General features: G+C 33.4%; 12 protein-coding genes, 2 long non-coding RNA genes and 1 pseudogene across 20 annotated transcripts; 9 read left to right on the top strand and 6 right to left on the bottom strand.

Moving 5' to 3' along the window:
• The first annotated feature begins 1,942 nt into the window (after positions 1-1,942).
• Positions 1,943-26,822, top strand: LOC122607103 (annotated as a pseudogene).
• Positions 26,823-34,031: 7,209 nt separating this feature from the next.
• LOC122607889 (serine/threonine protein phosphatase 2A 55 kDa regulatory subunit B beta isoform-like) lies at positions 34,032-45,157 on the top strand. 3 transcript variants are annotated; one of them, XM_043780960.1, is made up of 14 exons: positions 34,034-34,247; positions 35,869-35,972; positions 36,112-36,210; positions 36,324-36,443; positions 37,913-38,119; positions 39,232-39,323; positions 40,103-40,221; positions 41,566-41,689; positions 42,164-42,287; positions 43,008-43,076; positions 43,169-43,260; positions 43,343-43,420; positions 43,903-43,970; positions 44,477-45,157. In XM_043780960.1, exons 1-14 carry the CDS (start codon positions 34,130-34,132, stop codon positions 44,611-44,613), a joined length of 1,551 nt encoding a protein of 516 aa, XP_043636895.1. In that variant the 5' UTR covers positions 34,034-34,129; the 3' UTR covers positions 44,614-45,157. The 3 variants fall into 3 exon arrangements, 2 of the variants coding, with proteins under 2 accessions (XP_043636895.1, XP_043636894.1); XM_043780959.1 differs by having other exon boundaries at positions 37,913-38,122; XR_006325121.1 differs by lacking the exon at positions 43,169-43,260 and having other exon boundaries at positions 34,032-34,247; positions 37,913-38,122; positions 43,261-43,420; positions 44,477-44,501.
• Positions 45,158-46,417: 1,260 nt separating this feature from the next.
• Positions 46,418-47,729, top strand: LOC122607849 (dof zinc finger protein DOF1.7-like). Its single transcript, XM_043780915.1, has one exon. The coding sequence runs from the start codon at positions 46,708-46,710 to the stop codon at positions 47,356-47,358; it is 651 nt and encodes a 216-aa protein (XP_043636850.1). The 5' UTR covers positions 46,418-46,707; the 3' UTR covers positions 47,359-47,729.
• Positions 47,730-48,135: 406 nt separating this feature from the next.
• LOC122608393 lies at positions 48,136-50,482 on the bottom strand. The gene is made up of 3 exons (XR_006325218.1): positions 50,459-50,482; positions 50,286-50,372; positions 48,136-48,148 (listed from the first exon to the last, which is right to left on the bottom strand). It is a non-coding gene; the product is annotated as an uncharacterized LOC122608393 (long non-coding RNA).
• Positions 50,483-54,734: 4,252 nt separating this feature from the next.
• LOC122607207 (RWD domain-containing protein 1) lies at positions 54,735-61,347 on the bottom strand. Of its 4 annotated transcripts, none has more exons than XM_043780134.1 (11): positions 61,225-61,347; positions 59,999-60,064; positions 59,823-59,890; positions 58,867-58,900; positions 58,703-58,772; positions 58,371-58,428; positions 57,040-57,168; positions 56,574-56,665; positions 55,848-55,920; positions 55,537-55,618; positions 54,735-54,976 (listed from the first exon to the last, which is right to left on the bottom strand). In XM_043780134.1, the coding sequence occupies exons 1-11, from the start codon at positions 61,229-61,231 to the stop codon at positions 54,900-54,902; spliced, it is 756 nt and encodes a 251-aa protein (XP_043636069.1). In that variant the 5' UTR covers positions 61,232-61,347; the 3' UTR covers positions 54,735-54,899. The 4 variants fall into 4 exon arrangements, with proteins under 4 accessions (XP_043636069.1, XP_043636071.1, XP_043636070.1 ...); XM_043780136.1 differs by having other exon boundaries at positions 55,537-55,615; positions 61,225-61,343; XM_043780135.1 differs by lacking the exon at positions 61,225-61,347 and having other exon boundaries at positions 59,999-60,071.
• Positions 56,770-57,043, bottom strand: LOC122607208. The gene is made up of 2 exons (XR_006325018.1): positions 56,965-57,043; positions 56,770-56,846 (listed from the first exon to the last, which is right to left on the bottom strand). It is a non-coding gene; the product is annotated as an uncharacterized LOC122607208 (long non-coding RNA).
• A 1,731-nt stretch (positions 61,348-63,078) lies between the features above and the next one.
• On the top strand, positions 63,079-68,166 carry LOC122608667 (uncharacterized protein At1g51745-like). Its single transcript, XM_043781759.1, has 3 exons — positions 63,079-63,384; positions 65,911-66,752; positions 66,867-68,166. The coding sequence occupies exons 1-3, from the start codon at positions 63,194-63,196 to the stop codon at positions 67,706-67,708; spliced, it is 1,875 nt and encodes a 624-aa protein (XP_043637694.1). The 5' UTR covers positions 63,079-63,193; the 3' UTR covers positions 67,709-68,166.
• A 2,644-nt stretch (positions 68,167-70,810) lies between these two features.
• On the bottom strand, positions 70,811-72,534 carry LOC122607102. The gene is made up of 3 exons (XM_043780020.1): positions 71,925-72,534; positions 71,658-71,780; positions 70,811-71,575 (listed from the first exon to the last, which is right to left on the bottom strand). The coding sequence occupies exons 1-3, from the start codon at positions 72,532-72,534 to the stop codon at positions 70,935-70,937; spliced, it is 1,374 nt and encodes a 457-aa protein (XP_043635955.1). The 3' UTR covers positions 70,811-70,934.
• A 798-nt stretch (positions 72,535-73,332) lies between these two features.
• LOC122607101 lies at positions 73,333-73,833 on the top strand. The gene has a single exon (XM_043780019.1). It carries the CDS (start codon positions 73,333-73,335, stop codon positions 73,831-73,833), a length of 501 nt encoding a protein of 166 aa, XP_043635954.1.
• A 7,334-nt stretch (positions 73,834-81,167) lies between these two features.
• On the top strand, positions 81,168-81,623 carry LOC122607099. The gene has a single exon (XM_043780018.1). It carries the CDS (start codon positions 81,168-81,170, stop codon positions 81,621-81,623), a length of 456 nt encoding a protein of 151 aa, XP_043635953.1.
• Positions 81,624-85,910: 4,287 nt separating this feature from the next.
• Positions 85,911-89,708, top strand: LOC122608330 (IAA-amino acid hydrolase ILR1-like 4). The gene is made up of 5 exons (XM_043781426.1): positions 85,911-86,339; positions 87,142-87,267; positions 88,130-88,444; positions 88,846-88,974; positions 89,095-89,708. The coding sequence occupies exons 1-5, from the start codon at positions 86,004-86,006 to the stop codon at positions 89,482-89,484; spliced, it is 1,296 nt and encodes a 431-aa protein (XP_043637361.1). The 5' UTR covers positions 85,911-86,003; the 3' UTR covers positions 89,485-89,708.
• A 1,487-nt stretch (positions 89,709-91,195) lies between these two features.
• On the bottom strand, positions 91,196-94,287 carry LOC122607647 (glycosyltransferase BC10-like). The gene is made up of 2 exons (XM_043780664.1): positions 93,581-94,287; positions 91,196-92,008 (listed from the first exon to the last, which is right to left on the bottom strand). Exons 1-2 carry the CDS (start codon positions 94,082-94,084, stop codon positions 91,370-91,372), a joined length of 1,143 nt encoding a protein of 380 aa, XP_043636599.1. The 5' UTR covers positions 94,085-94,287; the 3' UTR covers positions 91,196-91,369.
• Positions 94,288-107,374: 13,087 nt separating this feature from the next.
• LOC122607627 (uncharacterized RNA methyltransferase CT0009) lies at positions 107,375-113,624 on the top strand. 2 transcript variants are annotated; one of them, XM_043780643.1, is made up of 10 exons: positions 107,375-107,813; positions 109,083-109,325; positions 109,484-109,645; positions 109,803-109,912; positions 110,311-110,419; positions 111,288-111,443; positions 111,681-111,796; positions 111,888-112,054; positions 112,732-112,862; positions 113,192-113,624. In XM_043780643.1, exons 1-10 carry the CDS (start codon positions 107,412-107,414, stop codon positions 113,297-113,299), a joined length of 1,704 nt encoding a protein of 567 aa, XP_043636578.1. In that variant the 5' UTR covers positions 107,375-107,411; the 3' UTR covers positions 113,300-113,624. The 2 variants fall into 2 exon arrangements, with proteins under 2 accessions (XP_043636578.1, XP_043636579.1); XM_043780644.1 differs by having other exon boundaries at positions 107,729-107,813; positions 109,075-109,325.
• A 9,168-nt stretch (positions 113,625-122,792) lies between these two features.
• Positions 122,793-124,047, top strand: LOC122608683 (transcription factor bHLH87-like). The gene is made up of 2 exons (XM_043781774.1): positions 122,793-123,229; positions 123,422-124,047. Exons 1-2 carry the CDS (start codon positions 122,796-122,798, stop codon positions 123,996-123,998), a joined length of 1,011 nt encoding a protein of 336 aa, XP_043637709.1. The 5' UTR covers positions 122,793-122,795; the 3' UTR covers positions 123,999-124,047.
• A 6,085-nt stretch (positions 124,048-130,132) lies between these two features.
• Positions 130,133-134,915, bottom strand: LOC122607098 (probable LRR receptor-like serine/threonine-protein kinase At1g05700). The gene is made up of 13 exons (XM_043780017.1): positions 134,828-134,915; positions 134,207-134,744; positions 133,163-133,635; positions 132,574-132,712; positions 132,405-132,476; positions 132,223-132,294; positions 132,049-132,129; positions 131,812-131,975; positions 131,479-131,684; positions 131,285-131,411; positions 131,142-131,204; positions 130,851-131,040; positions 130,133-130,505 (listed from the first exon to the last, which is right to left on the bottom strand). Exons 1-13 carry the CDS (start codon positions 134,913-134,915, stop codon positions 130,133-130,135), a joined length of 2,586 nt encoding a protein of 861 aa, XP_043635952.1.
• Positions 134,916-144,179: the final 9,264 nt, after the last annotated feature.

Here is a 144,179-nt window from a genome sequence, read left to right as displayed (position 1 = left end):
AAAGGAAAGCAAAGCTAACTATCCCTAACACATCGCAACCATAGTAACCTCCGGGTACACATATGAAACAAAAGAGAATAAAAGTGTTCAAACGTTGCAAACAAAGGCACCAACAAAGTCGCGCAGGGCCGAAGCTTAATTAATACTAAAGATAAGTGGCAGCAAACACTCCTCTTTCGGAATCACCTTTGGGTTAATGGAAAGAATCTCGTCAGTAGTAAGCTTAGAGGTCGAAGCCAAGTGGTGATGTAGGGGAAGTCCACATCCTCCATCTTGGAGGCAGCAATATAGAGAGCCTCAAGAGCAATCGGGTCATATCCATCCAATGTAGTAAGATCAACCTTCAGAAGCTGGCGAGGAAGAATGTGAAAAGCCCTATGACCACCCACATTCATAGTATGAGATTGCACTACGGTGAGCTCCTGGCTAAATTCATCACTTTTCAAGAACTTAAATAACAAAGGCGAATTTTCCACAAGTAGCTTCCTTTCGGAAGCAGCCGTTGCAGCTTCTTTGGCACTTTTAGCTCTACTTTCTTGAAGCTTGGTTATCTTATGCTCTTGGTCCACAAGATCCGCAGCAAAACCCTCAGATTGTTATTTAGCTTCATCATACCTAGTCTTCCACAAATTGGACTTTTTCCAGCTGCTCCCGCAAATCCTTTGTCTCTTGATCCTTCAAATCAAGCTCCTTATGGAGAGCCTTAAGATCAGCACGTCGACGAGCATGATCTTCAGAACCTTCCAACAATTTCACTTTATCTTTCAACTTGGCATTCTGCCTCTTGAGCTTGTATCGCTTACGTGTCATATACCCTGACTATAAGATATCAAAAGTATAACAAGAAGTTAATAATAAGGGAGTATACATAACACGAACATGAATATATAATAACAAAAAAAAGGAGAAAGCAAAGGAAGAGAGCAATATACCAACGCGTTAAGGACATCAATCCCATCTCCATTAGCAAAATCTACAAAATCATCTTTGTGCATCTTCTCAGCCTTCTGCACTCGATGAGGCACCATGATGTTTCAGACATAGTCAATGCGTTCTTCACTGTCCTTAAGGGTACTTATGTGTAACCTTAGCGAACGGAGGAATAAATGTACCCTCGAAAACATCTAAAGGAGGACCCTCATCTCCCTTTTCTTTCCTATCCTCCACCCTTGCTTCCGTACTTAACTCTTTCAAAGCTTTACGCCCTTTACCCCTACCAGGCCCGCTTAAGGCAAGCAATGGCTTACCAACATCTACAAGTATAATGTCGCGTTTAAGTGGATTATACTTAATTAGGAGCAGTAGAGCTAGTACCCTCATCATGGATTGATGGAACATGTGAGCCAGTGGGAGCATCACGAGCAAGTTTCCTTTTCTTCTTTGGGGTGACCACCGTACCAAAAGGAACATAAGTGTCAACACCTAAAGCAGGAAGAGAGACTGCAACTTCATTATCGGAAGGTGAATCCGAACCGGCCTCCACAAAATCACCTCCCTCAGGTGCAATAGCTATCTCGTCGGTAAACTCCTCTAAGAGAACCCTTCTTATGACCATCTTTGAGATATCCTCTAAGTAATATAAATGTGTGCAAGTAATTAGAACAAAAATAATATAGAATAATGAAAACAACAATAAAATGAATAAAGATCCAATGAAAAGTAATCCTGAGCCATACCCCGCCCTCCAACGGCTATCTTGGGAACAGCAGGATGATGGGACCATAGCTTGGATAAGCAGGTGAGATAAAGGATAGGCTCCAGAAGTACACGGTAGCACAATGGATGCACAGTCATCTTGACAACTAAAGACATGTCAAACCCGCTAGCTGGAAGCTCAAAAGACATATTTCCTTTGGACTTTTTTCGTAAGGTCCGAGCGTAAGGATAATTAGAAGATATCACGGACTATTCAACATAAAAGAACCGAGACTTCCAACTTTTAATGGAAGTCGGCACCCCGGTTACACACTCACCCACCTCATCTTCAAGACGCTTCTCAAAAGTGTACCAACTCCCAGCTTTAGCTAATGTTACCATAGGGATTCACTTGAGAAACGTGAACTTGGAAATGGTTAAGGACACTGCAATAAAAATCGGTGAAAGGAAGCCGCATGTTACCCTTATCGAAAGAAACACAATAAAGAGTAACCTTTCCTTTGGGAGCCCTAGTAGCTATATGGTATGGCTTCGGGAGCATGTATCCTAACCCGGGTGGAAACCTATGTGTCGATAAAAAGGACCCTAACTCATCAAGGCTTAAGCTACATGTTTGCCTTTTCAAGTCATTTTTTTCCATAAAGATAAGGTGAAATGGTGAGACAAACCTGAGAAAAAGTATTATGAATCGGCGACTTATGCTACAAAATCGGTAATGTAGGCTCCGGATCCGGCGACCGAGAATCGAGGAACCAAAGGAGGCTCCGGATCTAGCAGTGTATGTTCCGGATTAGATATTAGCAGTGTATGTTCTGGCGGTATATGCTCCGAAACTCAAAGAAGATCCCGGCTCTGACCGGATTAGACAGTGTACGCTCCGGAAACACAATGAAATCTATGGACTAAGTGGCTTATGCTTCGGAAACCTAATAGAGGCTCTGGATCCGGGAATCAAAAGGGGGCACTGAAAACCGGAGCTAAGAGGAAACCAAGAGGACGCTCCGGTGGTGTATGCTCCGGAAACCAAGAAGAGGCACCGGACCAACGGTGTAGGCTCCAAAAATAAATATATAAAATAAAATAAAAAGAAAGAAGAAAAGCTTCGGATCGACGACACAAAGCTCTGGATCGGAAGCAAGGACTACGGATGCCCCGACCGAGATATAGGCTACGGATGGAGCGTGCAAACCTGTGCTAACCTCCGTTTTATTAACCGTGGGAAACAAAAGGTTTTGAGAGAGAATTATGTGTGTGTGTGTATATATATATATAAGAGAGAAAAGTGGGAAGGGAAAGACAAATGAGAGCTTCCCTCCTATATATATATATAACACAATATATATATATATATAAGAAGGTAAACTAGAGTCTCCCTTCGATGGGATGTTTCACAAATCAAGAAGCATACTTGTCAAGGAATCCAGATTGAAAGACGATGCTTTTCAAAATAATAATAATAATAATAATAATAATAATAATAATTAATTATTAAAAATTTTAATTATGTAATTAAACCTGTCAAGACATCATTTTTAAATCAAATGTCTGTCAATGATTAAACACCCAAACCACGCCAAACCCGGCTAAAATAGGGCTAGACCACGACCATGAAAGTGGTTTATCCATAATGACTGCCTGGTTTAATGACAACCTTGACTTTAAAATTCTTTGGCTATTTAGACATAATCTAAGAGTCTATTTTATTAGACCCATGAAATTAGATAATGGATTGGTGACATCTAACATATTAATATTTAGCCTGTCGTTAGGCTTATTTAAATAACAAACAAGATTAAGAAAACTAACCTTATAGTAGAACTTAAGAAGTATGAATAATAACCAGGAACTTGAATACTCAAAAGCTCACGTACTTCAAACTTTTTGTTATTTTATTCAATATTTTATTACAAAGTACAAGGAAATTTTGGTACGTACAAGAACTAGTAAAAGAAAGCTTGATTTTGCTCTGGCCATTGCATGGCTTTTATGGTGCAAAAGAGATGATCTTGAAACTTGAATTGTGTCTTGGAAATTTGAGATCAACATGCATACTCCATCGGGCTCCATACGTGTCTTTCAAGTTGAATTTTTAGTTTAATTAGAATCTTATGATTTTTTGCCATATGATGACTATTGATGGAGGTAGGACCCCTTTTAACAATTGCTTTTGTCTTGTATTATTGTGAACTTTATCTCTAGTCTGATGTTGTCGGAGATTCTTGCTTATCCGTAAGACGTTTGATTAATGTTTCTTCCATTTCATCAAAAATGTCTTCCAAAGGTATTTCTTCGGATTGTGGTTGAGATTCTCCAGCTAGATAATTGTCTTAAGAATTCATGGAAGTGTTTGATTTGTTCCACTTGCTATTTTGGAGGATATCCTTTCTCATTTTCTTGAATGTAGGCTTTTATAATATCCTGTTTGGAGACCACATTCTGTCCTTATCTTCTTAGTTTTTCTTCAATTTGTTGAAGAAGGCCTAGATTCTCCTGGTTGTTGAGATATTCCTTTTGCTCTTTATATGATTCAAGAGCTTTCTTGAGTTTGTCCAATGTATCTTGGGATTGTATTAATCCCGTAGTATGATCTTTTTCTATCATTTTTCTCCAGAATTTTGTCAAGAATACCCTTTGTATACGAGGGGCATTACCTTCAGGATAATTAACTTCTGGCATCCATTTCCAAATCCATGGGATTGAGAATTCGGTAAAGAAATGTAACGAGGGTATGACCTCTTTAGAACCATTATTCTTGATGATTGCATCTTTTATTTTTGGGCTAATATTGACCCATTCGATATAAAGACTTTTATATGGATCCGGTAGAATTTGGATGGATGGTCCATGTGTTTTCCACCAAATAATAAACCAATTTGGAATTTTGCGGTTATAAACCTTTTCACAAATTTTAAAGAACCAAATATGTTTCCTTTGAGGATTTTCATATAAAAAAGCTTTATGAAAGCTATCTATATAATCCCAATAATTATATTTTACCAAAATGTGTGATTCTGCATAAGTAAATTCTTTTTCTCTTAGGGTACTAAGTCCCCATTCATCGGGTAAAATTATATGTTTTATTATTGCTTTGCTAAAATTAAAAAATTTTGAGTTTGAATTTGCGTAAAAATGTTGAAATTCACATGTACCTATAGCATTTAAAAGGGCTTCATAGTATGACCTTGGTTTGTATGATGTGGTTGCATATGATGCAGTGTCTAAATACCTTGTCATAATACTCCAGAGATCATTACCGGTTTCATAATACTTTAAAACATCTTCATGTTCTAAGGTGAATATGACCTCCTTGTAAGGAATTCGAACATATTAAGCAGCATCATCTGATTCTTCTTCTGTTGTTCCCTTGAGATATGAAGGGCTTTTTCTTTTTCTCTTCATAGAAGACTGATGGGTGGAGCAAGAGGTCAAATTACTATAGAAAGAAGAGTTGTAAACTATAGGACTTCTTTTTCTAGTAGTAAGATTTAGGGTTTTTTCGTTCCTTCTCTTCGATAAGAATATCGATTTGAAATGATAAAAATTCCTCTTTATTCTCTTGTGTTCAGCGAAAGAACTGCCTAAGCATAATTTTTCGGATCCAAACTTCTTTGTTCGTTCTAAGTCTTCGTCTTGCATAGAAGAACGCAACTGTTGCAAAACGGCTAAAAAGGGGACATCAGCTTTCTCTGTATGTGGATTTTGGAGTCGCACTGATCGACAGGAAGAGCTCAAATTAGTAGACGGAAAAGAATTACTTTGAAACATCATCAAATACGGCTACTGAAACTGAGTCTGATTCCACTTCTTTCTGGCACCTTTAGCAAGTAATTCATCTATCTATTTTACTCTCTCAGTTGGTTAGCTAGTGTCATTGTCCTTCTGCTTAGGTAATTAGTTACTGCCCGCATAATCATTGATTATTTACTTCTCCATAATATATTATCCCCTTTCTTATTTTTTTAGGAATTCTATAAATTCCTCTCTGAATTCTCCATACATATCTTCTTTTAGAGATGATGATGATGAGGAGGAGGAAGCGAGATTTGCAGCTATTAGATGTTTCCTTCCTTGTGTAACTAGGGGCCTTTTCCCATCTCTGGGTTGGCTACCTCTACCCCTACCTGGGTAGTTTCCTATTTCTCTCGAATGTGGGATCATTTGGACATTTTCTGTAAAAACTCACGAGTTAGATAATCAAGGAGACTATTATCCTCCCCTCTCTTATATAGTATCTCAAAATCAAAAGGAGCTAAGTGGGCTTGCCATCTGGCAAACATTTGTTTTGACACATCATGCTTAAAATATTTATTAACCATGAACTTAGCAGCTTCACAATCCGTTTTAATAATAAAATGTTGATTGTATAAATCTTCTTGAAATTTTAAAACACACTTGATAAACTGCGAGAATTTCATTAGCAACAGTTGCATAATTTTTTTGTGCATTGTTCCATTTTCCCGAATGGAACCTAATCAAATATTCTTGTTTATTTTCATCAATTTGTTTTAAAATTCCTCCGTATCCTATATCAGAGGCATTTGTTTCTATAATCTTTTTCCAATTAGTATTTGCCAATGTTAAACAAGGGATGTTTTTGACTCTTTGTTTAATTTTCCAGACTGTTTCAGTATGCTCATCAGTCCAAGTAGATGGAACTTTCTTTAATATATCATATAAGATAGCAGTATCTTGAGAAAGATTTTTATAAAATGGAGAAATATAATTTAAGCTTCCCAAGAATCTTTGTAATTGAGTTTTTATCTAAGATTTTATCCGGAAATTTTGTAGAAAATTCTATACTCCTATTAATATGTATTATTTTTCCCTTTTCAATATTATGACCAAGGAATCTAACATTTGTTTGGAAAAGCATCATTTTTTATTTAGAAATCACTAGACCATTATTAATTATAATTTTTCCCTTTTCAATATCTTTAGAAAATACTAAGATATCATCAGTATAGACTATAATAAAATCACTATAAGGATTAAAAATGTCATTTATAATTTTTTTGAAATTCCGACGGGACATTTTTAAGCCCAAATGGCATGACATTCCATTCATATTGTTCAAAAGGGACATTAAAAGCAGTTTTATAAGTATCATTATCACTAAATTGGATTTGTCAATATCCTGACTTTAAGTCAAACTTCGAGAATATAAGTCTTTCATGTAACCTATCTAATAAATCTTTCTTATTAGGGATTGGATATCTAATCTATTTTAAAATTTTATTTAAAGACTTATAATTTATAACAAGACGAGGGACGCCTCTTTCTTGTTCTGCATGTTTATTAACATAAAAAGCAGTACATGACCATTGTGATTTAGAAGGTTTTAATAACTTCTTTTGTAAAAGGTTGTCAATTTCCTTTTTACATAATTCAAGATATTGAGGGTTCATTTGACAAGGTCTAGCTTTGGTAGGTATTTTACTTTCATGAAATCCATCTTCATACGGCAGATTTACAATATGCTTTTTTCTATTCCAAAATGCATTTGGATGATCATCACAAATTTTTAGAGAAAATTGATTGGTTAGTAATTCTATTTTTTCTTTTAATTTGGGATTTTCTAATTTTCCTTCAATAGTGTTAATATTAATTTCTTTTTTAAGAAAGTTAACTTGCTTATTTTTTGCTATTAGCAAATCTTTTACTTCTGAGAGTGCTCTTGTAAAAGGTTAAGTAATATATTCAAGAGTTATTGCTTTATTTTTAAAAGTTTCCGTTATTCGATTTTCATTAACTCTTTGTATTGGGAATATTTTCTCAAGAAAAGGAGTACCTAAAATCATTTGATTTTTCATATTTTTGATGAGTATGAAATTAGTTGATATGCAAACATTATATTTGCATATTTTAACATTTTGTAATTTACATTTAATATTCATTTTTTCACCCCTTGCTGTGCTTAATGAATATATAGTTTTTTGAAAATGTTTAGTAGGAATTAATCATTCTTGTAGATAATTTATATCTGCTCCACTATCAACTAAAGCTATAAATTTTTTTCTATAATGATTATCAATTAATAGATTGATCTTAACAAACCATTTTCTTGAGATCACCGTTTCTAGTGTAGATAGAAAATCATCTTCTCTATTTGGAATAATTTGTATATTTTCTTCTACTGTTGAAAATTTTCCTTTTGTCTCTAAAATAGTAATTCTATTATCTAATTTATTATTGTTCTTTTTGAGGTTATTAATTTCATTTTTTAAATTATTTATCTCATGTATTAAGTCTTCCATGGAGACATTAGTAGACAAATTGTCTTTTTGTTTTTGTCTAAGTATTTTGTATACGTCAGACATTGTATAAGGTTCTGAATCATTTGACGATCCTTCACCATCCTTAGATAAATGACTAATAATTTTTGATCTTACCTCTTCATCTTGGACCATTTTTAGTACATCTGAAGTTTCACTATTTAAAACATTAATTTTTGAATCTTCAAATTGAGTTTGTATTTCATAAATATCATATTTTTCGTCTTTATTTTGAAAGCAATTATTATTACAAGAATTTTTCTCTTCTTCAGATATAAAATTTTCTTCTTTTATACAATTTATTTCTTCTTCTGAATGTATATTTTCAGATTCATTTTCAGTTTCTGAATCTGATGAGTTTGATAAGATTCTCATTAAACCTTCTTTTAAACCTTCATCTATATTGAGATTATTAATCTTTTTCTTTACTCTGTATTTATTTGCATAATGGCCTATTTTGCCACATCTATAACATGTTTTTTGGCTTATTATTATAATCTTTTTGTTTTTTATTCTTTCTTTCTTCTGTCTTTTCTCACCTCTTTATTTTGGAGGGTTTTTTATAATTTCTTTTTCGTTTATAATTTTTGTTTTGTGGACCATATTTTTCTTTTGTTGTATTTTTACATTCCTTACCAAATTGGTCACAAAAACTTCCCATTTGTTTTCTTTCTAAAAAGCTATATCTTTTTATTTGTTGATTTAATTTTATTTCATTGCACAATGCTAATCCTTCTTGGACGCATGTGCCAATTAATTTTCCATATGTATACTTATCATAATTTATTGTTGTCTCTATTCCCCTAAGAGTTCTTCTAACTCTTTCAGCAAATAAATTAGGGAGACTGTCTATAAATTTAGACTTCCAACGAAACGTATTAGAATCTGGTAATTCCATTACCCTACTTAAAAATGTATCTTTATATACCATCTACATGAGATTAAAGTTGGGCATTTTAAGCTATTTAACAAAATTCTAATATTTTCAGAATTATCTGACCATCTACCTGTAAAGTGTTCTATAATATTAACTACTAGTGAGTAGACTGCATTCATTTTTGTTGTACCATTTTCTTCTTTGACTGTATTCGGTATTTGAGTATGATCTGCGGTGGTAAGGTAATTATCCCACCATCCTTTTACTTGACCTGTAAAACTTGCAACTATCATACTTGCTACTGTCCTATCATTATTTTCATTACTATTACAAATTGTACAATAAATCATCATTCTATGTATTATATTATAAATTTGTCTTTCGATATAACCATCAATATTCCATTCGTAAATAATTTTACCGTTGTAACTATTATTTACAATATATTCTTGTTCTTCATGCAGGACGTCTTGTGGGGTAGGCCTTGGATAATAAAATAATCTTTGAGAAGGTTTACTTATTGGAAAATCGTTCTAATTTATTAATCTCATTGTTAAATTCGTCTTCCGATATATCATCATCCTTGTCTATTACATTAATATTAAAACTTTTAAATTTTTCGGCTAATAGTTTTTCTAAGTCATTTGTTGTAGATTTTATTATTGATTTCTGAAGGTGGCTGAATACTGGTTGTAGCTTCATTTATTACTATATCATTTTTGTATTTTATATTTTTAAAAAAATCTTCAACTCTTTTTTGTATTGAACCTATTTGTTCTCCTAAGACCACTAAATATAAATTAGTGAAATTATTTTGTAGTAATAAATTATTTACGTGTTCTATTGTGACACCTAGTGTATTATTTTCAAATAACTTTTTATATGCAGCGAAATTTAAATTAACATTTTCCTTTTCAATTTGGAATGGACTTTGAGGAGGATATATTGTTTTTATCATTTGTCCATTATTAAGTTTATAATCTCTTTCGATGGTACAAATAAAATTTATTATATATTTATCAACAAACCATGGTACAAAATATATTATTTTGTTTATTTTTATTAAATATTTATAAAATTATTCTTCAAATATTTATCTTTCTTTTTTTGAGAAATTCTTAAAAAGTCATTCTTTAAATGGTTTTCATTTATCTTGATTAAATTCATCAACTATCAATCTAAATTTTGTTCTAAATCCATTAAATATTAAAATCCATTTCCGAGACAGTGGGATCCTAATAATAATAATAATAATAATAATGATAATAATAATAATAATAATAATAATAATAATAACATGAAATTTTTTTTAATTAAATATATAAACAAATGTTTATTTGGAACACTTTGGAAGGAGCCCTTGTTTTTTGGTTAGGGGAAGGGTCAAGTATAATAAACACTCCAGATCGGTGTCCAGGCCCCAATGTAAATTCAAGCCAAGAGAAGGATCGTACTGAAACACGCTCGAGAAAAAATATATTGCTTAGTGCCCCTTTTTCTTTATTTTTAACTTAGCGTTTTAAGTATTACAATGCCAAGCTAGGGTGCTTGATAGTGCACCATCCTAGTTAGCAATATGGCTTGATCAAAACAATATAAAGCAACGTAGCTCCCGAATAGAAATGATTACATATAAAGCAGCGTAGCTCCCGAATAGAAATAATCACATGATCCGGACCAAGCTCCGGATTCAACATAATAGAACGAATAGAATGTCATTTGAATAACATGTGGCCGACCAGGACAAGATGACGTAATGCTAAGCCAATCATCGTTGAGGAAGGTACGCTCCCAACGGGCTCCAAACCGTTCTAAAACGTCATAGGAGATAAGTACTCATAGGAGACAAGTACTCAGATCTTGTCTCCTCGGCCTCTATAACTACTCCTCTCAATCATTCATTGGAGGATCATGTTTTCACACACTTACACACTTCGCTCTGATTATTTTAGTGGCGTAGAGTAACATCCTTCACCATTAAGAAACCACCAGTAGACATAGTCAACCTTCTTCTGACCCCTCCTTTAGCAAGTTCAACCTCCTAGTAATTAGACGACGAAATACGTTTAAACATTGCATGATTTATGAGGAATTTGACTTTTGTTGACCCGTTAGTTTTGTGTACATTTGATTGATGAGGATCGTTTACTCTATATATGATCGAGTTTGGCTATGATTTAATTGTGTTTAAGGTGAATATGCATTTATATATATATATATATACATATATATATAATGATCGTTTTTAGTCAAGTTGTGTTTGCATGAATTCAAGATGTTTTATGAGATCGAATGGTCGTTAATGTAATGGTCGATTGCTAACTGGTGGTGTAACTAGATTGATTAAGTAAATGAACTATCCATCGGTCAACCCATGCCCAAACCCATACCCAAGACCCAACCTCATCCTCTTGCATTCAATCTCCTCCCACCCACCAAATTCCTTTCACTATCTCTTTTCTCTCTCTCACTTATTGCAAGAACTCTTGCACATATCTCTCTCTCTCTCTAAATTTAATACACAAAATTAGATGTTTCTAGCAAGATTTGGTTAGGGGTTTTCATCTTTGTCATCATAATAACAATATATCAAAATTTGGGGTTTCATAGTGCAAGGATTCATTCAAAAACGGGTCAAATCCTGAATTTAGCTTTTGTGGAAGATTTTTGTAAGGTATATCCATCTCAAATTCATCATTTAAGATTTATAAACTTGTTTCTAAGCTTAACCTCTCAAACTCTTGGTAAAAATCGGATTCAAAGTGTAATTAGGTCAAGATTAGGGTTCTTGGATGTGTGAAATGGGTCATGAACGATTTTAGACAAGAAATGATGTTATGAATCGAATTTATATAGTGGGTTATGTTTGTTTATGTTCAATTTCGTCTATTCAAGCTTGAAAATGAGTTTTGGGTCAATTTTAGTGTCAAAACCTGTTTTGAGCAAGAACATGCCCAGGTGTGCCACATTGAGTATGCATGTGCCACAGTTTTTGTGTAAATTCCGAACAAGGTCAAATATGTGCCACATAATTGACAAAACTCCGAAATAGCTAAATATGTGCCACATGCAGTAATGCATGTGCCACAGTCTTTGTGTAAAGTCTCAACAGAGTCAAATATGCGCCACATGCATGTATGCATGTGCCACATATTTGCCCAAAAATCTGAAAAAGCCAAATATGTGCCACATGCATTTCCTGCGTGCCACATATTTGCTAATTATGTATATTTTGTGTTCTAAAGTGTCCCATCCTTAGTTGCTTAACCCAAACTCATTCTTATATCTTAATGATCCTTAACAAGGCACGTGTAACACTTTGATTTTTCTCCGTCAAGATTTAGTGCCAAACCTCAACTCGTGTTTACCCAAAACATTTATATCTTTAACCAAATGTTCTAAATCCATCTTATAAACCATTCTTGGGGTTGTGGCATAGTGTATGATATAATGTGACGATAAGATGTTGATGTAATAGGTTTGTGATCGTTGTGCTCCCCGCTCACCCACTTAAGCTCATTCTAACAACTTCTAAAGCTAAGGTGAGTTCGTAGCCCCTTTTCTTTATATGATTTTGGGGTGGAAAGTGTACAATGTGTTTACTCGTTTTGTTGATCATTATGTGTTCGTTTAATTGTGAATCAAGGTTGCATGAATGATTGGCTATTTTATCAAGGTTATGTGTTTGTTTGTTTTGTGAATTGAGGTTGTATGAATGTTTGGCTAGTTATCAAGGTTATGTGTTTGTTTGCTTTGTGAATCAAGGTCGTATGATTGTTTGGCTAGTTTATCAAGGTTATGTGCTCGTTTGGATTGTGAATCAAGGTTGTGTGATTGTATATGTTCATATCAAGGTTATGAGGTTCATTAACTGATCCAATCAAGGTTTCAAGGCTTGGTGATCGTTTAACGATCCCAATTATGACATCATTTAATGACCCAATCAAGGTTTCAAGGTTTTATGATCATTTAATGATCTAACTATGTTTGTATCAAGGTTAAACGGTCATTATCCCGACACTTGGTTCTTATAGTCAAAACCTACGAACTCACCAACTTTATGTTGACGTATTTTAGTACACTTTTCAGGTAATCAAGTGAATCAAAGACGTGATGGATGATTGCATTGCATGTGATAGGATTGAGCTTGGACTTTTATGGATCCGTGATTCATTGCACCCGTTCATGGGTTATGCCTAGGATCGTTAGCCATTATTGAACTATCTTTTGTAAACTATTGATGGTGTTGTGCTCCACGTGCATTATTTGATCCAAAACTTGTAATCGTATTTGAATTATGTATGGATTGCTCAAATCCTTGAATGCATTTAGTCGTCTCTACTTAATTCCCATGTCGTACTGAGCTTTTCTATTAATGCCCCATGTTTCCGCCTAGTTGGGGTGTTACAATTTACAAGTGGGTATGTGCATAATTATAAGAGTTACTAATTGATGATCCATGTAAGTGCGATTTAATGAGAAGTTTTGAAATTCCATTAGTCTTACTATTGGGGATGATGCGGAAGTTGAAAGATTGGAATGTGAAAAAGACTAAATAATTCACGATTGCTATGTTTAATTTCATCTGCATTATGTATATATAATTGTGTGTGTATCTGTTTATAGATACATTTGTGAAGTACTTTGGAAAGTATGGAGAGATAACCGATTCGGTTTTAATGAAAGATCGGACAACTAGAGCAAGGGGTTTTGGGTTTATAGCATATGTAGATCCTTGATCCTTCTGTTGTTTGATACTCCTATTTTTGAAAAACATGTTATCAATTGCTAACAGGTTAGTTTATTTTGCATTGTTTGTATTTATTAAGAACTTTTATTTTCTTTATAAATATAATGTTACTATTTTGTATTGTGTTATTTTGATTAGTAAGCAAGATCATAAGATGGTAAATGTTGTAAATATAAATATGGATGTTTTGGTTTTATGGAGTGGTCGCATTAGGCTTTTAAGGTTTTGCCAAAGAGCCAATGGTTGGTAATGCACCCTTGGCCCTTAGGCTTTAAGGGTTTTGGGCATGTGATTTGGCTTTTAAATTATGCTATTTTTTGCAATGATTGGAATTTTGTGTAGTGTGATCTATATGTTTACATTTGTTAGCATCTGTAGAGTAGCTGTCTTTTATACATTATTTACCTTTTGGTGTCGACGCTTGTAAGGAGTTAAAAGAGGTGCATCTTTCTACCATTAGGAGACTATTCTTCTAAACATAACCCAACAGAATTATGGGATTTTCAATAGACCCCTGTTATTAGTAGTAGTTAATGACTCGATCTAGCAAGTACACGGGTTAATTTTTATTTTTGTTGCAGACTTTATTGTCAAGTTTCGTAATTGAGTATCTCGATATATGTATCATGTATGGATAAATATGTCTATCGGTGGTTTTGTTATTCTAAAGGATTATGAATGAATATTTTGACAAATTGAAATTAAGAGGACTATCCCTAAAGGCTCTGGTGAATAGAAAGATTTTAAAACTAAAAAGATAATTGTTGGTGGTATCCGAATTATAGTTAACGAAGGTGAGCACATAACTTTTTTTAATAACTAAATTTTTTTATTTGTATTTCGATTTATAATGATAATTGCTTTACTAATTCGTCGTTGATTATAACATGATCCAATCGCTGCTGAGTTTCTTATGTATTGTGTTCAAATAAGTTCGAAGTATTCTTCTTGAAGTTTTGAAAGATAGTTGGATATCCTTTATTGCAATAAGCCCTTTAGTAATTAACATGATTAATGGATAGAAGACACTACATAGTTTTAGCAGAGTGAGTTGTGATCATGGTCACCCTGGAATTTCCTTCAATTGTAGCTCTATTCGATTGGTGGAGATTGTATGATCACTATGTGCCTTTGTATCTTTGTTCGTTCTCATAGTCAAATCTTATTGCAGGATAGGCCTATGAAGGTCAATGGCGTGATTCAATCTATAGTTCGGTCACCAAATGGGTCATTTAAAAGTGTTTGAATCAGGCCGAGATAGACCAGTAAGCATCAATTCTTTCATTTTGTAATAAAAATGTGTAGTAATCTAATGCTTAAGTATTGATTGCAAAAACAATATTATTATTTATTACAGTGATGATCTGAAGTTTTGAATATAAAAATATCTAGGTGACGTTTGACCCATTCAACCTATCTAACAGTTGTCATATTTGACATCTTCCCTGTTTAGCCTAATCTATTTGAAGTATAGCACAACCCAGATTGTCCAATTCATAAGGAAATGGGTCAATATGCCACCTCTCATTTAAGCATTCTCTACGTTGTTGAAGTTATGCTTTGACTAATGTTTCTTTTCTTTAATTTACAGTCATTTCACTATTGCAAGTATATATGGGATGAAAAGCAATTGTGTCTGGGAACACAAGAGTAAAAAGGACGACGTGATGCATGGATGTGGGCATAATGCTCGTACGCTTCTTGGTGCTGCTACTTAATGAAAAGACAACGTTATATGGGATGAAAAGCAATTGTGTCTGGGAACACAAGAGTAAATAGGACGACGTGATGCATGGATGTGGGCATAATGCTCGTACGCTTCTTGGTGCTGCTAAGCTACTTAATGAAAAGACAACGTTAAGCCCGTTAAGGTATGTTACTATATGGTTATCAATTTAGTTTTAGGTGGGATGTTTGAATGGGCATTTTTCCCAATATGTGACAAAAACCTGTATTTTGGGTATTGAGGTCATCTAGACTAATGTTTGGCTTTATAATGATGGAGTTTAAACCTTTTGAGGCTTATGATAGTGATTTATGTTTAACAGAAAATCCATTACTAAATTATCTATTAAAAGTGATGTGTTTGATCTTAAATATTGAAGTTTCTCTTTACACATGCTTACACTTGATCTTTCTTTTTTAAAGTGTTTAAGTGACACTCCTAAGGAAATTATTTGTAGAAAAGAGAAAAGATCTATTACCAACTTTTCAAAAAGTTACTTTTATACTTTTGGCAACTTAACATTCCTTCATCGTTTCAAACTCAATGGACTTGGTTAAAAAAAAGTTCTTTATACCTTTTAATTTTATTAGACATAGCACGGAGCTTTAAAGTTTAGTGGACGAAATGCAAAACGGGTGACTTGGTTAAAACCCGGGTTAGGATTAAAACAATTGACATTTGGCGTAAATCTATTTGGGTCGACCCGAAAGACTTTCTCTCGGTCAGGATTTTATGTATGTAACAAAGTCTTTTAATTTCTTTCTTGCAAGTAATATTTGTGTCAGCGTCTTACATATGCCATGCATAAATGGATATACATGAAAATAACAAAAAATGACATGTATAAACATAATGCTTCGATTTGGCCAAAATAGTTGGTTTGATACCCCAAATCATAAATCAAAGTGCATGCATCAGTATGTTATTTTTTAAAACCAGCTATACTAATGATCGAAGGGAGACTGACAAAAAAGGAAATGGATACATTTAATGTGTATAGATATCTCATATAGTTTTTTTTTTAGCTAATTTGCTATTGATTTGACCATGATCTAAACAGGGGCTTCTGATATGAGGAGGAGAGAACTGTTGTGTTGGAACGTTTGGCAAACATAGACACTATTGCACTGGACAAGGTATTGAAACACACGATAACTTCTACCGTCACATCTTTGATACCGGTTTTTGTTAAAAAATGATATACTTTCTGGGTTGTTTATTGTATTCTATGCTTAAAACCAAACTTGAGATGATTAATTCTGTATCAGAAACAATGGCTTTTGCCTTTACCAACAGTTGACCGCCCATTCACTTCCCTAATAATTATTCGGCCTTCTCTCGATATTTAACTTAATCATTCATTATTATTACAATTAACAACTTGGTATATTGTAATACATATATTGTGTTAATTTGCTTAACATATCATACGACTATTATCAACCAGTAATTAAAGTGTCTGAACTAGTGAAGACTGCTATATATTGATTAAGTGATTAGGGCTCATTGGTTTACACTTCTGACTCTCCATACATTAAATGTTTTTACTGGCATTTATACTATTAGTAGGGTTACCGGATAGTGCGATGCACGACGTTGTGCCAGCACGTTTTGTTCTTTCAAATTGTATACAAGGTAAACATGGAAGCATGATGGATGTTAAATTAGGATCGGAAACACAAAGATATGCCGTTGTATTGATTAAATAAAGCATATATCTAATGGAAGGATGTATGATTGATTTAGATGATCGTGAGAGTTCACTAACAATGTTCAATAAAACAAGTTAGCAGAATAAATTACATATATTGTATCAATAACCATCTATGAATCAATGAGTTTTTAAGGTTAACAATGCCATTTTGCATATGGATGTAGGGTTAAATATATACGACATTCTATATGGTGGTTATGAATACAGTCATTGAAATTATGTTTGTGGAGTGTTATAAACAAGTATTATCTTCAATGATATATATAATTCATGAAGCTGTTGGACTCCTATATTGATATTCTTTGGTAATTGATAGGCCGGTGTTACAAAACATACATCTATATCTACCAAGTTCGATGGTTGGTTTGGTATTATGTCGGTCGAAAAAAAGCAAAGGAAAGGTAGGAAAGAACCTAGAAACGTCACAAGCAGTTAAAGAATGGAAGACTATCTATTGGGCTACCCGATGGAAGTGTTTCCTGGAGCTATTATTTATATACTATATTATAAAGCAGATTCTCCTTACCTAACATTTTAAGTTTCAATATTTACTTTCCCAAAATGCTCCTTTCATCAATTCTATATTACCAAACACTCTTTCCTACTCCTCAAATCTCAACCAATAATCTTTTTTCTCTCCCCTCCAAAAATCATTTATTCCTCCAATTCATTCAAAATCTTTTATCTCACAAACCGTACATCAATAATTTATAAAAATTATATGGGTGTTTTTAAAATTTCATGCTTTTACATTAGATATGTCATTCGATATACTTTCGACGAATTTTTAAATCCGATGGCAGAATTCGTACGGTTAAGGCATTTGGCTATCACCCTTTATGACCTATCACCCCACCATCTCACCGCCGCAACGCGCGGGTACTTACTCTTGTTTAGTATAAACATCATCCAATTGATAATTGGGATGTATATCAATTCCTGAGTAAACATGTATGATGATAGGCAGGTGTTACAAAACATACATCATCCAATTGTTTTATTTAGTATAAACTCTCCAAAATTTTATATCATGAAATTGATTTATAATTCTATTGTATAATTTGATGTTTGAGTTTACAAATGTCATACTTCATTTTGAATGGCAAAGACAGTAATTATCGTAATATTATATTTATTTTTTACTTACCATTTTAAAGGCCCAATTGTTACTTTTGAGTTCGGCCTTTTTTTTTTTCTTTCTCTCGAAGATAACACTTGATTTATATATGTCTGCATGCATGTACTATATCTCTATATGTATAATTTATTACATGTCTATAAGGAAAAACTCGCTATTTTAGGGACCACTAAAAACACTTCTTAATAACTATTTTTTATCATCTTTGACCACCACCACCATCATCTCCGACTACCACCATGATCGTCCGGTGACGACGACCACCGCCACCACAACTTACACATACAAGTTACAACTAACACGTGTAAGTTACATGTCCATAATGATGTTTAATTTAAGGGATTCCTAATCTAACTCACCCCTATATATATATATATGCATGTATGATGGATGTATTATATATATGTCTATACTATACGAGTCTTTATACTCGTACGATGTATGGTAGCTATATAGATTGTATAATAAAAAAGTGTTGAGTCAAGGATTCGTTGAGAGACTCAACGAGTCACTTCACCAGCGAGCTCTCAGTGACCTATATTATCTTCGAGTTAAAGGATAAGTTCAATGACTCATCGTCATATTTTGTAAGTCAAATATGGGCGGGAAAATGAAGATAAGGAGGATGGTCCCAAAGACACGTGGTGCAAGATCAAGATGAAGCCATGTGACCTTGTACCAGTCTAGTACCAAGGAGTTTTCTCTTTCATGCCGATTTGGGAAACAAACAAGATGAAGAAAGAAGAACTATGCAGATCTGAGCCATCCTCCAATAGATGGTTCACAACCTCCATGTGTCAACATCTATTGGGTTGCCATGTGATTCTCAACTCTGCCTATATAAAGAATCACTTAACCTTGCCTCCGTCCTATTGGTCTTTGCATCTTGCATACTTAGAGTTTTCTTTGTATTTCATTGTTAAGTTTTTGGTGTGTCGAAAATTTTAATAATCTTTTCTTTTCTTCTTTGTTCTTATTGTAAAACCAACCGACCATGTATTCACTGTTTAGTTTATAATACATATAACTAAACTTTCTTTCTTTCTTTCTTGTTCTTGTTTTAAGTAGTTTATATTAGTTGTTAAATTACAATAATCTTGCAAATGTTGGGACTTTCAAAAAGTTTGAATATGTGTGATACATGATTCGTGAGAATAAAATAAATTATGGTTAAAGTAACCGATGATAGAGGATAAGTTATAATAAACATGTAGTGATAAATATAATATATGTTCGCTTAAAGTTTTGGATTTACATTAATTTTTTACAATCACCCCAAAATCGGAACTTGTAAGCATATTGAATAACGGCAAAAAACCTTGTAATTTCATATCGTAAACTCAAATTTTTAAAGTTTTCATGTTAATAATTTATTATAAGTAATAAGAGTTTAAGAATTAAGAAAGAAAATTAAAGAGACAATTTTATTAATGAAAATCGATCAATCAAATAAGGTTCTAATGTGTTTTGTATTTATAACTCTAGACTTAAAATTTAATTTTAAATCTAATAAAGAAATTGAATTTATATACAATTATAAAAACTAATTTAGTAAAATAAATTAATTAAAAAGAATCTCAAGAATATCATAGTCTATTGGTAGAAGTTTATGAGTGAAAGGTTTAGAATGCAAAGTGTTATGATCAATTAATCACCTATGTAATAATAAGTTGAACATGAAGATAAAAGTCAAATAGAAAAGTCAATCTTTTATAATTTCTCTTTGAGTGGAGAATAAAAAAGTAAAAACGACCAGTGAAACAAAAAGTCTAACAACGTAGTAGATTTTTAATCATTTAGCGGGATATATATAGCAAGGTCCGAGGACACGTTGTCATCGCCGAAAGATTTTCCTTAGCTTTGGCGTTTTGTCTTGTAATGGATGAGCGGCTACATACAAGATTGTTGTCATATTGTTTTAGTCTTTTTAATTGTCTTATATTACTGTCTTACTTTGGTCTTTTGCCTAAAGTGATTCTAATTTATGAAAACAGTGTATATATTTGGTCTTGGACTCTTGGTTAATTAATTAGTTAGTTTGTCAACTAGAGTATATTTCTACTTGGTTGCTACATGAGGCCTATCTAGTTAATTAGTTTTGTTACTCATTATTTCATTGTATTCATATACTTGGATATATATGCACATCTTTATTATTATTCTTCTACTCAGTCGAACTTATAGTATTTGTTTTTACTTCTTATAAAATCTGAGTTAAAAATAGTGTTTTCATTGTTATCACCTATGATACAAAAATATTGTTTATTGAGGGAAGCATAATCCTTTCAGTTTCATTCCTTGATGGAATGGAATTAAAAAACAAAATTGACGGTTTTAGTTGGAATCTCATTTTGTGTTAATTGAATCAGTTATTCCATTCCAAGAGGCTGCGAACCAAACATATTAGTATTTTTAGTTGCGCGTTGCGTGCATTCCAGGATACAGGGATATCAATCTATAGACAATAATATCGATATTAACTAGGTCCGTTTGTTTTTTCTTAACCATTAAGTGATGTGTGGATTAAGTGGCTGAATAAAGCAGTACAAAATGTTGTTTGTAGACTTTAGAGAGCGAGATGGAAATAAATGAAGAATCCACCACCCTTTGAGTCTTCATGTAATCCCGAACTGAAGAAGCCATCTCGCATTTTGTGAAGGTGTGAACCGAAGAATCTTGCTAGGTTTGCTATGTTTGTCATGTTTCTTTGCTATCATGTGTATCATGTTTCCTTATCACATGAATCGAAAGGCTTGAGTTTATCTAAACCTGGATTGTGGCTTCTTACATGTTCCATTTGTTTGATAGTGTGTTGTTTTGTTACTCATTTACATGCTCATATGTTTGATTGTGTGTTTTGCTTTGTTGCTAATTACATGCTCATATGTTTGATTGTGCGTTGTTTTGTTGCTCATTTACATGCTCATGTGTTTGATAGTGTGTTGCTTTGTTGCTCATTTACATTCTCATATGTTTGATAGTGTTTTGTCTCATACTATTTTGAATGTGTTTCATCACTTACTACTTTACAAACATATCACTAATTTGTCTCAGTTTTGCAATTTCTTTTCTAAGAATCAAACTATTCCAACAAAAATTCCTAACTTTTCAAAAATCAAGCATATAGCTAGCTGAAGTATATCAACACCAAGTTATCAACTAAGACAAGGATATTGATATCAACGAAGACAATGATATATATATCTAGACACCTATATATATATATATATGTAGATGAATATTGCCAAACACTCAAAACACTTAACAATATGCCATTATATTGATATCTACTCAGAATTTTCTAAACACTCAAGAACACTAATTTTCCCTCCAAAAGGTTACCCTAGAGTCAACGTTTTTCCCAAACTCACCAAATCGATCAAACTTCTCAATATTGAAGTGCCAAATTTTGAGTTAATGAGAATCCGAATCAATCCAAAGCAAATTTATCACAAGTTAAGCAAGCTGAATGATTTTTTCAGCAAATTGACATTTGCTTGGGTAAACCCGTTACTTGTTTTAGGTTACAAAAAACCATTGGTTCTTGAAAATATTCCTGTTCTAGCATCGGTAGACCAGGCATCCATTGCTCATGAGAAATTCATTAAAGCATGGGATTCACTTCATGCAGAAAAAACCATGAAGAAAGTGAACATGGTTCCAAATGCATTGGCCAAAGTTTATTTCCATGAGATGGTTTTCTCGGGGCTATGTGTTCTTCTTAGAACAATAGCTATTGTTTCTAGCCCGTTGATACTCTACGCCTTTGTTCAATACAGCAGCCAGGATATAAAAGAATTACATCATGGACTTGTAATAGTTGGATACTTGATTTTAGTCAAGGTAACCGAATCAATTTCTCACCGGCAATTTTTCTTCAATGCAAGAAGAACTGGTATGAGAATGAGATCTGCTTTAATGATGGCAATATATGAGAAGCAACTTAAGCTTTCGAGTCATGGAAGAACAAGGCATTCAACTGGGGAAGTTATGAATTACATAGCGGTTGATGCATACAGAATGGGTGAATTTCCTACGTGGTTTCATACGTTTTGGTCTTACCTACTTCAGCTATTTTTATCGATTGGTGTCTTATTCTTCATAGTAGGAGTAAGTATTTTCCCTGGTTTAGTCCCTCTCCTCGTATGCGGGCTTCTAAATTTTCCATTCGCAAAATCTATTCAAAAGTGTCAGACGGAGTTCATGGTTGCTCAAGACAAGAGATTGAGATCCACCTCTGAGATCCTAAACAATATGAAGGTTATCAAGTTACAATCTTGGGAAGATAGTTTCAAGAACTTAATCAAATCGTCAAGAGAAATAGAACTACATTGGCTGCGTAAAGCTCAGTTTCATAAGGTGTATGGAATGATGTTATATTGGCTGTCACCGACACTTGTTTCTTCGTTAATCCTATTTGGATGCGTGCTGTTTGGTGGCCCTTTAGATGCTGCCACTATCTTTACCATTTTAGCAACGTTACGTGCTATCTCTGAACCTATAAAGTATTTGCCTGATGCATTTTCTACATTGATTCAGGCCAAAGTATCCTTTGACCGGATCAATTCTTACTTGGATGACGATGAACTTAACGTTAACAGGATGGAAATAGACCAAGAAATTGACAAATCACATTTCTGTATCAGAGTTCAGGATGGAAATTTTGCTTGGGATCCAGAATCCCCCACAACAACGCTAAGAAATATAAACGTTGACGTAAAATGTGGGCAGAAAGTTGCAGTTTGTGGTTCAGTTGGTGCTGGAAAATCATCTATGCTTTATGCTATACTTGGAGAGATAGCCAAAACTTCAGGAACAGTGAGTTCATAAATTGCATGCTTCATATTGTATCTTATAGTAATGACATCTCCCTATCTCCCTATACTACCAAAGGAGGAAACCCCATGACATAAGAAAAGCTTATGTACGTGTCAGCCAAGAGTAGGCTAGCCAACAATGTTTATTTATGTCATGCTGATTTTTTTATCCACTGACCAATTTTTATTTTTATTTTTTGCTGTTTTAGTAATATTTATGTGTGTTTATATATATATGATATGTGTTAAAAAAAAAAGCACCAAAAGTGAAAAATATAAAACCCACCGAAAACTTGAAATTTTCGACAAAGTACAGTGGTTGTTAGCCGAAATTTAAAGAACGTATATATCCGGTTATTGTATCTTATAGTAATGACATTTAAGTTTATATATAAATTTGATCAATTCATATTCTTGCTTTCAGGTGGATGTTTATGGATCAATTGCTTATGTTAGCCAAACATCTTGGATCCAAAGTGGAACAATTCGAGATAACATATTATTTGGGAAGCAAATGGACACAACAAAATATGAAAAGGCCATAAAGGCTTGTGCTTTGGATAAGGACATAGAAGCTTTTAAACATGGAGATCTAACAGAGATAGGACAAAGAGGAGTCAACATGAGTGGGGGACAGAAGCAGCGAATTCAACTCGCTCGAGCAGTCTATAATGACGCCGATATATATCTTCTTGATGACCCTTTCAGTGCAGTAGATGCACATACCGCATCAAGTCTCTTTAATGTGAGATTTCAACTTCTTGAAATGGCATTTACTTGTGATCAGATTGACCTATTTTATTTTCATTATTGTTGGAAACTAAATGTCACATCTGCTGCTGCTGCTGCTCCAGGATTGTGTTATGACTTGTCTGGAGGAAAAAACAGTCATTCTTGCCACTCATCAAGTGGAGTTCCTTTCGTCCATCGACAATATACTGGTAATAATAACGATTATACGTTATGAATATTCTTAAACAGATTAATGTTGTACGTGGCTATTTAATCAGTTTATAGATCAGTTGTATTTTTTATTCTCCTCTTAAAAGGTTATGAAAGATGGCCATGTTACGCAATCAGGAACATATGAGGATCTTTTGATGGTAGGAACAGTGTTTGAAAAGCTTGTGATGGCTCATAATGATGCCATTACAAAATTTGATCCTTCAACAGAAGAAATTATAAGAGAAGATTGTAGAGTAGAAAATATCCATCAATGCATAAAAAACACAAATAAATGCTACACCACAGAACAGGGTGAAGAAAAGATATCAACAGAGAACTTGGCAGGATCAATACAGTTGACTGAAGGAGAAGAAACGGAGACTGGGGATGTTGGATGGAATGCATTCTTAGATTACATCATCGTCGCAGAAGGATCATGGTACCTCTCTTTGTGTGTACTAATGTTTATCTGTTTTGCGGCACTTCAGGCAGCAGCCGGTTTTTGGCTAGCAATTGGTATTCAAATACGTGAACTCTCGCCCATTATGTTGATTGTTGTGTACACTTTGATTTCAAGTACAAGCATCTTCTTTGTTTTCCTGAGATCATTGTCTTCCACTCTTTTGGGATTAAAAGCTTCCAATTCGTTCTTCCAAAAATTTACGGATGCAATATTCAGTGCTCCCATGCTCTTCTTTGACTCAACTCCAGTTGGAAGAATTCTGACTAGGGTAAGAGTTCGGTGGTTTGGATTCAGAAAAAACAAATAATGGTGTCGAAACTAAAAAATGTGTGCTAACCTACTGTTTCCTGCAGGCCTCATCTGATGTGAGTGTAATTGACTTTGACGTACCATTCTCGTTTTCATGTGTTGTTGCTGGTATTGAAATACTGATCATGATTGGCATTATGGCCTCGGTGACCTGGCAAATTCTTATTGTAGCCCTCTTAGCTACCGTAGCTACAACGTTTGTTCAGGTGAATCCCTATAGTGAATTTTGAAAAGTTTGATATTTTTGATATACTGAATCAATGAATCAACAAGAGCATTGCAAATTAAGTAAAACTAATTTAACTTAATCCTTATTAGCCTCCCAAAGATACATACAAGGTGGAAGCCTGAAAATTTCTGTAAGGCCCCTTTGCCGGCATAACATCTTTTTCAACTTCAGGCATATTATCAGCCAACTGCAAGGGAACTAATGAGAATAAATGGAACCACAAAAGCACCAGTGATGAACTACGCATCTGAAACGTCACTTGGAGTGGCAACAATACGAGCATTTAAGATGCAAGATATGTTCTTCACAAAATTTCTCAAGCTAGTGGATACAGATGCAAGTACATTTTTTTTCTCAAATGCAACCTTGGAATGGTTGATATTGAGAACGGAAGCTTTTTCAAATGTGACCTTGTTCACGGCTGCTATTTTCCTGGTTTTTATACCAAATGATATTGCGTCTCCAGGTATGTGCAATTACAACTCCATCCATGGTTCACCGTGCACTATAAGTTACACATTCTGGGAATACATATATTAATTCAATCAATTTGGTCTCCGTATATATAGGTTTGGTTGGCCTTGCACTTTCATATGCACTAGCGCTATCAAGTACCCAAATATTCATCACTAGATCGTATTGTAGCTTGGCCAATTCCATCGTTTCAGTAGAAAGAATTAAACAATTCATTCACATTCCACAAGAACCACCTGCGATGGTAGAGAATAATAGACCGCCACCATTCTGGCCTTCCAAGGGAAGGATAGAGGTCAAGGATCTAAAGGTAAAAGCATATCATTTATCAGGTCTTCTAATTAAATTGACTATATATATCATGGGACCAATGCTTTTGAAGCTGAAAAAGTTAATAAAGAGCTTATGTAAGGAATGTTGATGGGATTGTGGATGTATGCAGTTGAGATATCGTCCAAATGCACCACTAGTTCTTAAGGGAATCACTTGTGCATTCGAAGAAGGGACTAGAGTAGGGATTGTTGGAAGGACAGGAAGTGGGAAGACAACAATGATAACATCGTTGTTTCGTTTGGTAGAACCTGATAGTGGAAGAATTCTTATAGATGGACTAGACATTTGCTCAATAGGGATTAAAGATCTTAGAGTGAAACTAAGTGTCATCCCCCAAGAACCAACCTTATTTAGGGGCAGCATTCGAACAAACTTAGACCCTCTTGGACTATATTCTGATGACGACATATGGAAGGTAACAGAACCATCTATACAATCCATACGCTTATTATGTAAATACGTTTGTAACTCTAATTGATTTGCAGGCTTTAGAAAAGTGTCAACTTAAACGTGCCATCAAAAGTCTTCCAAATTTGTTGGATTCATCAGGTTAGTACTTCATAGGAAAATCGTGCCAAAATCTAATACAAGATATTTGACTGTAACCATCTTTACCCACGTGCCAGTGAGTAATGAAGGAGAAAACTGGAGTGCTGGACAAAGACAGTTATTCTGCCTAGGAAGAGTATTACTCAGGAGAAACAAAATCTTAATACTCGATGAAGCCACTGCATCCATCGATTCAGCCACAGACACCATTCTACAAAGAATCATAAGGGAAGAGTTCTCAAGTTGCACAGTCATAACTGTAGCTCACAGAGTTCCAACTGTTATAGATAGCGACAAGGTCATGGTTCTTTCTTTTGGTACGTAAGCCCTCGCTCCCAACATTGGTCGTAATTAACATTTTCCTACATGTTAAGTTGAACAAAATATCAAATGATTAAATGGTTTCTGCTAAGAAACTCACCTAATAATTATACAGGGAAAATGGTGGAGTATGATGAGCCTTCAAAGTTAATGGAGACAGATTCCTTATTTTCCAAGCTTGTAGCTGAATATTGGTCTAGTTGCCGGAAAAGGTCTACTGTTCAGGAATTCAATGAATTACAGTTATAAACACCATCCATATTTTCAAATACAATAACTTTATCTCTACAAACATATATAGAGATGTATATGAGTGTAAAAAGTATTTCAATTTTCAATAGTAGAAGGGGAAGGGTCAAATGGATCTAAGAGGACTCCCATTATGGAGCCAGTGGTGTGGACTTAAGCTTTTCAGGGGCCTTAAGCGAGATTAATTTTGGGAGCCTAATTGATTAAGATACAAATTAAAGTAAATATAGGAACTAAAAAAAAAATAGTTTATCTTATATAGTAGGCTCCTATGTGAAAAAGAACGCAAAGAAGTAAAATTTTATTGCACCATCTTTATGAGAAAGTCTTTCGTATAATCAAAGATTTATCACTAACTCATTGTTGGAAATCTTTTCTGAGAGAGAAAATTAATGGTCACACTTTTTTAATTTCTTAATAGTTAGTTTTTTTTTCCTTTTTTCCTTGAAGGTTGTAACTTCATTTGTGTGATGTCTTTTTTTTTAAGCTCAATCATTAGACCATGATGTTTATTTGCCTATTTGTTTTATTGGGCATTTTTGTTACCCTTGTATAGTAATAACATCTAACATAAAAGTTCAAAGTATAAAACATTAAGCCCAAAATATAAAAATTAAAGCCTTTGTATTTTGGGGGCCTTAGGCCCATGCCTAACCTCCTAGTATTGTAAAGTCGGCACTTTATGAAGCATACCAATTGCTCATCCACACGCGTCACTTATGTGGAACTATCTGCACCTTCTGGTCCCTTTTTGTCACTTTTTTACTTCGTTTGGTTAGCCGACGAGCCAAAGATGAGGTGTGCATAGGTCCACTTAATTTCTTAACCACAAGCGCTTTTTTTTATCTGATAAAAGGTAGTATGGTGATAGAAAAAGGTAAAGCAATGAGGAAGCAAACTATTGTTGATAGTATTGTGTCAATTGAAAATCAGTTTTAAAAGGGATAAGATGGAGCTGATGCGATAAAACTGACAGAGCACTCATGTATGTACCATTAAGAGCATTCTAGACCACACAGTTAGAGTTACTCATCGTCCTGTATTCAACAAATATTTTTATCTTTTAACACCTTACAACTCCTCTCACATCCCGTCACATACGTTCCATCTTGAAACACTTCCCCCATCATCCACATGTACAAACCATTGGATAACAATCCGTCATTCACATAACTAATTATAACATACCACCCCGTCACTTTATGGTAATTAATAAATTGGGTTAAGTACTTTTTTCATCTCTGTGGTTTTTCGATTTTGCAATTTTCATCTTAGTCGTTAACTTTTGGTTAAAATCATCCCTGTGGTTTGCATTTCGTCCCACGTGAGGGGCATTTTTGTCTTTTCACCCATCTTCATGGTTTGTCCCTATGGTTAAGTGCAAAATTCGTTCTTATGGTTTGTCGTTTTTGCATTTTTTATCCTTGTATTTAACAAACCTCCAAACAAGAATTTAATCAAAAATCAAAACAATCAAAAAATCAAAAATTACTTATATATACCTACATACGAGGATCTAGTTTAATACCGGCCGGTACGACAAATTTAATTTCTTTTATTTTTTTATAAAAATGTTATTAAATTTACTGCAATTTAACAAAATAGACAAAATATAGTTACTATTCACTCAAAAATAATACCAAATAGGTACTTTATAACAAAATATAAGTTTTAAAGTTCACAAATTACAAAAAAAAATAACATTAAAGTATTATAAAAATAATTATGAAAAAAATTCAAAAAATAAAAATTAGAATACCAGAAATACCAGAACCGTAATACCGGAAATAGCTGTATCGAAGTACCCTCTGATACTGGTATTACGGATAATATTACCGATAATTAAAATATTGTATGTACGTGTTTGCATTTGAAGGTGATTGGTGAAATCCTCAAATGTAGGTATATATAGGTTTTAGTTTTGTTTGGATTAGATTGTTACCAGATATTTTTGTTTGTTTTGATTTGTTTTAAAAGTTCTCCTGGATTTGTTAACGGCGAGGATGAAAATGCAAAAACGACAAACCACATGGACAATTTTTGTATTTTAGTCTATAAAAAGACGAAAATTCCCCTCACATGACTTGCATGTGAGGCAGGTAACGGCAAAGTGATAATGGCACGGATGAAATGCAAACCACATGGATGATTTTAGCTAAAAGTTAACGGTGAAAATAAAAACTGCAAAATCGAAAAACCATATGAACGAAAAAGGTACTTAACCCTAATAAATTATATCTATATATTAATACAAACAGAAGGATGAACAGTAGCTTTGATGAATAGTGAAACATGCTGGCAGGTAGCTGTGCAGCTGCCTGCTTAATTTTTTTTAAAGTAGCTTTGATGAATAGTGAAACAGGCTGGCAGGGAGCTGCGCAGCTGCCTGCTAGCCTGCTTATTTTTTTTAACACGTGTCAAGCATTTTTGTGGGTTTATCATATTGTTTTTATTTAATGTTTTTTTAAAGATTTCGTCTATCTCTGTTTTTGATCTGTTATCCATATTTTTTATAATTTTTTTTGTCTCACCCGGTATTACCTTTTGGATTTTACCACGTCGCAACCCTTTTTGGTTTTTCTTCCGCAGCTGCCTGTCAGTCTGTTTTTTTTTACTAAATAAAACATGTGTGTCTAATATGCTAATTTTTAAGCGGGTTTATTATATTTATTTATGTTTGATATAACAAGCATGGACATATTTATATTCTTTTTTATGTTTGATATAACAAACATAGACATATATTTATATGTATATATTTTTTATGTTTTTGGTTCTTTGTGAACACCATTATGTACCACTTAATTTGTTTCAATCACACTCTTCTTCTTAGTGGTTTTAACTAATATGTTGAAAACTTATATTCAATTATTTTTTTATCGTACTTTTCTCCTTTGTGGTTTTAACTAATATATTGACAACTTACATTCAAATTTTTTACTTTCATTTTTTATTTTGGTTTATTGCACATATAAATTTAATGTATTTGTTACTATAAACTTTTAGAAACGTTTATGGTATTGACTTTAGACAAAATGTATTTCATATGTCAAAGCATTTACTAACATATATAACGACACATTATCTTTAACCACAATAATTGATACCATGTAATGCATAGAAGTAACTTAAAGTGCGTTTGCTCATATATATATATAGGGTAACATTCCAGTGAGAACATTCTTAAAATAAGAACGGTGAGAACACTTAAAAAACATCATTTTGATGCATTAAAAGTCCATAAAACTAACATATTGTTTAACTAATTATCATTATTTAAATGTATAACAACACATTGGCCTGTCAAAATCAAGAAAATCATGTTTTTTGTTTTGTGCATCCATCTTGGATGCATATTCTTCAAAATAATGCATCCACCAAAAAACGTGATTTTTTTGATTTTGACGGATCAATGTGTTGTTAAACACTTAAATAATGATAATTAGTTAAGCACTATGTTAGTTTTATGGACTTTTAATGCATCAAAATGTAGTTTTTAAGTGTTCTCATTTTAATTCCATTCTCATTTGAAAGCCACCCTATATATATATATACTAGATTTAGATCCCGCATAAAACGCGGGCCTTTTGATATAAACTTTTGTGTTTATTTTCGATTAGGTGATAGAAATGACACTCGTAAATTTATAAATTATATCTGGAGAACAATGGTTGATATGCTTTAACGGAATTTTCACAATTGGTTAACCTTATAGTGACTGTTGTTTTTATATGTGTTGTTATACTTCAAGTTATCTTCCTTTATTTTTGACAATAATGATATAAATAAAATATTTATTTTTTGCATACGAATGATAATGATAATGTTGTATTCTCTACTTGGTGCATTGCACACTTGAAAGTTATATACAGTAATAAACAAGGGACAACAGCAGACTTGCGTAGTTATTATAATTTGTCTTCTATTTTGTAATTTTTCGTTTTATGCATAGATGAAAGAATGCGAAACAATATATATAATGAAAAATAAGATCATTATCCGTTGCTGGCAAAGATATTCTTACATCATATTTCATAGATGTAAGATTTCAATATTTATTATCTGGATAGCAATAATGAATAATGCCCAAAACTTCATATTACAACTTGTTTGTGTGAAAAAGATTAGCTTTCACAAATGTCCCGACTTTACAAGCAATATCCGACGACAAGGATCCATTTGACACCAAGGAATCAATCACAAATTGTGACCAATATCTGACACCACAGGTTCCAATCAAATCTCAATTTTTCTCATACGAAGAATTAACCGGCATCACTAATGATATTGAAATCCAACCCAGAAGCCAGGTCAAAGGGCTTCTGTCTGACCCACTATGTAGCTCGAATAAGGTATACCTTTCAATCATCATTTCCTTGAAGCCTTTAAAATCATCACTCGTTAGGGTTTTAAAAGGTAAACATTGCCAACATTTGTTGTTGTATGCATGCTTAACCAAGAAACCACATGCCAGCTATCATTTATACCCAAAAAAGTCACATTTTTTAAGAAATTTGATAGAATTTAAATAACACAAAAGTTCTACAAAAATGGAGGTTTGTCACATGATTTATACCAATAAGCCTGTGCAGAAATCTTAAGATCCATGTGTAGCAAGATCCTGCAATGGCAACCCCATTAACGTCATAGTCGCACCAAACTTTGGCCATGTTTTCTCCTGGCGAAATCTAATCAACAAAAATTAAGAGCAAAAATGGTGATCCATTTCGACCAAATACATATCTTCAGACATACGTCATATCACCTTCAAAGATGTAATTAAAATTTTGAACGATTGATTACAAATAACTATTACAAATAACTAAAAAACAAATTTTAATAATAAATATCAGAAAAAACATACATGACTAACAAAAAATATAGTATTTTTCAAGAAATCCATATTTTTCAGATTAACGACTTGTGATGAGTTATGGTGAGATCTCACCAAAAATATATATAAAATCGGGGTGTCTAACCTTCAAGGGATGGAAATGTCTAACCTTCAAGGGAAGGAGATGCCTAGCCTTCAAGGGAAGGAAATGTCTAACCTTCAAGGGAAGGAGATGTCTAACCTTCAAGGGAAGGAGATGCCTAACCTTAAGGGAGGAGTTATCTAACCTTCAAGGTAAGGAAATGTCTAACCTTCAAGGGAAGGAGATGCCTAGCCTTCAAGGGAAGGAAATGCCTAACCCTAAAGGGAAGGAGGTGTCTAACCTTCAAGGGAAGGAAATGTCTAACCTTCAAGGGAAGGAGATGCCTAACCTTCAAGGGAAGGAGTTGTCTAACCTTCAAGGGAAGGAAATGTCTAACCTTCAAGAGAGAGTGGTTATTGAGGCTTAGAGAGAGAGGGGAGAGGCTAGTAAAAGAAAGAGAGAAGGGAGGACCTTCACAAGTGGCCCGGCGTCTAAATTAAGCAAATATGAGAGAGGGAGAGTCAAGAGAGAGAGGGACTAATCCTAAGGAAAGGAAGGAGTCTAGATCTAGTCTAAATTAATTAATATATATACATTTATATTAAAAGGTCGGCGCAAAGGAAGGAAAGGATGGGGGCCCAGCCGAGTTTTCAAGGAAAGAGGATCCACCCTCGGCGAGGCTTAAGAAAGAGTCTAACCTTTCATACCTCTCATATTTATATTTATACACACATAAATATAAATATCTACTCTAATAAATAAAGGTAGGGTCTTCGAGTTCAATATCTCGACGTATACTCCAGAACCTTCCATATCTCGTACTGGGCCAGAGCCCATTTCTGACAGGCCCAAGTTAAGATGTGACCTAATTGTCAGTCTATAAATACTCCTTATCATTGGCCGTCACACCATTCATAGACATTCATTCACAATCAATTCATTATTTATCACACACTTTATATAATATTCTCTGCAACAGCAGAAGAATATACAGAAGCAATAATACATAGATTCATCATCAATCAATCATTACATATTACTAATATCCTCCATAGATCGATACATCTCTATGGGAAAATCATCATGCACCTTAGATTCGTCAAGAATTTATTAGGTTTGCACTATTTCGTAGGAGATCTTGATGATTTTCTTGGTTAAACCTACTTTGTGATTGAGCTTAACAATCCATGCTCAAACAACTTGAGATCTAAAAAAGTAAACTATGTATACATAAATAAATAAAAGATGATTTAAAAATCCTAATCAAATCTTTATTTTGAAACCCTAATATATAAATCATAAATCATAAAAGAAAAACTTACCAATGATGAATCGATGTTGATGATGAATCAATAACAAATCTAAAACGGATGATGACGATGAACCTGAAATTTTTTTGCTAATGTAAAGAGAGAGATGTTGATGATGAATCTAAGAAGTTGTATCTGATTATGTATCAAAATATAAAGCATACCTTGATTAAACATATAACAAGATGGAGATTAATTCGTGATATTTAATCTCATGGAACATCAAATTTGAAGATTTGATTTTTGAATAAAGAGAGAGATATGGAAAATGAGATCTGATTTTTTTCTTTTGAATATAGATATGATGGATCAGATTTTTGAATATAGATAAGGCTTCTGGCTTCCCAAAGAAGCTTTATCTCCACACACTTAAACACCATAAAATACCTACAAATTTCATCACCCATGACATCAGAAAACCAACGTGGCATATCTAAAAACTCGACAACAAAGCAATTCTTAGGTCACAATGTTTCTTCCTTTAGTAGTAAAGGGAGATATATATATATATTTAAAACAAGGGGATAGCAAGTATGCTGCTAGAAGTACCATACTTACATGATTTTGTGAGGGAGATGATTTTGTATTTACACATATAATTTTCAGGGAAGGAAAGATTGTGAGCGGAAATAAAGGAGAATATATACTTTTAGCATTATATTTGTTTTTTCCATAAACAAACCTATTAATGACTTAATGTTTTTTAATTAAACTTTTGGAAATTTGACTTAGTTACCCTAGAATAATAACCGCGGGGCCTAATTTTACTAGTTTGTATTATTGAGTGAGAGAGAGAGAGAGAGAGACTGAGAGAGAGGAAACAAACTTTTGGTGAACCGTTTGGTCACATTTCGTTTTTCCGATTTCCCCCAAAAATTTCTAGAGAGAGAAAGAGTTTGCGAGGAATTTTTTTAGAGAGAGAAAATGTGTTTGTGATTTCCAGAGGGAGAAATTATATTATAACTATAATTATAATTATATAATTGATGAATCTGAGATTTTGGAGATTTGAGACTGATTGATGGAAATTAGAGTGTGAGATTGATTTGATTTGAGTGAGTGATTTAATAATTGAAAAGCGATGAACGGTGGAGATGCGGCGGCGGCAACAGCTGCTCCGGACGGTCCACCGTCTCCGCTTGACTGGAAGTTCTCTCAGGTTTTCGGTGAACGCACCGCCGGTGAAGAAGTTCAGGAAGGTACAATATAATCTAATATATGTATGTATAGTCTGTATTTGGATCAATACTCCGACCGAATTGTATTGAATGAAATATGTATATGAAATATAGTTATTGAATTATTAGAGATTTTAAGAAATGATTGGTTAGGTTTTAGTAGATTTTGGAAAGGAGTGGGAATGATAAAGTTACATCTTTAATATTGATGTTAAATCTAATCTGGAGTAAGTATCGAAAAGCGTGTTATGTTTACTTTTTGATCTCATTTGCATGGTGCCAGTGCAATGTGGCGGGAAGGTATTAGTTTAGGGGAGTCTCTGGTGGTCTATGGCAGTCGTTTACTCGTTTACGTTTCTGTGAGGCTCTGGTTGTCTTGTTGGTGTAAGAAAGGCGGAGGGTGTTGGATCTATTTGATCTAATAGTGGGGGAGATGTTAAATGCTTTATGTAATACAAATAGTATAGATATGTATGTATGCTTTTAGGTGTTGTGGATGTTTGTGCTTGTGAATAAGACACCATAGGTTTATTTAGTTGAGGAGGTATAATCACGTGTATATAGTTCTTGTTTTCATAGCAAAAGTATAGTCAAAGGTGGATACTTTTATGCAACTACATACTTGGAGCATTCTTTATCTTTCAGAATTGCAAGGTCCCACATATAACGGTGATTTGTTATTGTTGCTGCTTCATTTTGTTTCTTAATAATTTAATATGAACCTAGAGTTAGTGCTTGCTATAATGTCTTTGGATTCAAGTTGCAAGTGAGATTATCTTCACTTGGGCTTACTTGGAATGCTATATAGCCTTCTAAGCTATTAATCATTAAAGCTTATTTGGCATCTGTTAAAATACGAGAAATTGACTGGTAGACATTTTATTTCATCTTAATCACTTCTGGACTTCTTTTTAGTTTCAGGAATATCCCCTTAGGTGGTACTTCTGTTAAAAGGCAGGCTATAAATGAAAATTTGATTTGATTTTGGTCACAACTTTCATCACTAAGGTTGCTTTGGTAACTATAGGATCCAGAACTTAATTTTACTGTATGTGGCCTTTCAAAAATTAATAATAATAAAAATTCTATTGCATGTGAAATTAAAGAGTATTGGCACAAAGTTATTGATTTTGTCAAATTTATATTTCATCAGCAGTGTCTTGAGTTCTACTCACTGTTCACTGTTCCCTGATCATGACTTTATAAATGATTAAATTCCAAGATTTGCAATCATCTGGTTGGTATTGTATTTCTTTGTTTCTATTATGCAATTACCTAGTCTGATAGTCTCTACTTTTATAAAGGTCTCTGAGATCAATCTGTTTGCTATTGTTAATTATTAACTGAAACATTTTAAGGCGTTGCCTTTCTTATCTATATTCTCCCACTCCCCACTGTTTGTATCTCACCAGAATTATGTTGCAGGTCTTTGCAATATTGATCATAGTATTATTTTCATTTAAAAGGTTATATAAGAAGCTTTTGAGTGCACTTGTTGGGTCTTGGATTGTTGCAGCTTTCGTATGCACTTGTTTGTGTATCTGATAAAGTAGATTTTTTGGATAAAGCTTAATCATATGGTTTTATTCTACTTGTTTTTCATTATGTCATAGTTCAGTGATGAATAAGTGATTTTATGCAGTTGATATCATTTCGGCTATTGAATTTGATAAAAGTGGTGACCATCTTGCCACCGGTGATCGGGGTGGCAGGGTAGTATTATTTGAGAGGACTGATAAGAAAGAGGTCAGTTATCTCATATTAAATATTTCTCATGTTCTATTGAGATAAGGATTTTTTTGCATGTTCTACATTTTTTGTTGTTTCTACTGTCTTAACTCTTAACTCTCTTTTTGCTCACAATTTTCAATGCTTGGTTGTGTAGCAAGGTGGAAATAGAAGGGATTTAGAGAAGATTGATTACTCGATTAGTAGGCATCCGGAGTTCCGCTACAAAACTGAGTTCCAGAGCCATGAACCCGAGGTTTCCTGTCTTGTTTTTTTTAGCTGTTTCCCTCCTGAGCAGTTTTTCGCTAAGGCCTCTATGATCATCTATGGACTATGGTTTACTTATTAGTGTCCATCTTCTGCTTTTAGTTTGATTATTTAAAGAGTTTGGAGATCGAGGAGAAAATAAACAAAATTAGATGGTGCCAGACAGCTAATGGAGCCCTCTTTCTTCTGTCTACCAATGATAAAACCATTAAATACTGGAAGGTAATTATCATTTTACTTGCATTTGTTCTTGTGATATGCTCGCTTATATATCTGATATTCAACTTGTACGGTGACCCATCTGTTTTTTGCTCGATAAACTTATACGCCTCTATAATAATGTTGTTTGATAGCCTATTATGCTTAAAAAGTATAACTTTTGTCTTATTGGTTTTACAAATCTTTTCAGAGCCTATTTTTTGTTTTCAATATGTCCTCTCATTTGATAGTGTAAAGGTAAGGGCATCATTTTAGGCGTCCATTGAAGGAAAGATTTGCAGATTTGAAATTTATAGATGCACTTAACAACTTAACATGGTAAAATGAAATATGACATCATGACTATATAGGCACTATAGGCATAGCTATATATATTGTAGATGTAAGTAAAAGCACACTGGCTGGTTTTTGCTAATTACTGTGCATTTGGATGGAGTTCTCCTTTATCGTCAGTTTTAACTAGACTGATAATTTCAGAGGATCTAATATCTGGTGGTAGTGAATCTTTTTAATACTAGTACTGGCACAGTAGCATTAGCACGGTACCCACGCAATGCGGCGGTGTTCGTAGCGGCGACGGTGTGGTGGTGGGGGACGACTGTTGATGGTAGAGGCGGCTTCGAGTGGTGTAGATAATTGATGTAAAAGTAATTGATGTAAAGGGTTAATGGAGATATTTTAAAAGATAAAGGACTGCTAGTGTAATATAATTATTAAGGGTATTTTAGACATTTTCCCTCATGTAGCTTTCAACATGGGGGCCTATTCTTTTTATAAGATAGTATAGAAGTATAGATAAGATAGAAATGTGTGTTTACCTTAACTAGTAGTAGAATATTAGCTTTTTACATCTTTTTAATTTTGATTAGAAATGTGTGCTTTTATAGTGTTGTGCAACTCCACCTAACTGCACCTTTGCTGTTTTAAATGTAATAGTTATGTAGAGATTTCAACAAATTAATAGTGTGGGTAGGATGAAAGACAGTAGAAGAGTCTATTGGTGTGTATCATGTATTTGCTTTTGAATTATAATGTCAACGTGTCCCGAAATAACCAACTTATAAGTTTTTTTGTTTATTCTGAAGAAGGTCTTGATTAGAGTTTACCGTATCCTTTTGTCACTTGCAGAAGATTATGAGATGGTTTTCTTAGCAGTGACTTGCATTCTTGACTGTTAGTTGTTTGCTTTGTTTAAGGTGTGTAAACAATTTTTTGTTAATATACTCATTACATTAGATATTTAAAGTCAGCATTTAGTCGAAACAACTGTAATTCTCAGCTAGCACGTTAAAATAAAAAACTGTTAGTATTGACGTTGGGCTGATATGGTCCAGCTTTGCATTATTTTATTTTTTATTTTTTTTGCATTAGTATTAACTTTCAGGCAAGTCATGTTATATGTTGACCTGTGAAATGTCTTGTTATGGGGTACATCTTGTTGAAGTTTTAAAACTTACCTTCAACTTGCGCAGGTCCAAGAGAAGAAGATCAAGAAAATTGCTGAGATGAGCATGGAGCCTTCTAAAGCAACCGGAAATGGCAATGTTGCTAGGTCAAACATTACTTCCACCCCTAAGCCTCATCTTGCAAATGGCGGTTTCACTGAAAAATCTTACGCTGGTCTAAGCAATGACTTTTTATTTCCTCCAGGGGGCATCCCATCACTTCAATTACCTGTGGTAGTTGTACCTATACCTGATATGTTTATCCATCTTGTGTTTGCTTGTGGAAGTTGTGTTGCCCAATACCTCTCTTGTCTTCCATTTTAACATATGATCTTGATAATGCGTAAACAGTTGCCCCCAGCGCATAGCCTAGTTGGTTCCATAAATTGGGGTGTTTGGAAAATATCCTATTTCCCATCTGGAGTCTAGGGGAACCTAACTTTTTAGAAAATCCTTTGGTGAAGGTGGATCAGTTGGTTGGGACACCATCTGAGTGGGTCGCTAGGTGAGCATGATTTATCTTCCACGTGATGGGCCTGGGGAGGTATACTATAGGCCAGTTGGGGTTGTTGAAATTTAAATTTTGGGATGATAAATAGTTAGTGAATGTGGACTAGATAGCACAATATACAAAACTGCTACAGTGCTACTTGTAGAAAAGTCTGTCTAGTAAATTTTGTAAGTTGTAACGTCTACCCATTTATTTACAATTGATTGGGGTTATTCTTTATGTAGAGCCAGTCAAATGGGTTTTACAAAAGGCTTTAACTAGAAATGCGTCAAGTGTACCTAGTTTTTTTTAACGGGTTGAAATTCATCCAGAGTATATTGAAATGCGGTTCAGTAATCATTTAGAATTACACAGAGACATATCTTTATGTATCACAAATTTGAAAAGTATAATCCATACTAAAAAGGTATTGGCTCTTTGGTTCTATTACCCAACTTTTCCAAAGCGTTCATCTTGCTGCCCTACTGTCTAGTCTCACTCATGGTCATCTGGGCATGAGGATGGTTCCTGATGAACATGCAGTAAAACAGTATTTATATGTTTAGGTCACCAAAGCAAAGGTGTTGTCCCGCTTAAAAAGTTTCATTATTAATGTATTTAGCTATCTTTGAGCGTGATATTGTATGCATGTGCTTAGGACTGCTTATATGCAGATCAAAACAACAATTTTCTTCGATTATTCACTTTCAAATTTCTTTGCTGGTACAAGCTAAATTGTTGAAACTAACATTTGCAGAGCTGCTTTCATATTTGCTACCTCTCTCCATAACATTATTTTTACCTCCTTAAATGCTTTGTTTATACACTAGTGTAACGCCCAAGGGTATATTTGTAGGTAACTAGCAATGAGACCAACCTTTTAGCAAGATGTAGAAGAGTGTATGCTCATGCACATGACTATCACATCAATTCAATCTCGAATAACAGGTTTGGGATTTAATTTTTTAAAAGTGTTTAGCTTTCATTTCACTTGAGTAAGCATGTTCACTCTACAATGCTTGTCTTGTTGTGCTACTTACCATGAAGAATGTTATTCTGCATATCCTTGATTAACGAGCCCTTTTAATATGTAACAAAAGCTTTTATGTTTTAGTTACATAAGTTGGCCTAGAAATCAGACCATTCTGCTCATGGGTAAAAATAGATTAGATAAACATCTTGGGTGTAGTTAGGGAATGGGTTCGGAAGCTTTTACCAGATTACCCTTGTTAGGCTGCAGATTACTTCTATACTTGGAAAACTTTTTGTTTGTATACTATTAGTAGAATTACTTGCCTTTTTATACCCACACTTCTAATTTACGGTTCTGTGTCTGTGCTGAGTTGGTATGTGTATGTTTAATTGTTACAGTGGTTAGAATTTCCTTGTCTATGGTTGATTGCTTGAACTAGTAAATGGTTTGGATATTGGGAAAAATGTGCTTTCTAACTTCTGGTATTTTGGTTAAATGCCAAGTGTGAACTGTCACTATATGTTAGTAACTTGTAAGGAAATCAACTTTGGTTTAGCGGCTTAATCTTATGGTGCTTTACAAAATCTGCTTCATAGTTACATACTTCATATTCCCTGGCTCTATTTAATTTTTGCTAATATATGTTGGATGCGATATCATTTGTGTTAAGGAGTGATCCATTTGGTTATGATCTTTTGTATGAATTAGTTTTCTTAAACTTCTTCTGATCATCCCCTCCCCTTATTTACATAAGTGATGGTGAAACATTCATCTCTGCTGATGATCTTCGGATAAACCTTTGGAATTTGGAAATTAGTAACCAGAGTTTCAACATTGTGGATGTCAAGCCTACAAACATGGAAGACCTCACCGGTACGGTATTTTTAGTAATGATCAAGCGTATAAATCAGTTTCATATGTGCACTATGTATACCAGCATTGCGTATTCATTATGGTTAATTGTTTGCTGATCTGCTAACTTTTGTTTTAGATCTATACATCAATATCATAAACAATTTGAATATTTTTATAGTTTATATGTGACGTATATGCAAGATGCAATTAGGGAATATGTTATGAACTGGAATGCCATGCTGTCTTGTGAATCGTCTGAAACTATACTAGAATTTACATATATGACCAATGCTGTAAAACTCAGCCTACTCAGTCGAGACTCAGCGATTACCTGTTACTAGGTTAGTGGCCGAGTCGAGTTGACCCTACCTGGCCTCAAAAACTGCTGTGATTCAAAACTCAGATTACTCGGCTAAATGCTCTGTCTCAGTTTGAAGTTTTTCACAATTGTGTTAATGTTTCTAATTATATTTCTAGGGTCCTATAAACATTTATGCATATGTTTAAACTTTGAAATATATGATTCTATGGTCATGTGAACATAATATAAATATAATTTCAAAATTTATGTATATAATTTCCAACATTGAGTTTTCCCTGAGTATTCAATGTCTATAAGTCGATTACTCACTACAAGGTACCCGAACACTACGGTAGCGCTTATTGAGTTTGTCAACTTTGCATTTGAAATTAGAGTTCATTCATGCCTTATTCTTGAAGGTTACTCTTTCTTTGGGGTGTTCTATCTCTCTCTGTACTTATAAACGGGTCAATTTGGGTGGTTTTATCACTTTATCTCATAACATATTGGTAAAGGATCTAACTAAGAAGCAAACTAGTACCAAGGGCATAACGCAGTAGTTATTGAGGTGACCCCACCAACTAAAAGGTGTGGGTTCAAGTCTCATTTAGGAAATGTGTGGTAATATTGTTTGGATGCTTGTGTTTCTGACATATAGGAACTGTTTTGAAGGATTAAACAGTCTGAAAGTTATCTTAAGTACATTAATTATGTATTTATTACCACAAAGAAGTGTAAATAAGTCTGTTGTTTGACCAACCTGACCTATTTGACTATAATAAGTTATTACGCTTTTTTACCCATTGTGTAACCGCCTGACCTACCGAATTTGCCACCTCCGGTTTTCACTTACCGATGTATTGTCTCTGTTTTTGTTAATATATTGCTTCACAACACTCCATTTGGAGAGACTGGGTGTTCATAATACTCTCCCCTTACATTGTTCCCTTTCTTACAACCAGTCGAGCTTATTATGTGGCACTTTTTTATGTTGATTATTTGGTCACTTGTTTGATGATATAAAACATTGGGGGCCTTGACGATAACTCCACTATGTGCAGAGGTCATTACATCAGCTGAGTTTCATCCTACCCATTGTCATACACTAGCATATAGTAGTTCGAAAGGATCTATTCGTCTTATTGACTTGCGTCAGTCTGCCCTCTGTGACAAGCATTCAAAATTGTAAGTATTCTGGGGCATTTTGTGCCCTCTAACTTTAATTCTACTTTTTTGTTTCTTCTGTTTTGTGCTACTGTGCGCATTTCCTAAACTTGCAAGCTGTTAGTTAGCAAGTTTGAGCCTCCTTATCTAAATTTGTCCATCGCCCAATCGTCTAAAACTTGGCTGAACGACGTCCAGTGTCAAATGGGCTGACGACGTCCAGTGGTTCGAATGTTTCAGAAAATGTTCTTAAAAGGTTGATACTTTCTAGAAATAATGAGAAAGTTATATTATGGCTTCAATAATGTTGTTTTAATAGTGTATCTTATACTTGGTACTATTGGTAGGCATCAAAAATTGGATTAAAAAGTGTTGACAGTTCGGATTCATTTAGAGAACAGTTTTTTAGGTTCTTTTATTCTGTTTTTATTCATTCATTCTGGCATTTGTAACCGCTTTCAGAAGCTGAGGAAGCAATAACATATTCTGGTATAGGTTTGAAGAAAAGGAAGCACCTGGTTCAAGATCATTTTTCACCGAGATAATAGCATCAGTTTCAGATATTAAGTTCGGAAAAGATGGAAGATACTTACTTAGCCGTGATTATATGACCCTTAAGGTTTGTTATTCATTCTTCTCTATTATCTACTTTCACATGGGTTTTCTTTACAGAAAGACGTTACTAGCATTGGAGATATATGTTTTCTTATCTTTTAATTTCCTAATGTTAGCTCCTTTAGAAAAAAAAGAGATTATGTCAGCAACAGCTTGTCATGCACATTTTACATATCTCTGTGTCTTTAAATTTAACGTATTAACTAAGTTACAAAATACTTATTTTAGCGTATGTTGTACATAGCTGGTGCATTTTTTTGTTGGCACATGCTTCAATAGCTGAATACATTCCTTGTTTAAGTAGAATTGTTTAATGGGACAATGTTCTATATTGTTAGATGCAACAATTTGCTGTTTTACCTAAGCCACTAAGTACTTCGTGATTATTTTTGGTATTTTTGTATTTATTTGTTTCTTTCATTTTTATCTTAGAGACTAGATGCTTTGTGAATCGTTAATTTTCAAGTTGCATGTCTTTCAGTACATGAGAAAGTTGTGAAACGGTTCTGCAAAAATTTTGTCATAAAGAATTAGCAAAGGAAATATTCTATTTTGTTGTCACTATATAATAACACATAATAAGCATGTACATCTCAAGAAGTTGAATATCATATTTGCACCTGTTCGATACCGATTGTTGTGTTATTTCCTTGCTAGTTATGTATATGTCAAAAATTGTTACTATTGCTTTGAGTAGTTATTGTTTACTGAAATTCTCGTGCAGTTATGGGATATTAACATGGACTCGGGCCCAGTCTCCACATTTCAAGTCCATGAGTATTTAAGACCTAAGGTATACTTGTGTAACTTTTTGACTGAAGTTTTTGCCCATAAGCTTTCTTATAGGTTTGAGATTACTGATGATGCATATTTGAATATTTTCAGTTATGTGATTTATATGAAAATGATTCTATTTTTGATAAATTTGAGTGCTGTTTGAGTGGTGATCGTCAGCGTGTAGCAACTGGTTCTTACAGGTAGCATCTATTCCATATATCGGTTGCAGTTTTGGTTTCTTTGACCTCCCTTTCACTTGTCAAAATCAATATGATTTTCCAGCAATTTATTTCGTGTGTTTGGCTCTCACGTGGGAAGTACTGAAGCAACTACCCTGGAAGCTAGCAAAAACCCAATGAGGTATTTACCAATGTCTAAAATATATGCTAGATTAAGTATTAGGGAAAACTGGAAAAAAAGTTGAACAGTTCTATCCTTTTTTTTCAAAACAAATTTCAGTACCCTTGAATAGAGGTATGAGTGTCTACATCTCACATTCCCGATCCCTTGCCTGAATGGAATTGGGTATCCTTGTCGTTTTTGAAAATTTAGTATTTGTTAATTTTTAGAAAAACGCTGCTGTTTCGCAGTACAATATCTATGAGAACTTGTATGTGCAAAGAAAATGTCAGCTGTAATGACTACAATAATCGATTAATCGATAGAAGAGATTGTATTTATATGTAACACATGTATGACAGTGTTGAACATTTATTTTTTCCTAATTGTGATGTGTATACACCACACACACATACATATGTCTTTGAGATTATTGTTACCTTAATTATGAGTATGTTTAACAATTATGTGTTTAACAATAAACGATTTGATCACTTTCATAGAAGGCAAGTTCAGACCCCCTCAAGGCCTTCCAGATCCCTTAGCAGCATAACCCGTGCGGTTAGACGAGGTTAGTAGTTCTCTTTTATTTCCGGTCTAATCAAAGTTTGATTGTTATCCACATATCTAAAAGTTCCTAAAACAATGAACTAGAAGAATCCGGTCATTCCGTTGGAACAAAAATTGTACTGATTTTAATTTAGTAATTTTAATGTGTCAAAGTGGTATATTATTGGATGTTTGGATATGCATTTTGAAACTGATAATGAAACGTGTTACATGGGATTAAGTTTCGTGGGTAAATAAGTAATCTTAATAATTCTTGCATAATAATCAGTTTTGCCTGCCCAATTGAAATGTCATATGAGATTTGATCATCCAAGCTGATTTTAGAGTTCAAATCACTATTTCAAAACACTGAAACTATTATGTTAATACTTACTACTTCAACTCCTAATAATCTGCTAATCACAACACAAATTCAAACACCCCCTTCAACTTGTCATGGAATACAATTTTTGTTTTTTTTTTTTGCTAGCTGATTAATCTGAAAATTTTATATTAATCTCCCTACAGGAGGAGATACTTCCGGGGTTGATGCAAACGGAAATGCATTTGATTTCACAACAAAGTTGCTGCATCTAGCATGGCATCCTTCCGAAAGCTTAATTGCTTGTGCTGCAGCAAACAGCTTGTACATGTATTACGCGTGAAAATACTCTACGCTTGTTAACAAAGCTTTAGTGATATTCCAAGGCCTTTTATATCACTTCAAAGATCTCATCACAAAAGAAAAGGAGTTTTTTTCTGCCTATTTTTCTCCCCACCCTTGATTCGATTTATTAATTTTTTAAACCCTGGAGGACTTATTATAATTTTTGATCGGGTTGAAACTCGGAAAAGTTAACAGGGATCTTCAGAAACTCACTAATAGGATGGATAAATGGATGTCAGTTTTCTAGGTGTAGTTTTAGTAGGGAAGGAGCTCTGCTGCTAACTTTGCAGGCCATCAAGTTTGCATGTCTGATACCATTAAATTGTTTACCTTCAAAAATTTTTTTAGACCTATCTTTTTAATTTGCTTTTCTTTTGTTACTTATAGTTTCATCTATTATTTTGTAAAAGAACGATTCTTTAAGGACTTCAGATTTTTCAGTCGTTGCTCATAAGTTTGTTTAAAAAACCAAATTATTGGTGAAGTTTATGCAATTGTTGTATTAAATACGAGTATAATGTATTTGAACTTCAATTTTGGTAGCAAAGTTTGTAAAATTTATGATATGTTTTTATTTGCTTCATGAGTATGTAAGTTTGCATATCGATGATTGTTGTCTTTTTAATTAATTGTTATGTGATCTTTATAATACTAAAGTCTCTTTTCCGTAGCACTTTTAATAAATTTCTGATTCTATAATGATGTACTAGATGCATCCCAAGATACTTATGTCTACATATTTTGGCTATTGTCCCTATTTGTATTAATTTTGTGTTTTCCAAATATGTCCACAGTTCTAAATTTTCCAATGATATCTTTGAAAACATGAAATGAACATTTCCTTTGTTTCAATTTGCTTCATGTTGTGAGCCTTGTCGGTAAATGCTGATAATCGGTTGGTTATCCATATAACTTCTACGTTAGTAAAACTAACGGTGGAAGCAACCATACAATTTGTGATAGAAATAAGACGAGTTGTGATAGTACTATCATAATAGTGAAAAAAAATATATACTGTAGATATACATGTGCAAATCAAGAAATTGGCGGGGGCATTTGCCCGGGTTCTTAGGGTGGATAACGACACAACTACTCGTAAATCCACAAACATCATCAACAAAATTGGTGGGTCTCGTTCCACCCTTTTCGAGCAAGCTTCATTCATTTCACATTTTCACCCACTCCCACTACTTTATTTGGGTCCCATCTTTTGTTCAACGAAACAATGCTTTTGGCGATGTCACGGTTCTAGAAAATCTAATGTTTTCTTTCTTTCTTTCTATCCCATAATAAAATAGAATAAGATCGTTTCATATTTTACACTCTTTTTTTTTTTTCCGTAAACTCCACTAATCTATTCTTACAAAATTTAGAAAATGAGCCTCGAAACCATGTATTAAGTTAAATTCGGCATATCATATTTTCTTTCCAAACATAATACTCGTAGCATAGATGGAGCTCATATGTGGTTAGAGTGTACTCGACCCTTTTCAACCAACACATCTTCTTATATAAATTTTCATTTCAAATGTTAAATCAACTTGAGTGTTCATTCTAACTCTCTTCGTTAAACAACTGTTGTTTCTTAATAGCATATAGTTTCCCATTAATTCATTATTTGGAATGAAATTTATGTGACTAAGCTTACCATTCCCCAACAAATATTCCAACATAAAATTGAAAGAGACCATTACTTTATAGAGTCCTAATACTCATAGTGAATGGTGCTCGTCATTCTCACGCAGACTTTTCTCCATTCCATTTCATTCATCTTTCCATTCATATCTTTTCATACTTTCTAGCTAATCTCTCTAATGTAATTTCATCCTCAACAAATTAAAACACAACTCGATCCACATCTTTTACTACTTTTGCTAGAAAATCATGAAAGAAAATCTCATTTCTTTGTTTGAAATTCTTCATATTAGTTTTATTTGTTGATCATATTACTTTTTTTTTTTTTATATTTAAAACCCCTTTTCAAACAAGTATTTTTCTACTGTTTTTTGTTTATGAACAAATTTCATTACGTTGCTTGAACTCTTTGAAAATATTTTCATTGTTGATAATCTTATTATTAGGAACACGAAAAATGCAAGGTGACCATACATCATCAAAAATATTAATGAATATGAGCCCATCAAACTTTCAAGAGCAACAAGAAAATCTAAAATGTCCAAGATGTGAATCTATCAACACAAAGTTTTGTTACTACAACAACTACAATCTTTCACAACCACGGCACTTTTGTAAAAACTGTCGTCGGTATTGGACTAAAGGCGGTACTCTACGTAACATTCCCATAGGTGGAGGCACTCGCAAAAACAATAAACGTAGTTCATCAAACTACTCCAACAAAAGTAGTGTTTATTCTACTAATTCATCAAGTCCTGCGGTGGTGGAGCAGGCTCCACCGCACTCAGAGCAGAAAAATGAAGCTTCAAGTGGCATATATGGTTATGATAGTGATCAAATGGGAGGTGGTGGAAGTTTTAGTTCATTATTGGTGTCGACGACGACTCCTGGAGGTCAGTTTGCGAAGTTATTGATGGATGGATTGAGCCCGAATTTTGTCCATGGGTCTAATGATAATAGTTTGATACAAAATCCTAATAATGTGGGAGAATTTCAGAGTAATTTTATGAGTTTGAATCATAAAAGTAGTGATCAAAGTGTAAGTGAAGGAGTAGATAATGCATGGCCTGATCTTTCCATTTTCACTCCAGGTTCTAGTTTTAATTAGATTATATCTATGTCCTAAAGTTAAATATACACATAAATTAAGTAGACAACTATGAGAGGTTGTTCTTATTTTTTGCTTGTTTAGTTTGATGTTGTATTCTTTGAAATCTCTAAGGTGAGTGAGTTTGAAGTTCAATTGGTGGAGTACTATTAGCAATTAGCCATCAAGAACCAACCGGCTTGTAGTCAATCGGTATCGGTTATACTTTGTAATAGTGAGGTCGAGAGTTCAAACCATGTGATAGGTATAGTATTTAGTTTAATAGTTGGTTTGATCGATAAAAGAAATATTTATATAATAAATTAGGCATCAAGAAATTTGGTTTTTCTTAGTGGAGTGTATTTATGAAATTGTTTGCAAGTTGGTTATTACATTGTTTGCATTTTATTTAATTTTTTGCCTTTGTGAAATGTGTGTGTATTTCCCTTTTTCATACGTTTTAAAAATGAGATTCTTAAAAGTAATTATGTGTGTGATTGCCTTCAACAATATTATTATGTTTGAAAGTTGTAAACCACTAATTTAGAACAGTTATTTTAGTCCCACTTAATTACTAACAACACGTAAACACCTCTATGTCAATACCATAATAAATAAATTAACCTCTTTTGTCAATCATAACTAGTTCGAGTGGTCAGAGGCATTCCAGATTTTACCCAAGGTCTTGAGTTCGATCTTTAGGGATGACTAATCATGGGGTATTTTCCTCCGAATACTTGTAACGGCTCATGGTCAATATCTCGTTGTTTAAGGTACGTGCAAGGCTTCACCATTATACGTTGAGGTTTCCCTGATGTCGCACATCGACTGAATGTTAGGAAAAAAAACATAAACTAAGCATGAGCACGGGCCAAAAAACAACCCGGCCCGGCCTGACCCTTAAAAAACTTTGAAACCCGAAATGGGTTCGGACGGTCAGATCGGGTTGGGTCTTAGCCGGGCCAGACACAGGTTAATCATGTTTGAACGAAAATATTTTTATTTTTCAAAATCTGATCGGGTTGAGTCGGTTTCGGTTGGCTCAATTCTGGGTTACGGGTTTCGAGCTTAAAGCTCATGCCTACCAGAAAGTCACGTAAACTCACTGAAATTAACGTGACTAGTAAAACAGTAGTAGAATCCTTTAAGTAAATAATTGAATTAAGTAAATAATTGAAACAGAATAAAGATAAACACTTGATTGAAACTAAGTACAATAAATGTAAAGTAGAAAACAAGTAAATACTTTAATGTATTTGATCTATTAATTATAAACATATAAAAGTTTGTAGTGGAATCAAAATATTGTAAAGTAAATATTCTAACAACTTATAAAAGACAGTGTGATCTATACTCGAAATTACTTATAAGATTTACAATACTTTAGAGAGTTGTGAAAAAAAAATTTTGAATCGATCTTATAAGAGTATAAATGCACAAAATTTCACTTCTTTGCTTCAAGCAAGTCTTAATGCATTTACTCAACCCATATTTGTAGGCAAATGGTTTTATAGTATAAAATAGTGATTTTAGCTTAAAAAGTACCTCAACCTGTCACGTTTTACTTTATTGAGGTTTAAACAAAAATCTGTTCATCTAGGAGAAAAAAACCGGCTAAAACGACTATATTGGGATTTAACCGGCTAACAAATGATGTGGAGCCGGTTTTATAATAATTGTAGCCTAGTTGGCATCCAAGTGTGTATATATAATAAAATACTACATATATCTGTGTGTATATAAAAATATAAACAAGATCTGCTTTTGAATCAAGTCCATCTCTACCGTTTCTAATTCTATATATATATATATATATACACACATACATGTGAATGGTGTTTTAATTAGCTTTTGAATAAATACCCGCAAATCAATTGAGTTACCGAGTTACCGTATGTATTTTAATTAGCTTCCATCATCTTTCCCCATATAATTATATGACTAATTTGAATAATAATAATAATAATAGATCTTCACCTTTCATTAGATATTGTGGTCGACCACAGCTGTCTTTTCAGGTAAGCCTCAAATCATTACAAAATAGATTACTCCCATCAAAATCAATTATCTTTTGTACATGGGTATCTCAACTTCTTTACAAAGCAATTACAATCTTGGTCCTAATCACCATCGTTGCCTGTCGTTTCTTCCTCCGGTCCATCGCCGCCGACAACAAGAATTAAATTCGGGGGAAGAAAAAAAGGGAAAGGAATGCTTTTCTATGTTCCAAAATCATTATGCTTTTTCATTTTTGTATTTCTGGTGGTAAACTGTATTCATGGTATGTGTTGTTTGAATATGTGGAGAAGAAGGCGACTTGTGGTGGCTGTGTTTGTGTTTGTGGCTGAGGATAGTAATAAGCAGCATTAGGGTCAGTCTGGTAATATGCAGATTTTGGTCGGGTTGAACCGCAGCATTAGGGTCAGTCTGATAATATGCTGCATATAGAGACGGGTCATATGATTATTGTTGGCTATAGATATATGGATGTGATTATATTTATATCGAGATCTATATCTATACGGAGGATGAATTTGTATGTATAATGGGTAGATCCCATCAATAATTTAGATTAATGATTTAGTTGTTTAGAGATGAATTTGTTATAATGAAATTGGTATGGATGAATTTTGTTATAACGAACTTGTTAAAAAAAGAAGAGGAAAAGCTACAGATGATGATCGATGATGATATTTTCTGGAGATGGGCTATTTTTTACAGATGGAAAATCCACGTCATTAATATAAGTTATAAAATAAATAAAAATGGCTATTCCATAGAAATCTCACTATAGTCGGTTTAACCGGTTTTTTTTTCCTCTAGATAAGACAGATTTTTGTTTAGACCTCAATAAAGTAAAATATGACAAGTTAAGGTACTTTCCAAACTAAAAGCCTTATAAAATATGGTTGAAAAGCATTTAAGTGATTTAAGGCAAGTTCACTTACTTGTGAACATTTCTTGAATTACGTTGTCAATTTGGATCTTGAGCTGTGATGTAACTTGCCCGCTCCAAACTTCACAACCCTTATGTCCTGTGTTATGCAACAAATGCTGTGAGGCTTTAACCGTATACTATGTTGCATAAAGTATAAAAAGGTACATTGTTCAAAGTAGGTACCCCATCCGAGCTATTCAACACATCATCGCTATTAGGAACTTTTGTAGTAGATGCCCCATTGTTTGAAGTAGGTACCCCATCCGAGCTATTCAAGACATCAAACGAGTTTTTCAAATCAACCGTATTGGATATACCGGTCTTTGAGATAGACACCATATTAGTTGCAGGTTGAGGATTCTTCAGCCTCTACACAAAGGATGGCTTCGGTTTAGTGAGTCTACACAATGTTTTTACTTTGTTAAGAAATGGTCTTTCTTTTCATAGCTTTACACCCTACCATAATAGACTCACCATCGTGATGATTAACCTTACTTACCTTCACATGTTTAGGACATTGATCAACTGAATGATCAAAAAGCTTGCACTTTGAACACTAATATTCTGCAAATACTGCTTCCATCGAGTGATCATCCCCATTTAAACAGGGAATATCAACCAATTTATACTTCCATCGAGTGATCATCCCCATCAAAAAGCTTGCTTTTGTATAGTTGTTTCGGCCCCATGATTTAACACACACATGACTAGTGTACGAAGCCAGCATGATTAATTGACTTCCCAGTATTGGTAGCCAACATACTAAGACCATCCTCAGTAAAAACCACCAAAGGAACATTATTTTATTGCACCCACACTAGGACACTAGTTGTATCCTGCTTTGTTAAACACACATTTGGTGTCCAAATATTCAGAAAAATAGGGATGGATCTCAATAGCCAAGGTCCATGTTCCATAGCTTGTTCCATACCCTTTTCGTCTCAAAGATAAAAAATGAAAACCTGGAATCATTCATTATAACTCGTTTCAAACAAAACTTCGCACGGGTATTCTTAATATAATTATCAACCACTGGGAAAGCTCTAACCGATTGCCAAGAAAATATAAATACAATGTGTTTGCAAATTGGCTATTAAGTATTAACCTCTTTGACCATATAGAGGAATGACTAAATCTGCCCCTTCCATGGAATTATCCAAGTCAGTACGTGAACGAAAATGTAGTTGTGATCATTTTAAAACTAAAACTTTCGTGAAAAACTAGAAAACTAGCCAAAACACACTGTGATTTGAATTAAACACAATGTGTTTTTAATGTGTTTTTAAAAAACACATTGTATCAAGTTCATATCACAGTGTGTTTGAACAATTTACTGATTTTCACGCGTTATCAAAAACACACTGTAATTTAAAACTTAACACAATGTGTTTTTAAACTACACAATTAAAACACATTACAATTAAAACACATTGTGTTTTTAGAAAATATAATTAAAACACATTGTTTTTAGATTATCATTACGTTTTTATGTTCATGTAACATTTAAAGTAAATATTATAGTATATCATTGTTGCCATTAAAGTGTCGTGATATTCATTAATATAGTTATTGGTTTGTCAATGTTTTCATGTCTTATTATTCTTACTAGCTAATCAACCCGGGTGTATACCCGGGCATGATTAGGAAAGTATAAATTTAATAGATTTGTATATGATATGATGTATTTAACACAACTATTATTGTAAAAAGAAATAGAAGGCAAACCATGATTAAATAACCTGTATGGTTGAATTTACAAACCGAAACAAATAGTTGATATTCAAAAACAAAAGCACATAATAAACAAAAGTCAATTACATAGTTTGGTATCCAAAAGATAAACCACTTAATGATAACTTAAAGTAATGATAGGTTTTTCATATCCACATAGAGAAGATAACTACAATCCTTTTTAGAAAATGTACAAAATGTTATTGGGTTATCATTGATTTGTGTGCTTGCACTAAATCAGCTCAACTTTCATAAGTACCACTGATTGGTGGGGCGATTGTGTTTCATGCAAGCGTTGGCATTAAATTTGAGACGCGTATGAAAAAGTCGATGAATATAATACAACAGTCAGGGTAAATTTTGAGACGCATATGAAAAAGCCTACCTACCATTAAGCAACATAAAGTAAGTAAATATGTGTAGCTAGTATGTCCAATATAATAGATTTGAAATGTCTTGTATGAAGCTAGATATGTAAGATATTATAAGACCCTGAATAAGTTTAACGAATTTAAATATATTTTATTAGTAGAGTTGATATATAAATTAATGTTGAACTACCAAGCAATCTGTTTAAGTAACATTATGAGGGCTTCTTGTGCATTGGTTAAACACTACCATAAAGAGTGTTAGCTTCTTCATGTAATTTCTACATAGTATCATCTGTTAATCAATTGAAGATCACATATTAGGTGTTATTGGAATAATAGAGTAAGTCACAAGTCGATTTAAACAACATAAGAAGGCCAATTACCTTAACGCCTTAGGTTACCTTGTAAAGTAATATGCTATTAGTTTGTGTTTACCTTTTATGACTTCTGACATTGTTTAAAAGTACATTTTAGATTTCCATGTAAGACCTTGGATTAATTGAAGGAACCTGACAATTCAAAAACATTACCATCATTAAAAAATTTATTGAATGCCAAAAGAATGGGGGAACTTAAATCAAGAATATGGTGTAGTTAATGAAGAACGAATGCCTCATATATCCAAATTTGCTAAAGTGGTTGCATTAACAGAAGTGATGAATTGATTTTTCTCTATCAATATTGTAGTAAGTACAAAAATAGTATGATACATACCCAATAAGACATAGCAGAATCCTAAGGTACGTACTTTGGATATTTAAGCGTTTAATCCTTTGACGTAAGCCATAAAGAAACAACAACAATTTCCACATGACAAAGTAGGGAACAGTGTAAGTTGCAAAAAGCACACAAATGAAAGTGTGCAACTACAAAAGTTCGTTGTAAGCTGATTTTATTCCCCAAACAACTAAATATACCAAGTACTTTGAAATTACTCTAAATATGGGAATATCATGAGCTAGTGTACATACAAAAATGAGATTTACACTCTGCAATGGACTAGTACTGATAGACCCATTTTTCAAATATAGGAAATATATATTATAATGGGATCTATCCAGAATACGCAAACGAATAAAAAAGTTACCGAGTTTAATGTTGCGGGAATGAAGATGGACATTTACCCATAACTAAATACCTGATATTCAAGAAAACCGAACATAACAACAAACTCGTTTGCAAGCTTTAAATCCCTAACCAAAATAGAAAGGACAAATTACTATGCTATTAGAAATGTGGATGAAGACTATATATCTTAATTATGATATAACAATAATTTCCTGCAAAGGCACCCATGAATACCTACCAATTTGATAACCCATCTTTATTCTATAATCAAAATATACAGTAGAAAGGATAGCTATATTAACAAACCAAAGTACCCTTACCAATCTTCATGTTCCTGTTAAAGCAAAAAAACCCAGTCAACAAAAGTAATCTCCCCTTTATAAAAAAATTTTAAAAAAAACCCCGAAAATATAATAAACATATATATGAAAAACATTTTATGACATGCAACAATAGAATCATTAAAGATCAAGTTTCACTATATCGTTGAATCATCAAAATCACTCGTAAGTAATAGATAAAAAGAAAGAAGCAGCAAAGGAAAAATACTCAAATCGAAGGTCGAGTACACTAAAACCAACTCATGCATTGTAAATAAATTTTATAACACACTTTAATTTAAATAAGGAAATTCGAGAAATATTAAAATTTATAAAAACCCTAAAATTTGAAATCTCAAAAACCTGCTAATTGAAATAGGAAAATTGATACCTTAAATGCTTGATAGTCTTGGAAGATAGGTCGGATATTGTTGTTCACCGGATAGAGGGTTTAAGACATTATTAAAAAAAAAAGTCACGGATCTATTAGATTTTTCCATTAATTTTATCATATGAATCGAAGTAGAGGAATCAATCTAGAAACAAAACTGAAGATTTTTCTTATAAGTTTTTGATGAGATATGATAAGCTTGTTTGAGAGATTGAATACAAATAGCGATGATGTGATTTATGTGTTGTTTAACAAAAAAGGAATATAAAGATTTTGAAAATAAAGTATTTTCGATTCGTTGTTTTTCTTGTTATAGTTTTGCTTTTTATTTTGGTTATTAAATCGACAGGAATTGGGTGAAACAAAAGGTGAGGTTGCCACGTGGCATTTTTTAAAAAGTAATTAGCTTAAGAACCTTGATTTATTAGGGAGAGAAATGATTTTTATACGTAATTTTTCTAGTTCTACATATTTTTTGTCCATTTTAAATTTGGGTTCGAAGATTTGACATAAATGTATTTGCTCTAATACTACCATAGATTATCTACTAAACACGGAAAAAAAACAAAAGCAAGACATTGGTTCAAAGAAACCTAACTTTGATTCAATTGTATTGGACACCAAAATTACAGCCTAGGTTACAGATATAAGTCGCCATTGTAGTCCTGGGCAACTTTGTATTAAAAAACATCAGTTTCACAACCAAAATCTGTTGGTTCTGAACCATGAAGTAACGATTGTCTCTAACTGGCTCTTGATGAAGAATGAGCAGATGAGTCTTTTTCAGCAAGATAGTGCTCAAGCATGTCGTCTTCATCATCTGCAAGCAAACAAAGACAAGACTTTAACTATTACGATGGTGGTCCAGTGGTTGGGCATGTGTCTCCAAACAAGGGTGAAACTCCCTTGAGGTCAGAGGTTCACCTGCTTGACTCCAGACTCGCAAAAGCGAGTTATCTCTTGGGATTATTATACTCGCAAAGCGAGAGGATACCCAAGATTACCAAAAAAACAGAGACGATACTCCTTTACATCTCATATAGCTAATTGTGCAATTTTGACCCATTTACTCATGAACCCGTCAATCTTAGTTACTTTTAATTTATATAAATGTCAAACAAGTCGAAAAGCACTTGAAAAAGTTCTAACTCTAGCAATTGTTTATGTAATCATATTTAACACACCGACTATTTTTAATACAATAAGATGTTTCAGGTCAACCCAACCCAACCCAACCCAGCCTGTTTTAAGCCATACCGAAATATTACACCTTTTGGCCACTTACGCAACCAGCCTTACTTTAAAACCCCTAATTGAAATAAAAATAAAAAACTTAGCAGACGAATTGAAGAGGTCAGAAGACAAAAACACAATATTTACCTTCAAAATCATCTTCATCATCAAAATCGAAGTCCTCATCTTCCTCATCGGATCCATCATCCACTGCTACTCCACCTTTCTGCTAAGAATACAAGTCAGAATGAAAAAAAAAAAAAGAATATTGAAGATTCAAGCTGCTGAAACTGAAGTGGTTAAAAATATCAGCCAAACTGAAACACTTTAAGTAGAGACAGTTCAATTTTATCTTAGATCTTCACACATTCCACATATATTTCTAGAACTGGGACCAATATGAATGATGAATTGATGAATTTTATCTTCACATGGAAATTAGAGATGGGAACATTTACCACTGTTTCAAACCACTGTCTGCCATTTAGTCTCTTTTCTTTGGTTGAGGCAAGTGCGGATTCTGGCATCAACCTGGAAATAGAAGAGAAAATTAAGCATTCAAGATTAACATAACCCAGTTCAATAAATTGACCACTCCTTTCTGTAACATGTAGAGGTTGTCGAAATAGTGGGTCTGCAGCTTGAATAATGGGTAAAAACGTGGTGATATTTTAGTATGAGGTGGGTTGATCCGGAAAATCTTATCCAAAAATCGAAATATTTCATGAACTGTTAGCAAATCAAACTTGATTACAAGAATTAGATCTACTTCAATTAAAAAGTACTAATAGAACGATTTAAAAAGTTTTATACATTTAAAACAAGACTTTGGATAGACCAATTTCCTTTTAATTTATTTTCTCCAAATTTTCTCTTTAGACGTTATATAGATACAGAAACAAATAGACGTGACTCTATCCATTCTTAAGCAAATAGTTAGAATTTACCGCCTCGAATGACATGAAACACTGACCCATATAAAACTGTATTCTATTATCTGTAGTGTAATCAAGACATAAGCATATGTAGACTGCACTTTCTACGGGGAAACTTTCAAGTGCTTTTATCATAAATCCGATGCTATCAATACAATATCACAGTAGCGGTGTGGGTGACCAAAGATTGAGAATATGAAATTCAAAAAGATTAAAAAAAATAGCATCTAGCATATTTATGAAGCTTACTTAGCTCTTTCAAGGGCCAATTCTGCTTCGAATCTATCTCTCCATGCCAAAAATGTATCAACTGTGACTGGTTCTCCATGAGGCACAATTACCTGTCATGCAGAGTCCAACACATCAATCCATCAAATCTGAGTATCATATACCAGGCACAATGCAGTCACATAAACAATTAAAATCAGTGAACAGACCAAGTATCTTTTGCTACTCAAGTTACAACTGAATATAGATGAAGTGAAAACAAAACCAAGTGGCACCAAAAATTGTTTAGTAATTCTGCACACATTTTGCATAGGAAAATTATAAATATTCTCAGATTCAAAATAAAATCAAATTGCATAAAAGGCAACAGAATTTGGTATGATTTTAGTTTTAGGCAACTATTTGCACTCACAAACAGGCTCAAACTTCATCTTTTTTTCAATAGGCTATAGACTATCCAAACCATGCAGGAAAAAAACAAACATACTTCATCTTTTTTCGATACAGCCTCTTCAACGCTATCATCGACATTATCTTGAGCAAATAATTCAGAAAGCCAATCCTTAGCTGAGCTAACCAGAGTGTAGATCATAGCCATTCCAAGATTCTCTGATGCCTACATATTACTCAGTTAGCTGAATGAAGTGTATAGCTACATGTGATAATAAAATGAGTAGACACTGAATGTATGCTAACAACCTATAGCAAGAACTGCCACTTTTACCTACAAATACTATGACAAATCACAAAGATACGCTACACTAATATTAGCCTATTTGAGATATTATGAGTTGAAAAAAGCATGAACCATGCCAATATATACTAAGGGGGTATTTGGATGTGCACTTTAGAACTGATAATCTAATTATTGCGACTACAGAGTCAAATGTTTGGACAAACATATTCTGTCTCTTTAGCTGTGCCAATTAATTTAGAGTCAACTAATCAGTTGGGGGTTTGAATCTTGCCATGCGTAAAATTGCTCCCTAGTTAAATTTCCCAGTGGTTGGGAACCTAGTGGAATTTTCCCTTGGGATGCCTATCCAGTGTGGATGTAGGGGGGCAGGTTTGAACTACACACGCTGGCTAGGCTCTCATCATATCATGGTTGGGTCGTCAACTCATATCGAAAACTACGCTATTCCATAAAAAAAGGTAATCAGTTTTGAATTATAAGTATATATCCCTTTTTCCCTGTAACCTAATTTGATGGACTTCTGCCTCATATCACATCATGTCTGTTATTTTTCCAAAGAATGTCCTATTTGTTCAATTTATCAATTACTTCATAGATAATAAGAATTTGAAAAACACTGAAAACATCTGATTGTTATTACAAGTTCAAACATGAGAAGCACATCCAAAGGCAAATATATCTTCCACTATCTTCTACAACCCGATTTGATACAACTAATACGTTTATTAAAAATGAGCATCCAAACAACCCTTTGAAAAGGTTTGCTTGTTTAAATCAGTGGAGCCTTAGTTGCAACATGGTTGATATATGTTAAGAAAGTATCATGAATAACCAACTATTCGCAGAAGAGTTGGCCACCAGCTGCCACTTTCTAGGAGCAACCTGGGTTCGAATCTTGCCAGAGGCAGAATTGAATTTAAGTGGTTGATTAACCTTGACACTATCCCTGCTGGGGGTTATGTGGGTACCAATTCCGTACATGGGATCAGACGGTTCCTATCAATTTACCGTTTTTTAAGAAAGTATCATGAAAAATCATAATCCAAAGCAATAAACAATGGCTCAAAATGTGCAAAGAAGATGATGTACAATTCGATGATAATGTGCTACTAATTTTTTACCTCTTGTTCGAGCTTTTCTTTCAACACTTTGAGATCTGAGTTATGAATTCCTCTTATACTGTGACAGAACCAAAAGAAAGGATTACACAAGAAAAGTAAACTTCATGATCCATAGTCGATAATAAGTATAGAGTAAATTAACCACCTAACCCAGATGTCAACACTGAGCATCTTTTGTTTGTCAACTCGATTTAACAAACAATGAAAATTAATTGATACAAAACATTTAATAGAAGCTTAGCAAGCATCATGGATAAACATAAGAATAGCCAATGGTTCTCTCTAGACACGAGAGAAAGAAAATATAAAATTACATAAAACTAATTCAGAACCTTTTGACATTCAGAAGTGGTATTTCATCTGGATATTTTTCTGTATGAGAGAATATCAACCCCAACTGAACTGCAACAAGATTTAGCAAGATACTCACACTTTAATAAAAAAAATAATCAAACAACCTCAAGCGTAAACCTCATAAAAGAAGGATGATACAAACCTGGAGTAGTAGAGGATTCATCAGTCTCGTCATCCTGCCATAATAAAGCACTACAATTAATGATTGTATAGGTAACAAATATAATCAAACTGCTGGTAGAGAAACATGCATTAATGAAATATCTCCCTGAGATGATTGTTTGCTTTGTGTTGGTAAATGCTTTACTAACATGACATTAACAACATAGTATCTAGACATGGCATCTATTATTAAAAGAGTCAATTTGGGTTGTATTTAATTGATAGGAGGTCGGACAGGTTATAATATAAAGAATTAGCTAAAAATGGGAAGGGTTAAACAGCTCAAAAGTCACTAATCTTATATTCTTATGTTTACAACATCCTAAATCATTTTACATGTGAGAAATCATACATTTGATGGCACATTTTTACAATATTTATCACATAAAGAGCTAGGTAGGTCAAATCGGGGCTGTTGTGATCTGCACATAAAATTCCGCATAATGAATCGAACCCATTTTGACTCATCACCCAGCCCACATTTTTAAGTATGATTATTCACTGTCAACGCATGTGAGCAAAATGAAGCAATTATTCAAGTTCATTGATGTATCAAATCTACTGTAGTAAGCATTTACGCCATCACAAAGGGTATCGTACGTGACACCAGAAGTTTCTATGCCAATTAAAATATGTATTTTTGAATTTCAAAGGAGCAGCTTATAGAAAGTGTCCACTGCTTAGAATGATGAGATACCTACAACAGTAGGAACACTGTAATCCTCACTGTATCAGTGGATTAGTCCCTGCCCAACAAAAGTTCTTTATACACTAGCTTTTTCCAAAAAAAATCATTTTTGATTTGATCTGAGCTTATGTAGTCATTATTTTCGAATTAATGTTATTTCTAATGTTATCGTGACCATCAACCAGCCAGTAGCCGTTTTATGTAAGATCTGAGAAAATAGAAGTGATAAAGTGCATAGACTTGGTTACCTGGGGGGATAAAGTAATTTGGAAACATCGATTTGAAGTGTTCAGTCCACTTTCACTGGGGTGAATTTCTGGAAAATACGTCAACACAAAAACATATCATAAGTTTGACTGCCGAAGTCGAAGAACACAATTCTAGTAAGGGCAAAACGATGTCAACAATTATTAATTGTGTGCACCTTGAAACTCGTCCATAAGAATAGCTTCCAAAGCTTCGATTTCCATCTCCTGCTCCTGCACATGGTCTGACATGAATATTTCAGTTAACAGTGACTACATTAAATTTCAATTAGGTTTTATTTCTAACAAGTTAAGCAGGTAAAATACTAGATGATCAAAGCACTAATTATATCACCATCATATATTGCACACTAATCAATCATACAAAATATTTAATTTGGACCAAAAACATTTCATACTTTTAACTCAATCCAGCATGTACAAAAAATCAGCAGTTTTGACCCCGTAACAGGCCCGACCAGCACATGATCTTCACTCTTGATCTATCTAGTCAATAAAATCCTCTTAATAAAACCAAACTAGTGTTTCAACTACAGCTATACCATCCACTAAATTAACTTTACCGAAGCACTACCAAGTGTAAACTGCTTCGAACAACCATTCCCAATATAATACCCCCTCCTTTTTCACCGTCTTACTCCTCTCACACACGTTCCACACCCAAGAAACTCACTACACCACCACATTACAAATTCTCAACTATAGCAAAAGATATTGGTAAATAACTTGGAAACGGCTCAAATTTATCTTCGTATATAAAAACAAAAATTTGGGCCTTTTATAAGTTCTAAGTTGTAGGCAACCAATGACCCGTCCCACATTGAAGTCTGAACCATTTATAAGTCGTCTTATCGTAACTTGCCGGCTATGAATACCTTGCACAATGGTTATAAGTTGAGATTTCAAGGTGCAAGTGAATGGTTTTACCCAATACCAAATTTAAACCATGGTGGAAGATACTGATTACCCACAACTTACGACAACCTATTATAGAATAAAACTTCTACATGTATAACAACGTGGGACCGATTATTACACCCACACACATACACCGGCCACAGATTTCTACCCCGTCGTCATCTTCTCCCACTCCGTTATCGTCGCCACAGCATTACCCAAACATCACTACTAGTATACATACAATTATACATATATATATATATATATAAATTCCTTAAAGCTTCTTAACTGTACCCAAATTATCTAAATCTATATATATATATATTCCTAGTGTACAATCATTATAACAAATTCATCTAACATTCTAACCTACTCACACACACACATAATAATATCAGACAACAACAACAAACCTAAGAAAAAAAATAAACACACAAGATCAACTATGTTACAAAATGCAAAAACATAAAAACAATAATTTCACCTGTCATTTCTTTAAGTTGTACTCTATGCTAGAGAACTTGTACGTTTATCAATCGCTCCGATTCACTAGCGAAAAATCTTTCTGTCAATTGCTCTGTGAAAAATTAAGCTGAAAAAACCTAAAATTATGAAGTAAGGTTTTATTCCAGTGTTTCGCTACCCACTGTAAGTTACCGTGTATCTTTTGATTAACTTGCAAAACAAACCCTTGTATTTTTGTTCTCCAGGAAAAAAAAAAAGTTTTTCTAACAACTTAAAAGTTTTATTTGGATGTAAATCTTTTTACTTTTTATTAGAAAAAAAAAAGTGCTACTCAGGAGGTTTTACTTTTTGATAAAGTTTTTAATCTTTAAAAGTTACACAAATAACTTTTGAAGTTACAGCTAAATCTACGATACCAAACTTTTTTAAAAGTTAAAAGCCTTAGCAAATAGTTTTGCTTAAAAGCTACATTTTACAACTTTTAACTACAAGCTAGCACTACTTTTGTTAATACATACTTTTGCTTACCTATCGATTTTTTTTCTTTAACAACGAATTAATAGTTAACATTCGAAATATTATGGTTACATTTAACTAAGGAGTATATAAAGATCAAATCATGTATATCTGATATGAAATCCAAGACTTTCAAAGAACTCCACAAATAATCCACCATATATAGATTCCAAGTCTTCCTCCAAAGGTATTATTAGTTTTTGATAGTGACTTGATCTTGTACAAGTTACCTTATTAGTTAATCGTAGACTATAATACATGTCTTAGACTCGATTTGTCAAATTAAATCATTCATATATGTTAGTTAAATCTATTTTCAATATCGAAAAATATCTGAAGATATTCAATTTAGGAGTTTGGATATTTTTTTATAGAATCAATACTATTGTTTAATTTTTAAAATGTTTTTATTTTATCCATTTTTTTAATTTTTAAATTTATAAAGTTAAGAATTACACGTACAAGGTATTTTAACTAGTTTTCAACACCCAATCGATGAATGTGTGGTTTTAAAACATATGTTTTGTACATTTTGTAACAATGTTTTTCAATATTATATATATTCTTTAACACTATCAAAAATATTACATTTGAAAAGTATTGCATACTTTTTAACACTTTAAGTGAAAATATTATATATTTTTTTAATATTTTCAAAATAGAATGTTATTTTTTTTTTATAATATGACATATATAATTATAACTATAGTTATATATGTTATTTCAATATATGATTTTAAAAATATTCTATTAAAAACTTTAAAAGATGTAATTTTTCTTTTCCAAGACAAACATTTTTTTGTTAGACTTTCCTGTTAAGTAAAATATTACTCTCCTTTGATAAAACACAATTTCTCATGTCTAAAAATAAAACTAAAAATAGAATTAACAGAAATAGAAACAATAAATATAAATATATTTTAATAAAATACAATCTGTCACTCACAGACACTACTCTCAACTTTGTCTCAAAATTCACACTCTCTTTCATTCCAAGTACTTGTGTTTTCAACTACACAAAGAAAAGAAAGAAAAATACTATACCAAAATAGTACAAACACACACATATCAAAACCCTGTTTATTTTGATAATTAAAATTCCCCCAAAAAAAGTTGAATTGTTTTATTTCAAGAAACATCAATTTTGATATCAACCCACAAGAAAATTTTGACATTTTTAACGCGAAGTGTGGTTTTTTTTTTTTTTTTATGTTATAAAATTTGTTTATTAGTGGATCTGGGTATCAAGTTTTCTTGATTTTAATTTATAAAGTTATCAAATTTATTGTTTTATTTATGTGGGTCTGTCCTTGCATGTAAGGTTTTGATTTTTAATATATTTTTAGGCTTTTAGTGATATTAATTTTTCATCCATATATATATATATATTAAAATATATTTTGGTTTTGGATGGTGAGATTAAAATTGTGTTAAGGGATTTTGGTTTTTTTCTTTGAAGTGGGTTTGGGGAAATGGGGGATTCTTGTGAACCAAATGGTCAAATTCTTGACCCAAAAATAGGTGGGTTGGTTTGGGTCAGGAGAAGAAATGGGTCATGGTGGCCGGGTCGAATATTGGGTCCTGATGAGTTACCAGAAAGTTGTTTGATTCCTATAAGATCGGGTACTCCGGTTAAGCTGTTAGGTAGAGAGGATGCAAGTGTGTAAGTGTCACTTCTTTCATTATCTCATATTATAATATATATATATATATATATATATATATTGTATATTGCCCTGTTTATGTTGTTAGCCTAATTTAGTTTAGAAGCTGTTTGTGAGTGTGTTTAGCTTATCTTAAAGAAAAACACAGTTATGGATAGGTAAAAGGATGGGGTTTTCTTATTCAGGTTACCTGGGGAAGGCGAGTCTTTTTGACTCTGATGTTTGCCGTCTAAACTTGGTAACCGATATAAGCTAGGCCAAACACTAGCTTAATATCATAACGCAAATAGGTTATTAAGCTCTAAAAAAGCTAGGCAAAACACCCCTATTTTAGAGGTTGCTAATCTCTCAACACTTTCAAAAGTGATTATTAGTGGTAAGGGAAGCACTTGGTGACCTTAAGGTCCCAAGTTCGATCCCCGCTTGGCACAAAAAACAATTCCTTTAAGGTACCCGTTACCAATGTAGCCTAGGCCTACATGTGAAGTTCTAAAGACGCGGGTTCGATCCTTCGGGGTGCCCAAATCATGTGGGATTAGGATGGAGGTATTGTATCAGCATCATATGGCTCATACGGGGTGACTTGATAGGTATCCAATTGTGGTACCGGGGCTAGAGTTCCCCTTATTTACCCTTTTTTTAAACTTTTGTAGTTTAAGTACGTTAAAGCATTATCTTTTGTACTATGTTATATATTAGTTGGACCATATCAAGTAATCACTTTTCAAAAGAACATTACATAAGGATTAAAGCTCACATGGTACCAAAAAAAAAAAGCTCACATGGTACCCAAATCTTTGAAGTGCAAACACAATAACTAACATCTCCTTATATGTTTGGTGGGCTGTATTTCCTGTCTTTGAAGATTGCTAGAATATGTCATAGACTGCTAATATGTCGCAAAATGACACCATTACTTGTCTTACTCACATCAGTTCTGATGACAGACTTTTTTCTTGAAGGAGAGTAGTAATAGCCGTTGTTTGTTTAAAATTCATCATTGGTAGTTAACTACCTGTCAACCAGAGGTGGCAGTAATGCAGTATAGGTTGGTTCGGTAAGTGTCAATTTGGTTATGGGTAAAGATTGTAGTTGCAAGGGTTGATAAAAAAGTGTCATTGTAGGTTCAGTCAAAGGCTGACCTAGTTAACACTATTTTATCTGATATTGACTTTCATAAATAGTCTATTCGTTTGCTAAATGTGATTACAAAACTATATAACAAGAATGATTTAATGTTCTTTAATACTGTAACTTATGAGGTTTTTATGCAACTGAATATCTGCGAATGATGTACACCTGTCATATATTTGACATTTTCTCTTTTTGTTGAACCTCCAGCTAAACGCCAAAACCCTAAACATTACTCAAATAATCCAATATGTAGGTTAATGGGTCAAAAGTGCCTACTCTATTTGTATAAAACTGAAGATGCAAATTGATACAGCATAATGGCAGGTTTGGTAATAAGTAGAAACAGGTTCGAACAAAATGGTAGGCTTTTTGAATTAGTTAAAGCTGCTAGGTTCAACCAGTGAATATTTCTTTTGTTTCTTCTACATTCATGATTAGTTAATGTATTAGATTTGATTTCAAAAAGATTACTTAAGTAAGTAATAAAGCTTCTTGGATTAAAAAATTTAGGAATTAGTAAACACTTGACTCTATTATACATGAATATTAACCCATTTGACGTAAAATTATTATTGACCCACCTTTTACGTAAATGGGTTGAAATCTAGCTATGTTATCGCAAGCTCATTTTGCTTCTGTTGAGTAAAGAAGGGTTCTTAGGCACCAATACCTAAATGTTCATGCAGTTTGGAGACGATTTCTTTATAGCCTCTGGTCTGGAAACCATCCTTAGAGACAGTAACTTCGACCCATTTACTTATGACTGGGTCAGATAAGGTTATAGTATTAGTATCTCTTAAGGGTCAAAAGGTGAAAGGATAAATAGCTAAGAAGAAAATCGGTTGACTGGGTCAAAATGCTAGAAAGTTATCTAATGTACATGTTTCAGTGATGCATAAAATGTCCTAAAGTGAGTTATGAAAGAAGTAAGATTCATGCTCAAGTTAATATAATGCTTGTATCATATTTGAGTATTTGACAGTGTGTTGGGTCAACCGAACCTGACTTTACCCACATTAAAATTGCTGGGAATGAGAGTAATGATATGAACCATAAGTCCAAGGGTGTTAAGTGTCAATTTATAATAATTGTCTTGTTATTCTTGGAATTTGGAAGTTAGTTGTTCTCCAAGATCAGGTCAAGTGTCTACAAATAAGGCTGCCATTAGGGTTACGGATGGAGAGATTTTATTATTGTTCTTAGGAACTCGGGCTGCTGGGCATTAATCCAGATTATCTAATGATTGTCTTGTTCTTTCTCTTATTTTCTGTTTTATTCTTATTGTGTTGCTATTTTCGGGTCTACTACAGTCTACATATTAATTGTCTGCCCTGCACATTTTGACATATATGTGTACAATCCATAAAAATTCATCGGTGATTATGATGCAGAGATTGGTATAATTTGGAGAGGTCAAAACGTGTAAAGGCATTTCGATGCGGTGAATTTGATGAATGCATTGAGAAGGCAAAGATCATTGCATCTCGTTCTTGCAAGAAGACAGTGAAGTATGCACGCAGAGAAGATGCAATTATACACGCTCTCAAGCTCGAAGGTTCCCTCTTAACCCCAGAGACTACTACCTCACAGGAATTGTTGCATACCACTCCTTCGTTAAATCATTCCCTGCGGGAAAAATCAGACAATATACAACCTGATGAAGAAAATGGAAACATTTCTGACAAGTTAAGTAGCTTAGAACACATCTCAGTTTCCCCACAGGAACTAGCACATAGTGGCGCTTTAACAGAACATTCTTCAGAGGCTAGTAAGCACCAAACCCCTAATGATTCAGAAGATGATGCAACCGAAGGAAGCAAGAAACGTATGCGGGGACTCAAAGACATCGGGATACCAGTTGTGTTTCCGTCGTTTAAGAGGAGGCGGTCTCAAGTGGCACATGTACATGAGTATTTAAAAAAGAAAAACCGCCGCCGACAGTTGTCAAAAGTTTTAAAGAGTACTATGATAGCTGTACCTGTTATGTGTGAACAGCATAAGAGTTTGAGTGGAGCGTTTCTTCCAGGTGTTTCTGACAATAAAGTATCGGGAATGGAGCATAGTGATTTGAAGAGCAGTTTTTCCGACAGTACCGGGGATGCGACAAATATTGCAACAAATGGCATACAGAAAGAAAATGAATTCTCGAGTGTTGAGCAGCTACTTGAGAATTACGATTCTTATGGAAGGCTCTTTGATGTTCCTTTTATCAGACAAGATTCGCAGAATGGAGGTATTCTTCTCATTCATGCATTTCTTTTTTATCCTATTATGAGCTACATTATACTGGTTTTTGGTGCCTTTTTTTAAAACTGATTTAACTTATGCAAATTGTTTTAATCGCCAGGTTCTTCTCCAGGTTTGGTATCTGAGAAGGGCCATGTCAGCACCGGAACTCATTCTTGCCAAAGTAGCCTTATTGAAACTTTATCCGCGGGACCTGATGAATTCCAGGAATCTGGTTCTACCAGTTCAGGTGCTGCTGTTGGTATCGATATCAGCCATGACATTTATAACAATGGTACTTCAAAATGGCAGCATAAAGGGAAAAGAAAATCTAGAAATAAGAGTAAACCTATGCAGAAATTTGCGGACACAAATTTTCTGAATGATATTTCAACAGAGTTCATCACTAAATCGCATGTAATCGAGGACGTGGCCGAGGTAACGGCTTCACAAAGATTGATGCCTTATCGTCATTCCCGCTTTACAGTCAATCCGAAATACGAGCCCTCGGATCTTGCGTACAAAAGAAGCGATATGGGTACTCTTTATGATGTCAATATTGAGGTTAAAATGGGTCATTTTCCTCGGCAAGCTCCTTACATATCTCTTATGAGTAAGTCAACGAGCCAATCTGTAACCGGTTATTCTCTTGAGGTAGAGGTTTTAAGCGAATCTGTTTCTGATCTTTCACTGAATGGGTCCGAATGTCTTAGTAGTAGCTGTGAGTTAGATCTGGTCAATGGAAATGTGAGAAAGGGTCCGGAAGCTTCCAAAAACCCAAGACGGAACAATGGGGTCTCATCTAACAAGAAGATTCGAAGATTATCGTCGCTAAATCATTCCAAGAGACCTAGTAGTGAAACTGGGAAGCTTAAAAGGCCTGATTTAGCTTGTGTTCCGTTGAAGGTTGTTTTTGGTAGGATAAATGCAGCATTGGGTATTACCTCAACGTGCACCAGTTGAATTTTTTTTAACAGAGGAGGCGTGGTTCATTGGATGAGGTTGTTTTTGTTTTCTTAATTGATACTATGTAGGGATTTAGATTATAAGCTATACTACTATATAAAGATTCTACACCCTTGTTAAAAAGTTAGGAAAAAAAAAAAGAGAGAGATGCTAAATGACCATCCTACGCCACTCTACACTACCACCAATAGTCGCCTCCATCACCACCCGTCGTCAACACCACACCAGACAATTGTAGGGGTACTGTGCTTGTTTAGATTATAATTACAACTTTATGTTCATGAACTGCTTTGTGCCCATTGTACAATATTGAAACTTTGGGAGATGGTGTAGAGCTTTTTTTTTTCCTTTTCTTTTCTTAAATGGTTCTTTTGTTCTTGTATAGGAATGGGTGTAAGTTATCTTGTAAAGATTCCCAAGTACCCATTTAAATAGTGGTTTCAATGCTTTTTAAATTGTTGTTATTGGGCTATTATTGGCGTTCTTATTTCTTTTATGAGGTTGGTAGTATTTTCTGCTCCAGTTAGCTAGGATTTGCTTTTGAAAAATTGGTCTGGAATGTTTTGTATGAACCCTGAACCAGCCACCTTAGCATGGGCTCACCTAATGCTACTTGCATCAAGGCATGCCTTTAAGAGGCTTGTAGTTTTCGTTCTATAATGAAAAAGTTCTGTGTATTTCAAATTTTTACGGTATTACTACACCTACACTTCATAGCCGAGTAATTATACAAGTATTTGCATTTTAGGTATCTTGTGTATTTGGTTTTCCTTGCAAGTGGTGGCCTAATCTCTTTCCCCGCTCAAGGCTTAGCTAGCTCTAAAATCTTCATGTTTTTTGATTTTTTCACTCGTATGTCCAAGTTTATTATGTCATTCTTGTGGGTAGGCTTGAAAAAGAATATTGTTCAAGCTATCTAGCGAAAGTTGAACTTTGGGTCTGATATATATGTGGTTTAACCACTATTCATGTGGTCTATTCTTAAGACTTTTTCCAGGTTTACTCTGATGTTTTCTCGATCTACCTTGAAAATACTTTTGTATCATTTATTGTCTTCCATGTATAAGTAAAGAACTCCCACTTACATATTCTATAAATACTTTTGAATTCCTCTCCTTTTTAACTCTACAGTTAGTGTACGCAAGGACATTGAAAGAACTATACAACGTCTTTTGCTCCCTGTTTTTCTTTTTTTCTTTTACCAACGTCTGTGTTGTTGTTATTTTAGTGTAATTAGGTTAATTGTTTATTTAAGTCATAATAATACATCATATAAGTTTGGTGGTGCGGAGAGCACGCTTATATGAATTTATTATGATCTTAGGGGGGAAGCCCCTAAGGAACGTGGATCCGGGGGCAGCGCCCCCGGGAGCAGGGTGCAAGGGTAGGAAACTTGAATTAAAACCGCTTTTAAGGCAGTTACGGGCTAGAGAACCAATTATTCAGTCATCACGAATTCTATTGAATTCTTCCCGTTTTCATACACACACTCTCAAACAAATACATGCAGAACGTTCTCGAATCTCTGATTGTATCCGATTGAATAATTTGAGGTAAACCATCGAATTGATTCAATCTGATAGTGTTTACACGCCTTCGGAGATTGAATATTTTATCATGTTTTGTTCATTATTGATTATTTATCCCCAACATGTGTTACCAATAAGAAATCACCCAAGCCAATTTACAAGACATTTTTTTACTAGACATCAAACGAAGAGAGGTAATCTTGATGTCATCAATGATGGACTCGACTTTAGTGTTGATGTTCTCGAAGCAAGTATGGTTGTGATTCCTCCAATATGACCCAAAACACCATTTGGATTATCAAATTGAGTTTGAGGGCAAGAACCCCAATGAGGTTATTTTCCTTTCTTAGAAATATAATCAAATGTGATTTTTTTTCGAATATTCGATTCTCAGAACAGACCCCGAGCAACTCGAGTCATCGCACATGCTTGTCACTCCGGAGAGTTGAATCCAAGACCTATAACTAAAAACTAGAGATGCCTCCTCACAACAATTACCAGTTAATCAAATGTATTTATTTCATGGATTTTAAATAAGGTTTTTTTCCATTCTTATTCATAAATGATAATTATTTCAATAAATATAACTTATAAACATAAATTAATCTATACTGGTAAAAACTGAATGTATATATTTTTTTTTCCCAATCCAATCTTTTTCTATTACTGACACCCGGAGCCATCTTATTAATCAAATAAGTTGTAACATATATTACTACAGGATTGTACTTAGACTATTCGTAATTGTTCACCTCTTATATCTTCAACTTTTCTTGCCACATCAACTTCAACTTTTTATCTCTTTCACCTTTCACCTTTTCTTTTTCCTTTTAACCTTTCACCTTCAAATTTAATAACTCTTATACCTCGTAATGTACCAATCAAAATAAAACAAACAAAATGGATCCGCAAAACCTAGTTGAATGGTTTCACCTATCTATATTCATCTCTTTTCACTCACTTATTTCACCTTGCCTTATTAATGGTCTTGTAAATAATAATTATACAAGTCATCATACTAATATACAACATATATATTAATTATGTATCACTATTTGATATTTATACTAATCGTCTCACGGCACACTTATAATGAATCGCAAACTGATGGCACTCCAAGCAGTTGAAAATCGGCCTGTACTGCAACTGGTCATCTCACATATTGCATTGACCATGACTTTCAATCCCTTGTACAAAGGCCAGAGAGTGTCGGTGCAGACTTTGGATTTCAACCTTTCCTCCAAACTTAACATTCAGAAAGATAAAGACGCATCCCGGATACTCTGAATAAACAGCTTGTTCAGTTTGTAGAATTAAGGGAACACAAGCTGCATGCATGGACCAGGCACATGTAGTGCAATGATAGAACCACTGTCCCGAGTTAAATGAGTATATTCCATCCTCGCAAATCTCACAAAAGTATTCTTGCGGATGGTTCTCGACCGGACCGTATCTTAGACTCAACGGATGTTTGTCGTACTTGTGCCTAACTTGTCGAGGCAATAACAAAGCGCATTCTGTATGGATGTAGAAATCACAAGAGGGACAATGGAAACCCCATCCAAATTGCATCGAACACCAACATGCCTTGCAATACTCTTTGGATAGTATGTCTGAACCCTTGATTCTTCGCAACAAATGGTTGGGGTGAGTTTCATGAGTGATTTCCTCCGGTATGAGGGAGCAATTGATGTCTACATAATATCCACACGTTGTGCACCCATACGCAAAACCATTGGAGGATACCGGCAAACTTGACAACGGAATACACCGGCCAACCGAAAACTGGGGAGGGCTTTTGGCAATAGAAGTAGCGTGTGTTGTGGATGACCCGGGTGGTAATGTAGTTGAGAGGGTAGCTTTGCACACCACTCATGGAGCACAAAACCACCACAGGATGATGATGATGATGATGATGATGATGATGATGATGATGATGATGATGATGATGATGATGATGATGGGTTTTCTACATTATATTGGGGACTACTACCACTAGACTTGTAAAATGGCACTGACGTGATTGGTCTGACACATCCATCACATAGCAGCTGTGTCTTCTTCATGGGATCATGAAGAGGAATAACTAATGATTCGTTACGTACTAGAATGAGTGGGTGTGGATGACTAAAATGGTTGATCAACCTCCTTTCATCATCGTCATCGTCGTCGTCGTCGTCATCATCATCATACTTTTCTTTGGCAAAATATTCCTCCTTGCGATTGTAACAATAATAGTGCTTCAGAAGGTTGCAACTTTCATCGGGAAATGGGCAGTGGAGTAGATTAGGATGATCAGTGTCGTTGAAGTTTTTTTTGTAAGTTTTGCCACGGCCTGATAATTTAAAGTTAGAACCATTAATTAATATACATAACATGCACGTACACTTGTAATTTATCAAAGGTTAATTGCTCACCTGCCCGCGGTGAAGTCGCACATAGAAAATGAACGTAATATCGACATTCATCGCATTTGTAAAGCCACGCTAAATCGCCAAGAAAAGGGCCATCACAGACTTTGCAAACAGGAAAGGTGTTAGCTTTTTAATCAATATAGGGAAAGGAAGAGGCAAGGGTGAGTAAATGAGAATGAGTGAAAGTGTCTTTGGTAGATCGTTGAATCGATAACTTGGTCGGCAGCAAAGCGCAGTCCAGATGGATCCGGAACCAAGAACAGATGTTACAATGGTAGAAGTTCCCCCTTTCATCATTATGACTCGTAGCACAAGCATCACAAGTAGCTGATGTCGACTTGAACGTACGCTGCAACGGGTGATCAGGATGATGATTTGGGTGGACCATCTTTTGTTGAGACGTGGTCGCACAAACTATGTCCATAGTGAATTTGCAGATGGCACAATGGTAATTATAGAACATATTATGATCAGCTTTGCAGATGCTACAGCTCCATGACAAATCAGAAGGATCTCCAAATTTGAAAGAGGGATCGGGTTCGGTAAACTGATATTTCTTGGACAAGGTCAGCTGATGACCCGTCGGATGATCATGTAACGGGTGGCTCTCTAGGATTAAAGGCAGTTCCGCACAGAATTTGTGCAGAGAATAGTCGTCGTCACATTCATGACACTTGTAGTAACACAAATGAAATGAATAAATCCGCTCCTCACACATTTTACATTGCCCCCCATGCTGCTGCTGGTCATCTTCTTGTACCACCACCTTCAAATCATCATCATCATCAGAGGAGCAATAATTTTGAATGATGTGGCGGGTTTGTTGTAGATGCGTAAGATAGAGCATATGTTGGTGACTAAAGTGCTTCAATTTTTCCATTGCAACTCACCTACCGACCTACATTATGCATCATGAGTTATATATATGCGTATCGCCAATACTACTTATTTTTTATAAATTAAGTTTAGTGTTCTACAATTCCCTTTGATACATTTCGTTATTTATAGATAAACACTCATCTTTGGTTATCATCGTCTGGATGGAAAAAAACACACACACATGTAAGAGCCCTTCAAAATGGAAAAGAAAATTAAAACACATTTATTAAACAAATTATTTATTAATATAATAAAAATATCTTTTAATATAAAGAAAGTTATTTTCTCAGTTATTAAAGCTATTTAGTGTATAGGGACTAAAAGTCTACAATTGCCAAATTGATATATTTTATTTCATCTTTCTTCTCATGTCTTTTTAGAAATGTCGGGCCCTAAACGACTCTTAAAGGCGCTACACTAGCGTACGCATTTTGAGAACGTGGAGAAGAATGCGGCGCTAAAATTAAGACTGAACGGTATGAGGCGTTTGGAGGGGGGTTCCGGCTTCGAAACGCGACTGGGACGCAGGCAACATGGCCTCAAGGGGCGTTCCGGCGAGTCAAATGTTGGTCCACGGAAGAAAACAAACGCCCAAAATTTTGAATTGGTTTTTGTGAATTCCTCCTCCCCCTTCTACAACGGTACCTTTGACCACCTTTTGCCTATTTTCTTTTTTTCTTTCTTTTTTTTTTCTTTTTTAAACCATTATTCCTTTTTTTCCTATATAAACTCACCATTTTCTTCCACACTCTACCTCATATCTATTTCAAAAAAACCACATTTTATTCTTTAGATTTCCATGGATCTCAACTACTCATTGTTGTCAAGCGAGAGCTCGACCAATAGCTCATCCGACAGTTCGAGCGGTTCATCCGAGCTAGACTCGGCCATCTCGAAGGCAGCCACGTTGGCCGTTAATGCTATGTTGGATTGCATTGATGGTGATGAAGATGATGAAGAAGATGAAGTTGTAAGATCGCGGTTTAAGAAACGGGTTACTATTGTGCGAAGGCTTCAAGAAAACGAAGCTCGACTCATGCGTAAATATTTTGTTGACGAACCGATTTACAATGCAAAGATGTTTAGGAGGTGTTATCGTATGAGTAAGCGGTTATTTCTCCAAATATGTGATGATTTGGAAACCGAGTATCCATTTTTCCAACAAAGATACGATGGGTCGGGGAAGCTTGGTTTCTCAACCAAGTTAAAGTGTACATCGGCGCTCCGTCAATTGGCATATGGCACTAGTGTTAACGCATATGGCACTAGCTTGGTTTCTCAACCCATGCCAATATATTAGTGACGATGATGTTTAGTCTTTTATATTTAGTGTAATGGAACTTAATTAGTATTTTATATTTATGTAATGGAACTTATCTTTTATTTTATATTAATGTACTTTTTTATGATGTGTTTAATATGTAGTTTATAAAATAATAGGTGAAAAATATAAAAGTAATAATAATAATAATAATAATAATAATAATAATAAAGTTAATCATACTTGATGCCACATGACCAAAGACCCCACCCATCCAAGATGTCTCACACCCCTAATTTTTGATAATACCTAGCATGATAACATGGAGTCATGTGGCCAAAGACCCCACCCATAGAATGTCTCATACTACTTAGTCTTAAGACATGAGAACACGAGAATTTTTCCCAGACGGCCCTTAATGTCACCGGCCTTAGTTATATGAAAGGAATTATTAAATAAAAAATAATAATAATATGTTTGGTTTCGTTAAAACAATAATTTAGTTGAAGGAGTAAAATTTGTTTGCGCACATGAAAGGAACTAATTTATTCTCATGTTAACGTGACTCTTTTATGTCATTCGACGAATTAGAATAACTTATGTATTAAAAAGTCGAAACCCGATAATATCTTCGATTGTGTTCCCTATAAGGTGGAGAGAATTGTGAAAATACATTGACAATATACAGTATATGTGTGTTACTACAAATCATTCATTACAACTTATGGTATTATCTAACCCGCCTATTCATAATAAACTACGGAGTATAATACTACTAAATCACATGTTTTTTCTTTTTTTTTTTTCTGTCAATGTGGACTTTTTCTAATGAAATCAAAAGCATTTTTTTTTATTGAATAAAAAAATGGATGGAAAAAAATGAAGATGATAATCTTTACAAAATCTCAAGGAAATGTAATAAAAATAAGATTTTACCTTGTTCTAGTGCAAGTCAGAGTTCTTCATCAAAGCAGAATATTGAATATCATAAATAACGCAATAAAAGATAACGACTAGGTAGTGTGGATGGAAAAGAAATGTATGATCATTAAATAGAAATGAATGAGAATATTTTGAACGGTTGGTAGGGTACATAAATATTTGGTTACACGAAAGGAATTGACCTATTGATAAGAATTCACATTTTTTCCCAAAAAAAAAGGAAAAGTCATAATTCCTTAAGCTAAAGTGTGCTTTATTCTACCAAACCCTGGCTAAACAACATGAATCAACTTCACGTTTTCTTTTGGATTTTTACAGGTAACTATAATTTAGTCCTGCAAAACAGAATCGATTTTATGTTTTATGCTTGATTTAAGAAACCACGTCAAAGTAAATGTTTATGAAAGTGGTGAATGACTGCTGCAATCTGGAATCAAATTTAATTAAAGTTGTGGATTTCACTCTTTATTTTATTCTTTGGAAAAACTAGAAGCAAGTAATCTTCTGTAATTTTTTTATACACTGGATAAACCTAGGAACAAGTAATCTTCTGCAAGTGTAATATTCTCTTTTTTTTTGCAAATAACTTCCATTTTTTTTGCTTTTGAGAATAATATTAACGTATTACAGTCATTAAAGTATTGCGACATGGAGCAACATGTCGCATTAGAACAACCATATTAACGTATTACAGTCTCTAACAATTTTATACCTCATAGTAAACGTGTCTTTCATAATAAATTCAAAATGAACCGATGGAGGCCCAAGGATACAAGTCCAAGCCCTATTGTATTTAGAAGGCCAAGACATGACGAAAAAGAGGCCTTCATTAAAATGGGCATAACTTGAGCTACATGGCTTCGTTTTGGGCCTATGACCAGTCAAAACGACCGCAGAAACGAGACGAATCAAGCTACAAACGCCAAAGGCGGTTTGGTCGACCTTCGAGTCCTGAAATGGCCTTTTTCTATGAGTTTTGGATATTTTTATATGTTTTTTCGTTTTTTTTTTACTTTGTTTTGCTTATAACTTTCGGCCCATTTGTATTTTAGGGCCCATTCGAAATTCTCCTATCTATTTATATGTAATAGAACCCAGAGAAATGATCAGTTTATCATAAATCAAAAATTCATTTTCACAATGTGTTTAGTGTGAGAATCCAGATTATCGGTATTCAATCTAAATCAACGATAATTTGAAGAATTGTTCCTGGGTATTCTTATAATCAACAAGTTTGATTTGTTATCCAAAATTTTCGTGTGCATCATGAACACAGTATATTGGTTTTTAATATAAATTTAAGTTCATATTTATGCGTAAATACCAAACCTTGACGACCATATGTACATCACAATTGCAATATGACCATGAAAGTGTTTAGTTCCTAGTGTCCTTTTATCAGTTTATTTCCAGTATATATGTAATGATAAAAGTAATGCATACATGGTTGGAAATAATATTTGAAAATTAAATATATAGACGTAGAGTGCATTCTTGAGTTTTATTTTAAAGAGATAAGAAAAGAAAAGGGTAAGAAACTTTTAGTTTTTGTATTCTTGAGTTTTTGTTTTAAAAGAAAGGGAAGGGAAAGAAAGGAAAAAATAGGATGTTTTGATCCCAAAACTTTTTTGCCACTTTTGGCAAGATTTGGAATGAAAAGTGGTGAAATTATTATTATACCCCTCAAACTTATATAAAGGTTTTAATTACTACAAGGCTATAAATGTAAAATTGTATCTTTTTATCCTTTCTTTTCCTTCCTTTCTAACTTAAGAATACATTTAACTATCAACTTTCTTTTCTTTTCTTTCAACTCGAGAATGCCTCTTTTTTATGTAATTATCTATCCTTTCTTCCCCTATCCAATCTTCTCATTTCTTTTCTTTTAATAAAAAATCGAGAATACAGTGGTAAAGTTAAGTCCTTATTGGCCATGTTCAATTCACTAGGGAAATCAAAATGAAAAAGACTCGTTCCCTAGAACTAGTTAGGGGTATAGTATAAAGTCTTGATCATTCATGAGCCAAGTACATCTGTACGTTCTTCAGGTTATAATTTGAGGTGGACGGGTTGTGTAACGGGTCAAAACAGGGCGTAGTGGGTTGTGTAGACCTGCACACACTTTTTTCATTAAAAATTGTAATGCAATAAAGAGTTTTCCAATCCCATTGGATGTCAGAGCTATAAACTGAGCTTAATTTTTTTTTTCTTTTTTTGTAAGAACAGAGTGTTAGTTGGTTACTGAGCTTAGTTAATGTTCTTGAATGTGTATAATTAAATCTGGAAGAAACAGTGTATATGCTTACGTAAAAAAATGTGTCTACCTGATAGTGTTGGTTCTGGTTGTTCAACCCGCAAAGGAATGAGGTGCTGGAGAATATATGTTAGACATATTCATATTTCATACTTCTCCCGAGAAACCTCTTGGTTAAGCCTTTTCTGGATTCAATATTTTATTCACTGGATTATCGTTTTTGAAACTTTCATAACTGGAACAGGAGTTCATGATGCTTTTCGACAATATTCCATTGTGTTACGGATCGAAACCATTGCAAGGTATGGGACTTGTCCCGCATCGGTTGTATGGGAAACCAATGTGTGGTTTATATACCAAATGGGCTCTTTCACCCATTAGGCTAGTCTTTTGGGTTGTGTTCTCTCATTTGGTAAGTAACAATGGTATCAAAGTCAACTCGGAGTGGTGGCCTATGGAGTTGTGGCTTGGGCCCAAAAGGAAAAGGGTGCCAACCGTGACCAACATAGCCGTCATGACCAATGAGGACGTCGATCTCTAAGGGGGGACGATTGTTACGGATCGAAACCATTGCAACGTATGGGACTTGTCCCACATCGGTTGTATGGGAAACCAATGTGGGGTTTATATACCAAATGGGCTCTTTCACCCATTAGGCTAGTCTTTTGGGTTGTGTTCTCTCATTTGGTATGTAACACATTGACACAATATTTAGCAGCCTCAAATGTTGTTGCCACTTTGCAGAATCTCGTATCAAGGGACTGATCACCTCTTGATTGCTTAGGTAACTTTCAGATGTATCTGCAAAATGGCGGATCGAGTGGGTTGAGTAATGGTCAAACTGCTACCTTATAGTAATGCAGGGAGACAAGTCAAGTCAGGTTTGATTGACCTCACATACTTTTTCGTTTTCTTGTACATAGCTTAGAATACCAAACGGCTAACTACTTATGAATGGTCCTGTTACATTTGTTTTAGTATTAGTATCTCCTACTTGGATATACTATAACTACATCTATCTATATCTATATCTAAGCTCTCTTTCAAGCGCTATTAATCACTCACTAAGCTCTCTTTAATTGCTTCTTTTATTATCTATTAATCACTTCTTTTTTGCAGGATCTTTATATATACATTCATTCATTATATATATATATATATGTTTCTACTTACATTATATATCTTTTTTTGCAGGATCTTTATGTTTTTTATATTATAGATATATATATTTCTTTTAAAAAGAAAACTCTCAAATCCAGATCTAAGGAAGTTATCAAAAAAAAAAAAAACCGTTGGGGAGGAGGAGATTACAAGGACTACTATCTCCCCACGTCTTAAAAAAATTCATAATGTGATTTTCAAGTTTAAATAGTTTTAATTCTAATTACTCATTTTCCTTTCAATTTTTATTTTTGGTAATTAAACTAAATTAAAGTTAGTAACGTTCTGTTTTTTATTTATTCATTTTTAATTTTGATTTCTTGAGTATAAAAAAACTTCGGTGAATTTTGATATCACTTCCGGCCAGATCGAGATCATAAGCTTCCCGATTAAGCAATCATCAACTTTATAAATTTATTTGCATTTTGTAAGGATAGTTTAATTTAATTGATCATAACTTTATTTATTTATTTATTATATTATTATTTTGTTTATTTGTTACATTTATTTGTTAAGTTTTAGTTTAAGCTGTCTCTATCAAATAGTTATATGAGGTCATGTCCTTCTGATTTAGGGGCGGGCAGGCATAGGGGGGTTAATGCTAGAGTAAAGAGAACCTTTAGGCTTAGATTCAGGAGTTGGAATGTAGGCACCCTTAAGGGAAAGTTTTTAGAGCTAGGAGATGCCCTGTCTAGATGTAATGTAGACATTGCATGCTTTCAAGAAACTAGGTGGACGGGGAAAAGTACTAGAGAGGATAACGGATACAAGCTATGGTACTCTAGAGCGCCTAAGTCGATTAACGGAGTAGGGATCATAATGACCGAACGACTTAAAGACTTCGTTGTGCTAGTGGAAAGACATGGGGATAGGTTGATGTTGGTGAGATTGGTGATACAACAGAAGACAATAAACGTGATCAGCGTGTATGCTCCCCAGTCGGGCCAGGGAGCGGGAGAGAAGAAGAGTTTTTGGGACTCTCTGGATGAACTTGTGAGGAGTTGCCCTGTTGACCAACGACTAGTGTTAGGAGGAGACTTAAACGGGCATATAGGAGTAGAGTCAGACGGCTACGCGGGTGTACACGGAGGATTAGGCTTTGGAGTGAGGAACGATGAGGGTCGCACGATATTGGAATTTGCTACTGCACACGATCTGGTTATTGCAAACTCGTTTTTCCGAAAGAGGGATTCCCAGCTGATTACCTTTCAGAGTGGCCTAAATAAGACTCAAATCGACTACTTCTTGGTGCGTAAAGGCGACTTTAGGGCTTGCAAAGATTGCAAGGTACTCCCGAGAGAGGCGGGCTACTCCCAACATAGACTGTTGGTAATAGATTTGCTCCTGAGTAGAAGAGCAATGAAGACAGAGAAGGCTGTAAAGGCAAGAATCCTCTGGAAAAACCTGATGGGTGAAGCAGCAGAGACGTTTAGGTCGACGACTAGCTCGAGGTTCACAAGGGAGATAAAGGACGGGTCGCATATGGGAGCTGACGAGTTATGGACACTCTTGGCAGAGGGTATGAGGGAGACGGCAAAGGAGGTTCTAGGGGTAACTAGAAGAACTGGACGACAACGGAGAGTGGGTAGGGAATCTTGGTGGATTAGTGAAGAGGTCCAGTCCAAGGTCGCGACAAAACTTAGTTGCTTTAAGGATCTTGTCAAAAGCCGCCAGAACGGGACAAATGAAGACTGGTCTTTGGCTAGGCAGAGGTACTACGAAGCCAAGAAAGAAGCAAAGAGGACTGTTGCTATAGAAAAGAAAAAGAGCGTACGAAGAATTGTACAAGAAACTAGATTCCAAAGAAGGCGAAAACGAAATCTTTAGAATCGCTAAAGCAAGGGAGAAAAGACATAGGGATTTAGGAGATGTCATTTATATCAAAGACGAAAGTGGACGGAGCATTGTGAATGAGGGAGACATTAGGAAAAGATCGGAAGAGTACTTCGCCAGGGTCGGGGAGAGTTCAAGGAGGAGAAGACCTCACCGCACACTCAAACACACGCTACGACGACAATGATGCTACGAGGATCAGCCAAGAAGAAGTAAGGGTTGCCCTAAAGAAGATGGGGAGAAACAAAGCAGTAGGTCCAGACCAAATTCCGGTTGAGGCATGGAGATGCCTGGGGGATGTGGGGATAAGCTTGCTGACAAGCCTCTTCAACAAGATTTGGACGAGTGCAAAAATGCCAGAAGATTGGAGACTTAGTGAGGTTATACCTATCTATAAGAACAAGGGGGACGTGCAGAGTTGTAGCAATTATAGGGGCATTAAACTCCTAAGTCATACCATGAAGCTCTGGGAGAGAGTGATCGAGTCGAGGCTCAGAAGAGTTACGAAGGTGGCAGAGAACCAATTTGGGTTTATGCCAGGGAGGTCGTCAATGGAGGTTATCCATATCACCAGAAGCCTTATGGAAAAGTATAGGGAAAGACAAAAAGCGTTACATTGTGCCTTCCTAGATTTGGATAAGGCATACGATAGTGTACCACGAGAGCTGATCTGGAGGACGCTCCAAGCGAAAGGAGTTACTGGGAGATACATTAGTGTGATCAGGGATATGTACGATAGGGCGAGGACTGGTGTTCGAACACCGGTGGGGAGCACAGAGCTTTTCTCGGTAGAAATGGGCCTTCACCAGGGCTCAACGCTTAGTCCTTACCTTTTTACCTTGATCTTAGACGAGTTGTCTAGTGGCCTACAGGAGGAACTACCGTGGTGCATGATTTTTGCAGATGACATTCCACTGATTGCAAGATCGACGGAGGAGCTAAACCGTAGGCTCGAGAAATGGAGAGAAGTCCTTGAAGACAATGGTTTGTGTGTGAGCCGAGAGAAGACTGAATACCTACGATGTGACTTCGATAAACAGGAAATAAGACAAAATGGGGATGAGGATATTCGCATCGGGGAGCGGATATTGGGTCCGAAGGTGTCTTTTAGATACCTGGGATCGGTGATACACAAATCGGGGGGATAGACGAAGACGTGACACATTGAATCCAAGCTGGATGGATGAGGTGGAGATCAGCTTCTGGAGTCAAGTGCGACAAGCGGATCCCGCTAAAACTGAAAAGCAAGCTTTACAGAGTGGCTATTAGACCGGCTATGTTATACGGGTCAGAATGTTGGCCGATGACGAAAGCCCAAGCGTCTCGAGTAGAGGTGGCAGAGATAAGGATGCTAAGGTGGTCTTGCGGGAAGACCCTACCAGACAGGATCCCCACGGGAGTTTTTAGAGCCGAACTTGAAGTAGGGACCATCATTAACAAGCTAAGAGAAGAGCGCGTGAGATGGTTTGGCCATGTTAGGAGAAGAGATCGAACAACACCACTAATGAGAGCGGAGTCTATTCACGTCGAAGGCATACGAAGAAGGGGAAGGCCGAAGATGAGGTGGGAGGACCGATTAGCGAAGGACCTAATAGAGCTTGGTTTGTCGGAGGACATGACGTCGGATAGGACGGCCTAGAGAACTAGGATTAGAGTAGAGGATTAGGTTTGGGTATGACTTTTGCGGGACTGCGATTGACATCTTTTTCCCATAGTGCCTTGCCTAAGGTGGTTTGTGTTTGTTTGGCCGGGAGAAGTAGGCCCAATATAGGTGACTCTAGGCAACAAAAGGCTTTGACCTGACAGGAAAAGAGGTAGGTCGACGGAGGTGGAAGGACAAGATACTGAAGGATATGAAGGAGTTTTCTGGTGGAGGAGGTAGACAGTGAGTGTAAGTCATATGAGAATAGGTTTTTGTATACTTTTTTTTTCCTTAGACTTTGGTTCTCAGTAACCTCCGTAGTAGTTTTGGCCTGAGTATAGGGAGGCCAAAATCGAGGGGGGAGGTTACTCTTGGCTGCCCCTAAATGCTTTGCCCGTTGGAGGACATGACCGATGAGAGTTTATTAGAGGACTAGGACTAGTTTAGGGGTTTGGGAGCTTGGGAGAAGGCTAGGTTTAGTCTAAGTTAATGTCTCGCTAGGCAGCTTAGTTAGTGTGTTTCATAGGTTGCGCACCACCCGTTATTTTCCTTGGACTTATCGGGCACTAGGATTTCTTAGTTAATTCCTTATTTGTAGGTAGGTTTGGGATTTATGCTGAAACATTTTTAAATTTGGCTACGTTCTACATGGTTGTTATTATATGTGTTTCGATGAGTGCTTTTAGTTATTTAGGTCGTTTGATGCTACTTTTCTTTTTTGTTCTCGGGTGTTCTCAGTAGACGGTGTCTAGAGGACTAGGTGTATAGGTTACCTTTGTCGTTTTGGAGCGTTTTAGCGAGTAGACTAGGATTAGTTTAGCTTTGTGGCCTAAGGTACTTCGCTACGTAGGTTGTTTAGAAATAGTTTAATCCCCTTAGTGTTTAGTCATTTCTTACGTATAGGTATGGTTGTCCTGGTAGTTTATGTCTCTCTTGTTTGAGCTCCTTACTGAAGACTTTGTGTATTATGTCCCTACATTCTATGTTGTTATTCATGTATTATGGTTCCTAGATTTTACGTACTGTGCTTAGGTACTTCTAGGCCGTACGTTTGCTACTATTCCATACTCTTAAGGTAGCCATACCCAGCGGACAGGTATATCGTCTTGTCATTTTCTCGGCAGACAGGTATAAACACTTTACTCTTTTTACGGTTTTTACATATGTTTGGCCGGAGGTCCTTATGGAAGCAGTCTCTCTACCTTTGGGTTGAGGCATGACTGTCTACAGCTCACCTCCCCCATACCTCGCACAGGGATTGGATACAGTTGTTGTTGTGTTATATTTCCTACTTGGCTACTTATGTATGAAATCTTGATGAAACTAATCAATTACCTCGTATAATAATTGAGAAGATGACTGTTTTTATATCATTCCAAACTTAGCTGGTCAATGAATAATTAGAAATTATAGTTTGTTAACAAATATAAGACAGTAACAACTGTGATTGTGTCTTCAAACGCGGTTAAATTGTGAAAATACAAACTTCAATGACTCTTATAATTAGTTTTTTACTCGTATTTACTTTGGTAGGAATTACTAATAATCTTACGGGTTAAATCATACTCGTATTACATTCGGTAACTATGAGGTACTTTTTTCTTAAAAGTTTATACGCTTTTAAAATATGAATAAGTTGGTTATATTTTAACCCTTTTGCTAACCTATTATGATGAATTTTAACTCCAATTTCATCTACATTTTTTTTACCGGCTTCCTTGTTATAAAAGACATACGAAGATCCACTAATGCCGTTGAATCAGGGGTCTAGCCGAGGGACCATCCACATCAACACTTAGCCGAACTTGGCTTTGTTACAAATTGTGAGAATTATATTCCCAACTCATTAAACTCAATATAAGTTTAAGTGGGGTAGGCTACAACTTTATATATATATACTTAGGCTATCCGGAGTGGGGCTATCCCACCCGCGACATGTGGCGCCATGTCATCAAATGGGTAGCCCATTAAAAATGTAGGAGTGAGACTACTTACAAAGGGGTGGTGGACTTATGCCATTTATCAAGATTCCATTTGTCACGTGAAAAAAGGAGCAGTGGTTAAAGATAAATGTGTGTGTGGGGGGGGGGGGGGGGTAAGAGATAATTTGTTCATATATAAGGGAGCTAGAAAATCAAAAATATAAATTTGTTTATAAATTAAATATGTCTTAATAACAATTAAGTTAGATGCTACTCGAAGACTATATGTTATCCAAACAATGAAATTTACAAAGCATACTAGCTAAGTATCCCGGGTTTAACCCAAGTTTTGTAAAAACATATATTTGATATTTAAGTTGTGACAGTCCAGCGGTACTCATAACCTCGTAATACTATATCTTATGTTTCAAATAAATTTAATTAGTTTATTAATCTGTATGATATGCCAAAAGTTTAAAATTATGTTATCATAAAATTACTTATATGATGAAAATATAAAAGTCCTATGTATAAAATATTAGATTTTTCAAAAGAAAATAAATAAAAAAAAAGACATCAAAAATAACAAAATTAAAATGAAATAAACTTTAATTAGGAATGTGTTTTTGACATAATAAATAAATTAAATAAAAAAGAACTAATTTTAAGAAAAAATTTGGAGGTGACAAATTAGTTATTTTTGTAAAATGTGATGTCATAACAATTTTATTTTATTTAATATAAAGATGACAAGTTATAAGCATGTAAGAATGAAAAGCTTCGTTATTCATAAAAATGTATTTTTACCATAGACAGTTATTGAATGGATATATAGGGGTCGGTTATTGTAGAACAAGTATTAAAGTAAAATAAATAAGACAAAATCTTGACCTTTAGATCATGGTAAAATTGATGCACCAAGATTCACGCAGCACATGTATATATATTGATGTACAATAATTTTATGATGTATCATAATTTTCAGTGAAAAAAAACTTAATGTTTTATTTGTTTTATATTAATACTTGTTTTATTTTACCTAGAACCTGGATATATAACCTGAACTAAACACTGTTAAACTAAAATTCAATTACCATAATACTACTTGTAAGTTTTAACATAATGGTTGATGTCAAAGGTCAAAAGAAACTAAGGATGAACCCGTAAATAGCAGTTAAAGCTTTTTTCACGTAAGAACTTCTTAGTGATATTCCAGGTGATCGTATTCTGGCTTTTTTTATATATAAGAAATAAATAAATAAATTATGGATATTCCTACCAAAATATAAATAGCAGTCCACCCGTTTTTACTTATTATCATGAACCGTTAATGTGGCTTGTATTTTCTTACAGATCAGGCTCTCCCCCCTTAAGTTATTTGTGTTAATATCTTCGACTAGCATATAAAGTCAAAAACTTTGTTCCCTTCTAGTAATGGCGAGAGACTATTGATGATAACGGCGACAATTATTGATGATAGTGATGGCGTAAATTACTTTACGTTGTTATAAATTTAATTGATGTAATGATTGTAATGAAAAACTAAAAATATTTTAGAAGATTAGGGTTTAATTAAATTCATTCATTAAAAACAAATTAATAACTTTTTATAATTCTTTTAAAAAGAATAATGGTTATAAATATACATCATTCCTCACTCAGAGCAACAACAACAACATGACCCGATCCCTGTATATTCATATGAGGTAGTTGAGATGTAGAATGTTTTGCCTCTATTAAGGGATGAAGAGATTGTTTTCATAAAAACTTCTAGTCAAACGAGATAATTGTAGGAAAAACTCAAAAGTAAAGAGTTTGGTAACTATATATTCGTTTGAGTATCAACTGAGTACGTAATATCACTTGACTACGTAATTATATATATATATATATATACTCTAAAATTTAATGTCAGCTACTAAGGGGGGAGTATTGTAGCTAAAAGTACTCCCGTCAATGCATAAGGTACAACTAGCTCTTGCATAACCAAAATAATTAACATTAGGTGTTGCTTGGCTAACTAACGGTAATTGCAAAAGAGGTACTTAACAGAATATATTTTCAAGTTTAAGTTTTTTCCCTTTCCCACTAAAGTTTTGTTTTTTTTACTTTTTACCACATAATTTGTGGTTTTTAAGATTTTTTTCTTATTCTCACCACATAACTTTTATCTATTAAATTATCGTCATGAAAGTGTTTTTTTTGTTTTTGCCTTATCTTTTTTACTTAAAACTTTTTTATATAACTTTGTTACGAGTTTGTTTTTTCTCCCGGTCCGAGTGGAAATATTTGTATTAGCTATCAACCATATTCACTATATAAAAACCAAATGAATGATCAAATTCATTCAGACAGAGTCATCTTCATCACTCAACAGTCAAACATATTTTTATAACAAAACTCAATTATAACATTATCTATCAACTACTACAAACACAATTCTACTTTTAAAAAAATGAATCTTTTCAAATGGGCATCCATTATTTTAATCATTTCACTTGTAAAACCTGCAATCTCAAATGGGGTCTCAACAAAGTTTCTAGAATTTGCAAAAAAAGATGAGATTTTTAGTTGGATGGTTGGGGTAAGAAGAAAGATACATGAGAACCCAGAACTGGGTTATCAAGAATTTGAAACAAGTAAAATTATTAAACAAGAATTGGACAAAATGGGGATTACATATAATAATGATAAACATGAAATTGCAGTTACAGGTGTTGTTGGTTTTATAGGATCTGGTGATCCTCCTTTTGTTGCATTAAGGGCTGATATGGATGCTCTTCCTTTGCAGGTTTTTTTTTTTTTTAAATGAATAACTAATCCATTATGGCCCCTGACATGTTTTGTTGTGTGTTTTGACTTTTAAAGGTTGACTTTTTTTAGAAGTTCTAGTGTTGAAGTCAAAAGTGTTTGACTGCTTATCTTAAAGTGCTTATATGGTTAGTGTTAATTTTAAAGTATTGTCTGCTTATCTAAATGTTTATGTGCTTATTGCTTACTTGTATAGCAGATAAAGGATACGAAACCTTTTTCGTGGAACTGCCTGTTGGACAATTCTACATCTTTTTTGTTGACAAATATATTGTGTGTTTGGACTTTTTGAGTGTTGAATTTTTGATATGTTTGAGTAGTGAAAGTCAAATGTGATAACACTAAGCTTGAACAGGCTAACCTGATTCAATATAGCTATCTTTTAGACTTGAGAGTGTATTAAGGGGTGTTTTGAATTGCTAACTTAAGTGTTTGGATGGTAAATGATTAGTGTTTGCTGCTCTTTCAAGCTGAATTCTAGACTAAAAGTAGCTTCAAAATGTCTGTGGAACCGTTTAACCCAAAAGTATACGCCAATTGTGTATACATGTTAACACATACAGAGAGACATAGGGCTGTAAAAGTTTGACAAAAAGTTGAGCACAAATTCTTAGAAACTCAACACGACTGGTTATGTTTCATATTTGTAAGCAGAGTTGATCATTTTTGACTCATCAAGCTCGAATAGAGTTTAGGTGAATTACTCAATAAATGCCCGACTCGTTTGTAGTTGTTGATGGTTATGACCTCTGTATTAAAAAGTTTGTGATTTTTGTGATTAGGAAATGGTGGAATGGGAACACAAGAGTAAAGTTCCGGGAAAGATGCATGCTTGTGGTCATGATGGTCATGTCACTATGCTTCTTGGGGCTGCAAAGATTCTCAAAACACATAGTCATATTTTGAAGGTATGCTAGTTTTTCTTCTTTTTTTTTTCTTTCTGCATCCTTCATTTTGGATATTCAGGGTGTTTATATTGGGTTAAATTTAATTCACAAGGTGATTCTGTTTAACATACAAATCATGCATGCATGTAACAACCTTCTAAACTAAGCCCTACGGTATATTCAACTATGGCGGTCAATACGCAACCTCATTTGTGCGTTCGCTCTTGTGTACATGGATACATGATGTTTAGGCATTTTGTGTGTTCTGAGGAAATGGCAATCTGAGTTAATATGGAAACACTCAGTTGGGTTGTAATCTATTGATAACGAATATAATGGCCTAATGGGTAAGTATAAACATAGAAACTGGTCAAATGTGATTTACAGGTTATATATTGCCTGAAATGCTTACAGTGTCTGAAATGGTAACATTCAAAAGGAATAAATCATTATTTGATAGCCTTGTACTGATATTAAGTACAAGAGTTATTTGCAGAACACCCTGGCCTCTGAAAAGTGAAAACAGAGGTCATGGGTTCAATCCTCATCCCATGCAAAGGTTAGAGGGCCTTTTCTATCATTAAGGTAGAATATGGAAGCAGCCTCTCTACTTAAGTAGAGGTAAGGTCTGTCTACATCTTAACCTCCCTCATACACCGTCGAGGTATTGGGACTCAAAACCCGCGGAACGCGGCAGTGAGCAAGTTTCTTTTAGTTATTTGCAGAACACAGAAAGAAGACAGATAAGTGCTCGCTGACCCAGTAAAACTACCCATTCTGATCCGAATCCTTTTGGACCCATTACTTGAATCATCTGAACCTCCCTTTTTGCCACATCTAATATTCTTATATAAATCAAAGATATGTGTCTATCTGTTGGCAGGGAACAGTAGTTCTGGTTTTTCAACCGGCTGAGGAAGGCGGTGGTGGGGCAAAGCAAGTATTGGATAGTGGATCTCTTGAGAATGTGGAGGCAATATTTGGTTTACATGTCCATCCCGAGCAACCATTTGGTCAAGTATTTTCCCGATCTGGCACCCTTTTGGCAGCCAGTGGCTTTTTTGAAGCCATTATAACCGGTAAAGGAGGTCATGCCGCCATTCCTCATCATTCAATCGACCCTGTATTAGCAGCTTCAAATGTTGTTGTCAGCTTACAACATCTTGTGTCAAGAGAAGCCGATCCACTTGATTCTCAGGTAACTTTGAATCCTCTAATAATGATGTGATACAAATGGTGGCAATTTTGACCCTAACACTTGACAATGGATTAAATTGGGTTATGTTTTACTCGAAAGGATCAAATGGTTTGTAGAAAAGCCACTAGGTAAAAAGAAACGGGTCGAAAAGGCCAAAAGTCTCCTAAAAAAGGTTATTGTAATGCTTTCAACCTTGTATGTCATGTTATTCGATAAGATTATTATGGTATTTGTAATCATATTTAACGCAATTATAGAATAAGAAAATGCCAAGCGACAATGTTTATCGATCAGCTGGCCCTTCCCATTTTGGTTTGTACCCCAAATTACCTGGCTGGGAAATTTTGCTACCTCTGGATATGCTGGATTGTTAGTTTATACTAAAAAAAGAAAACTTTCAGGTTGTTACAGTTGGTATGTTCCATGGAGGCGGTGCTTTTAATGTTATTCCGGATTCAGTCACCATCGGTGGAACATTTCGAGCTTTCTCTAAAGAAAGTTTTATGCAACTCAGGGAACGAATAGAGAAGGTACAACTAACTTATATATAAAAAACACGAGTACCCAAACTATATGCTACTATTCACGAGTATGGACATTCGAGTTGTAATAAATTGCTTATTTTAGAAACTAATACATCTCAAAAACAGGTTATTGTTGGGCAAGCAAGTGTACATAGATGTAATGCAACCGTAGAGTTCTCCTCAAAGAACAAACCTTTTTACCCTGCCACAATAAATCACGGGGGATTACACAAGTTCTTCAAAGGTGTTGCAGGAGATGTTCTAGGTGTCAATAATGTTCAAGAAACGGCACCATTCATGGGTGCAGAGGATTTTTCTTTCTACCAAGAGGTTATACCTGGTTATTTCTACTTTATTGGAATGAATAATGAAAAAAATGAAGAACCCGCATCACTACATTCCCCGTTTTTTCAACTTAATGAAGATATTCTTCCTTATGGTGCTGCATTGCAAGCATCTTTGGCTGTTAGGTACCTCAGTCAAAGTCAACATCCAAAAAAACATGACGAATTGTGAAGTGTTTACTTAAGAAAGTTGTCACTAGTATCTTATATTGTCTAATTTACAAGCAGTTTATATCCTTCCCTGCTAACAAGACGACTATTATAAGCTTTATAAAACAGTTGATGGCATTGACCATATGCCCATCTAGGTTTGATTATTATACAGGTGCATGATCAGAACGCTTATTATGCTTGGACTTTTACTGTATATAAAAGCGATATGATTATTCAAGTTCATCTGCCTGTGTACTTGCTTATATATTTCCAGCGATTTCTTGGTTATACGACTTCATGGTTCATTATTTGCGCATTTATAAATTAATTGTCGTGAGTTAAGGAAACTAAAACAGATATTTAGTTCTTTAAGAAGGTGTTTGGGATTGGTTGTTTTTTTGCTTATCTGCTTATTGCTTGTTTTTTAAAGAAAATAAGCATCACCCTCTTTCAATGAACACATTTTTGTATAAACTAGTATGGCTCTGAGAAGAGCTTTCAAAAAAGCAATCCCAAAACACCCTGGGGTGTTTGGTATGATGGAATAGAAATGAGAGAAAAGGAATGAGAAAGACTTCCCTTGTTTGTTTGCAATGAAGAAAGAAAAGAAGAAAGATGAATCAATTTCATTCTCCCTATTCTTTACAAATTGTAAAGAATGGGTGAGAATGGAGAAAAAAAATTCTTTTTTCTTTTTAAGATGTTATAAATAAATGTATTATTATTTAAAAAATTATTATTATTTATATATTCATTTTCTGTGGGTACCAAACAACGGAATTCATTCTTTTTCCAAATACTCATTATCTTTCTCACTATTTCCATTCTTTATTACATTTCCATTCTCTATGATTCCCTACTACCAAACACGTATAAACATTTGGTACTGATGGTTAGAAATATCTGTATTGATATTCAATCTTCTCATCCAACATTTTGATTTGATACTCCATACCTTATCATCTACTCGTAATATTTAGTGTTCTGAGCCTAAATGTTTATACAAAAAGTTCATACCCAATTGTCAACATGTAACAACAATAGCTGCATATTGTTTTCTTTAAACGACCAACTAAACATCCATTGCATTCAAATGACTATCTAGCAGGTAGTCACCACCAAATATAACTGCATTGGAGTGAGTGTTACATACCGAAAAAAGTAGCCTTACATTGAGCCGAGTTATAAGCTCCTGAGTTTGGTGTGAATGTCAAATACCATTAAAGTAGCCTTATACGTGTAAATGTTTCTTGACTCAGTTTCGTCAGCTGGCAAAGACCAGAAACTCTCCTTTAGTAGCAGAATATAACATATTTGGGGTTGGCATTTAACGAAAATCTCGCATTGCTACGTTTGACTTTTGCTGTATCAAGATATATGTTTAGGAAACGCTGTTTATTTGCCAACGGATTACCAGGCCAATTAGGTCAATTACGAGAAAGTGTCTACAGCTAGAACAGGTGAATATGGGTTGAATGCGTCAAATATCATTCAACATCATATTATTTGAAAGTGCTGCATTTCATATTTAATACATCACTAATAATTTACCAAAACTCAAAAAAGGACAGAGAAAAATGTTTTTGGGTCACCAGACCAGGCCCATTTTATGTTAACTCAATGGTAAAACTCACCAATTTTGACCCAGTGATAGCACAACTCATTCTGGCCCATTACCCAATCCACCCATTTTGCAACCTCTAGTGGCTCTAAACACAATGCATCAAAGCTTAATAAACAGATGGGTACACTCCCATTTTGTATTATACAACTGTCAACTACATCATAGGGATGTAACATTATTATTCAGCCATAAACTGTTCAATAATGCCTAGTAAGGTTCCATCTAATCATCTATCATGCAAGATTGCAAGTGCAAAAAAGCTATCTAGAGATACAGTTAATTAGTAGCCAAAGAACTCAGAGGAATGTTGTAACAATGCATCGAGAGCACTTGGAGCAAACTTTCTTGCAAAGAGAAAGCAAACTGAAGTTGGTTGATTATTATAAATGCAAGTTTGATCTTCTAAGATTTTCTTGAAAAAGTTCCTTGTAATATCATTCTTCCCAAATGTCGCCGGATGAGCACCACCCCTTGACCAATCTACATAAGTAAGACTCCTATTTGCCAATAAATGTGGGGATTGGATTGTGAGCATTGTAGGGAAATAATGCTCATCAACATAACAAGCAGGTCTACAAAATTGCTCAAATTTGGGGTAAAATTTGGTATCTTTGATGATATCAACCGCAAGATTTCTGTTGGTTTCAAACCATTGAGACCCTTTTCGCCATTGGGAAATGTCGACTTCGGGTAACATGTTAGGATTATATCGACCCCTGCCATACGGGCCTAGCTCATCAATCGCACCCATGAAGCTGAACCTGGATCTTGATATGTAACGATAAACAATGCTGAAATTGTAAAGCGGTATGCATGCTTCTGATAGGAGTACAAACCACTCGTTTGAGATGTCAAGCAAAGCGTTGGCTAGAAGTCTTCTCTCAGCATCACACATGCTCATCCTTCCCCATTCCACCGTCTATATAAATAAAGTAATAGTGAGTTTAACTGTTAAAGTTCCTTACGCAAAAACTCTATACAAAATTTAAATAGACTCGAATTCAAGAATAACACTGCAACTGCAAAGTAAAGCAACAGTCCTTGTCTAACCTACTAGAAGTGACAAGATGGGCGACTCGGGGCTTTGAGGGTCAAAACGTTTTGGGGTTAAAATGTTACTTTTTAGTATGGGTCAAAACTGGCTGGAAGGATTAATTTGACCACAAACATTTTTTTGTCCATATTTAAAAAGTTTTTCAAATAATTAAGGTCTCAATTATGAATACACAGACAATATTATCAAAATAATAATCTTAGTCTTAAAACATCACGAGTAGGAGATTGTATGCCTCTGAAATAAACACAACCCAAATCGAGCTAGTCACAAGTAAATGGGTTGAAATTCTCACCTAACCTACCAATAAGCAAGATGTCCTTTGTAATTTCAACAAGTGAAAAGGTATGTCACCGTTAAGTTAAGGTTGAAATATTTTTAGGAGTCAATGAAGTCACCAAGAGTATGAACTATGAAGCAACCACAAAATATTTAATGGAAGAAAAAATGCCGTAGTCAAAATCATAAAAGTGTACACGGCAAACATTTTAATTTTACTAGCCAAGTTCAAATTCCAGAAACCTCTGTTCAGTATACAGGCTACGATAAGCTGATAAAGGTTACTTTACACAACTTCAGATTTATATGTTCAGATACTTGTGAATGATATTTTACATACACAATAATACAATGCTTGGCTAATATTTAAAGACATTTATTAAAGTTATAAATTGAGCTAAATGTTACATTCATTTTGGGACTGGGAGTGCATTGTATTGCCCATCTAGAGAAAAACTGCTTTCAGATCCTATAGATGACACATATGAATACTGATAGGACCCAAGCCATATAAATTTTAAAATACGTAGAAAATACAAAATCAGTCTGCAAATCTCTTCACAGAATCAGCCATACCTATGCATATAGTATAATTACTGTATTATCGTAATTCTACTCCACACTAGCTTGTTGTATTTTAATGATGCTTTTGCCATTTCCACTAACTATTTGTGGATCTAACAAATACAAGAACAAGAAATAAAACGTGCAATGAGTTGTAGGAACAAGAGATGAATCACTAATCACATGTAAGATTGGAAAGGGTAACCATCTGATTATTAGGAAACCCCTGTTAGCAATGGACATAGATTTCTTTTAGCACGTGCCATATTATAAACTAAAAAACTAGACTCAACTTAGCATCCATAACTTCACTAGTGACACACAAACTTGACCCAAAAACATATTAATGTAAATTTCAAAACATAAAAATGAAAAGAGAGATGTAAACTTACGAATTAAATGCTTTGTTCTAACCATATTCATTACTTCGGTTGTTTCTAGTCTTTTTATCGAAGTATAATAACAGCTTGGGTAAAGCATAAATTCAAACAATAAACTCTTTAATCTTACACTAAAATTAGCATTTACGGCAATCTCATATCGATAACAAATGAACAATTTATGAAAGAACATGAAAAGGGAACTGTTGCTAACCTGACAAGGAACTTGCTTGCCATAAAATACTGAAGATGTCGTAAAGTTTGGTTGATAATGAGGCAAAGAATGAACATAAATGGAATAAAGTCCCTCATTTCCATCAAAAAACTTCTCCCACAATGGTGACATTGGCAAAGGTCCTCTAGTCAAAAACATAAATGCAATTTTCGGTATTCGTTTAAAAGGATATTCTGTAATTTGAGGTACAAATGAAGCTCTCCATAACAACTCACTATCATTCAAACTATGCATATAACTTAATGGAGGTCTAATCAAACTTTGCAAACTTAAAGGTTGTTCAAAACAAGGTTGTGTTATTATTCTTGGAACCATATTTCGAATGCCCATATTTCGATTCATTCGTATACTAATGATTGATAAAACAATGCCTATTACTAAAAGAACTAACATAAATCTAAGTAACTTAAACGGGAAAACCCTAGTTTGATTTGTTTTTATCGAGTCTTTGCCTTCTTCCATTGTTACTAACCTTGATTGCATAGCTTCAAAAGAACAAAAAATTTAAAAATACAAAAAAAATTTGTTCTTTAAGACAAATTCACAAACACCTTGAGGGCACTATGAAATTAGATGAAGATTTCATGTTTTTCATATCAAAGATTGAATCTTTTTAAGGAATAATCTATACCCATATCAAGAAAAACAAAACCCAGATGAGATTTTTGACAAAAAATTTTAAAAATAAATAAAATGAAATGAAAAGAAATATTATAAAAAACCAGTATCTAGGAGGATTTTGTTTGTCTCAAAAAATTTTAAATATAAATAAAATGAAATGAAAAGAAATGTTTGTGTGTTTCTTTCAGATGTGAGTGTGAGACTGTGAGTGTGTGTTGGTGGGAAGTGAGAAGGCAAATGTATAGAATGAAAGAATTTAATGAAAAGGTTTTCAATGAAAAATACGTTATTTTTGAGTGAAACTATGAATTTGTCTTGCGTATGTGTCACAAATTTAACAACTTTAGGGAGACTTTTTTTAAAATCCCCTTCTTTGGGCGCGTTTGGTTCGCGGAATGTTTTTAAAAAGAATGGGATTTTTCAAAGAAATTGGAATCTGAAGGAATGGAATTTGACGGAATATTTTTGATTTTTTGAAGATTCAAGTGAGGGACGGAATGAGATTCATTCCCCCATCTCCAATGAATGGAGATTCCATCAAATAAGGGAATGTTAACATTCCAACGGAATGTGATTCCTCCATCTTTAACCAACCAAACACACTAAGGAATGGAATTCAATTCCAATTCCATCAGATTCCATCAAATTCTGTGAACCAAACGCGGCCTTACTTTCCTAGGGGCAGTTTCTTTTTTCTTCCACTCATTAAATGCTCAATATATTATTGTATTAAGTGATCGAATATATATAAACTAGCCTTGTAACCGCGCGATGCAGTGGGACATAGGAAAAAACCGCTGGTTAAATAGTTGTACCGTGTTATTACATGAATGTATGATTTAACTCAAGTGTTTCTTACCACCATTATTATTTTAGAGTGAACGTTTTTTATGTTGATTGATTATTAATTCGGTAACGCATGTGTGTTTTTGGTATACTATATGAGCAACTTAAGGGAAGGGAAGGAACACGCGTAAGGGTTTTTTTAAGAGTATTTTTGGAATTCCAGGAATAAAGTGTTTTATGGTAATATAGATTAAAAGGGTAAATTGGAGATTTTAAAGGTAGAGTGTTAAATTTAAGGGAGGGTAGTTTGTTTATATAGATAATATAGATAGTGGCTAAATGTATTAAGTAAAAAATAGGTCATTGACGGTTATTTCTGTTTATTAAATAAAAAAAAACATAAAATGTGACTTAATGCATTAAGTTCTTATTTATTAAGTTTATTAAGTTAAAAAAAAAAAAAAAACCATTAGACCGGTTCCATCTTTCATTTTCTCTCTTTTCCGCCCGTTTCATCTCTTTTCATTTCATTTTATAAAAATCATCATTTTTTTATCTTTCATCTTTTACCGTTTCTTTTCTTTTTATTTTGAACAGAAGTGGTGATTGGACTCAGCGGCATGCATCTTCATCGTCCGGTAGAGATCAACCACGTCACATACACAGTCAATCCGAGGGCATGACTGGCGATGGAAGTCTCACTACCGTGCTAAAGGAAACCAGCTAAATACTAGAGAAAACCCTCATGTTCCACCTCATTGGCAAGGACTTCCCAATACGCCTAATTTTCATTTAATAAAATATTAAACTAATATAAATTTACTAAAATGAAAGTTGTTTTTTTTTAATAATACTTTAAACTACCACTACCCTATTTAAATGAAAGTTGTTTATAAAAGATATAAAAATTATTTACATTCGTAGAAATGTTAAGCACTAAAATTGAAGTAGAATTCTAAAGATATATCTTTACATACGTATATATCTACATAATTATTAAAACAGTAGGAAACCGAATGATTCTAAAGCCTTTAAAAAATCAAACCTATTTTAAAAATATGCCACGTAGGATTTATCCTATGTGACATCTCCATACTTCTTTGTATATAATTATTTATTATTATTTATATATATATATATAATATCTATATTTATATTTAAATTTATATAGAGGAATTGAATTAATTAGGAAAATATTGTATGGAATATTATAAATATAACTTATTTATTTGAAAGACTAACGCCATCCGAAATCTTAATAGAATTGCATTAGATAAAAAATCTCTCATACATCCAAATTTTGATTAAAAAAAATCAAATATAATTAACAAATCTGAATCTTTTAGATAGATAGATCACGGGCTACTTGACAGGGAAAAATGATACAAACAAAAACAGATCACTAATAATAACTAAATTTTCTGAGAATTTTAATATCCTTTTAGTTCTTGAGCTTCCATTAATTTTGTTTATTTTGGATTTATTGATGACAATTAAAAAAATGTTATATATAGCTCAGAATTTTCCTAAACAGGATTTCATTTGTTAATTATCAATATCATTATCAAAAGCTTTGGTAAATGAATTAAATAGTCGCACATTGTGCGGGTAAAAAACCTAGTATGTATATGTATATGTATGTATTTCCAAGATCTACGTATAAATGAGTTGAGATAGTCCCACATTATCAACGACTCAATATTGCAAGATGATATGTATGAAGTAGCTCTCGAACTTCATCTCAATTTACTCATTTTGCACCATCATGCATAGTGTGGGATGGTGTACAAAATGGTACCATGTGGTACGACACTCGCATCTCACACCATTCCCTCCGTCTTTAGCGTACAACACTAAACATATTTTATATGATTATACAATACAACACTTAAAATATATTTGGTGAAAATATGGCTAAAAATAGTGGTGTAATGAAATAATTTTTCTAATATGTGTCCTAAATGCACACATAAGAGTACATTAAATGCACCTTAAGAATCGAAAAAATGTAACAACTCCTTTTTCAGAATTATATTTTTTAATTCTTGCTTATTACCTTTTTTTCATTCTTGCTTATTACAATTTTTTAAATCCCAAAAAGATTTTGTTAAGTTTTTAAATTTTTGAGATGCATTTAATGTTTGTTATGTATTCTTTTAGGTCATATATTATACAAAAAGCTCAAAAAAGATTATAAAAAAAAAAAAAACTTAAATAATTTCTAATAGGTAGAAAGAAAACTTAAAAGAAATTTTAAATAAAATATAATGTACATAAGCTTTGTTGTTATTGGTTGAGTTTTTCAACTATTGAAAGAAAGTTTTATTCCACAATAATTAAAAACTTCTAAATCGATTTTTCATATAAAATAACTCAATCGTTAATAGGACAAACTTGTCACTTTAAATTTTTTACTTCTTTTTTTTCTTACTGGTAAATACTACAATATTAAATTACACCAAATAATATTAATTTACACCATCGTCAAGGATTGAACTTTGGTCTCTACTCCAAAAGACGAGAGCCTCTACCAAGCGGGCTAATCTCATATTGGCAATTTTGTTTTTTTTTTTCACTTCTTATATTGTCACTTATTTTCAATGTTCAAAGTACGTCACTAAAACACTTCATCGTCCATGCGCAGTGCCCAGGCGCGTCGGGTGCTTCGCACCTTCCTTGCCAACTTAGGGTGTGACTCCTTAAAAGGATTTTTTATTCCACTAACACTTCTTTTTATAAAACACACTTAACGTTTATTCCAATAGCAATGTGGGACAAACTCATATTATTTAAACATTAAACGCAACACACTTTTCTAACTTCATTTTAACATATGAAATAAACTAACATTTTTTGGTTTTAAAGTTTTTTTAGAATAATATAAATGTAGTTTTAACATATATATATATATATAGCGATAAAACTTCAATACCAAAACGTAATTATAATAATTAAAATATTTGTAACGTGACAGGCTACCATCATGTTTTATTGTTTATAAATAAATATATGTCATAGAAAAACAGAATGGTTTTTGATTGGACGTTTGAAGATTTAAAACAAATACCCTAGCACAAGGAAACTCTACCAATACGATATTTGAAGCCCCGCAATTCCGGGCTGAAACCCACTAGTTGAAATAATAACACATTCATACATCAATCAATGGTAAGTTGACAAATATGTTACAAGTTAATTTTAGGTATATATTTGACATGTAAGATAATCCAATCAAGCATAAAAAAGTTATGTTTATAAAAAAGAAAATGATAAATTCTTTTAAAATCCAGCTTCAAACTTCTTCTAAAACTATAAATAAAATAATGATATGCAGGTTCTATTAAGTTTATTTTCTAACTTTAATCTTTTATTTTTATTATTTGAATAGTCATTGAAGTGAATAGTACCATCTCCGGTTAGTGTTTGACACCTGTCCACAAATCCAGAACCATATATATATATATCAAGGGGATGAAAATATAAGGTTGTTAGGTACCTCAGCTTAAATGTCGGAAACCCATATATTAATTTTTGAAACCATAAAAATCTTGGGGCTCAGACATGTATTCATTAAACAATAAATAATAAAATATTAGTATATGAGAGGTTCTACACTTAAACTTAAGTGTCAAATAACCTTATATTCCCTTTACACTTAAACTTAAGTGTCGGATAACCTTATATTCCCTTTTTCCATATATCAAATACAAAATTATAAACATACGTGGCTTTGAAAGAGTGGCATAAAACACCTTATATTTTTGTCCTATTCACTTTTAAATCTTTATCAACTTTTGAAATTTATATATATAACCTTTAGGTTGTAAGACTAACATAAATATATAGGAAAAATGAATATAAGGATGTCTGACATCTAAGTTTAGGTGTGGAACCTCTTACATACAAAATTTTTAATATCTTTTAATTAATGAATAAATGTTTTGGCCCCCATGATGGGAAGCTGAACATGTAAAATCTAAAAGAAGCAAAGTTATAGATGTAAAAAACAAACGGGATAAAAAAAGGTAGTGGTGGTTAGGGGTGTAAATGAGACAATACAGTTCGCGAGCTACCCGAAATTGACTCGCAAATTACTCGAAATTGACTCGGTCTTAGTCGAGCCGAGCTCGAGCTACTCGAGTAGACTTTCAAGTCGAGCTCGAGCCTGAATATATCCTACTCGAAAAGCTTGCGAGCTTAATCGAGCTTGAGCTTATTTACAATTTTACCCTTAAATACTATATATTTTTACATACTTACCTTCCTACCGAGCCGAGCTTAATCGAGTTGAGCTTGAAGTTGTCGAGCTTATATGACTAATTTGATTTGAAACTTAATTTAATTCTTAATCGAGTCGAGTCGAGCTTGAAAGTGTCGACATATAAGGCGAGCTCGGGCTCAAGCTTGGAAATAAAGGCTCGTTCGAGCTCGAGTCGAGTTTCGAGCTCCGAGTTTTACAATCGAGTCAAACTCGAGCTTGGCACTATGTCAACTCGACTCGATTACACCCCTAATGGTGGGGGGTTTTGGACCTACACCCTCTCCATAAAGGGTAGCACTCAAGACCAATGGATCTAACTGCAATTATTAATTATTTCATTAATCTAATATATATTTATAATAAATTTCTATACAGAAAAAACAAAAATGGTATTATATACCTCTATTACCACGAATGGAACGATGAATAGTGAAACAAGCTGACAGATAGCTGCACAGCTATCCGCTAGCTTGCTTATTTATTTTTTAATCAGGCTAGCAGGTAGCTGCGCAGCTATCTACTAGCCTGCTTATATAGCTTGCTTATTTATTTTTAAAAATATATATATATTTAATATGTCAAACTTCTTAGCAAGTTTGGATCATTCATATTAATATGATGGTTTTATTTACTTTGTTTTTTAGATTCTTCTAAAAAATTTATATATTAAATAATTTATATATGTATTTAATATGACAAAATTTTAAGCAGGGTTACTTTAGTGCCTTTTATGGTTTTTATTACATTTCATTTTTTACGTCTCACCCTGTATTACCTTCCGGATTTTACCACGTTGCAAAGTTTTTTGGTTTTTTCTTGCGCAACTTCCTGTCAGTTTTGCCCCTTTTTTATTTAAACTAGATTATTTTCCCGCGTATTACTTATATAACTATTAACATGTTAACTTTATGTAATAACATTATTTTACATTTAACACATTTATATTTTAATACACTACATATTAAGAAACAATTTACATTATTGTTCTGATAGTTCTTTATATGTTAAGTTGATATGTCGTATTTTATACCCATTTCCCACGGTTAATATAGTTAAGTCAGCATGCTTGCTGAGTCGTTTTTGTATAAAATTGTTGCGTTTATGGTATTTATTAGTGTTTCAGGTGACTGACAGGTATGTAAGCGTAAATCTGAAGGAAATGACTTTCTGGAGCCAAAATGAGTGCTAACGGATGAATTATGGAACGTTTGGATGAAGAAATAAGTTGGTCAACAAAAGTCAAAGGCCATTGCGCCGCAACTCTGTGTTGCGCCATAACAAAAGTGTCAGAAATTATAGTTGCGCCGCAATGGATATGTGTTGCGCCGCAACACCTTAAGTCTTCAGCCTGCTCGAGTCAATTAAAGTCAAAGTCAACGCGAAAGTCAAACCCCATTGCGTCGCAATGGGGGGTCGAATCTGCAAGAACTTGGAAACTTATATATAGCGTGTTTCATCATTCCAAAACCCTATCTTCTGTTCTCTAGTCGACTGAAAGCATATTTTTGAAAGGTTTTTCATCTGAAATCATTCTTTGAAGTTTGCTAGCGTGATCGGAGATTTGTTTAGCCATTATCTATCATTATCAAATGATTTTCAACATTCGGTACAATATGTTTTCATATATTATTGTTTGTTTTTATTCGTACTATAATATGAGTGGCTAATCGCCTTCTCATTCATTTTGATGGAGTGAGACAATATGTAAATATTGCATTATTTTTATAATTCAAGTTGATTCAATTTAACGTTGTGTCGTGATCTTAGTTTATTAATTCTTTATCATTTAGTTATTGATTGCGGATAACTTTTGCACAATCTTAGAGGCAACTGGGTTGGGTAGAAGTTATTTTGATCGCTTGATTAGAAGCGATTGTTTCTATGACGGGTACAGTAGAAGGTAATTAATAATTAATAAGAATTAATGGGTTAATGGTTGGGTACAATCAATAGACACATTTGTTATCTGAAATGACCAAAACCATTGTTGAATTAGTGAAGCTATAAACAGGCGTCTCGGGGTACCGGTTTTAATAATGGAACTAGTTTAAACAAGAGAGTCAAATGAAGTTGTTAACTTGACGGGTACGAGGTTGGCGATCAATTCGAGTCTCGGTTATTTAATCAACTAAATTGAATTTGAACTTCATCGAACGTGCAATCTTAACATGTTGTTGAGCGAAATCAAGATGGATGACCTTTAAAATTATTGTTTTAAACAACAAAATCTTCTTTCGATTAATCCTGAAGGATTACTGACTCTTTTCACTAACTGCTTGCGACGTGGAAACTCGGCCACAAAACCCCCCATTTTACTTGAATCATTTAATTTTTTCAATTGCTTATAAAAGTCCTTGCGAACGATCTCGGCTTACCAGTTTTTACTATACTGCATGCGATCAGGTACACTGCCTGTGAGTGTGTAGTAGTCAGTCTTTCAGTAAATCGTGTTTATAAATTTTAATGCTAGATTTCGCACATCATAAGTATCGACATAGACATATTGAGAAACAATTTACCCTATTCTTTTTATTCTTTTAATTTTTTACATTTTTAAGATAAATGACTTAACTTATTGTTGTGTAAAATGTATTTCAATTTTTATGAGATATCTAAAATAAAAGGAATGTTAAGTATTAAAGCATTATTATATATTAAAAAAATAGTTTGAGTGGGTTGTTAATGGAATTGTAAAAATTGGTATTAGAGAGAACAATTATTTTTTATGAATAGTGTTGGTAGGTTTGGTTGTGAATGTCACAAAAATCATAATCCTTAAAATATATAAGTTATTTGAATATAAACAGTTATGAACAAATTAATTATATATTATATATACCAAAAAGAAATGTATATAGTACAAGTTATTTATGCACAACAATTACAAGTAAACTATGCATAAAAAGGTACAAGTTAGTTATGCATAAAAACAATGTAAAGTGTACAAGTTACTCATGCATAAAATACAACAAAATCTTTTGTTAGTTTTTTCTTTACCTCTTAAACTTTTTATTTTTATAACTTTTACTCTCATCATAGTATAATTGTATATGCATAAAGTACAACACCTTTTGACTTTTGCCTTTATTCATTTTTATCTTTGATTTTATATCTTTTAACTATTGCCCTTTATCAAAGTTTTCGTTTTTAGTTTTTTACACTAAATTTTTGGGTTTTAATGTTTCTATTAAACAAATTTCATACCTTTAAACATTTTCTTTTCATTTTTTTTTATCCAGTTTGCTATATAAAATGTTTTCTAATATATAATAATTTCATCATCGTTACATTTTACATTCATATAATATTTAAAGCATAATATATAACATTACCGTCATCAAATTATCATTATTGCATTAATATAGTTATTGGTTTTGTTCAATGCATTTATACATCATATACAACGTATTGTTTTTATACGTTATTTTTAGTTCTATTACTGTTTTGTTGTGTTTTCTTAAAATTTGGGTGCGAAAATTTTAAATAAATGTATTTGTATTACACTAATACTGTTATATATTTTTTGTATTGAAAGTTTTGTTATATAAAAAACGTGTTCCATAAAGCGGATATAACGACTAAATATCTAAGTGATACATTGGCTAGAAAAACAAAAACATATAATTTTGCACAAGTTAAAATTTATAATATAGTTATAATAGTCAATATCATTAACTCATTAGTAAGGTTTTTGACCTTACTATACCCATTTGAGTTTAAATTTCACTTTACAAATTTTTGGATATGAGTTATTGAGGGATTTTCAGAAGGCTTGGGTTCCATCTAGCCATTCATGTAACATAGGGGCAATTTGAAGTTAAAATAGTAATATACCAAGTCTACTACACCAAATTTAAAAAAGTGTAAGATAAAAAGTTGCTCGAAAGAGAAATTAACATATCTATCTATATCAATTAGTATTCGTTTATCTATATACAATTTGACACTTTACCTTTTTACGACTTTTACATCTTCCTGGTCGGAGGTCTTTATGGAATCAATCTCCCTACATTTGGGTAGAGGTAAGACTGTCTACAACTCATCTCCCTCATACTCCACTCAAGGATTGGGTACGGTTATTATTGTTGTAATTTGTTGGTATATTTAATTATTGTTGACATTGTTTTTAAGTCTAAATTTGTCTTTAAGAAAAAAAAATATAATTAAGTAATTATAAAATTTAAATTTTAAGGAAAATATAAATGTTAATTTGAAAGTTTTTAAATTATTGAAGACTTACTTATGAAGAACCTAAAAATGGATTTTACAAAATTCTAGAAAAGGATGACGATAAACTTTATAAAGATATTTAATAAGGTATATAAGTTTTATAATGAATGAAAGGCAATAAAATATAAACGTGATATAAGTTTTGAAAACAATTAGTTAATGAATTGACTTTGTAAGGAAATTGTGTAAGAAGAATTTAAATGGAAATGAGGTCATGGAAATGATCTAATGGTCCTAATTTATTTTTCTTTATCATTTAATGGTTATGGCTTAATCAAAAAATAATTTAAGACCCTGGTTTATAATTATTGGGAGATAAAAGATATGTGTTTATGCAAACTTTTAAACGGGTTTATTAAATTTATTTATGTTTGATATAACAAATGTAGCCATATATTTATGTTCTTTTATATTTTTTTTAGTTGTCTGTTAACATACATGTTTGATTTTTTTATGGTATATTGTAAACATTTGAACGTAATTGTGCACATAAATACGATCGTTGAATCCGACCCGCAACGGGGACTTATAGACCCACTAGTTGTTCATAAGTATTGTTCATACATTGTCCTATTAATGATATTGAAATTTCGCAAACTTCAATTGTTCTAATCTCCTTGAATTCTTATATTTTGTTAATTATTGGGACGGTGCTACAACTTTAATTCATTTGATTATGGTTGAAAATTTTTTCTGATCACCAATTAAAAGGCGGTGGTAATTTCACCGTTTTATTAATTCGTTTATTTAACATTGGTTGAAGATTACAATTGAATTAAAGTGGGTCGGCAACGTAAGATTATTTGTTATTCATTTAAATCTGGTGAATCTTTCTAGTTTTAAACAATTCTTTGAAAGGTTTTTTTACAGTGTTTGTATCTACCAATAAATTTGAAACGACACGTGACATAATTTTTGATTGACATATGTCATTTTAATTTATTTATTTTAAATTAGTTTTTAATTGTATATAGATTCAATTTTCTTATTATAATTAAATTAAACACTAACTCTTGACTTATAAATATACAAAACACATTATAATCTTATTTAATTAATCGTTTTCTCATTAATAAAATTGTCAATTTTTTTTTTCTTTTTCAATTCTTCTAACTCCTTTAACTTATATTACTCTTTAACTTATATTACTTATAATAAGTTATCATCATAAAGACTCCAAAATTTGAATTTACGATCCGAAATCACAAGGTCATTTGCCGTCATCCACAATGCTTACAATCCGATTTTGATGTGATTATAAAAATTTAAGGTAAATCCAAAACTTAAACCAAACATATATTATATTTATCATTAGTGTTTATCTCTCTATTTATTATCTATACTATTTTATAAAGCATTGTGTTTTTTTTTTTAAATCTCAAAAGATGATTTGAACTACCTAAATTATCCTTCTTCTTTATTCACTAATTTAAATATCTCTACCTAATATACCTATAATATCCTTAAATCACAACCACTTATTTTTTGCTCTTTCCTCTATAAATCATTTTATTACTCTAAATTATTCAAAATCTTTTATCTCAAAAACCGTATATCGATAAATTATAAAAATTGTATGGGTGTTCTTAAAAATTCATGCTCTTTCATTAGAGATGTCATTCGATATACTTTCGACGAATTTTAAATCTGGGTACGGAGCTCGTATGGCTAAGACATTTGGCTATCACACTCTCTGACTTATCACCTCTTATGACCTCTCACCCCACCATCTCACCGCCGTAATACGCGGGTGTTTTCTCTCGTTATAATTTAGATTCAATTATCGGTTTACTTAAACCATAACCTATTTCATACTAATGAGGTCTTAAGTTCAAATTCTGGTATGAGCAAAATGCTCACAGGAATGGAGACAAGAGTTTTCCCAGTATAGATTTCCTCTGAAATTAAAGTTGGATATATAACGAGACATGCCGCTGAGCCCAAAGTTGTCTTTAAAAAAATAAAATAAAATTTCATACTAATGAAGTATGAAGGATATTTGAGTTTCTTTTAGAGTTAAATGCAAGATTGGTCCCTGTGGTTTGTACAATTTAGCAAGGAGGGTCCCTTTTCGAGAATCGTTGCAATAGGGGTCCCTATTTTGAGAATGTTTTGCAAAATTGGTCCCTTTTTGACGGATCCGTTAAAGGTGGCCGTCAAGTGTGCACGTGTGCCGCACGTGTGGGGGTATTTACGTACTTTCTACCCCACAAGAACCCCCATCGCTAAAATGAAAAAACCACAGGGACCAATCTTGCAACTTTTTTAAAAATCCATCACTAAATAATACCTTTTAACTTTTCCAAAAAAAAAAAAATAATTTTATTAAATTATTAACTTAAATATAATTTTTAACACTTTTTATCTTTTCATGATTATTTGTTGTTAAAGAACTAAAAACATTTAACCACTAAAAATTAAAAGTTAGTGATGGATTTTTAAAAATTGTAAGTTTATAAAACTTTTTTAAAAAGTTAAAAGGTATTAGTTAGTGATGAATTTTTAAAATTTGTAAGTTTATAAAACTTTTTAAAAATTAAAAGGTATTATTTAGTGATGGATTTTTAAAAATGGTACGTTTATAAAACTTTTTAAAAAGTTAAAAGGTATTAGTTAGTGATGGATTTTTAAAAACTCTAAGTTTATAAAACTTCATTTTTAAACTTACAATTTTAAAAACGCACCACTAAATATTTAAAAATTTGTATAAACTTATAATTTTTAAAAATCTATCACTAAAATAATAACTTTTAGCCAATGATGATTAGTCCATTTGGTCAGAGGCATCCTAGGTTTTACTCAAGGTCTTGAGTTTGATCCCTAGGGATGTCAAATCTTGGGGTTTTTCCTTCGAATATTTGTAACGGCTCATGGTCAACATCTCGTTGTCTAGGGTACGTGCAAGGCTTCACCATTATACGGTGAGGTTTCCGTGATGTTGCATACCGACTGAATGTTCGGAAAAAAAAATAACTTTTAACTTTTTAAAAAGTCTTATAAACTTACAATTCTTAAAAATTCATCACTAACTAATACCTTTTACCTTTTTAAAAAGTTTTATAAACTTACAATTTTTAAAAAGTTATCACTAACTAATACCTTTTAACTTTTTAAAAAGTTTTATAAACTTACAATTTTTAAAAAGTTATCACTAACTAATATCTTTTAACTTTTTAAAAAGTTTTATAAACTTACAATTTTTAAAAATCCATTACTAAATACGAGATGTTGACCATGGGCTGTGATGTCGCATACCAACTGAATATTTGAAAAAAAAATAATAACTTTTAACTTTTTAAAAAGTCTTATAAACTTACAATTTTTAAAAATCCATCACTAACTAATACCTTTTACCTTTTTAAAAACTTTTATAAACTTACAATTTTTAAAAATCCATCACTAAATAATACCTTTTAATTTTTAGTGGTTATTTGTTTTTAGTTTTTTAACAACAAATAATCATGAAAAGTTAAAAAGTGTTATAAATTATATTTAAGTTAATAACTTAATAAAAAAAAAATTTGGGAAAGTTAAAAGATAGTATTATTTAGTGATGGATTTTTTTAAAAGTTGCAAGATTGGTCCCTATGATTTTTCCATTTTAGCAATGAGGGTCCCTGTGGGGTAGAAAGTACGTAAATACCCCCACACATGCGGCACACGTGCACACTTGACGGCCACCTTTAACGGATCCGTCAAAAAGGGACCAAATTTGCAAAAAATTCTCAAAATAGGGACCCCATTGCAACGATTCTTGAAAAGGGACCCTCCTTACTAAATTGTACAAACCACAGGGACCAATCTTGCAATTAACTCTTTCTTTTATGATAGAATCTACTTTAGGACTAGTTATCTATATTTATCACCATTCACAAGCAGTTTATTTTTTCCCGGCGAACCTACGGTGGCGCAATGACGGCGCTAACCCCAACATTAACTTTCCGACAACTCCCACGTCTCCACAAATTCCGCCCACACCATTTTTCCCATCCATTTTCTTTTTCTTCAATAAAATCTTGTTATTCATTAAATGAAGATATTAAAAATCAAGAAATAGATACAAACACTATATCTATAGATATAAAGCAAAACCCAGAAACTATATACAAAAATAATGATAATAAGATTAAAAAGGCGAAACCTTTTTTTCCAAAAAGAGGTGAGACTTTGGAATTAGTGTGTGAATCTTTAGGGTTTAAGGGAAAAGGTGTGTGTAAAGTGGAGGAAACTGGGTATGTTGTTATGTGTGATCGGGCGCTTCCCGGTGAACGGTTTCTTGGTCGGGTTACTCGAAAAAAGAATAATTACTCTGAGGTTTGTTCTTTTTGATTGTTTTAAGTTACTTGAATTTTTTTTTTAGAACGGCGTATTAGTTGGTTAGTGGTTTGAACCCTAGCAGGGACATCCAAGCGAACAGTATGCTTAAGTTACTTGATTTTACTTAGTTGTATAGAGCTTGAATGCAATAAAAACACACTAGATTTATCTTCATACATCCCGAAACATGTGGAAAGAAAACGGATAGACATTATTGAAAATGCATATAAGTCGAAAAACTTTAGATACATGATTTTGTGCTTTGCATATCATATTGACACATTGGGCATCTATAGCAATATGACATTGTACTTTATAAGATTTCAACCACCGCTAAGGTGGCCTAGTGGTCAGGCATTTTGATTTTATTACAAGCGGTCTTAGGTTTAAACTTCCGTAGGTAAACATTTGGGGGTGGTCAGGGAAAGGGTTTGGAATGGTCACCGGGATATCCCCGTTAGGCTGTGTTTATTTAGTCGTATGTTTTGTAGGTAGTTAGGTATGGAAATGTGAGTTTTTTAGGTTTATTGTGGATGGGGTTGATGTGGTTCTTTGATTTTGAAATGGGTGGGTGCTGAATGATTGTTAATGAGTTTGTTGGGGTATTAATTGCATATTTGCATGATAAAATGATGTAGGGAAGCTTGAAGTTATAAACATGTAGACGCTGCGATAGCTGCCATAAGAGTTTTATGATATGATGTGGAAAAGAAGTGTGTCAACCTATCCTAAAAGGATAGAAACAAAGAAGTTTAAATATATGTTGCAACTTTGCAAGTTATACGGGGTTCTAGTAATTTTCAATATGGTTCTAAGTTAGAGCACCGGGCTCAAGGAGAAATTCGATATATAAAAATCCCTTGGTAATAAATATTGATGGTTGATATTTGTCTTAAAAGATTGAGTTGTGAAAATGAATGATTTTGATTGTAATAGCATGTGATGTTTATGATTAGAATAACTTTTGTTTTGGATAAATGAAGTTGGCTTTTTCGTTAGGTAAAAATTTAGCAGTCAAATTATTAGTTTTTGGATGCTGATTTCCCTTTTAAACACTAACAACTTGGAGTAATAATCTGAATATGAAAACTTTGAGTTTAGACAACAAAGCACATCCAAACACAATCTCCATCAAACCGTTTTATTACCAACTATCATCAGATTCTATTTATGCAAGATCAAATAATTACTTTCAAAAAGCTTTTCTTAACAGTCTTTTTGGCATTTTGAAGTTTGATATCATGTAGTCATATGTTAGAATTGCAGGTGACGAAATTGAAGACGCTAAGTCCTCATAGAGATATGGTGGAAGCACCATGTGAATATGCTTCTCATTGTGGAGGCTGTAAGACACAAAACCTATTATATGAGGCCCAGGTCAGAGCTAAGGACGAACAAGTACGAGACTTGGTGGTACATGTTGGGAAATTTTCTCATAGAGACCCAGAATTTGAGAATGTAATGAAACCCATTGTTCCATGTGATATGCAATTTCACTACAGAAATAAGGTCAGCAAGAATCTTGCTTCATAGTGTGTTCAGATGTGTGAGAGACTGATAGTATCTATTGTTTTATACTCGTATCATTTAACATCAGCAAGAGTTTTTACGGTCTTCTTTCGTCGATGAGAAGAGATATCTGAATGAATGTTTTGTTGATTATGCAGATGGAATTTTCTTTTGGTCCCAAACGATGGTTGCCTAAGGAACAACTGGATGATAAAAGCCAAGATGCTAATGTCTATTCTTTGGGATTACATGCTCCTGGTTTTTTTGATAAGGTGTTAAATGTCAACAAATGCTTTTTGCAGAGTGAACCTGCAAATAAGGTAATACTGTATTCCATTTTATGGATCCCTTGCCTATAGTTCTTGTTAGATAGCAATTTTATCTTTTTTTTAAGACGACAGATTGATCATACACGCGCAGTATGGCAATGCATTTAATTAGGATACCTTTTGTTTAAGTTACATTTCTGATGTATAGGTTCTTGCAGCCGTTCAAGATTGTTGGAGGATTCCAGAGCTAGGATTATCACCATATGATTGCCATTCTCATGCTGGATTTATGAAGCACCTGACTATAAGAAGCGGAAGGTACTAATATTGGTTTTCGCCTATTGATATCACTCTATAATGATCAGTTTTCACCTATTGATATCACTTTATGATTAGAGTTACCTTACATAAACTAACGTTTCTGTGCTTCTACTGATAAATTTTTACACATTGCCGAAAAATCACTAGCAGATAATGTTGCATGTTATCATAGCATTCATTTTTATGAGGCGTTACACTAGCAATATTTTTGGTTATGAAGTTAGCTTTCTCATATTTTAATTGCAATAAAGAGATCTTCATATGAGACAAGATGTATCATTGTTAATTGTTTTCCATCTAATATTATACGAGTAATAGGTTTCAGGTTTCTTACCTTACATTAGGTTTAGATCGATCCTAATATATGTCAATTTATAATTGTGATACTTTGTCAGAGATGTCGAGACGCAGCTCCCTCAGCTTATGGTAAATTTCGTAACGTCTTCCTACAAGCCAGAGCTATTGAAGCCTCTTGTTGACAAACTTGCAGTGTTTCCAGAAGTGGTATGTAAATTTTATACACATATTCAGTTGGGGTGTGTTTGGTGCGAGGGATTAGTAATGGAGGGATGATAACAATAGTGATTGAGGTTTCTTTAAAAGCTCGATTTTTTAGGGGCTATCTGCAAGGTTGTTTTTTATTTTGTTAAACCGATCGTGTTATCTCTCTTCCCTTAAAAAAAATACCCAAACCACATTTTCTGAATAGCATACTATTGCTATGTTAACTGATAACCAAATCTGTAAAGTAAACATTCCTATTCCCATTTGCATATATTAAACCAAACACCCGCTCAGTTCTCTTAAAGAATATTCCCTTATATACGTTCATTGCATTATTTGATATTGATGGCCAGTAGAGGTTGCAAATTCGACAGGTCGGGGCTGGATATCCATTGAAAAAGGGTTAATGTATTTGCTGACTTCTGTAGTGTATTGCTATAGTAAGGGACCAAATGTATTCGTAGGATCGAGACGATCCACCTCGAGTTGGGTTGTCCTGTAACTTTTATTGTCTAGGTTTTGGAACCTCTCAACCTTATAAAAAAAGCTAATTTGGTTTTACTAAAATGACTAGCCAAGCCTGTTTTTTATATACTAATTTCTCTCTTCTTGTCATGTTGACAGCGAAAATAGTGTAGCCTATCTGTGATCTAGTTATTAAATGGAAATCATGGCATCGTCGTTTTTCATGAAGCGTTAAAACACCATTTTTACACTGAAAAAGAAATATAATTTTTCTTTCTCTAGTAAATATCTATGTAATCTTTTATACGATCCAAAAATAAAGAGTTACTAGTAGAACTTTGGCTGTCTCATCTAGTTAAATCGTGATTATTATTATTTTTTTCATGATAATTTTGGTGGACAGGTAAGCATCGTGAACAATATAAACACATCCGTTGGTAACACATCTGTTGGAGAGAAAGAGTACACACTATATGGGAAAGCTACCATCACTGAGATCTTAAGAGGATTAGCATTTGAAATTTCAGCAAACTCTTTCTTCCAGACAAATGCACACCAGGTACGTATCAAAGCAGAATCTAGATACACCACAAGCCTTCTTATTCATTCTGTTACTTCCCGGTATCCTCATTCGTATTATTCCACTCAATGGTAATGATGTAGATGGAAAAATGGGCAGATCAGAAGGGTTGAATAATAGGTTGGAAGTAACCAATTAAACATAACCCAAGTTAACCCATATTGTTATAGATGGATTAAAATGGCTGTCTCTAATAATGAGTGCACTTTGGTGCAGGCTGAGATTTTGTACAAGTTAGTTGAAGAGTGTGCTGGTCTGAAAGGAGATGGCTCAGAAATTGTCCTCGACCTATTTTGTGGAACTGGAACCATTGGCTTGACATTAGCCAAAAAGTACAATAACTGAGATCTCTTTGGTTATATATATATATTATGTATTGGACACCTCTGAATAAGTTTTTTCCTTTTTGATACGTTATTTCAGGGTAAAACATGTTTATGGTTATGAAGTAGTCCCTGAAGCCATCTCAGATGCTCGTCGGAATGCCAATCTGAATGGGCTTCACAATGCCACATTTATCCAAGGGGATCTTAATAAAATTAATGAAAGTTTTGGAAAGGATTTCCCAAAACCCGACATTGTCATATCAGGTTATTACTTGGCGTGCTCATTAGTAATAAAAATTCATGCTATCCTAGGATATTTTCTTTCTGTTGATGAAACATATTGATGGGGAAATATCTATGCTTCTTTAACCAAAGTGATAAGTGTTCTGGTCCCAACATGGGTGGATTGGGTCACAGGTCTTTTTGTAATTTGAAATAAGATTTATAATAAAAAGAAACTTGACGGCATTCAGTCTCTGTGTATAAAGATTAGAATAGCACAGGGTTTTAAAACCAAGTTTAATCACATTTACTGAGCAAGGTGAAAGCTATATCTAATTTAAATAGATGATAATTCTTTGTGTTCTCTTATATATGGCTCAATGTTGGTTATCCTTCATTTCTAATGGGTCAATTAGGCCGAAGCTCGCCCGAAGTACAATGAAATGAGTAAAAGCCTCCTAAATTGCTTTGTTATTAGAGGTTACAATAATTTTGGTAGCACACTCTATAATTTTTGTTAGCACACTTGACCTTGACCCATTACCCAACCTGCTCATTTTCCCACCAGTGGATGAAGTCATTGAACTATAAACACTGATCAGAATACAATATTTACCATGTTTGTACCCGAGTTTCTCTGCAAACTGCAATCTAAGTTTTCTTGCTCTCCATTATTGTTTCTGACCTTAACTCAAGGATTTTTTCATATCTGTCTGCAGATCCTAACCGACCCGGTATGCATACTAATTTGATAAAATACTTGCTAAAGCTGAAAGCACCACGGATAGTGTATGTGTCATGTAACCCCGCTACATGCGCACGTGACCTTGATTATCTTTGTCATGGTTCGGTAAGTTTTACGTTTATGATAAACATTAGAGGCGGTAATGTGGACCCTTCCACTTATAAATGGGTCAGTTCGGGCTAAGTTTGATCGCTAACAGGTTAAATGGGTTGCAAGCTGCCCAAAGTGAGTGTATTTTCATAAAACCTTTTTAATCATTTTCAAAAATTTAGATAATTTTTTATAAAAATACTTTATTTTTTATTTAACACATCAATTTGTTTTTGATTTTATTTCAATAGTACAAATTATCCGGTTTGACCTGGTACTTAGCCCACCCTTCTAGCCATGTCTTCCTTGCACTAGTATTTGAAGTGTTTACCATATTTGTGCAGGTGGAACAAAAGTTACAAGGATGTTACACACTAAAAAGCTTACAACCTGTTGACATGTTTCCTCACACTCCTCATATAGAATGTGTTTGCTTGCTTGAGCTTTGTTGATTGCAAATTTCTCACCATTTTAAAGACTACAATTTTTGATGAGACGACTGGTTAGGAAAGTAGACAGTTTACTTAAAATCTAACGTAATCGTATTTCATAGCATATCTTTTTAAGATAAATGATCCCTCCACAATATCATTTTTTGGTTTTTTGAGGCATATTTTTCTGCTGATTCTAGTTAGCATTGATTTTGATATCTTGATCAAGTTTCAGCAGGATATCAACTGAACATGATATCATAAAACCGTTGTAACAATATATACCTGTAATGATACTTGTTCTAGTTAAGTGAGTATCTATGAAATTATTAGGACTTTAAAACCAGTATGCTAGTTTAAGTTTTGACTGTCCGTTTAAAAAAAACAAAAATATTGGGTTTGGTGGTTCATTGGTAAGGGTTTTGATGTTTGGGTTCAACTCACTTTTTATATTTATAGGAATGATTTTCGACAATCCATAACAAGTACTAGTAGTTTATAGAATATTGTACAAATGTGTAAATTTTTTCTTTTTTAAAAAAGTAAGTGGTGTGGATTAATCTAATATTTTTACGTATTTTCAAAAAACTCGTTGCAATTATGACTGTAGCACCAATCATTTCTTCAAAAACTATACATACAATATATACAGACATCGTCATTTTGACCGATTTTGTTCTTTCCCTGTATCTGGGCAATTGGGCTTTTTATAAATTTTAAATTAAAGTTTTTTCATGACGAGGCTATTTATAGTATTACTTGTTTGTGTACTCAAGTATATAACTTATCAAGTTTATCTATAAGTTTATTAATGGAATTGAATGTTTTATGTGTATGTGATGAATTCTTGTAAACCAATTTCAATTAAATACATGTCAAATGATGAAAATATTGCCAATGAGGTATTGGTCCAGTGGTTAGAGTGCTTAAGGGGCTGCATCGGTTTCAAACTGGACCAAAGGGAGGAGGAATTCAATAATCCTTTCTTCTTGGAGATTCATCACTGGCTAGGGCTTTCGAATCAAAGCATGGGCATCATGAGTGTTATGAGTTTAAATCTGGTCAAATACAAATTTTTTTGTAATGCTAATTGAAAAGGTGACTTTTGTAATGCTATATATTCATTCAAGACACGAGAGAGTAAACTTTTTAGGGCATTTTCTGGATTCTAACTGGGGTGGGCACATCAATTCCATGGGTGTTGGTGGTTCTTCTGCATTTAAAAAAAAATTACGAAAATGTAGTTTATTTATATATTTTTAAAAAGGCGACATTATGTTAAAATTTTAAGTGCTATTCAAATAGCCCCGTCATCATATAGCTCCAAACGGTTTACAATCTAAGTAGACATTATGAGGTTGTTACGGCTACCTTCCGCTTTCGTCTCCGTATAGCTCAAAATGAACAAATTTAAAAGCTTGATGTGTATGGTGAGTACTTGTGTACACAAAAGTACAAACGATCACCTCCCTATCCTTTATGTACCCTAACAAGTACTCTTAATGACTGTATCTGTACTCATTATCGCAATTCGTAAATGCATACATGATATATATATACAACAAAATTATCAATCTTGCATTCATTTGGTGGCTTGTCATTTTAGCATCTGTACGTACGTATGGGATACATTTGTTACTTCCAGAAGCCTCGATCTCTTTGGACCTAGCTTGATGTCATATATATAGTGACCAAATACTGATCATTCCGAAATAGGATAAGTGGGGGCTAAGGCTTCAGTTCGGTCCCCTACAAATATTCATTAAACCATGAGCTCTTTCTTTATACATATGTCTTCATGATTTCTAGTATCGTGATGTCGTACTGGACGATTGATCTACGAAATTTGTGATAGATATCTCTATATATCGAACTCTATAAACATTGGTGCTCTACTATTAATGGCACATTACTACTAAGACATGTAATTCTTGAGGGGAAATTAACCGGTTCAAATTCTTGACTTAAACAACTAAGTTGGATTAGTGGTTGGAGTACTTATCTCTGAAAAAAGATGTCAAGAGTTCGATCATTATGCCCAACAAATCTAGAGGTCTTTTTTTTTTTTTTACTTTTGGTAGAACTTGGAAGCAGCCTCTATAGGGATAAGACTGTCTATATTTCAATTCCTACATCGTCGGAAACGTTATTGGAACCCAAAACCCATGGAATATTGCATTCGAAGTTAACTTATATGTAATTGAGTTAAACCTCTCTTAAATAGGAAGCATACGTTAAAATTTAAATTAAATACATATATAAAGCATTTTGGTTTACTTAGTTAATTAAGTGGATAATTAAGATTACAATATTATCATTGAGCTTGTTATATATTATTTTCCGGTTTAAAGTGGTTACAGTTCCCTTAGTTGGTTTAACTAGGTTTTTAGTTAAACTGAGCCAACTGATTTTTTTTGTTACTCTTTTTCTTATTGTATCGACTTTTGTTATTTTTGTTTTTATAATCTTTTTGATATTATCTTTATGATGAATTGTATATTTATTGTAGCTTTGGGTTGTTTGTAAAGTTAAATACTTATATAGGGTGTTAATGGGGTTGGTGATCCAAAATGATCCATTTGGGTTCAAGTCTCATTTTTTATATTTATGAGGGTGAATTAATAAGGGTTTTTTAAAAGTCTTCTAATTTAGTTGGAGTAAAATAAAATGCCATTAAAAAAAATAATAAAATACTTATATAGGGTTTTGACTATAAATATTTGGTATTATTTTTAATAGATTTCAAGATATTTTAATTGGATTACATATAACAATTTTTTCTTTTTATCATTTTTACGAATGAGTTCACTAGTCAAACAACCGGTTTAACTGTTTTTTGGGATCTGATTGTTCGATCAAAAATCCAAAATTTAGAAACATTGTAAAAAACTATCGAATAAAGATTCTCTAGTTCTATTTAACTTTTGTACCCCAACCGTTTTGTATTGTCCAAATTAGTAATGTGCCACGTCGGTTTTGTTAGTTAAATATTCAGCCAATGGGCTTATGCCATGGTTCGAAACTCCTCGTGATACCCACGTGTGTGGCAGGCCACGTCGAATGAAGTAAGAAAATGATGATATCCAAAAATAGTAACCTAGCAAAAAAAATAAGAGGAAATTCCTAAAATATGTTTTTTTCTTTTTTTCTTCTTTTTTTTTTTTATAGTTGATGAACACGAATGTGTTTGTTTTAAATTTGTTTTTAAAAACTATGCTTGTGGACTTGTGGTTAAAAATGATATTAAGAATATATTTTATTTCTATTTTCTCTTATCTCTTTTTTTTCGAACCATATTTCATGAAAACTAAAATAATCTAAACCTTCTTCTAGGAATCTGATCTTTTATTATTTTCACTCTTAATTAATTCAATTAATTAAATAACTATAGATTTAGCTTTTGGGTTAAAATATTTTTTTAATTTTTTTAGATGGTTAATTTGTCATATAACATTATAATGTATTACTTATCCATATACCACTTAAACTAGCTGAAACATATTCATTATTTCAAGTGTCCAAATTAACGTAAAATCTTTTCACACATTTCATGATAATAGTGGTGTTTTATAAAAGAAGGATATATAAACTCCATTTGAAAAATTATAACAAAAGCCTTTAAAAAAATTGTAATCGAAGAAACTGGAAACTATCATTATTATCAAGTGACTTAAAGCTAAGTATTAGAACTTCATGAATGCTGATTAATTTTTTTGAAAGTATTAATTTGATGTTTTATATTCAAGTTAAAAGAGCAAAGGCAAATAGATAGATTAGATAATAAGAAAGAGGAGATATAAGAGAAAAAAGGAGAAAATTGTATATACCTAGAACTATATACCTAGAAATTGTAGCACCTATTATGTTGAGATCGTAATTTTAGATATAAGTAGGGGTGATCATGGATTAAAAACCGGCCCAGCCCGGTTGTTGCCCCGACCTGAAAACCTAATACACATGAAATCTTAACCCGTAAACCAGCCCATGAAAAGTCGGTTCAGGTTCAGACGGGTTGTTGTAATAACTATCTAGACATGTATCCAAATCTTTTTCGAGACATGTTTTCGGGTATATGTATCATGTTTCTTAATTAAATACAAGAAAACTGCTCACCCATTTATAGCGATATACTTGTTAACAGAAGTTTCCGTGTCAATATAAGAATATTATACAACAAGATTGGTTCTTTTCATTTGTCTTTTCTTGAAAATACTACGAGTGTTATGTAAATCCAGCTGCCAAAATGTTAATGAAAGTGGTGTAAAAACAAAGAGTTTTGTCCTTATAAAAATTGACAAATGAAGAAAAACAAGGCTATAGTTGACAATCAGGACTTGGAGAATTGAAGTTGCAATCTTAGAAAACTTCAAATGGATCCCATTCATTGAGCTGTAGTTATGGGCTGCATGTGAATCGGATATCTGATCAAACCCCTCAAAAGCAATCAATATAAATCAAATAAATTGTATACAAAATTATCTTAGTTGTTTCATTTGGTATCTATTTTTTTTTACTTTTGGAGTTCTACTTTGCATACAAATTCTTGAGACATGCAACCAAGTTGATTATATATATGGTGTCGACATGGTATTTGTAAACTTAAATATGCAATGCCTGGTTTTAAATATGGTAGATTTGAAATGTTGATTTTAAATATAACGTGAAAAAGTACCCGTGCGTTGCAGCGATAAAATGGTGGGTTGATAGGTCATAGAGTGTGATAGGTCATAGGTAGTGATACGTCTTAAAGTGTGATAGTCAAATGCCTTAGCCGTACGGGCTCCGCTCTCGGATTTAAAAATTCGTCAAAAGTATATCGAATGACCTATCTAATGAACGAGCATGAAATTTTAAAAACACACATATAACTTTTATAATTTATTGATATACGGTTTTTAAAATAAAAGATTTTGAATAAATTAGAGGAATAAAATGATTTATAGAGGAGAGAGAAAAATGAGTCATTGAGATGTATATAGATGTATTGTAGCTTATGCATTAGTAGATGTACGTACATTGTTGAAAAATTGAAAAGTTAAATTTTTTTGAAAGGAACAAATGCTTTATAATGTAGTAGAGATATATACTCACTATATGTTGTTTTGACAAAACTATTAAAAATCTAAATTGATAAAGTTACCATATATTATATTTTTATTGTTTTTGAACGTTCGTATCACGGACTACTAGCTAGCCGTTACTATGTTACTCCGTACTATCTTTATTAGTCAATTAAGCATTCTTCATAAATAGTTTGCCCGCAATATTCATTAGTCCTCCTTTTGTCTTAGATTAAACATATCCATTTATGTTATAATTATAGCTTTTGTCAATCTACAGAGAATGTAATCTTCTATTATACTAAAGCATAGTTGTTCTAATAATTTATTAACCAATCACATCGCTCGCTTTCACAAAATTTTTAATTTTGACTTTCTTTGACTTTTTATTATCTAAATACCTATAAATATTAATATAACATAAATGTTGCTCTTCTTTTTTAAGATAACTACCTTAGTGTAATTATAAATTAATATAAATATTCCTTAAGATAAATGTCCACCACTATCTACCTTAAGATAACCACTTTAAGATTAATTATAAATTTTTTGTTATATCATATAAATATATATCCAACCGAATAATAACTAATATATATCTAATAGTATGTTTTGTCATATAAATAATATTCAATTGAATAATAACTAATATATATCCAATATCATGTTGTATCATATAAATATGGAATCAATTGATTAAAAATAAATAAAATTTGATGTAAATATATTAACATTTTAAGAACCACTTTGATATATAGATCAATTTTTTACTACTCAAAACAGTATATTAAGTTTTAAACTATAATAAATTAACATTTAATATTGATAACGCCGTAAGCCCTGTGTATTAAACACGAGTCTAAAAACAGTTGAACTAATGACTTATTCACCAATTACATCGCTGAATTTCGTCAAATTGATTCTCACTTATGTCATCGTAAACCTAATAATCATTATTAATATTTGTATAAAAATTCTCACTAATTTACACATAATTTATACTCCCTCCGTCCCACTAAACTTGCCCACTTTTATATTTTTAAAGTCAAACTTTACGAAATTTGACCATAAACTTTTTTATTTGTGTTATATATTAGTCGATAAAAGTTATACCAATGAAACACACATCTAAAACACAATCAATTCATATAACTTTCCTCAAACATTATATAACACAAACAAAAATATTTATTGTCAAAGTTCATAAAGTTTGACTTTGAAACTATAAAAGTGGACAAGTTTAGTGGGACGGAGGGCGGGGACGGAGGGCATACTTTTTAGCCCTAGATACTTAATTTATACTTTTTACAATATTCAGTCCCATCAACTTGAGAAGGTTATTTTAATTATTCATCATTTAATTAATTAAGTTACTTATTGACCAATCACAACTCTCAATTTTCTTTAATTGTTAATTTTAACTAATCTTGACTTTTATTGTAAAAATAAATATAATTAAACGACTAATTCTATACCTAAAGATATATATTATATTTTTAAAAAACTATTAAAATTTTATAGCACTAAATGTCGACTATACTCCTATCCATATGTATAAATATTAAATTAAAATTAGATAATTATAATACAATAATTACATATCAACTTAAAGATAAATATTAAGTCTTTAAAAAACTATTAAAAATTTACAGTAATATTTTACAAATAAAATACAATGTTTTAACTTTAAACAAATATAAACTTCATTCAAGATTCATACTCTATTTCAATAAATAAAAAATATAATTTTCTTACTTTACATGTATTAACTTTTGTATCATTAATGTTCACAGTTAATTATTATCAAAGCATTTAACAATAATAATATTGTAAGTCTCGTGTCCAGTGTTGGACACGGGTCAAAAATCTAATATATATTAAAATAATTAGTACAAATTGATTAATGATGAATGTATGATTAAAAGAAGAAATCAGAAAGTGGTTTCTGGCAAACAAAAAAGAGATCGAGGCTGAGTGCTCGACTCGTACTGAGCTCACAGTCTTCACTACTTTACAGAGCGCATGAAATACACCACCAAAAGTACTTCTTGCAGCTTTATTGTTTGTTACACATTAATTCACCATCATTTTTTAATTATTATATGTCTATATATCTTTTCATAAACATATGTACTTGTTTAGATTCTTCATTCCAATTGTTCCACGTCTAATCGCATTATACACATGTATGCATATACATATATAGGTATATTAGTCCTAATACTCATACGATATACGAATTTATTATTTGTACACCACAAATAATATTTCATTAACCACACTTTTAGTTAGCGTGAAAAATTTATAAAAGTTTATCATACTTTTATATATGTAAAACTATAGTGAAATAGAAATTTAAGTGTAAACTTTTTAAAAATTACATATTTTGGTGTGGACTTTTATATTTAATTTGTACACTAATTTTTGTCCACATTACATATTATAGTCAGTGTGGAGAAAATTGATATGACAAATTAAATATGAAAGTCCATACCTAAATATGTGAATTAAAAAATTTACGTTTTTTAGTGTGGATAAATTTCTACTTCAATATAGTTTTATACATATAAAAACGTGACAAATATTTATAATTTGTTCATGCTAACTAAAAGTGTAAATAATTGCAATATTATTTGTAATGGTATAATTAGTTTTATTGTTAAAAGTGAAATTTTAATAAATTATACAATTTGTTACGTTGAGAAAAATTCAATATGTAGTATTTCATGACATTAAATTAAGCAAATTTCAATACGCGTCAATAAGTTAAACTTTAGGGGCTATAAATAAGGTGTATAAAATAAGGTGTATAAAATAATTATTGTACATTTATCATAAAATTTAAGATGAATATTTTATATAAAAAGTAAAAAAAAATTATATATACACCCTAACTAAAAACTATAATTTATATTTTTATTTCTTTACAGATCCGAACATAACATTGGTAAAAATATAAAATATTATAATAATTGAATTATATATGGCAATGTATGTATTCGAAGGATACTGTACTAAGAAAAACGTACATACACTTATATAATTAGGATTTAAAAATAAAAAATAAATTAACAATAGTATACTCCGTATTATTTAATGATCTTTATATATAATAAAGAAGGATTGTTTTTTAAACTATTTTTAAAACAATTATGATGTGGTATGTCTATAAATTTTTTTAAAATGTTTTTATTTTATTTATGATGTCATATCTAATTAATAAAATTTTAAAGATAAATAGCCAATTAAATATTTTCAAAATGTTTTATTTTATTTATGATGTCTACAAATTTATTCTTTTATTAGTAAACAAAATAAATACTTTTTTATATAATATCATAAACATAAATGTCTTTTTATGTTTTATTAATGCAATAGATAGTAATATATATAATTATTGTGTTAATCAATTTAATATCTTCAAGCCAAGTTATAATATATCAATAACAAAAATTATATATATTTTTTTAGTTTTTTAATTGCTTTTAAAATTTTATTAAAAATGCCCGGGTTGAAGCCGGGCTGATTAACTAGTTAAATATTATATTAATATTAATACTTAATATTCATAAGGTAACTCAAATTAGGAGTTTAAAAGGACACGTGTCGTCTAAAGAATGAGCCAAATGTCGATTGCAAAACACTTCAATCCCGTTTTAGTATATTGGTAGATAACTAAAAATTAAATTATGTTTTCACGCATTAAACAACTAGCTAGCTAGCATGATAACAATGAGACATCTCTCCCTCTCACACGCTTTTCACTTTCGTATAATGTCGTTTTGGAGCGCAGTCTTACTACTTTTGCATAAAATTAAGACGGTCTCTCTCCTTCTTCATAACCCGATTACACTGAAATAGGGTATGGTTGATTTTTGTATATACGAATTGTACGTAGAATTAATTGTATCTTATAATTGTATATACTTTTAGTATTTTTGAGTAGTGACTTATGTCGACTTTGTGATAAATTATTAACATATAGATTATGGATCCTAATCATATAATGTAGAAACATGATCAGCAGATCGACAAAAATTGAAATTGAAATAGAATTGGACTAAATAATTACATTACAATATTATATAGTAGTAAAAAACAAACTCAAATGGCCAAAAACTATTGGATTGGGGCCTTATCTTTTTGAAACCCTACCATTCAACTTGAAATTTTGTTTCAAACTAAAACATTTGTTACTACTTGTCTTTCCTTGTGCGTGCATTTGTCTATGCGTGTGTGTGTCGACCATGTGCCCCCCCTCTCTCTCTCATCTATATATATAAATAATTTATATATCTATATATAAGCTACTATATATATAACATGATTATATAAGATTATGCTAGCATAGAAAGTGTCTTCATAATATAGTCAAATTTTGAAACCAAACTACTATTTCTATCTCTTCTTGATCAACCTTCTATATATCAATAGCACTCTATATAACAATCAAACATATGGATGATATGCAATTTCCTTGGTTCAACATACATGATCATGGTCATGATCAGCAAGAACAACAAAGTTTCGATTTCGATTCTGATGACATGTTCTTGAATCAAATCCACCAATTGTCATCTACTACTAATTGGGCTAATGGCTTGCAAGATATCATCAGCAAGAATTTAGTTCCCACTACTACTACCATAACGAGTACTACTACGGCTTCTTTTGAATGCTTACTTTCTTGCACAAATAGTAGTACTATCGATGACACGTCAGATGGGATGCCGCCCGTGGTTTTCTCAGATGACAAGAGTTTATGGCGTAACGTCGACGACAACATTAATGTTGTGACCAGAAATAATAACGTTAGTAGTGGTGTGTCGTCTGGTGATTCCGTCACGGATGATGGTGTTCTTTCTCAATCTCTCCAACAGATTAACCAAGTGTACGTATATATCCACTTTTCTTGGCTACTAATTATATACATATGTAGAATTTGTTAATATACTTAAAAACATTGTTAAAGTGCAATGCCATATAATTAATTGTTAGTTCAAATGATATATATTTATATATTTCCGTAAACATGAAGAAAAAATAAATATTTATGTACAAATAATTTGTATGATTTTTGTAGTGAATGTTCATCCGGGAATAAACGACGGATAGAGAGGATTGGGGTAATTTCAGCTGAGAACCTACCAAGACCGAAAAGATCTAGATCGGATCCAGGCCAACCGACCTCATCAACTATAAACTTCCAACAACCCGGTAATCCATCAGAAACCGACACAGAAGCAATAGCACAAATGAAGGAAATGATCTATAGAGAAGCAGCATTCCGGCCTGTGAGTTTCGCAGTAGAGACAGTGGTGGATAAACCTAAACGAAAGAATGTAAGGATATCGAGTGATCCCCAAACCGTGGCGGCTAGGGAAAGAAGGGAAAGGATAAGTGAAAGGATTAGAGTTTTGCAAAAACTTGTCCCTGGTGGAAACAAAATGGACACAGCATCTATGCTTGATGAGGCTGCAAATTATCTCAAGTTTTTGAGGTCACAAGTGAAGGCATTGGAACAAGCAGGGCAAAATAGTACACAAATCATCCCTCATCATGCTTCAATGGTTGCACCTTTCACTCAAAACATTTTTTCCATGCAACCTCATTTTCAATATCCTCATGAAAACTTGTACCCCAATCCACCACCAGCATGAGCTATAATTATGCAAAGTACTATAGCTAGATTTTTAAATTTTTTTTTTTTTTAACGACAAATTTGAGTGATGGATCTTCATATACCTAATTCCAATTCTAGAGGCTAATTCCAATTCTAGAGGAAGCCATTTCTAAAAAAACTACTATCTCTAAACCTAAGAGCACGAGTTGAATGAGTACAAACAATAACCATCATGATTCAATGGTTGAACCTTTTACTTTAAACCTATTTTTGATGCATGAAAGCTTGTACCCTAGTCTACCACTAATATAATATCTTATGCAAAATGCATAGAGAGAAAACTAATAAAAAAAACCTTAGTTTTAGCTAACCCCACAAACCATGATAATGATCATGAAATCATATGCTCAAAACTCAAAGCTACTTTAGTTATACAAAGAGTATTAATGCTTATAATTGCCAACATCATTTGTAATCTCACTTGAACATAATGATGACACTCGTTATTTGTTTGCTAGATGAAGGGTTATTTAAGAACTCTTAAAAAATAAAAAACGAGAGAACAATTCTGGGTCACTTATTTTGTCTCATTTTTTCTCTCTTCTATAAAATAAAAAAATTCAACCAAATTATTCAAAATGTTTTATCTCACTAAACGTAAGTCATTAGATGAAAAAAAAAGGTATGGATAGTCTTAAAATTTTGTCCGTTTTCATTAGAGATGCAATTCGATAAACTTTTGACGACTTTTTAATTTTTGTTTTTTTCCCCATATTACTTGTGTACCTATAGATGTGTAGGTTTTTTGTTTTCACATGTAAATTTGTAAATGACCATCTGTACACAACAATCAAGGTTCAGGGTGGAGCTCAACAATCCATGGTGGAGCCATGGTGGCCAAGGGCGAAGCTAGTCAATCCATGGCAGAGCGATAACGGTTAAGGGCAGAGCCCGTTAGGTAGATCACCTATCACCGATCACCTCCTATGACCTATCACCCTCTATGTCCTTCACACTATGACCTATCACCCTCAATGACCTATCACCCCCACCAGCTACCCTTTATAATTTCCTTAAGAGCGAAGCCCGTTCCAAATCACAGTTTTCCTTCAACCTACACATGTGTAAGTTATGTAAGTACAAAAAAAAAGAATTTTAAAAAGTTGTCAAAAGTATATCGAGTCGCATCAATAATGAAATAGGACGAAATTTTATAACTACTTATATTTTTTTTTCAATCTAACAATTTACGGTCTTTGAGATAAAACATTTTGAATGATTTAGATGAATTTTCATTTTAATTGAAGAGAGAAAAAAAATGTGAAAATATATAGTCTAGAATTGTTCTCGCGTTCTTTTTTATTTGTGAGTTCTCAAAATAACTCACCCCTTGCTTGCTATCATCATATGTAATTTCAATTGATAGCTTAATATGTAATTTCAATTGATAGCTTAATTGATAATGCCATACATAATTATACATTTGGATTTTGATTTTGATTTATGTCATTGACATGTGTATATATTTTGTTTTGTTAGATAATGGTTGTGTTATCTTTAACTTGCGTATCTAAATAATTTAGATACATAAAGTATCTAAATTAAATATATAAATTATTTAGATATGCAGGTTAAAGGTCATAAGGGTACAATCTCAAATTCTCAATGTAGGATCAAAAACAAAAGATAACACAACCATGATGTTTAATGGTACAATCTCAATGTAGGATCTTCGGATAAAATCTAAAATTGTGGTGTTTCATATTTTGTTGTCGACATCCCTAGCTATATGGCGACGTTACCACTCACATATCCCGTATCATTTCTCACACATTGAAATTCCTGGTATGAGTAGTGTCTCAAAGTTACACAAATGATAAATAAACGTAAACTTTCAAGTTACCACATGAGTACTTACTCGATACATATACTATTAGAAATCTAGATACTAAAAACGCTATGTAGTTTATGTCAATCCATTTATCGCTCAAAATATCTACAAGTATAATCTTTTGAATAAAAAAGGAAAGAAAAGCTAAGTAGCTGGTTAAAAATATACATTATGTTGTTAACACATGTGGGCGGTGAGTGGGTCCTGTCTCCTTGATTCAATCTAAGGCGTGCCCCTCGAAAATCATCCCTTTGTTTTGACCTCTTCCTATGATATGCCTACCACATGTATTAGTTATTTTATTTTGTTTATCCTTATTTTCAAGATTAGTTTGTTTATATTGCACCCAAATATATTACTCGTAGATTACAATTTGAGCACCAATACAGAATTTCACCGAAACGTGTTCACCCAATTGCATATTTCGGAAGAAAAAAAAAATCAGTATTTGGTTAGCAATGATACATTAAAGCCTATTCGAAAACTTTAAGTAGGTAAGATTTTTTTTGCTAGAAAACATGTTTTTGGATGCAGATATATCCGTTTTAACTAAAATATTCTCTTAATCAATTAATTATTACTAGCATAATGTCTGCACAATACATCGATGGTAGTGGCCATGCGGTGGTGACGGGTGCCAGTGGTGACTGACGGTGCTCATGATGACGAGTAATATAAGCTATTAATTAATATAATGGTTAATATAGTTATTTTAAAAGTTAAGAGGTTAATGGTGTATTTATTTTATTTAGAGTGATATGTATTGTACTCCGTATTTAGAGTGTCTTGTAACTTTCAACAAGAGGTTTTTTTTTTTTAAGTATGGAATATAAATATATATAATATTTTTTTGGAAAATGCTAAATCAAGCACTTAGGGATTCATTTCACGTGCATAAAAATGTTGTATATTTTTATATCAAAACCGCACCCCTGATTTTTGTGGTAAGTATACAACTAATTAATGCACCTTAACGAAAGCTTTGGTTATTTTTTTTTAACAACAAAAATGGAAAAAGACTCTAATTTATTCATTGAACTAATTAAGACAAGTAACGGTCGAATAAGATTTATTCCTATATAAAATGAGATATATATACTTTTTAAATCGAATTAGCAAGATCATTGATATCCAAATCACATGATGGAATTTGACATTTGTCATGGCATTGTCATGATTGATAAAGCTATTTGTTTGGAAATCAGTTATGTTTGATTACTATTTTTAGAATATTCTGTTGTGTAAATGACCCGGATCCCTCCGTTGCCTTTTTAGTTTTTATTCATTTTTGCTTCCCAATATGGAAATAATATATACACACACTTCATAATTGCTCCAAGTTGACAATTATACAAATCGTATATATAGTTGGCATATGTACCATACGTAAATACTTTGACTTTTTTTTTTTTGGTTTGTTACAATTTGTAACACCGATTATATAACAAACCGATGCCAACTTGTTCATCATTATTGTATCGCAACTGTAAAATTTGTTTTTTAAAATTCTTAACTTTAAACACTTAAATAAGATGAAAATTATCAAGATGACATAATAAAGAGGTTCAAACGTTTGATCTACGTATAACAATGTAACAGAAATATGATGTCATGGACAGCTGACATATTTCATAACATTGAACATAGCCACATATGATCGATTGCATTGACTTTTTATTTTCGTTACATTATATGAATAATATATGGAATTGTAATGCCATAATTAAACGTGCTTGTAAAGGAACTAAAGTACTACATTATTAAGGTTTTTAATATACTCGTACGACTTTTTTCTTAGATAAGAAGTACTATATATTGAAAAACAGCATTTAAATAAGAGCATTTGTGTATTTAAATTGTATTTTCGGATTATACTAAAGAGAAATTTATGTAACTCAAGGCATAGGGACAAAATGATAAGATTTGAAGGTACCCGTACACTATTCATAGTATTAATTTAATCCGATTACATATCCATCATCATTAATTTAAAATGATTCTAACAAGATAATCAAGAGTTTAATAGTTACCCGGCCCGTTATCTATACTACCTATTAAAAAAAATACCCCCTATGTTGAAAGTTATACGGGAAAATGTCTAAAATGCCCTTCCATGTAATATTTCCATCTACCACCCTTAAGATATGTAATATTTTTACTTAGTACTAAAATATTTTTACTTACACTACCCCTTAACATTAATGATTAAGTTATACTATCAATCCTTTATTTTTTAAAATATCCCCATTAATAATCTACATCAATCGACGTCTCATCTACCACAAATAGTCGCATCTACCACCACATCGTCGCCGCCACAACTATCGTCGCATTGCGCGGGTAACGTGCTAGTGCCTTTCATTCACATGGTATGAGAAATGTAATTAGATGTTGTCATGTTGATACTCTTACCTTATATGAAAATTATCAATAGTCTTACCTCTATGTAAAGATTAAAAAAAAAAAAAAAAAAAAAAAAAAAAAAAAAAAAAACTATTTCTAGAGGACCGTTGACCATTTTGAAGGAAAGTGAGTATATTGACTTTTGTTTCTAAAGATAGGAAAAAGGCTTTCTAACAAGATGGTATTCACAAATTATATGATAAACGTGTACTATTGTAGTAATTATAAAAAGGTATTTTTTTAACGACCAAAAGTTGTAGTATACTAATATTACAACCTCATTATATGATTTTTAAAACTACCACTCAAAAAATCTATAGAACGGAAATCGAAATAGTTTCATATGATTGATCATTTTATATTTTTCACGGCCCATTAGTTCAATTTTGAGCATTAGTTTGGGCTGAGTTGGCTATTATGTTTGTTCCCTAGACACAAAATCCAACAAACCATATGAAATTACAACCCAAATGGCCTAATGGAGTTACAACCTGATTTACCCTTTGTAAATTTCTAGTTAATTTTTCATAGATTCTTATGGAATTTATGTAATTGTTGCAACTTGCAGCTCTTCTAGAATTCTTGTTTAACATACATTTAAATTTCTTTCTTTATTATTATTTTTTTTGTAATCTTTTTATTCTTATACAATCTAGAGTAGCCAGTCGAATGACCATAAACAATGACAACAATGATACCAGAAACTTGCTTAAGTACGTGTGCAATATGAGAGAGATGAGATGCAAATACTCTTACCCTAACTTGAAAGTAAAGAGACTGTTTTCAAAATAATCTCTTGGGAAACAACTTTTTTTTTTTTTAATTTATAATGCATTGTTTAACTTCATATGCTCGTAAAATTGTTTGATGTTTTAGTTCTTAGACTTTGTGTTAAATAAAACAAAAAAAATTCTTCACTACTCACCATTAGTTAAAGAGAATTGATATTCGTACCATGGTTTATGATTAAGTTACCGTACTGTACAAATGAAACAACACACTGTACAAGTAAATAATGTATGTATATGGTAGATCTATCAAATTAGATGGTACTAATATCATCTCCTTTAGTTAAAATAAGTTAATTATTTGGATTATGACAACTCGCATTTAGCATGGGCCCAACAAGACCAACCCTTTATATATTCGGTGGAGCCTGAATTTGATATTAAAAGGGGCCGATTCACTGTTTGGGAGGGCCGGATAGGAGAAGTCAAACGTTAAGTTGGTGTATATTTAAGCTTTTGAATGCAAATTTAAATACGATGTCCTATTACGAACATCCTCTACCTTATGACTAGTTAGAGGCATCCCAGTTGACTTCCATCCTTAGGGATGACCAGTTTTAGGGTGTTTTCCTCTGAATACTTGTAATGGTACATGGTCAACATCTCGTTGTCTAGGGTACGTGCAAGGCTTCACCATTATACGATGAGGTATCCCTGATATCGCATACCGACTGAATGTTCGAAAGAAAAAAAAAGTTCCATTAAAATTTTGGTAATAAAAACAATTACCCGCACCCGTAAATATTAATTGGGAATGCGGCAACTTCACCTAACCGACAGAGGTACCGTATATATGTCTTTTGTACGGGATTTTAGTACCGGTATGGTTTCTGTATTCGGGAAGTTTTGCTCATCCCTTGTTGTATGTTAAAGAGCATATAAAGTATCATAAAAAAAAGAAGAATATTGGAGAACCCTAGCCCCAATACCACAATTTTTGGTTGAAAAGTTCAAGAGTTGTTTCAAACATGGGCAAATGTATTTAGGATCGAGGAACTGAGATCATTTCAATAAAACTGCATGCTGCAACCAGTTTGTTTTCGAAAGTGCAGAATGTACATTGGATACAATTCAAAAAAAAGTTCAAACTTATCTAAGATCTGGAACCAGTGAAATGCTTCCATCTATATTATCCGGTATGGCGTTATGAAAATCTTCCTCGGCTTCCAAACAGTTCTTTAGATCGATCACCACATTATTCATGGTTGGCCTTTGGGTGGATACGCTATTAACGCAAGCCCTCGCTAATGTTAGCATCATCCCTGCTGTATCTATATCAAATTCCCCTTGTAACGCAGTATCAATTATATTTTCAACGCTTCCTTCCCTTACAATGGAGTTGACCCAGTTAAGTATGAACGTCTGTTCTGATATCGCCATTCGGCCTGTGATCAACTCTAGGAGTACTACCCCAAAGCTGTACACATCACTTTTCTCTGTCAATCTATTTGTTGTGGAATACCTGCAATACAAGATTCATTTTTTACATTTAAACAAGAAGATCCGCTATTAACATGTAATTATCTTATAGCCAACATCCTCGGGAAGTATCAATTTTAAGTTACACATTTCATGAAGTCCGAGGTTCATCCTAGGGATTCGAGTCAGTTTAGGAGTAGGAGTAGGATAGTTTGTTACTTCTTTGTGTTCTTGTGAAATGTCATCAACGACTTTTTTAACTCGTGGACAGCAAGGAGTTTTTCTTTGCACGCTAATAGGAGCTCATGGTAGAAGTTCTATTTAAAAACTTAACTAACTTAGAAATTGCTCTCTGTAAGTGAAAAAACATGGACGGCCAAAAACTTACTCGGGGTCAAGGTACCCAGGAGTGCCCGCAATTCCTGTTGACACATGAGTCGCACCTTCAGTTGCAAAAGCTCTCGACAGCCCAAAGTCTGCTAGTTTCGCTTGGAAATTTTCATTTAGTAATATGTTTGAACACTTCACATCTCTATGGACTATTGGTGGTCTGCAACCATGATGCATGTACTCTAGCGCTATTATATATACAAAACACGCGCAATGTTAAAGCAGTTGTAACTTTCAAAAGAAAATAATGAGTACATGCTTGTATATATGAAGTAACCTGATTACTGACCTTGTGCTGCATCAAGTCCAATTTGTAACCTCATTCTCCAGCTCAAGATTTCTGAAGTTCTATCTGTTTGAGGTAATAGTTATTGAACTTCAGCTTTTACTATGGGCTGAAACTTACTTAAAAGAATTTGATGGAAAGTTTACCAAATAGATGCATTCCCAAGTTTCCATTAGCCATATACTCGTAGATAATACCCTTTCGGCTCCCTTCGTCGCAGTACCCAACAAGTGAAGTTATGTTTCTATGATGAATGTTCATGAGAAGGTGCACCTGTAGCTCAAAGTTTTTTAGTTTTCTATAGTGAAATATTTGCTCTGTATGCAAAAATAAAACTTACTTCAGCCTGAAATTCCCTATAACCTTGAGCTGATGATTCAGAAAGCATCTTCACGGCAACTTGGTTATCCCCAATGGATCCATGGAATACGGTTCCAAAACCTCCGTTCCCAATGACAGTATTGAAGCTGTTAGTAATACTCCGTACTTCTGAAAATGTGAAGCGTCGATTTCTTGTTTCTATACTATCCAGATCTGCATTCATAACTTCAAACACGGAGCTCACATTAAACAGATAAGCTCGTATGTTAGATCATATGATACCATTATTTAAGATAATACGATACAAATCTTACTAGATTACGCAATGATAAGGTAGAAAATTGTTCCAAACCTTTTTTCCTTCTTTTAATTATCCACAAGATGGACAATGCAGTTAATATCACGAAGATTATCGTAGCTGTTGCTATCACTGGAATCACAACTTTGTTGCTCTTACTCTTTTTACATGAACCCGTGGGACAAGAAACTTTTTCTTGATTGCTTATTTCTTCAATACTGATAATGTAATAAAATTTTAGACCAACTAAATTGCTTATGCAGAGTATAAGTTCAAAAATCAGGATCCAACCTAAGAAGCAACAATCCTTCATTTGACTTTGCTAGGAGCTCTGCTGGTAACGGTTTTGTGAAATTGTTTCCCGTTAAGTTGCTACAAGTAGAAAGTAGAGACACAATATAAGACCACTGTATATAAAAACTATAAAACTTAATTGTAACCGTAAAAATCTACTCCCAAGCTTACAGAATCCGCAAGAAATCTAGAGACGCAAGAAACTTTGGCACAACTCCTGTCAAGTTATTGTAGGACAGATCTCTGAAAAAGAATGAACAGAAATAATGATTCGTATGGTAAACAATGTTTTTTTTTTTTAACATTGTAAACAATCTTATACGACATAAACTGATCATCTAAGACAAACTTACAATGATTGTATCATAGTGAGATTAGCTAAGTTAGCAGCAATCTCTCCATCCAATCCGCTCGAGGACAGGTTTCTATATTTAAAGTTTTGTTTAGAAGTTATCAGTGTTATAATTTTCTCATTTACCAAGTTATGGATGTGAACTTGTAAAGTGTGAACGGAATACATACAGGGATATGATCCTAGCATTCATCCTATCATTGTAGCTACAGTTAAGTCCAACCCACGTAGATGCTTGTGGAACACACGGATCTCCTTGCCAACTTTTTTTTGGTCGATACGTGGACCTAATACTCCAGATTGCTGCAGCTAATTTTGACAACATAGACAAGAGAAACGAACGGACCGTTTTAAATATGATATATGTGCACTTTGCTGACATGGGATCCAACTACACATCTACTTATGGATGGTTATCTTAAACGGGTCGGTTAAAGAAAAATTACTAAAAGGGGAACAAGTTAAATTGGTCAGATGGGTGAAAGCAGATTCGAGTTTGACCAAAGTCTATTTTTAGTGCAAACAACCTCGTTTTGAATAAGCACTTGAATCATTATACACGGGATGGACAAAAAAGAGTTAGCAGGTTAACTCAGCCTTACCTGACCTGACCTGTAGTTAGAAAAGACCCATTAGAACGCAACCTATTTTGGCCCATTACCCAACCAACCATCTTGCCATTTTTTATGTCTATCAGAATTTTGGTCGATTAAAACCTAATATAAAAAGATATCTGCTTCTAGTAAATTGTATATTTACCATCCTTGTCATCTGTTTGCCATTGCAGGAGCTGCCTTGCAGTATAAAGCTCTATAGCATTTAAAATAGGAGGAAGCGTTGAATTTTTGGTTTTATTCATTGCAAGTGTATACGATGATGAATTAAAAAAGCTGCTGTACAATGTGCTTGTCATGTGATCGAGTGGAGAAACTGGCCCTTCCCAGTGGTCTCCATTCAAATAAATGTTGAACTGCCTGGTCTCGTTTCTTTTTAGTATTTCAATTTCCGCAAGGTAAATGTACATGTAATACGTTGTATTGGCGTCAGTAGCCTCCCATGAATAGTATAAGTAATCTGTAAGGTTATCGATTGTGATGGCAGTGCTCATAACCCTTGATGGTACTTTTTCTTTAGTTGAAGGCCCTGAAGAAACTGTACCAGAAGTCACCAGATTAGTGGTTTTAGAAGAATCCAGTGCATACCATATTCGATCATACTTGTCATCTTCGAACCTGAATAAACAATAGATAACAGTCAAGTTGGACAAACAAAACTGAGTTAAGTCCATAAGGTATTAGTTGAGGATCCGACTGTCCATTTGAACTTAAAAATCTCTAATAAACCAGTAATCTTTCTTAGATTTTCTCCATCAACATTCAAACTGGCCAAACCAACCGGTTGAAGTTTGCTTGTTACTTTTTGATGTTAAAACATGAAGCCAAATATCGCTCGTTTAGTCGTTTAAACCCCTTAACACTTTTTTGTAATATTTTTATATAACTTCTATCGACTTAGAGTAAAGGAACCTTAAAATGTGAGTGAAAAATCATTTAAATGCCATATAAGCCAAAGCATCCAGTTAAGACAATTGATACAAATATTTGGTTGTGTTCGTAGGTATAAGTTTCTGTTTTACAAAAGAAATAAATTTGGTTTAGCCAACCTATTCAACCAAAGCACGTACATCCCTAGGTAGGACTTCAGTTGACTTAGATTCAGGTCAACTCACTTGAAACTTCTGTATGTATAACCAAACGTAGTGTATGCTACAACTAAGAGCTTTAAGGTTTTCGAAGGGCTAACCTTACTGTTTCAGATGTACCAAGATTAGTGCGTACGGAGAGGGCCAGTGACTGTAGCTGACCTGCGTACATGGTGCTATCCAAAAGCCTTAGCTCTAATGCTGAAATGAACGGGATGCCAAGACCTATGTTTACAAGGCACACATATATGTAGTCTGACGAGGTGAGATGTATAATTTCATAGTCCATTGCCAAAGACATGCTGAAGTCAACGGTATCCCAATGATCAGATCCAAGGTAGAGATCAAATCGCGGGGGCTGACCTTTCAAGTCATAGTTCCCATAAGTAAACCTTGCTCTTATCATATATCTATTACCCTTCCCTTGTTCGGGTCTTAGAGTGTAGCAGTTTCTGGTGCCTTGAGAAAAACTTGTAAGCGTGGTGAGCTGCAAATCAAGTTCGGCAGAGTTATAAGCAGGTAGTATTTTTTGACTTACTCCACTGTCTATGAAGCCAGCGTCTGAAACATAGTTTAATCCTGTTCTTTTGTCAGTGTAGTTTAAGCCCGGGGTCATTCCACAATCTATGCTAATGAAACCTGCAAAGAAGAAAATGAAATGCTGAGATCATAATGCAGTTAATACACACATGTGCTTTGGAATATCGTTCTTAGCTAGGTACCTGATTGATCGTCCTGTGCATAAACCATTGCCAAGGTAAGAGCTACCTGTAGGATCAAACAAGAATAAAAACTTCTAAATATTGTCATTTGTGCAGCAAGAGATATCAGGTTGAAGCATTTGCTTTTAAAGGCCAAGTATTCTATGCATCCATTTGTATGATAATAGTTTTATATGTGACAGATGATATATGACTTTTATCTTTTAAACTCCAATTTATTTTGGACATTATATAGGTTAGTATAATGATATATCTAGGGATATATATTTTTACTGTTGACTAGATAATATCACTACAACAAATGTTTTTAGGACCTTTTTTGTAGGATGCTATTAGATTAAGGTCCTAGAAAATTATCTAATAGGTCCGATGAGTGTTTGGGGTCTTATTATCATGTTAAACTGGTGTCCTAAAAGCCTGTTTAATTGGATACATTAGTGTTTGAGGTCCTATTACCATTTAACTTAATAAAACACTTATAACGTAGATCCTTATAAAGTACTTTATATTAACGATGTACGAAAGTCGTACCGTGATTAACTAAGATGCTTTAGGATGTGCACACTGCACACCGCTCATTTGTTTAACTAGTACTTGGTTTCTTTTATTCTTTAGGTCTCCTAATGTTTGTGGTTGTGTGTTGGTGCATTTCCGAGTGACAACATCATTATAGAAGTTTGTCTTGAGTCTATTGAATATGTACTTGTAATGAACGTTAAGTTTTCACATGTAATAAGTTGAACTCATGTCAGTCAAACTCGTGTTGACCCGGTCAAACTTTTGTTGACTTGGCCGAGCTCGACCTACACGAGCTCGAATTAGTCAAACTTTTGTTGACTTGGTCGAGCTCGACCTACACGAGGTCGACTGATCAGACGTCGGCCCGGTCCGGTCCATGTTTAAGCCTATATATATAGATGTAAGGTTTAGGTATCTATGCAAAATTCTTGGGTATTCATAGCAATGAAGATCATGGTGTTTCGACGGGGTTTAGTCATGGTATCTTTTTGGTTTTGAATCTGTGTGACATGTGTCCGACTTAGTTTTTGGATCAAAGGCGCCTGATTAAAGATTAGGTGATTCAGATGAATCAGATGAAGATTGAAGATCAGGATTGAAACTCCGAGTAAACTGACTATCATCTTTCCTTAACATGTGTTTGAGATTTTGTCGAAAAGCTTTTGTCATAAAGTTAATCATTTATAGCCAAGTAATTAAAAATCAAACCTTTATTTAATACCAATGATGTAGAGATGATTAATCCGGTGACTAGTGAAGAGGTTGCAGATTAAGTGGTTCTCTATGTATTTTGGAGATGCTTACCTTGAGGGGGAGATTTGATATGAAAGACTTTAGGTGATTGGTGGATTCATGAAGATACAAGATAAAGTCAGACACTATTGGTTGAAGACATGGATCTTGTGAGTGTTGCATATCTGAAATTCAAGTTACAGAATTTCTGGTCGCTGTGAGAGCTGATTAAATTCGATGTTGATTGTTGGAGATTCAACTTTTTTATCATATGTCGGTTAAGTTTGAAAATCAAAATATATTGAGCGATGTTATTTTGCATAATGTCTGGAGTGATGATATCCGAATTGCATGAGGAGGCAATGATGTCTGTATTACTTTGAAGTGATGATGTTTGGCATGATAATATTGCTTGGAGCTTAAATTGGATGTTACTGTTCAGGGGGAGAATTACAATCTGAGTATTAGATTTGTTCATTGTCATAAGGGTACAAAGATTTTGCAGTTTGAAGATCAGTATGCAGCGCATAAAGATCAAGTCTTACCAAAAGAAGACATAATACTATTAGTTAACGAAAATTTGTTGATTGCAGATTTTTTAACTCATGATTGTCAGAATTGACAGCAATAGTCAAGGAGTGCTTGATCGGGCATTTCTGTTACTATTTCCATGCATTACAAGCGAAGACTTTGAAGATCGATGAAAACTTCTAAATGCTGATGTCAAGGGGAGTCTGTTGGTGCATTTCCGGGTGACAACATCATTATAGAAGTTTGTCTTGAGTCTATTGAATATGTACTTGTAATGAACGTTAAGTTTTCACATGTAATAAGTTGAACTTATGTCAGTCAAACTCGTGTTGGCCCGGTCAAACTTGTGTTGACTTGGTCGAGCTCGACCTACACGAGCTCGAATTAGTCAAGCTTGTGTTGACTTGGTCGAGCTCAACCTACACGAGGTCGACTGATTAGACGTTGGCCCGGTCCGGTCCATGTTTAAGCCTATATATATAGATGTAAGGTTTAGGTTTCGGTAGAAAAAGGGAGAGAGAGTTTTTGGTTGCAACTTGTGGAATCTTCCAGTCGTTTTGTTTCGCATAATTTCGTATTCGAACTTGGTGTATTACTTGTAATTGTATTTACCGAAGTAATATACAGTTCCAGTTTATTCATTCATATTCTTATTCATATGTTGTGTTGATTGCTAGTGTATAAGAGTTTCCGCACTTATACATTATGTAACATTCGTGAATTTTGACTCGTTTGACTTGTAAATTAAACGTGATTAAATGTGAAAGATTTTTGTGAATTGAAATGACTTATGGGCGTTTTGTAGAGTATTAACGTAACGTTGAGTTTATTTACGTGCACGGTTTTGTTTTGGCATTTAAACGGTTAACGTTAAGCTATTTGTCGAAATTAGCGGAGCGGGAGCCTACCATTTTGGAACATAGGCCGGCCCCCTCCCCTTTTCCTTTTCCTTTCCCCTTTTCATTTCTTCCAATTTCTTTCTTTCTTTCTCTTTCTCTCCTTAAGTAAAGACCAAAACCTCTTCTCCTTCTTCTTCTTCCTAAATTATTGGATTATCGATTGTTGTTTGGGCTAGATTAGTAGTAAATTCTTCATCATAATCATCAACTAAACATCATATCAAAGGATCAAACCTCCAAGTGCCAGAAATCTCCATTTTTTAGGTCAAATTCGGATTTGAAGGCTTTTGGAAGATTTGGTAAGTAAAAACTATCTCATATTAACCATTTTATATCATTAAACATGTTTCTTAGTCATATCTTATGAGTTCTTGGTCGATTTCGGGTCAAAAACGAGTTTGAGTAAGATTAGGGTTTCGAATGAGTCATGAAAGATTTTAGGCAAGAAATGATGTTTGGATCGAATCTATGATATGGTTATGTTTATTCATGTTGAAATATGTTTGTTTAAGCTTCAAAATGAGTCTTGAAACTTCCTTGGTCGATTCTTGAGTTAAAAATGACGATTTATGGTGAAATGGGTTGTGTTCTTCACTCTTGAGCTGCTGCTGGTTTGTGCTGAACTGGGACTCATTGCGGGGCAACAAGTAGTTGCGGGGCAACAAAAATTTCAGAAATTCTAGTTGTGGCACAACTAGCGGTGTTGCGGGGCAACACTATCAGTTTCATTTTTTTTCGTTTTTGACTCGTTTAAACTTTATCAAATCATTTCCTAACATCCTCTTGAACACTAATCAACCTAACAACATTATTTTGACTCTTATGATCAATCATGTCCCGAAATTTGGAACGTATGGGCGTATATTGACGTATATGCATGTGTAACTATAGGTTGTGATCATGTGATGAATATTGCTCGCTTGTAGATTAATCTAAACTTGTTGTAGCTTCTCAAGGTGAGTTTCGTAAACCCTCCCTACTCAATTGAGATTCGGGCTGAAAAGTGTACGTGCTGGTTTGATTGTTGCTTAATCGATTGATTGATTGTTCCGTTGACACATTGACTTGTTGCTCGGTTAACTATGCTTTCGCTTATGAATACACGTTTTGATTTGGTTAGTTGTACATACATATAAGACGATCTTACTTTCAATGAGTTGGATATGTGGTGGGAAGGCTGCGGGTGACCCTATCACTACAAACAATATTGCATTTGTTCACACTTTTAGGTGAGTGTGAACAAATTAAAAATTTTGTCACGCTTTTTAGTGTGTAGAAATATATTGAATTAAAAGTGTTTGAAAATTTCTTCACACTAAAAGGTGTGTATAAATAAAAGTTTACACTTTTTAGTGTGAAATTTTAAACTTATTTTGTCACACCTCATTTGTTCACGGTAAATTTTTTAGTTACCGTGGACAAATGAAGTGTGACAAAATAATTATGAAAGTTCACACTAAAAAGTGTGAACTTTTATTTCTACACACTTTTTAGTGTGGAAAAATTTCCACACACTTTTAATTTAATATATTTCTACACATTAAAAAACGTGACAAAATTTTTAATTTGTTCACACTCACCTATAAGCATCAAAGGTTCCTTGAAAGTAAAATCGTGTGAAGTGTATGTGCTTTGTGTTGTTGGTTGATGGAAAACGTTTTGATATGGAACGAGACATAGGACATTGCATGATAATATTTCCCCCTATAACGTATTATAGATTTGTGATTTGCGATAACGATTAACTCCATCTTGATGGAATAACGATAAGTCCCCGATTTGTGGTATAATGTTGTTGTTAACGATATTGTTTAACGTGTATGTTGTATATGAATGTTTAGTTGCAACGTAACGTGATATGACGCATTTGAAATATATGTAAGTCGTAACGTGATATGACGCATTTGAAATACATGTAAGTCGTGCCAGTTTATCGCGCATTTGAAACATATGTAAGTCGTGCTAGAAACGTATTTCGCGCATTGTTTATCATGTAAGTCGTGTCGGTTTATCACGCATTTGAAACATATGTAAGTCATGCCAGGAACGTATTACGCGCATTGTTTATCATGTAAGTCGTGTCGGTTTATCGCGCATTATTTATTATGTAAGTCGTGCCATTATAACTATGATTGAAACGTAAACGTTGACTTGTATTGATTTGTGATAACGTGGAACCTTTTAGGGTTTCCTTGGACGTGATTAGGTATTCTAATCCTCGTATATTGTTAACAGTTGATATCCCGACACTTATTTCCTATTACTTGTCCCTATGAACTCACCAACTTTATGTTGACCCGTTTTAGTACACTTTTCAGGTGAACAAGTTAGCTCAAAGATGTATTTGATGATTGATTGCTTGATTATGCTAGAATTGGATATGGACTTGGACTTCTTGGATCCATAATTCATTATTCCCGATTTGGGGTTTATGCTTAGACGTGACCCGGTTACTTGCACTACTGAATGGTTCGTATGGATTTACTTGATCCTTTTATGTATTTAGTTTTACTCTACATAATTTCCATGTCGAGCTGTGCTTTTCTTGTGATACCCCATTATTCCGCCTTGTTGAGATGTTACACATTAGATACTTAATCTCGTTGATCCGGTGGCAAAGGAACTTTCATTGTGCAAGCACAAAAATTGGATGAAGTTTTGTTTGGCTCATTGGTAGGAACAAATATGCATCTTTCACGTATAGTTAAAATTATATTACTAATTGTTTATTTGATCTGTCTTTCATTTGCGTATTGTGCGAAGAATCTACGCACCCGCTTATGGTTTGGGTTCGTTGACAGGTTATTTTAACCAATTTGAAGCGGGTCGGGTCAGATAGCAAATCTTTTTCCCCCAAAATCGTATGTCTCAAAAACACTTTGGGTTACTTTGAAAATGGCAGCAGTTAACCAACTACGTATAAGATAAGTATCAGTAACAATTGACTTATGTAATGGGTTGACCAGCTTAAGGAATGTCAAATTTTAATGAAAATTTCAAGGGGTTTGCTAAATAAAATGTATAAATTATTTATACATTTACCATTAAAATCAGGAATAGACTTAGTTTTTTTTATGCATGTTAAATATAGTTGTATTTAGCATTTCTCAAATTTCAATTATGTTACAACCTTCAATCTTAAATTAGTTTCCATTAGGAAAGTGTAGAGTTATTATATATTCTTAGATCCTTCCCAATTAATTTTGCTGTTATCACCAACAGTTGACTGGCATTAATGGCATATACCACTTGGAAGAGAAAAGTAATCCGAGTGACATTATCGATTGGGACAGCAGAGTGGACCAGAGACTAAACCTTGTTATCTTAAGCATCAATTTGCAATCATCCAATAGGTTTTTTAATTTTGATTGTTTAAGTATCATTTGCTTCCTCGTTTGGTTTTGATTTGTTCATTCTCAAAATTCATTATAAAGATTGACTTATATAATGTTTAAATTATAAGTTCGTTAATAACTTGAATTGAAAATTTTCAAGCCGTTTCTAAATCATTTTATTTATAGAAATGTGTAAAATACACGGTTTATAAAACATTATCAAGAATAAGTATATGAAAAAAAATAAATTTATATGTTACATATAAAAATATACTTAAGAAGAAATTATCATATCTAGGTTGTATGGTGTAACAGAGTTTCTTTTATACAACCTATCTTAACTTTGATTACGGGTTATTATTAATTTCTTGAAAAAAAAAAACTTTATTTTCGTTATGCCATAACAGTTGGTTCGTGAGGTTTTCAATGATTTCGTGCGTTGATTATTAACTTATATAATGTTTGAATTAGAAGTTTGTTGGTAACTTGAATTGAAAATTTTTCAACCTGTTTATGTAAACTATACTTATAAAAATTTAAGTTCAAAGTCCCACGCCAAGGTGTCTACCTCCAATGGCGTTTTAAACTACCTTCTAAGAAAACATCTTGGAAGATTTTAGGAAAAAGGTTTAATCCATGAATTTCTCATAAATAAGAAGTCGTGGGAACTCTCACTTAATAAATTATATATGTCAAAGACTCGTCATTATTCGTAACAATTAACATGAACGAGCATGGTATCCGCGCATTGCGGCGGCGTTAGCGAGAACGGCGGTCTTGTGGTGTCGGGGATGGTATTATTGGTGGTGGTGGCGGTGTCAGTTGGTGTAGGACTCTAGGTTGATGTAAATGTGATAGTAAAAATATTTTAAAAGATAAGGGTTGAAGTGTAAATTAATTCATTAAAAGCTTAAAATGTCCAAGAGCAATTTCGGTAATTCAAAGATAAACGTACATTGTCCTTTTATAATTTATGACCAAGTTAGCTTCCGAATCTAGAAAGTGAATTCCGTTGGGGCCCTTAATGGGCTAATTGGGCTCTAGTATACATCTATATGTAAGTAAAATTATTTTACTAACTCTGTTTGGGTTTAGGGTACCAGTGTGCTCACCCCAATTGTACATTGCAATATTGCAATTTGCATCTACATCTACCTCTGAAAAAAAAAAAGTTGTGATTTGTAATGATTTCATCATTAAATAACATAAACGGCAAGGTTTTAAACTTTTAAGCATAAACATTTTCAAGAAGTTACTTGAAGGGTAATTTTATGACCACTACGATTTCCCGAAGACATAAGTGAAATAACAATTAATAGTATTTTTAATAATAGATATATCTTTTTAAAGTTCAAACCTATCGAATAGTTTAAGAATCAATGTGAAATCATCATATATAAATTAGTGATAACCTTGATGCTTTGTAATTTTGGTATAGTGAATACTCCAAATTTCTAGAGGCTATGTGTGTTCATTCTTGTTAAGCTAAGTTTTAACCAAGAATCCAAATGCAAGTATTGTGAGAACCCAAATGATTTGGCATCATGCGCGTAAGCCAAATCATGCAATGTTATATCTACATAGAGTATTTTGCATACGTCTTTCCTAATTTGTTTTCGGGATGAGAAAAGAGGACAAATAAATGGCTAACAAGATTTTACCACTCGTTTCGGACTTTCAAGCTACTATGATTAAAAAAACAAGTTTTAATGTTTTTTTTTTTTTCCTGGTTAAAGTAACATATCAAATTACCCAAAAATGAATAGAAAGAATATTGTACAGTATAAATTCGTTTTTCATATTTTGTATACGTCTTTCCATATTTGTTCAAAACGTGTATTTTGGAAGAAACACGCAAGTCCTTGGTACTTTGTACCTAACTTCCTCACCCTGTAAGGGGTCACTACCGGGTGAAACTCCTGAGCATGATAACCCACGGTTATTGGGAACGAATGAGATTCGAACCCTCGACCTTGTATTCAATTGGTCTTCCCATGGGTCCCACGCATAAGCGGAGACAGGTACCACTGAGCTACAAGCTCATTGGTATCTTTCCATATTTGTTTTCGGGATGAGAGAAGAGGAAAAATATATGGCTTAACAAGACGTTCCCATTTGTTTCGAACCTTCAAGCTACTATGATAAAAAAGAAAAAAAAAAAGTTTTAATGTTTTTTTGATGGTTAAAGTGACAAATCAAATTACCCAAAACTGAAAATAATATTGTACAATATATATTTCTTTTAGTTAACCGGAATAACTTGCAGATATTCCGGGCCTTCGTGGTTGAACCTATGTGTCTACAAGTACATATTTTTTTCCGTGTAGAATTGAATTTTATACCTCTCAATATTTTCTTTTTGAATTTACATCTATACCACCACCCTTTTTGTTAAAAATTTACAACATATTGACTATGCGGTACCTTGACTCCTTGAGCACAATTGACCACAGTACGTATATGCCATGTACTAAACTTTACATAACGGCCTCTCGTTAACACAAAGGTCATATTCCAATCTCATCATCTAATTTAAGTCTAAACCTAATAATGTTAGTAATTAACTTTTTTTCTTCTTTAAAATAGAGGTATTTAATTGTTTTAAAAATTGCATTAGTAAAAGAAAACTATTCAAGAATAAAGTTACCCTTGAATTAATATGAGTAGATCTTGTAAGTGGATTATGAGAAAATTGGTTTACTTGCTGGCGAGACCAAGTTGGTGTGAAGTAATTAGATAGCTTCACGCCACCAAGTGTATTCTTGAGAGTGTTTATGTGAATTTGTCATGCCCTTGAGTTGGGATGAAGGACATGTATTTATAAGAAGTCATATGGGATCCTGGTCCCCAATATGTGATATCAGGCGTGTAAGAGGTTCCTAATAAATGACATCGGATTGTAAGAGACCGTTATTCGGTACGTCATTTATCTATGTACGAAAGTTGACTTTGTAGAACCAGACAACAATTCTGATACAGTGTTCAGACTATCGTTACTTGTGTACTATTTGAGTTTGCTAGGTGATCCCGTAGCATAATTATATTACCCTGCGGCCTATGCGCAGGATTAATGTTTATTAGGCTGCGGCGTTATCGAGTAAATAAGCTACGGATATGATGCGTCTATCAATAACTATTTATTATTTTTACTACTTCCTCTTATGTCACAAAAATGGTCATATGTGACCATATGTAGAGCAGAAGTAATTAGTGATTGTTAGAATTGGTTTTTCTTCCTTTTCCTTTTTCTAGTGTTAGTAATTACAGATAGATATGCTCAATCAGATAAACCAATAAGTAGAATGACATTTAAAGAATTTATATTTATATTTATAT

The sequence above is a fragment of the Erigeron canadensis genome, chromosome 7, assembly GCF_010389155.1.
Source record: "Erigeron canadensis isolate Cc75 chromosome 7, C_canadensis_v1, whole genome shotgun sequence".
Classification (NCBI taxonomy): domain Eukaryota; kingdom Viridiplantae; phylum Streptophyta; class Magnoliopsida; order Asterales; family Asteraceae; genus Erigeron; species Erigeron canadensis.
This window is presented reverse-complemented; position numbering and strand designations above follow the sequence as displayed.

What these genes read in the sequence shown, in the direction of transcription:
- LOC122608330 (XM_043781426.1), top strand. Translation starts at nt 86,004, where the DNA reads ATGAATCTTTTCAAATGGGCATCCATTATTTTAATCATTTCACTTGTA. An exon ending in CCGATCCACTTGATTCTCAG is followed by an intron (nt 88,445 to 88,845) that starts GTAACTTTGAAT and finishes GAAAACTTTCAG; the next exon opens with GTTGTTACAGTTGGTATGTT. An exon ending in TCAGGGAACGAATAGAGAAG is followed by an intron (nt 88,975 to 89,094) that starts GTACAACTAACT and finishes TCTCAAAAACAG; the next exon opens with GTTATTGTTGGGCAAGCAAG.
- LOC122607207 (XM_043780134.1), bottom strand. An exon ending in AAATTACTTTATCCCCCCAG is followed by an intron (nt 58,901 to 59,822) that starts GTAACCAAGTCT and finishes TTATTATGGCAG; the next exon opens with GATGACGAGACTGATGAATC. An exon ending in CCACTTCTGAATGTCAAAAG is followed by an intron (nt 58,429 to 58,702) that starts GTTCTGAATTAG and finishes GTTCTGTCACAG; the next exon opens with TATAAGAGGAATTCATAACT.
- LOC122607099 (XM_043780018.1), top strand. Translation starts at nt 81,168, where the DNA reads ATGAGGTGGAGATCAGCTTCTGGAGTCAAGTGCGACAAGCGGATCCCG.
- LOC122608667 (XM_043781759.1), top strand. Translation starts at nt 63,194, where the DNA reads ATGGGGGATTCTTGTGAACCAAATGGTCAAATTCTTGACCCAAAAATA. An exon ending in GGTAGAGAGGATGCAAGTGT is followed by an intron (nt 63,385 to 65,910) that starts GTAAGTGTCACT and finishes ATTATGATGCAG; the next exon opens with AGATTGGTATAATTTGGAGA. An exon ending in ACAAGATTCGCAGAATGGAG is followed by an intron (nt 66,753 to 66,866) that starts GTATTCTTCTCA and finishes TTTAATCGCCAG; the next exon opens with GTTCTTCTCCAGGTTTGGTA.
- LOC122607849 (XM_043780915.1), top strand. Translation starts at nt 46,708, where the DNA reads ATGCAAGGTGACCATACATCATCAAAAATATTAATGAATATGAGCCCA.
- LOC122607102 (XM_043780020.1), bottom strand. Translation starts at nt 72,534, where the DNA reads ATGGAAAAATTGAAGCACTTTAGTCACCAACATATGCTCTATCTTACG. An exon ending in AAGGGGGAACTTCTACCATT is followed by an intron (nt 71,781 to 71,924) that starts GTAACATCTGTT and finishes TTGATTAAAAAG; the next exon opens with CTAACACCTTTCCTGTTTGC. An exon ending in TGCGACTTCACCGCGGGCAG is followed by an intron (nt 71,576 to 71,657) that starts GTGAGCAATTAA and finishes TTAAATTATCAG; the next exon opens with GCCGTGGCAAAACTTACAAA.
- LOC122607627 (XM_043780643.1), top strand. Translation starts at nt 107,412, where the DNA reads ATGACGGCGCTAACCCCAACATTAACTTTCCGACAACTCCCACGTCTC. An exon ending in CTGACTATAAGAAGCGGAAG is followed by an intron (nt 109,913 to 110,310) that starts GTACTAATATTG and finishes ATACTTTGTCAG; the next exon opens with AGATGTCGAGACGCAGCTCC. An exon ending in TTGCAGTGTTTCCAGAAGTG is followed by an intron (nt 110,420 to 111,287) that starts GTATGTAAATTT and finishes TTTGGTGGACAG; the next exon opens with GTAAGCATCGTGAACAATAT.
- LOC122607889 (XM_043780959.1), top strand. Translation starts at nt 34,130, where the DNA reads ATGAACGGTGGAGATGCGGCGGCGGCAACAGCTGCTCCGGACGGTCCA. An exon ending in AGAGGACTGATAAGAAAGAG is followed by an intron (nt 35,973 to 36,111) that starts GTCAGTTATCTC and finishes TTGGTTGTGTAG; the next exon opens with CAAGGTGGAAATAGAAGGGA. An exon ending in GTAGCAACTGGTTCTTACAG is followed by an intron (nt 43,261 to 43,342) that starts GTAGCATCTATT and finishes ATGATTTTCCAG; the next exon opens with CAATTTATTTCGTGTGTTTG.
- LOC122607098 (XM_043780017.1), bottom strand. Translation starts at nt 134,915, where the DNA reads ATGACAATATTTAGAAGTTTTTATTCTTGTTTGATCCTACAGGTAGCT. An exon ending in CTCACTATGATACAATCATT is followed by an intron (nt 132,295 to 132,404) that starts GTAAGTTTGTCT and finishes ATTCTTTTTCAG; the next exon opens with AGATCTGTCCTACAATAACT. An exon ending in CTAGATTTCTTGCGGATTCT is followed by an intron (nt 132,130 to 132,222) that starts GTAAGCTTGGGA and finishes TTCTACTTGTAG; the next exon opens with CAACTTAACGGGAAACAATT.
- LOC122607647 (XM_043780664.1), bottom strand. Translation starts at nt 94,084, where the DNA reads ATGCAATCAAGGTTAGTAACAATGGAAGAAGGCAAAGACTCGATAAAA. An exon ending in GCAAGCAAGTTCCTTGTCAG is followed by an intron (nt 92,009 to 93,580) that starts GTTAGCAACAGT and finishes TTATTTATATAG; the next exon opens with ACGGTGGAATGGGGAAGGAT.
- LOC122608683 (XM_043781774.1), top strand. Translation starts at nt 122,796, where the DNA reads ATGGATGATATGCAATTTCCTTGGTTCAACATACATGATCATGGTCAT. An exon ending in CTCCAACAGATTAACCAAGT is followed by an intron (nt 123,230 to 123,421) that starts GTACGTATATAT and finishes TGATTTTTGTAG; the next exon opens with TGAATGTTCATCCGGGAATA.
- LOC122607101 (XM_043780019.1), top strand. Translation starts at nt 73,333, where the DNA reads ATGGATCTCAACTACTCATTGTTGTCAAGCGAGAGCTCGACCAATAGC.